The 116,316-nt window shown below is 37.7% G+C and overlaps 2 protein-coding genes across 2 annotated transcripts; both read right to left on the bottom strand.

Annotated features, from left to right (window-relative positions):
- Window positions 1–2,806: 2,806 nt before the first annotated feature.
- On the bottom strand, window positions 2,807–69,661 carry LOC134796934 (uncharacterized). Its single transcript, XM_063769128.1, has 25 exons — window positions 69,616–69,661; window positions 68,242–68,411; window positions 67,314–67,474; window positions 66,504–66,967; window positions 65,802–66,025; window positions 65,055–65,157; window positions 64,149–64,276; window positions 55,382–55,672; window positions 54,593–54,880; window positions 53,763–54,262; window positions 53,154–53,337; window positions 52,531–52,726; window positions 51,400–52,166; window positions 50,874–51,066; window positions 49,586–49,696; window positions 48,383–48,443; window positions 35,803–35,920; window positions 34,604–34,761; window positions 16,821–16,971; window positions 15,974–16,231; window positions 15,159–15,370; window positions 13,053–13,338; window positions 10,404–10,529; window positions 4,641–4,782; window positions 2,807–2,962 (listed from the first exon to the last, which is right to left on the bottom strand). Exons 1-25 carry the CDS (start codon window positions 69,659–69,661, stop codon window positions 2,844–2,846), a joined length of 5,457 nt encoding a protein of 1,818 aa, XP_063625198.1. The 3' UTR covers window positions 2,807–2,843.
- A 17,169-nt stretch (window positions 69,662–86,830) lies between these two features.
- On the bottom strand, window positions 86,831–101,429 carry LOC134797039 (xanthine dehydrogenase/oxidase-like). The gene is made up of 16 exons (XM_063769249.1): window positions 101,343–101,429; window positions 100,269–100,438; window positions 98,921–99,081; window positions 97,567–97,982; window positions 97,121–97,344; window positions 96,060–96,162; window positions 95,683–95,810; window positions 95,318–95,608; window positions 94,917–95,204; window positions 94,239–94,738; window positions 93,800–93,983; window positions 93,219–93,414; window positions 92,279–93,042; window positions 88,462–88,654; window positions 88,112–88,222; window positions 86,831–86,976 (listed from the first exon to the last, which is right to left on the bottom strand). Exons 1-16 carry the CDS (start codon window positions 101,383–101,385, stop codon window positions 86,906–86,908), a joined length of 3,843 nt encoding a protein of 1,280 aa, XP_063625319.1. The 5' UTR covers window positions 101,386–101,429; the 3' UTR covers window positions 86,831–86,905.
- Between the last annotated feature and the right edge of the window lie 14,887 nt (window positions 101,430–116,316).

The following is a 116,316-nucleotide window of genomic DNA, read 5'->3' as shown; positions in this document are numbered from 1 at the left end:
TTATTCTATTAAGGAAAGAGACATTAAATATAACTCAAACGTTTGGAAAACACGGCGAAGATTGACATTTTACAAGTTGTGTTTAGTGTAGGAAACTATCAATGTCAAAGTTTTGAATTTGAGGTATTTATGTAATCACACAATAATCAAACGAGACGGACAAGTGTTACTCTGTTCTGTTGTGTGACTCTGTCGTGGTCGTGATGCATTCGATATGGTTGCTGGTAGATATTCAGTACAACATAAACGTATTGTCATACAGTGCGTTATATATTATAGTAATAGGTGTAAATTAAGGGCTCATTTAGACAATGAGTGAACTCGCATGCGAGTTTTATTACATTGCGGTTTTTGATCGGTCGGTTGACTTGTAACCAACAGAGTCCCCAATCTAACTAAAATCGCATGCGAGCTCGCGCGCCGTATAAATCAGCCCTAAGGGTGTCACCACATTTATCGGCTTAAGCCGAAAACATTTTGTAGATAATTTTCCACATTGCCCACCAAGTCAAATCAGCTGTCAATTCGTATTGTAGTTGTCAAAGAAGTTATTGTCAGCACTGTTGCCAGCCAATTAGAGGTAGATCATCATCATCATCATCATCATTTCAGCCTATATACGTCCCACTGCTGGGCACAGGCCTCCTCTCATGCGCGAGAGGGCTTGGGCTATAGTCCCCACGCTAGCCCAATGCGGATTGGGGACTTCACATACACCTTTGAATTTCTTCGCAGATGTATGCAGGTTTCCTCACGATGTTTTCCTTCACCGAAAAGCTAGTGGTAAATATCAAATGATATTTCGTACATAAGTTCCGAAAAACTCATTGGTACGAGCCAGGATTTGAACCCGCGACCTCCGGATTGAAAGTCGGACGTCATATCCACTCGGCCACCACCGCTTCCACTCGGCCACCACCGCTTAGAGGTAGATACTATCGGACAACTAGTTTACTGACCCAAGGTAAAATCTTGCAAGGTTTCACACCTTTTCACATTACTACGTCATTGATAATACCTATATTAGTTTAAAAAGTAAAATAATTATAACACTGTGAAACCGTTCTATGGTGGGTCACAAATGAGTTTGTTTGATTGCACATTGTATACTTTATTTGGTGTCGGGAAATGTGGTGACACCCTTAGGCTGTTATCACATCTAATGCGACGCCAGTGTGATATCTGCCTTAGGTGCCGTATGAATGAAACATTAGGAACACCTCACTGTGTATCTCGTGTATGTCAGGTGCCGCTCACTGAGTTATACGATCAGTTTGCCCGCACAGTTGGTCACGTGATTCGGGACGCTCCTGTTGAATTTCACAACATTCTAATTAAAGTTTAAAAATGCATTATAAGTATGCTATCATACTGTTAACATGTTATTACAAAATTGCATGCAAAATTCGCAAAATCATTAAAATCGTAGCCGAAAAAGAATCAAAAGTAAGTCCAAAGCGAAGCTACAAATCTTCTAAAACAAACTAAATCTTATCTATCTACCTACGGAGCTTATTTAGCATATTCAGGGCCAAGAACCCGACAGTCGGGTACACTGTTCGTAGCGACTACGTGCTACATACGGCAAAAAAGTGGTTACGCAGCACTTAGTGGCAATGAATGTGTAGTAGATATATAGATTAAATTATGAAGTAGTTGTCCGTAGTCCAATAAGCCCTGAATCTGCAAAAACCTGGCAAGTTTTGTCTATGGGGTCATAATAAAACGAATCCTCCCTTGCATTTGCGAAAATCAGGTAAGGATGACTCACGCTAGAATAGTCCGGGTCCGGGCCAAGGTTTCTGGCACCTCGTTTTTTATGACGGATGATCGGTTATCACGGACACCTAAGCCCGGACCCGGACCGTTTTCGTGTGAGTCATCTTTTACTTAAGTGTTGTCTACTCAGCCAAATACAATTTTAGAGTAAGTCTATTAAGCCCTGAATCTGCAAAAATCTAATATATTTATTATCAGAGCCCGAATAAATATTAAAAGTCCGTTTTTAGCTAAAATTGCACCGACTGGAACAAAACATGGTGAAGGAATGTCATTTTATTACCAACTTCATATTTTCATAGAAATTTGACATTAATAATGACAAACCACACTTTGTCATTGCAAATGCCATGCAGCTAGAGTTAGAGCGTTTTCACATTGTCCGATCCGATATATTTTCTCTGTATTTATTTATGCATTTAATAAATAACGCAAAAAGGCGGAATTAATGCCAATAGCACTCTCCTGCAGCTGTTTTTGTCATAGGCGCCTTCCGACATCCGATATCGGAAAGGCACTTCCGATAAATTCAGCCATATCGGAGCTCTCCGTTAGCTGTCGGACCGATAATATTTGTTTGTGTGCGTACGTGTAGGCATAATGTTTATTGTAGTGTGCGTGACCGCTAAAGCTACGCGGATTGCGGATCCTACATCCGACATCGGATCGGACAATGTGAAAACGCTCTTAGGGCTGATTTAGACGGCGCGCGAACTCGCATGCCATTTTAGTTACATTGCGGACTATTGATTACGTCCAATTCAAAACCCGCAATGGTATGAAACTCGCATGCGAGTTCTCGCATCGTCTAAGGGTCGGTTGCACAAAACTGTTCTTATCGTTAAAGAGTTCGCTAAATTTGTATGTATGGAAAGTTTCATAGTAAAGCGCCGGGGCACGCCGGCTGTCGTTTATCAGTCTGTCAAATGTGGTTGGTGCAACTGGCCCTAAATCAGCCCTTAGGGTCCGACTCTAAATCTGCGAACGGGCAACTTTCTGACGAGCCTATAGACCAGCAAGTAACGGCTCCACGGGGCCCAGGGGACCAGGAGCCGCCGCGCCCATTACATGACCTTGGCCGGCTCGTGGGCGCCGATCACGCTGACCTCTTTGGCCTCATCCTCCGGCTTGATCTTGGCCACTGACGCTGAGTTCTTGGACACGGCGAAGTTCATTATACCCCCTGGAACAAAAGGAAGCGAAAACTTCTTTAGCGGCGCTGTGCACTTTTTGTGATGGGGAAAAATTTTTAAACACACGTCACGTCTCGGTCACGTGACCGTAAGATTCGTAAGACGTAAGACGGACACGTGACCTAATCGAAAAACTGTTACAATGTCATTGAGTTTTCACTTCTGCCGGCACTCCCGGAGTGAACCCGTTGTTTTTTTGCATTTATTTAAGGCCTGAGTTACACTTGTAAGTTTTACTTACGTAAGTAGGGACAAAGCTATTTGTTAGAATGAGATAACGATATTCATCTCTCATTCTGTAGTATAGCCGTGTCCCTACTTACGTAAGTAAAACTTACAAGTGTAACTCAGGCCTAACTTAAAACGTACCGTAAAATGTACCTACTTTGCTCCAAAATTTGAATTTAGATTAAAATTTTATATTGAGTTAGGCTTAGAACGCACTGCGATTAATTTCTTGCGGTTTCTAAAAGTGCGTGCGCTTATAAAGCAAGCCGTAGCCGTACGTTACACTTTATGCGGTTCTAAAACCGCAAAAAAAACGCAGTGCGTTCTAAAGGCTTATCTATATTGATATATTATATACCTACGCCGATTTAAAAAAAGCCATCACCACTATCATGTACTTAACACTTAATGGCATTTCATTGTAAAAATTATTCAATTGAGCTAATAGTTCACATACATATGTAAGATGGATGACAATGCAATATTAATATTATGGTACCATCGAGCTGATCTGATGATGGAGACAGGAGGTGGCCATAGGAACTCTGTGATAAAACAACGCGCCACGTCCATTAGTATACGGGCGTTTACTGTACCAGTTTCAGTGTCAACAATGGGAAACTTTATTGGCAACATTTAAGCACAGTTCTGCCAGCCGGCCTAAAAGTTTGGCCACAAAGCTGATACGACGCGCACCTGCACTATAACCGCAGAAAATTTAAGCTCGCAAATGCGGGATTCGACTATTAGTGTACGGCACTGTGCGACACAAGTATATTCAGTACAAAAATGCTTATTGTGCCACACAGTGCCGCACACTGGTGGAATCCCGCCTTTGGGTCAAACAGATCACTGTGTTATGTCTTTCCTGTAGACATACACAAGAGTTAAGGGCTATAAAGGTTAATTTTCTTATTTAACCCTTATCCACGTGAAAAGGTCCTCCTTTTATTTAGAGAACTATGATAAAATCATTGCTTACATGCCCACAAGCTGTTAACTATTGCCCACAGGAGAGAAAAATGTACTGTTCGCGATAACACACTAGTTTTCTCTCCTGTGGGCAGTGATCTGTTTGACCCCTTTACTCCCCAACTTTTAATACAGCTATCCATGTTGAAGTGAATCTGATTTTGTGTTAACTTATTATTAATTTTGTGAAACGTGAATTATATTAGAAGAACAAATATTTGTGTTTTTAGAATAATACTATGAAAATTATATTTATTCTATTGTCGTATAATTGCAATGCTATAGTATTTTTTAAATAACTTGGGTACGGTTACAGCCATCATCTCCATACAATTTATAACCTCAAAACATAAAATCTCGCATTTTATTTTGATGACTTTCACCGTACCCAAATTGTTTGAAAAATACGTAGTCGTGGTGATTTATAATGTGTAAGTAAGCGCAGTCAACGCACCGCCCGCACTCTACCTTTGAAGTGGAACACTGCCCCGCCCAGCGCGCCGAGGGTTCCGAAGGCGACCAGCATCCATTTGATGACGCCCACGGCTCGCTTCGGCCAGAACAGCTGGTGTTTCAACATGTTCACAAACGTCTTATTTAGAGCCAGACCCTGGAAACAGAACATCGTTAAATTATCGACGTATAACGGACGACCGGTCTGGCCTAGTGGGTAGTGAGTGAGTCACTACCTACTAGTGACCCTGTGAAGCCGATGGTCCTGGGCTCGAATCCTGGTAAGGGTATTTATTTGTATGATGATACAGATATTTGTTCCTGAGTCATGGGTGTTTTTCTGTGTATATAAGTATGTGTTTATCTATACACCGTGTTTTTTGTTGATTTCCGTTAATTTCAAGGGTGCATTCCTGAGCTTAAATCAAGTAACTTTCTCAAAGACACCGATATTCTAATTAACTCCATTTCGGAGATAATCAATAATTTATTTTTTTCCTATAAGGCCTCTACAAGCGTGTACACTTGCCTTGGGGCCGGTTTACATATTGATTAGTGTTTAGAATGAGTTCATACATTTGCTACTAAACTTAAGTACAATCTCGGTCGATCGATGTTCGAAATGAAATGACATTGATAGGTCACAGATTTCAATTGTTTTGTTGAGTTAAATGTAATGCTCGTGTTACAACAACGCTACATGCTGCATTTAATTACTTTTTAAACTTAAATATTTTTTTTTTAAAACAAGAAAAAAAATATTTTTTGAAAATTAACTATGCCATTTAGTTCTCTTAAACGTACTTAACCATACCCCGAAGTTAACGGAATTCAATAAAAACACGGTGTATATAAGTATGTATATCGTCGCCTAGCACCCATACTACAAGCTTTGCTTAGTTTGGGCACTAGGGCTTGGTTGATTTGTGTAAGATTTCCCCTAATATTTATTTTCTCGTTTTTCATATTTTCTCGGCTTCCACCGGAGTACTGCTATGCACGGGCCTAGGCCAAGTGCACCTCAGCTAAGTGTAATATCTATTATTTCTTCTTAATCTAAAGCAGGATGAACGTTCCTGCCCGTCGTGTGAGTCTCCAAGTTTGCGGTAAGTGGTTCAGTAATTGGCGCTATGGATAAGTTTAATACTATATTCTTATAAAGGGTGTAATAAAAATGTAAAGATGAGAGAGTGAGAAGAAAACGTGTAAAGAGTATTTCCTAATTAACATATTTTTAATAACCATACCAGCAATACCAGGCCAGTTGCATACCATTATTGACGGATTGATCAATGGCAATCGACATAGAACCTATATAAAACCATAAAATCAAATTTAGGGAACAGTAACTGACGGTTTGGTGCAACCGACAATTTAATTTATAGTAAATGATCCTAACCTATTTATTTGTTCAGAAACTTGAGAAGAACCATCAATACTAAGAGCAATTGGGTAATTCTTATTCTTATGCATTTTTTGTGTAACACGTAAGAATAACATGTATTTTTGTGAAAATAAGTAAACTCTATATCAATATACTTAGCAATTTACCTCTAGTTTTAGGTCAACCTAAATGTATTGTCCTAAGAGTATTAGAAGCATATTAAAAAAAAATTACAAGTGCGAAATGTCACGGACCGCGTAGTGTGACTTCCCCAGATTTTGTGATATTTGTTTTTTTTTATATGAAGTGATTTTGCAATAATTCATATCAAATAAAAAACACTAATCCTTGTTCTACAACACTGTTTAAAAATTGTATGGATTTATAACAATTTTATATAATTTTAAACAACATACATTTTGTGATTAGTTTTCGCGTCACCACCGCGCGTGGTAATATAAACATGCGGTACGCGGTAGAAAATTATCTTTACTACTGGCAGCCTTATTAAAGTTTTTTTAGAACAGCAAACACAGTGTTGCTGTTCTAAAAAGTTGTTGTCAGGTTTACAAATGGCTGAAGGGAGAAGTTTTGCCGAAAATTATTTATTTGTGTTCATTTAAAAAACGGTCAACCTTAACGCATCACCGCCGTGTTAGAGTTTTAAAAGTAAGTTGCAGTTTCACGTTATTGTTTGTAACATAAGATATACCTCATACATTGCAGATTAAGTTAATTATTTAACATTTGCAAAATCAAAGGAAATGTTTATGTAATATCAAACATGTTCCAAATTATCACGACCGTGGCCTCAAAAATCTGTCACCACCACGGACTTTTGAGTCCACGTTCGTGACATATAGACACGTGGTCGTGTCATTCTTAATTCGTTTGATTAATTTAGAGGCACATGCACTTTTCAGAAATGCATTTTTATTAGCTACAGATCATTTGCTATTATTGCCCGACTGCGAAAGCAAAAAAAATGTTTTTCACTTGTATGTATGTATGATGTGTGTCGAATTCTTTGTCACGCTCTACAGCCTTTATAGTTTGACGGATTTCAACGTCTGAGCTGTCATTAGGTTTGTCGTAGTCATAAGAGTGACTTAGGGTATGTTAAAATAACTATATAAATCAAAATAGCCGAGTTGGCCACCAAAATGCCGAAATGTCACGACTGAGGGACACTGTCACAACCGTGTTTATGTACTCATTTTAATTAAATTTCCTAAGGGTATTGAGCGTGACCATATGAATCAAAAAAATGCTTTTTGTATGTACTTTTGATATATGTAATAATATGTGAAAAATAAAAACGTTTATGAAAAAAAAAATTTTTGGACACAATTTAAGAATCACCAATTACGAAGTTTTCAATAGAAACTTGACAACGTCACGTACGTTGGCAGTTAAACGGGACGTTGCAAAAATAAATTGCCTCAGTATTTCGTGATTTTTATTCGAATTCAAAAAACAGGAAACGTTTCTTGATTGTGCCTATGCCACAGCGATGGAATATATATATGTAGACGAAGGTCAATACGTTTATGACTTCGGAAAATGATCCATATGACACCACGTCAGTCACACCACTGAAAGTTATCCCTTCTTCATAAACCGGGGGCGGGATATAAATACGCCCGCAGTTTTGAATATTAAATTCCCGCTAGTAATAAAAGTTGTGATTGGTCAATAAAAGTTTTGAATGGCTAAAATAATATTCTAGACCTATGTCAAACTTTTGTGCGGCATTACTATACACGTGGCACATTGTTTGACTTTTATTGTATTGTCCACAGAAGTAACCTTTTTCTAAAATGTGTTTGACCCTTATACCTATCACTTATACAGTTTTCAGATATCATTTTATTTCATTTTGAACATCGATAAACTTCTAAGTAAAATTCAGAAAGACAGCAATTGTAAAATGAAGGAATACGACTAAATTATTGGGTAAGAAAGGGCAAGCTAATTTAAAATCACAATGAAAAGCTTGATACATTGTAAGTCTGGTAACACATGTTCATATTCTCAAGATATGAATAGACGTAATTGACAGTGTTTGATATATTGGGTGCAATTTTTGTTATGAAGGTTTTTTTTTAACCGCAATTCCAGAATAAATACACACTGGAAGAATGAAAGAAGCGTATGACGTATTTCAACGAGTTTAACCGAGAGTCTCCGAAAGCCAAGAGCAGGGCTTGGAACCGGTATTTTTTTAAAACCCCGAATAGCCCAATATTTTGATTTATTATATGCTCTGTACTTAGGACTGAATTATGTTTTTAGGTAACAACTTCGTAGTATTAGATAGTCCCACTAAAAATAAAATAATAAACCAAAGAACGAAAACGAACGTAATAGTACCGGTATTTTTGTATGGAGCAAACGTTCCCTACGAACCATAAAATTCCGTTCCCTCTTCTTATCGGTTAGGAGAGAGAACGTATTTTTTTAGTGCGCGTTCCATCGATTAATCGGTTTTTTAATGAACGAAATAATGTAAAGGTTTTTGAACGATATTAACAGGTATTTCAATACCGGTTCCGAGCCCTGTTCAAGATTTTTCTTTGAATTTTATTCACAGACGTAAGCTCGGCCCACGTGGCGATATAAATAGGTAAGTAATTTGGCTTCCCTTGCTACATTATAACATAAAATATGCAAGAAAATGACAACAGATGTAGTGAAGGAAAAATAATAATAAGCTTGTGGCGAGCTGAATGAGAAGTGACGTCCCTTGGGTCCCATACCCCCGAGAGTCGGTCAGGCCCCTCTCTCCGGCTTGCCTTAATTGGCCGGCTGGAGTGAACAATGAGCAGGGGCCGCAGGACTCTCACCTCTGGCTTGCCTTAACCGGCCGTCCAGAGTGGGGTGTCAGAGCTATATATGCTCGCAGGGTGGAAGTGAAATATGCCTAAGACGCGAGTTGGCACAGTGGCTGCTTACAGCCACTGGGTAGAAAGCGGTGCACACCTCTCCACACCCTGAGCCGTTCACGCGATATTGTCCCCTTGTCGCTCCGTGCGAGCGGCCGTTTTCGGGGACCCATATTGTGAGTTGGCGAGTCACCACCTGCCCATTTTTCGTGTTTTTAATAACATATGATCAAGGCAGGTGCCATAGTTTCTTCCATAGTCCTAGTTACCAGTCCATTAGCATTCTCAGCCCAATAGCCCAGTTCTTTCTGTTCCTTTTTCTTGCAATAGTCCTACACTGACCGGGGCTTGTCCTTGGGTGCACTACCATAGCGCATACAGGGATAATCGTCGGTCAGTGTCACATCACACTTAGAGTAAATTGTCAATTTACAAGGGGCCTCTACGTGTTGGCTGCGGCCCCACGCACGCTTACCAAAAGTCCGGGACCCCATGGTCCCGAGATCATGTAAATGACACACATAATAATAAAAACATTAATATGGGAACCTGGAAATACATTTGAATGACGACACAGTAAATGTTTTGTTATTGTTTAAGGATGACTCAGGCTAGACCGGGCCGTGCCTGGGCCGAGGCGTTCGACATGTCATTTCTACACACGACTATGAAGGCTGATCGGTGATCACGTGGTGCTTTCCATAGAAACCGAAGCTCCGGAAGCTCCAGCCCGGCCCCGGCCCGGTCTAGTGTGAGTCATGCTTTATTCGGCCCATTTCCATGTTACTACAAACTTTTCTGTAATTACTTTGACTTATATAAGTACATGCACTCGTAGTTTATCTACACACATATCTTAACCCCTATAAAAAGGATGAATCACGCTAGGGCCGGGCCGGAGCTTCCGGCGCTTTGTTTTCTATGGAAAGCACGTGGAAAGCTGATTACCGATCAGCTGTCAGACGCCTTGGTCCGGGCCCGGCCCGAGCTTCAGCAGCAGGGCAGAGCGTGAGTCATCCTTAATGCGTTAAAAAACCGCAAAAACGACTCAACTTACCTCTTCCACCCAGAACAGGGGCGCGTAAGAGTTAAGCATGACTTTGCAGAGCTCCAACTTGAATATGAACTCACTCTGTCAAGGTCGGAATAACTCAAAACGACTCAATTTACCTCCTCTACCCAGAACAGGGGCGCATAAGTGTTAGGCATGTCTTTGCAGAGCTCCAACTTGAATATGAACTCACTCTGTCAAGGTCGGAATAACTCAAAACGACTCAACTTACCTCCTCTACCCAGAACAGGGGCGCATAAGTGTTAGGCATGTCTTTGCAGAGCTCCAACTTGAATATGAACTCACTCTGTCAAGGTCGGAATAACTCAAAACGACTCAACTTACCTCCTCTACCCAGAACAGGGGCGCATAAGTGTTAGGCATGTCTTTGCAGAGCTCCAACTTGAATATGAACTCACTCTGTCAAGGTCGGAATAACTCAAAACGACTCAACTTACCTCCTCTACCCAGAACAGGGGCGCATAAGTGTTAGGCATGTTTTTGCAGAGCTCCAGCTTGTCGGTGTTCAGCAGCAGCATGCTGAACTGCACGCGTTGGCGAGCCACCAGCGGCGTTCCGCTTATCTGTATAAACAAAATGAATTCTTATCAAAAAGTTCATTTCGTGTAGGTAATATAGGGTGGCTAAAAAATAACTACATTCCCGTTGCCAGGGAGGTGTTGGGATTATACTGAGCAACTTTTACTATGGGACCAACCCCCCGAAATCACGAAAAAAATAATTTACCATCCCATAGAAAATGGGCCGGCCAAAATATATGAAACAGCCAAATTTTCTTTCGTGATTTCAGGATTGGTCCCATAGTAAAAGTTGCTCAGTATAATCCTAAAACCTCCCTGGCAACGGGAATGCAGTTTTTTTTTAGCCTTCGCGTATAATGCAAACTGCCCCGAAATTAAGTTTTTTTTCTTTTCGACTGACTTTGAACGTGAACAGTGCTACCATCAGTTTGGCACTGACATAAACGCTAGCGTGAACGTAACTTACTTTTTATGCAACTCGCTCTTATAGTTGAATTATCGAGAAGATGGAATTGCATTTGTAGTGGTTGTATGCTGATAGTACAAGAAAATAGAAAATTCAAATATAGAATGCCTGTAAACAAACAATACTACTACATATGCAATTCCACGCTCTCGATGATTCAACTATACTAACATATTTATTAGTGCGAGCATGTAGGTATAGAAAGTAAATTACGTAGACGTTGGCGTAAATGTCAGTGACTCATGGTACGGGTAACTTGACTTAAAACTCTCGGGAGGTATCTTTTTAAGGCCCTAAATGTGGCCTCTTCTCTCACTCTCAAAGGTTAAAGGGAGAGATCCCCTAAAGGGATAAGTTCGCCTTTGTACTGCCTATCCTGTGCCATATTTGTGTTTTTGAGTTCTGTACAATAAAGAGTTTATGCATACATACAAAGATACATTCAAAATTGCATTGGGTTCATAACATAATGTATCATAGAATGTTGCAGCTCGCTATACCAGGCGTGGCTCACTCCGCGATTTCATCGCTTTGCTACAAGTAGCTAAAAGTACATCCGTTCGGCCCCAATTTTGGGGTTTGCCATAAGCCGCGCGTGGCGCTGTCGCCACCTAGCGGCTATATCTGTGCTGATCGTAACAGACGCGTTTTGATAGAGAGTGAGTCTTCTGTACCTAGTACTATTATTTATTCTGTGGCTATACAGAAGGCCTAAGATGGCCGGCTTTTTATCATTTGTCACCATGCCCGTCACGTTCTAACAAGTATGTAAGTGCGAAAGTGACGCATGACATGACAGGTGATAAAAACGCGACCATCGACCATGATACCGCTGCAGAAATGCTTTTAAAACTGGAGTGTAGTCTTGATTAAATTTACCTTATATCGCTAAACGAATTTGTCTGCAACCGTCATGTCACCGTAATATAATTTCCAGTTAACCCAGATATTCATGAAATCGCGTTCATTAATAACTAATTAACTTTACTATTACCTAGTAATTGCACGCGTTTTCAACTCCAGTATAATTAATTAATTTGCTAAATACCTATCCTCATAATGAGTTCCACGAAGTTCCCTGAAAGCGGTGTTCCGGTTTGGATCACGTTTCGCCTTTCTAGGATTTCACTGGTAAAGTGGTTCCAGAGAAATCAGTGTAGAAACTGTAGAAGTGCTAAATACCTACTAATACTGATCCTTGTATAGCGCTTATTACATCTACCCTTTTTCAAGGCACTGTCGAAAGCGGGCCGGTGTACCATGGTTTTCCAATGACCGGGTAAAAATTTCCGTTTCTTGAAATATCAGAACATTCGTTAACAATATTTGAAAAGTAAATACTTTGTCTCGAATTGCCAAAAATATTCAACGTTTGTTATTTTTGTTCTAAAAATAGAAATGTCGATTGTGGAAGTAGATTTATTTTTTAGTTAAATATATTTGTTAACGGTGCCCTGACATTGCGTGGAACGGAAAACTAGGATGGTAGCTCCCGTTGACCGGCCTCCCTACAAAAAGTGCCCGGTGACCGCGTAGATGTAAGTAATAAGCGCTTATAACATTGGTAGTAGTAGTATAGGTATGTACCATCACACTCCGCGATTGTTGCGCCATTTAGGGTCCTAGCTAAATTGGTTGTTCAATACTTACGCTATAGAATTTCCAACTTTAGCAAGAACCCAAATGGCATAACAATCCCATGTGGTGACTGCACATTGGATTTACATGTTAGGGCGTCCGCTAGCTGGCATGATCATGGTTGCATGGGGCGGGTGCGGGAACATAAAATAGTATGAGCAACGGTAACTGGCGCGGATGCGTGCGACGAATGTTTTTACCTAAAATGGCACCCGCGTGCGCTTTACCCGCGCCAGCACTTTATTTACTGTGAACAAAGTGCTAACGTCAGTAAAAGTTGGTGCTTGTATGACCCTTGATTCTGTACAATGCTCAATTAGACCAACGAAAAGTTCAGGGCATGAGGTTCTGAAAGTAAGCATAAGGCCTCACAAGTTCCAAGCCCTCAAAGCTCACCTTGTTTGGTCTAGACAACACCTTTAAGTCCTTTAATGAATGAATATAAGGTTTTAAATACGAACCGGCTCAAAATCAATCTCGATGCCATGCTCATTGACGTCAGGGTTCAGCCCTTTGCAGTTCTGCACGAGCGAGGGATCGCTGTCCAAGAAGTGCGGCATAGACACGAACATCGGCGCGCCCACGCATTTGGTTATGTCCATGAGGCCCTTTAGAGGGCACTTGTCTGGGGTCTCGCAGAAACAGTTGAGCTCGGGGTCATTGGCCAAGTCGCCGATGTTGGCGACGTAGCGGTTCGTCTTGATGCCACGGTATGAGGTCTTCTTTTGGTACCAGGGTTTGAAAGACCTGCCAGGTAAAAGTTTCTTATTTGGTGGATTGGAAATGATAAACAGTTTTGTAATGTGTAATAAATTAATAATAAAAATTAACAATAAAATTATTTATTTGGACAACATCTGAACTTGACACACCATATACGTGTCTTATATTTTGCGTTTGCGTAATAGACCGGGAGATAGTGACACATTTTACTGGGTCATTTGTACCAGTATGGCGGTTCGTCAGGGGTCTAAGTACGTAAAGAACGAAATAAAAATGATGGTCATAGCGCTGGTACCGGCGGCCCAATCGCGTGGGCGTTAGTCGAACGTGTCGGATAAATTACGAGTGTCGAACGATTTTTTCCACAAAAATCCTCGTATTATTCGATAGTCCATAAAAAAGAAGTAGACGGTAGCGTAATGCCATACTTCTCCGGTGTGACTTACAGCCCGCCATACTGAGGCGAACACATTAATTAAAAAAAAACAATTCAATCATTTGTGCCAAGCTAATTTTTGCACAGGTGATCATCGTCGAGCAGCCATTCATGGACATCACCATGCCATACTTTTCGGATGGTTCCAAATGGCCGCCATACCGCCGCAAAGGAGTTAATTTTTTTTTTATTGCTAAACGATTTGTACCATCTTGTAATTTTTTTTCAAGACTTTCTGTGTGATCATAAATGGTAATCTCATAATGCCATACCTGTAGGAGGTGGCAAATGTGTATAATATTTTTTTTTTATTTCAAGTATGGTGCCCCTTTTTCCCCCTATTAGAAGTATGGCAAATATAATAATGGTCACATTGCATCATATAATTTCCAAAAATCCAAATGCCATACTGGTACAAATCGTCAAAAAATTGTTTTTTGTTTTAAGTCTTGGCTTAAGTCACAGTCGTCCGCCCCGTAGTTATAATCTGAAATATATTTTTTTAGGTACAATTGTATCCAAACAAACAGAATATGATGATGCCATGCTGTAAAAAATTATTTTACGTATACATAGTCGTATTTTTGAAACGTGTCGATCAAATAAGTTTTTCAAGTATGGCAGCAGTTTATCCCCCTACTATAAGTATGGCAATTATAATAACGGTCACATTTTATCAAATACTTTCCAAAAATTTAAATGCAATACTGGTACAAATCGTTTAACAAAAAAAAAAAATTAACTCCCTTGCCCGCCGCGGTATGGCGGCCATTTGGAACCGTCCGAAGAGTATGGCATGGTGATGTCCATGAATGGCTGCTCGACGATGATCACCTGTGCAAAAATTAGCTTGGCACAAATGGTTGAATTGTTTTTTTTTTATTAATGTGTTCGCCTCAGTATGGCGGGCTGTAAGTCACACCGGAGAAGTATGGCATTACGCTACTGCCTACTTCTTTTTTATGGACTATCGGAAAATACGAGGATTTTTGTGGAACAAATCGTTCGACACTCGTATTTTATCCGACACGTTCGACTAACGCCCACGCGATTGGGCCGCCGGTACCAGCGCTATGACCATCATTTTTCTTTCCTTCATTACATGCTTAGACCCCTGACGAACCGCCATACTGGTACAAATGACCTAGTAAAATGTGTCACTATCTCCCGGTCTATAAGTTTCATTGTGTAAACGGTGACTCAATCACATTTTAGAAAAAGTTAACAACTCTGGTACTTATTGTTGGAAAATTGGACTCTCAAGTACTGAAAAAAATTATCCAGTCTGTAAGGATGCAGCGTAAAACTTAGCTTTAGATTCCCTTATCTTAGCGATTTCCACAGGAAAGACGATTTTGAGCAACGGAAACGTTGTGGCTTATCTCTTAACTTGAGAGAACTTACATACCTGCACAGATCCCCAGAAAACGATGCCAGCCTGTCAAATTCTGTCAAGAACGGGGGGAAGACCGTGCCATCCGTCCCTCCGTACTCATTGCAATGGTCCCTCCATAGCTCCTGCTTGTCCTTCCCGTCCACTGCGAGTACTTGGCCTACGTCCATGACGTTCTTTTTGCCTCGATTCACGGTTATAACTTTTGGATCTACTGTGCCGTTACGCTGTAGAAATATAGTACTGATTAAAAAAAAATTTAGGTTTATTAGTTATGAGATTATGGTGACACAAGAGACAAACATACCCACACATTCACTTACAAAAATGCATACATAAAGTTCTCAAATTCCTTTCTGTTTCACTGTTTTTCAGGTAAAAACAAGGTTGGTCTGATGTGTTGTGTTCAGTTGCACTTAAATATCATAGACAGACATCTAAGAGTGTTAGACATTAGGCTGTTTCGTATAAGATTGTTCCCAAATATTTACAAACAGCAACATTCCTAACTGTACATCGGTGGACCTTATTACAAAAGGCATAAGCATCCACCTTTGTACAGTTAACTGATTGTGATTGGACACACCGAAGGCAGAAGATCACGCGGTCATTCACCAATAAGATGGACCGATCAAGTTAAAGACTCGTCATCCTCTGCCTTCTACACGGTCATCAGAGACGCGTTGAACAGAAACCGGTGGAGACAGATCATCCCTGATGCAACCCTGTTACTGACCATCATCCTCAGACATGAGGGACCGACCAAAGAGAGAGAGAGATGTACAGTTAACAGTGTGGGCGGTGGTACTAATATATCTCGGTTCACTTACCGCTCCAAAAATAGAGAACCTAAACTGGTTATTGGGCTCCAGAATCAAACCAGGAGGCCCTTCCTTCTTCAAAGCAGTGCAAACCGCTTTCGGCGCGAACTCCGTCCTCGCGCAGTTTATGGTCAGGCCCCTGAACAGAACGTCCAGGGCCTTGACCCTGAGGAACATGTCTTCAGGGTTGTCGAAGATGCCGTTGAGGGCCTTGCCGATCATGTTGAGCATGGCTGGCTTGTCGCGGTAGACAACTGTTGCCATACCCTGATAAAAATTGAGACAGATTGCATATGAATAAGTAGTGGACATGTTTCCTGTAATGAGCCGCCAGATGATCTGTCGAATGCGCAGTTAGCGCTCTATTGGCGAAACTCTCGCGCATCTTTTATTACATAGATTTTAAGCAACCAACATGAACGTGCAATGAAGTGGGGCCTAGGATTGTTAGCTTTTTAGAGGCTTTGCCTTCGTCTTTCTAGTATGGGAGTACCTACCGTAAAGTGCCTACTTAGCTTCCCACTGGTCAATTGTTTTCCAACAGTTTTTATATATGAAAACTACTTTTGAAGTTATGACGTTTAAATAACACTTGCACTGCGTGGGCTATCAAAATCGCTGCAGACTTTTATTATTGGTCTAACTCTAGGCATGTAACAGTTAGAAAAATATTTCTTACATTTTTAGGTAGAAGTATACATATATGGTAGAAGTGTATTATACACAACATGGTAGAAGTATATATCGACATACCTACCACAATCTGATAAAAAAAAAATAAAAATAAAAAAATATTTATTTTGGAGCCAATTAGGCACATTTTACGGTACCAAAAAGGAAGAAGAAGTATACTTACCAACATAAATGGATGAGGCATTGTGATGATCTCTTCACCGGTCAAACCTGGACCCGACTTTTCTGGCTTGAAGTAGAACACGTCCACCTTCTTGTAGTTGACCGTGTCTTCTGCGTCGTTCTCTTCTACTTCTACTTTCTCTTTCCATTCCCTGAAGGTGATAGTTTTTTTAATACCCTACCGAAGAATGTGGTATCATGCCTAGTTTGCTCTCCAATGGGTAAATGGGCTCCAACAGTTTTTATATAAGAAAACTATATCATAAACTCATTTAAGTGTTACAATATGAGAGTAGTGCTGGTCTACTTTAAATCGGTATACTTATCAACATACCTAATTACCTACCACAATATATTAATTAAAAAAATATATATATTTCTGACTACTGACTGACTGAAATTAATTGACCGAAGCGAAGCGAAGGTCTACGTTTTGACTCGGGCATTTTGCTTTCGTATGTCCGGATGTTCTCCTCTACAGGTCGCAATTCTTAACCGATTCTCGTGAAATTTTGTGACCGAATTTTATGACTAAATAAATTTTTTTTGTCAATCCGGTTTTTGGAAATTTTTAAAAATGGCGGAGTCGTGATACCTTGCGCCTAAACAAATAGTCGTATCGATATCATAAGAGTTTTCTTCTTTTTGAGACATGTTTACAGAGTTAATAGCAAAAAATGCAGAAAAAAATTATCGCTGGTTTAGGCGGTATGTAGATATTTAGTTTTTACTTGAGAATGAGTAGCTAAATTTCGTCAGCTTTAGTAAGAACTATCATGGCGCATTTTGCAAACGTTCGCTTTTTTGTTTGCATAGGGAGGTCCCTGGTTCCATCCCCAGTAATTGTATGCTGCTACATAACTTTTTGTATTTTTTTATACTTAAATTTCGTATCAATTGTTGTTTTTTATTTTATTTTTTTATTTTGAAAAAATGAAAAAAATCGTATTTTTTATTTATCAAGCGCGGGCTAAGCGCATTCGTTTATTTTTTGCAACAGATGATGGCTTTTTGCGCTTTAAAGAAAATTTGATTCTTGAATATACGGCGCCATACCTTTGGCCTATGCTCGTCTAGATGGCGACACCATTTTATATTTAACAATTTTTACTCATATCAGTAAAAGAACATGGGTCAAAATCATATGGCGTTCTAAAAATAAAAAAAAACATTTATCCATACATATATACATTTATTGATATTTTTTTTTCATTAAATTTACTGTGACTACAAAATTTAGTATGACAATAACCCTCTACTACATATAGGGACCCTGCGAGTTGGAGGGTCTGCCATCTTGTGGCCTGAATCGGAAACATGTACATTGCCAAAACAAGTTCTACCATCTACCGTTCTTGTAGGTACGTTTCCTTATGCATAGTAGGTTCTGTCATCTTGTGGGCTACATCGGAAGCATAAACGTCACATTTACGCCTCACGCCAAAAATCTGACGGCTCCTATGCTACCCCCTATAGTTCACGCACGCCCACTATAGGGACCGTGCGCGTTGGAGGGCCTGCCATCTTGTGGCCTGAATCGGAAACATATGTGCACATGTACATTGCCAAAGCAAGTGCTACCATCTACCGTTCTCGTAAGTACGTTTCCTTGTGCATAGTAGGTTCTGCCATCTCGTGGGCTACATCGGAATCATAAACTACACATCTACGCTTCGCGCCAAAGATCTGACGGCTCCTGTGCTGCCCCCTATAGTTCATGCACGTCCCCTATACACTTTATTCTCTTTAGATTAGATATTTAAATTCTTACTCGAGAATAAGTAACCAAATTTCGTCAGCTCAACTAAATGCTATCATAGCGCAGTTGGAAAGACGCTTACAAGCAAGGATATGGGAATAGGTACCCGGTTCGATCCCCAATAAATGCAATTTTTTTTATTTATTTTTTGCACTTAAACATCGTATTGCTGATTGATCAAGCGAGCGCGAAGCGCGAGGTAAGCGTATTCGTTTGATTTTTTGTTTGAATATTTTTTTAGCGGTTTTAGTTCAAGGGCATGGCTGTTCCAGGAGTCAATTTCCACTTACGTTTATAGCATGGGTGGTCACCATCCATAAATCGCAGGGGTTAACATTGCCTAGGGTAGTGGTCGACCTTGGGCTCAGGGAACTAGCTGTAGGTTGCTCGTACGTTGCGCTTTCCCGGGCTCAAAGTCTAACTAACAATAATGTTAGTTAGACTTTGAGCCTTTTAATTTGGATCGCCTCGCTAAAATGGCCCATAATTTCCGCAAATATTTTTTTCTTCGAGGCAATTACTCCGTTCTCATTTTTTCCCAGTGGAATTTCTTTGCTTTATTAAATTTTTCGTGTACATTTTTTCATAAACTAAATTTTCCTTTTCTCAATTTATTCCCTTTTCTTTTTAATCCCAGTAGTTAAAATGACCAGTAGGTATTTTTTTTCACTAACTAAATATTCTCTATCTCCACATTTTCTCTTTTTTTTAATGCTAGTGGTAAAAATAACCAGGTTTTTTTCAAATAGGTAGGTTAGGGTTATTTTTTTTGATGACCCTAAAAACGAAACTGCTCCCAGAGATAGGTAGGTTAGGGTTATTTTTTTTTTGATGACCCTAAAAACGAATCTGCTCCCAGAGATAGGTATGGTTAGAGTTATTGGCTGACAGCGTTTGGTTTTTTACTTGTAGTTTTTTAGATTATGTTTTAATTTTAGTGTTTTTGATATTTGTTGTATGTGAAATACCTACAAGTAACAAATATAATTACTACACTATTAACATACAGTAACAAGAAAATATTATCCTAGATATTTAAAAGAACGAAAACTATAAGGAAAAGATTAATTTAAAAATATTAAAAACTAGCTGTGCCCGCGGCTCCGCCCGCGTGGAATTCGGTCTGTGTCAGTAAGCGGCTAATTTCTAATCCTAATTTCTCTCCCTCTCCCCTGGAGGCGGAACTTGAAGTAAAGTTGACAGATGGATATGCTAGAGGACTGTAGTCCAGATAAAATATTTTACAATTAGGTACCACTAAATAAAACTACACTCCAAAGTCAATAGTTTTTTCGCCCTTATTCAAATTTTACACGTGACTTAAACGACAGAGTACGTATAGTAGGTGTATATCGGACGAGTACCTAAGCCGTAAAGAAAGGGGCCCACTGATTAACAGTCCGCCGGACGGTATCGGCCTGTCAGTTGTTCGGAACTGTCAAAATTTTGTTAATCAGTGGACTGTTAATCAGTGGGCCCCTTAAGGTATACGCGCGCGAGCGAAAGCGTAGCGGCCTGCCTGGCTAGACCGCCACTCACCGTGGTCTTCTTCAGACTCCTGAGGAAGACCACGTGCCCCTTGTAACCTCAATGCGTTGCGAGACTTTCGGGAATGATTCGATTTTTTTCGGGAATGCATGGTAATGCGTATAAAATGCGAGTCCCAAATCGTTTGACTCTGCAAACGACCAGTGCCGGATTAAGATATTTTGATGCCCTAAGCATTTCTAGATCATGGTGCCCCCTCTCCCTAGGGTCATCAAGAATACATTGAATTTTTTGGTTAATTGAGTGACGTTCATTGCCGCATTACAGCTGAGAATGGAAATGAATCACATCATTTTATCACGACAATTGACAGTGCCGCAGCAGTAACGTTGCAACAGAGTATCTAATGCTGCTGCAGTCGCCACCCGAATGTCACCTTAACATATCTTAGAATGTTATTGAAAACGCGAGCGAAGCGAGCGCGAAAATATTTCGATATAAAAACGCAATTTTATAGACAGTTGTACATTTTTACTTTTAGTATGGAAATCAGTCACATAATTTTATCACGAAAATTGACAGTGCTGCAGCAGTAACGTTGCAACAGAGTAATACTGCTGCAGTCGCCATAGGTTAGGAAGTGATTAAAAACGCGAGCGAAGCGAGCGCGAAAATTTTTCGGTATAATAACGCAATTTGATAGACAGAGTTGTACACTTATACTTTTAGTATGCAAATCAGTCACATCATTTTATCACGAAAATTGACAGTGCTGCAGCAGCAACGTTGCAACAGAGTAATGCTGCTGCAGTCGCCATATGTTAGAAAGTTATTGAAAACGCGAGCGAAGCGAGCGCGGAAATTTTTCGATATAAAAACGCAATTTGATAGACAGTTGTACATTTTTACTTTTAATATGGAAATCAGTCACACATCATTTTATTACGAAAATTGACAGTGCTGCAGCAGCAACGTTGCAACAGAGTAATGCTGCTGCAGTCGCCATATCTTAGAAAGTTATTGAAAACGCCAGCGAAGCGAGCGCGAAAATTTTTCGATATAAAAACGCAATTTGATAGACAGTTGTACTTTTAATATGGAAATCAATCACATCAATTTATTTAAATTTTTTCGATATAAATAGGCATTTTGATAGACAGTTTTAAATTTTGACTTTTAGTATGTAAATTAGTCACATCATTTTATCACGAAAAATGACAGTGCTGCAGCAGCAACGTTGCAACAGAGTAATGCTGCTGCAGTCGCATATCTTAGAAATTAATTGAAAACGCGAGCGAAGCGAGCGCGAAATTTTTTCGATATAAATAGGCAATTTGATAGACAGTTTTACATTTTTACTTTTAGTATGTAAATTAGTCACATCATTTTATCACGAAAAATGACAGTGCTGCAGCAGCAACGTTGCAACAGAGTAATGCTGCTGCAGTCGCCATATATTAGAAAGTGATTAAAAACGCGAGCGAAGCGAGCGCGAAAATTTTTCGATATAAAAACGCAATTTGATAGACAGTTGTACATTTTTACTTTTAGTATGGAAATCAGTCACATCATTTTATCACGAAAATTGACAGTGCTACAGCAGTAACATTGCAACAGAGTAATGCTGCTTCAATCGCCATATTTTAGAAATTGATAGAAAATGCGAGCGAAGCGAGCGCGAAAATTTTTCGATATAAAAACGCAATTTGATAGACAGTTGTACATTTTTACTTTTAGTATGGAAGTCAGTCACATCATTTTATCACGAAAATTGACAGTGCTGTAGCAGCAACGTTGCAACAGAGTAATGCTGCTGCAGTCGCCATATCTTAGAAAGTTATTGAAAACGCGAGCGAAGCGAGCGCGAACATTTTTCGATATATTATTAATTTATTAAATCAACATAATTATTCATTTATTTTTGTTGATATCCGTGCCTTCTAAACTTAGAGTTAATTTGGCAAAATCTTTCCTCGGTGGCTTATTCATGTCACAACGTATTAAATTCAGCGCCATCTGTTAGTTTACCAGGGTACTCAATAGTGGTAGCACATATTTGAAAAAAGTTTGCCCCTCCTTCCTAAGTAGCGCCATAAGATTCAGGGGCAAACTTAAGTCAATCGAGTGTTGTGGCTACCCCCCCTTTTAGGGGTTGAATTTTTATAGCCTATAACCTGGCCGGGGATTTTCTCGACAGATTAGTAAAGTTTTCATTAAAATCCGTTCAGCAGTTTTCACGTGATGCGCGTTCAAATAAACAGACAAACAGATAAACAGATAAACAGACAAACAGACAAAAATTCTAAAAACTTTTGGAACGTGTTCTGTTATCGATTCTAAGTATCCCCAGCCAACTTTTTTTCAAATATCTTCCATGTACAGACTTTCGACCGTCTTCAGCTTTATTATATGTATATAGATATATAGATAGGCGATTGCGGAAGAAAACCATTGGGAAAATATGGGAACGGAGTAATTGCTACCGAGAATGAATGATTTCGGGAAATTATGGGCAACGCAAAATATGAGAACGGAGTAATTGCCTCGAAGAAAAAATGATTTTCGGAAATTATGGGCCACACTCGCGCACGAAGCTTCTTAGTTGCAGTTTACAGGTTAATTCAAAGGTAATGTTGGTTTCCTAACATAGGTAGAGTTAGACCAAGAAAAGTCTGCAGAGATTTTGACACTGGCACAAATAACATTGGCACTGCGTGTGCTGTCAAAATCTCTGCAGACTTTTCTTGGTCTAACTCTATCCACTTTTCTATACAATTAGTATGGCGACGTGTATACTTAAGAGGCATCGACCGTACACTGACATCGGGATGATATTTTTATCATGTTATTTAGTAGTCATCGTGCGTCTCGCTTGCGCCAATACATGTACGGACAAGAACGAGTGAAATGCACGATAACTAAATGACATCAGTTAGATGTCTTTCTGATATCAGTGTAAGTTTGAATTGGCCTGTTAGCCAAAAATTGTTTCGTATGTCCATATGTTCTACTCTACAGGTCGCATATCTAAACCAATTCCCGAATTTTGTAAGCAATTGATAGTTAAGTTTTTATGGTCAAATTAGATTCTCTAAATTCTTCAAAACAACGGAACCATACATTTATTCAGTTTTAAACTCTGCTCGCGAGGTCTACAGCTCACAGAGCCACTAGTTATGTTTCAAAGTAACCGATGTAGCCCTCCGAATCGCTAAACTTAAGTGGCAGTGGGCGGGGCACATTGCCCGTAGAACCGATGGCCGTTGGAGCGGAAAGGTTCTCGAGTGGCGACCACGTACCGGAAGGCGCAACGTGGGTAGACCCCCCACAAGGTGGACTGATGACCTGGTAAAGGTCGCGGGAGTCCGCTGGATGCGGGTGGCGCAGGACCGTTCATTGTGGCACTCTTTGGGGGAGGCCTATGTCCAGCAGTGGACGTCCTCTGGCTGATATGATGATGATGATGATGAATTATATTTCAAATTTTTGGAGATACACACAAACAGACAGACGCGGCGGCGGGGGACTTTGTTTTATAAGGTGTAGTGATCTACGATATAAAACTGTATATAAACCTACCTAACTGGGGAACCTTGTATGTATGTGTTATGTAATGTGCAATATAAGTATAATTTATGATCAAAAGCAGTAATTAAAATCCCATATTCTAGGAACATAGATCAATAAGGCTTGCATAATTGAATGCAAACGGGATTACATCTTGCATATTGCTTACATAATGCATTTACTATTCGTATGCCAGATGTTACAAATCCACACATTTAATTTAAACCTTAAAACTAAGACATAAGGTTTATATTATGGTAAGTAAAAAATCTTGCTGGTACTTAATGTTACACAAGAGAGCTCCAGGCATGTCTGTCTGTCTGGGTAAGTGAAACTTGAAAATCTACTTGAATTTTAATTGGTTTTCAGGTTTGGTGCAGCGTGAAATTTCAGTGTAGGTAATACCATATCCTTTATATTTATACTACTACAGTCGCCGTAGATTTTAAATATTGAATTTTTACTCATTTTAATCAAAAAATTAAGACAGAAACTAATAGATTGTCCTCCAACTGAATCATGTCTAAAATCACGAAAACATGTCTAATCCATGCACATACCCTGCATACTCATTCATAAAGCCAATTTACATGTCAAAATAAAATTAGAATAATACGGTTAAAATTGAGATCAAAATTAAAAATTAAACTTAAAATTCAATATCCAATTATAATTGAAAATTAAAACAAAAAGCATACCAATGCAGGGAAAAAGATTAGACATGTTTTCGTTGCTGTGGTTAGCAGAAGGTAGGTTTCTGTCCACGGTTTCTGTTTTTTGTACAAAATAGCTAATAGTGATATTGCCGGAGGATCTGACGAGCAAAAGTATATATATATATATATATATATATATACTAGCTGTGCCCGCGGCTCCGCCCGCGTGGAATTCGGTCTGTGTCAGTAAGCGGCTAATTTCTAATCCTAATTTCTCTCCCTCTCCCCTGGAGGCGGAACTTGAAGTAAAGTTGACAGATGGATATGCTAGAGGACTGTAGTCCAGATAAAATATTTTACAATTAGGTACCACTAAATAAAACTACACTCCAAAGTCAATAGTTTTTTCGCCCTTATTCAAATTTTACACGTGACTTAAACGACAGAGTACGTATAGTAGGTGTATATCGGACGAGTACCTAAGCCGTAAAGAAAGGGGCCCACTGATTAACAGTCCGCCGGACGGTATCGGCCTGTCAGTTGTTCGGAACTGTCAAAATTTTGTTAATCAGTGGACTGTTAATCAGTGGGCCCCTTAAGGTATACGCGCGCGAGCGAAAGCGTAGCGGCCTGCCTGGCTAGACCGCCACTCACCGTGGTCTTCTTCAGACTCCTGAGGAAGACCACGTGCCCCTTGTAACCTCAATGCGTTGCGAGACTTTCGGGAATGATTCGATTTTTTTCGGGAATGCATGGTAATGCGTATAAAATGCGAGTCCCAAATCGTTTGACTCTGCAAACGACCAGTGCCGGATTAAGATATTTTGATGCCCTAAGCATTTCTAGATCATGGTGCCCCCTCTCCCTAGGGTCATCAAGAATACATTGAATTTTTTGGTTAATTGAGTGACGTTCATTGCCGCATTACAGCTGAGAATGGAAATGAATCACATCATTTTATCACGACAATTGACAGTGCCGCAGCAGTAACGTTGCAACAGAGTATCTAATGCTGCTGCAGTCGCCACCCGAATGTCACCTTAACATATCTTAGAATGTTATTGAAAACGCGAGCGAAGCGAGCGCGAAAATATTTCGATATAAAAACGCAATTTTATAGACAGTTGTACATTTTTACTTTTAGTATGGAAATCAGTCACATAATTTTATCACGAAAATTGACAGTGCTGCAGCAGTAACGTTGCAACAGAGTAATACTGCTGCAGTCGCCATAGGTTAGGAAGTGATTAAAAACGCGAGCGAAGCGAGCGCGAAAATTTTTCGGTATAAAAACGCAATTTGATAGACAGAGTTGTACACTTATACTTTTAGTATGCAAATCAGTCACATCATTTTATCACGAAAATTGACAGTGCTGCAGCAGCAACGTTGCAACAGAGTAATGCTGCTGCAGTCGCCATATGTTAGAAAGTTATTGAAAACGCGAGCGAAGCGAGCGCGGAAATTTTTCGATATAAAAACGCAATTTGATAGACAGTTGTACATTTTTACTTTTAATATGGAAATCAGTCACACATCATTTTATTACGAAAATTGACAGTGCTGCAGCAGCAACGTTGCAACAGAGTAATGCTGCTGCAGTCGCCATATCTTAGAAAGTTATTGAAAACGCCAGCGAAGCGAGCGCGAAAATTTTTCGATATAAAAACGCAATTTGATAGACAGTTGTACTTTTAATATGGAAATCAATCACATCAATTTATCACGAAAATTGACAGTGCTGCAGCAGTAACGTTGCAACAGAGTAATGCTGCTGCAGTCGCATATCTTAGAAATTGATTGAAAACGCGAGCGAAGCGAGCGCGAAATTTTTTCGATATAAATAGGCATTTTGATAGACAGTTTTAAATTTTGACTTTTAGTATGTAAATTAGTCACATCATTTTATCACGAAAAATGACAGTGCTGCAGCAGCAACGTTGCAACAGAGTAATGCTGCTGCAGTCGCATATCTTAGAAATTAATTGAAAACGCGAGCGAAGCGAGCGCGAAATTTTTTCGATATAAATAGGCAATTTGATAGACAGTTTTACATTTTTACTTTTAGTATGTAAATTAGTCACATCATTTTATCACGAAAAATGACAGTGCTGCAGCAGCAACGTTGCAACAGAGTAATGCTGCTGCAGTCGCCATATACTAGAAAGTGATTAAAAACGCGAGCGAAGCGAGCGCGAAAATTTTTCGATATAAAAACGCAATTTGATAGACAGTTGTACATTTTTACTTTTAGTATGGAAATCAGTCACATCATTTTATCACGAAAATTGACAGTGCTACAGCAGTAACATTGCAACAGAGTAATGCTGCTTCAATCGCCATATTTTAGAAATTGATAGAAAATGCGAGCGAAGCGAGCGCGAAAATTTTTCGATATAAAAACGCAATTTGATAGACAGTTGTACATTTTTACTTTTAGTATGGAAGTCAGTCACATCATTTTATCACGAAAATTGACAGTGCTGTAGCAGCAACGTTGCAACAGAGTAATGCTGCTGCAGTCGCCATATCTTAGAAAGTTATTGAAAACGCGAGCGAAGCGAGCGCGAACATTTTTCGATATATTATTAATTTATTAAATCAACATAATTATTCATTTATTTTTGTTGATATCCGTGCCTTCTAAACTTAGAGTTAATTTGGCAAAATCTTTCCTCGGTGGCTTATTCATGTCACAACGTATTAAATTCAGCGCCATCTGTTAGTTTACCAGGGTACTCAATAGTGGTAGCACATATTTGAAAAAAGTTTGCCCCTCCTTCCTAAGTAGCGCCATAAGATTCAGGGGCAAACTTAAGTCAATCGAGTGTTGTGGCTACCCCCCCTTTTAGGGGTTGAATTTTTATAGCCTATAACCTGGCCGGGAATTTTCTCGACAGATTAGTAAAGTTTTCATTAAAATCCGTTCAGCAGTTTTCACGTGATGCGCGTTCAAATAAACAGACAAACAGATAAACAGATAAACAGACAAACAGACAAAATATCTAAAAACTTTTGGAACGTGTTCTGTTATCGATTCTAAGTATCCCCAGCCAACTTTTTTTCAAATATCTTCCATGTACAGACTTTCGACCGTCTTCAGCTTTATTATATGTATAGATAGATGTATAGATTATGTAATAGTCAGCAAACGAGCAGACGAGCCGCCTGATGGGGAGCAGTCATCGTCGCCCATGGACATAAGCAACATCACAGGAGCCACTTAAGCGTTGCCGACCCTTGAGAACCCTAAATACCCGCTTAAAATTTTCAGTGTAATTGAGATAAAAGGAAAAACAATTGCGCGATGCCCACTTCTTCCGTCGCAAATTTCGGGCAGCGCGCCAAATCTTTTATCCCCTTCTATTTTTAAAGCTACGTCTCTATCTGGGAGGGCAAACTTATTAAGGCAATAATATAAATTTGATCCCCTTTTACATTACTACACTTTTTATTTAAATTCCGCACTAGGTTATATAAACATCAGTGGGTTTACCATACACGTTACCAAAGCAGTGAATCACACACATTTCAGCTTTACTGCGATACAATGGAAAAGCTCCGTTAGTTCAATTGGAAATTAATCAATTTACCAACCAACATTCTAGTTCAGTGGTTCCCAAAGTTGACTGGGCTCCGGCACACTTAACAAAAGCTGCCAAATTCGGGACCCACCGGGGCCGTCTTAAAAAGGGGAAAAAATATTATTCCCTAATAGTTCCAGGGCCCACTCAATATTCGCTCGCGACCATAGATGGTAGGATCCTATAGACGTGCTATACGCGTGCCTCCGTGAGGGACAAAACATACGCAATGCGACACTATGATTGGTCGAATTTATTTGTTGCCCACCATAATACATACTAAATTGACGGTGGGAAAAAAAAAGTGAGACTGTGACAAGGACAAACAATAATAGCGCGTTCGCTACTACTCCTACTGAAAGATACATAAGACTATCCCGTTCGACCATTTCCCCCCACCCCTTATGCCTGATCCAGTTATATACTTACTAGATTCATGCTCGCGACCCATAGTTTGGGAAACGCTGTTCTAGTTTAATCACGAATAGCGCGTATTCTAATTAGTGTTAGCCAAATGCTGATGCATTTTGTATAAGCTTGTTCATTGAACATGTTGGTATCAATTTCACGCTTCGGCGCCCAATATGTCGTGCCGTCGCGGAGGCTAGCTAAGGTTCGAGGAACACTCGGTGTACTGGGGCCTAAAATTTACAACTGTCTTTAGGGCATGCTCCCGGGAATTCCCGGTTCTCATATTCCCGGGAATTCCCGGGAATTTCATAGTGTCAAAAGAACCAGTACTGAAGACCCGGTACCGGTACTTCCCGGTTCTCAATATATGACTATTTATTCCCATTTCAATAGTAGTAATGTTTTAGTACTTTAGCTCGGGACATTATATAACATTTAATAATGGTGCTATGAAACGGGGGACTCCTATAACCCGACAAACTAACCTAGTAAAGTAGACATTCGTGCAGGCAGGCCGTGCCGACATAGTGCTGAATGCATCGACTACGCTACGGCCGTGTGGCTCGGCCCAGGCGGAGGCAGTGTGCCGGTTAATTTGGTAAAATAGGTTGGAACGCCAATTAAGTGTTTGTTTATAAGTCATTTATTAATTCTTATGCAATGATTTATATAAAAATAAGTCATTCATAAAGATTGTACGCCAACACAAACAATTTCTTAAAAGTAATCAAAAGATGCCTTGAGAACCGGGAAGAACCGGGAATCCCGGTTCCAGCCATGCCCAGAACTGGGAAATGAAATTCTTGGTACCGGGACCGGTACTGCATGCCCTAACTGTCTTCCAGCTGACATACTAAACGCGCCCAGCGATTCAGTTTTTAAAAACAAGGTTAAGAATCTGTTACTAGTTTTGGCTTGTTACACAATTGACGAATACTTTGAAATGATATCATTGGCCCACTCATAAATATTGTAATAATTAGTCAATATTAAACCGGCAATAGCTGTGCAAATATCTTAAAATTAAACTTAAACTAATAACTAACTGTGTGTTAAAAAAGATATATGAATTAAAAATGTGACTGTGACTTTTACCAATAAATTTCTGATTCTGATTCTGATTCTGATATGTAATTCAACACTAAACCTGTGTTTAGTCACCGTAAAGTTATTTTCACCACACTAGCTTGTAAAGGTTCTCTTTATTCGTCAAAAACTGATGAGAAAGTTACATTTTATCCACATGAGTGGCAAAGTGTAGATTCATATTTTAAGTCGCTTCCTCATGTTGTTGGGTAGCTTAATTGACTTTTAAGTGGTAATTTAATACATTTGTAATGTTTTTGTATTTTCCTCGCGTTGGTGTTTTTGTGTTTTGTTTAACTCGGTAGCAACGTTTGTTTCATTGTGCCTTGAACCCTCGCAACGCAAAAAATTCCGCTTTTCGAACCACTGGATTGGTAGCTTTTTATGTCAAACGTGGAAATTAACGAAATAATGGACAAATGTTTATACGTTTTGTTCATTAACATTTCTTAATTTATTTAATTAAAATGTATTTAAAAAGTATTTTTACTTTTAGCGTGAAACTTCGTTAGTGTGATAAAAAAATTGCTGTATTTATCAGATCAAAAATATTTGTTAGTGAGCAGGTAAAAATATTGCATATAAATCGAAGGATAAAAAAAAAAAACGCTTTTGCAGAAATAATTTATCTAGCACTGCTATATTGGATACCTGGCCAAGGTAGCGCAAACGATTGACGCCGTGGCTAGGCATCCTGACGTTCTTTTGACGAACCAGTAGAGTAACTACATTAAAATAACAAATATTTTACTAAAATAACTCAATTCAACTGTGTCTTTGAAGTTATTTTACACACCAACACATTCATAATTCACAAGAAGCTCGTTCAACAATTCATAGTAAATTGAAGAAGTGTCGTGTAATGACAGTGTTGCCAAACCCTAATAATGGGTTGATTTTGTATTCAAAACACTCTTTTGAGTGGCTTAAACATAGTCTTGGAAATTATATGGCCAATGCAAAGTTTCTTCGTATTCCAACACGTGTGTTTGACGCGATGGGTTTTTCAGACTTTTTGCATGTCAAGGTTTTTATTTTATTTATTATTTAAGAGGACATTTATACTAGTTAGCATGTCAAGGCTGATTATAGGCTTCCGTAGTTACTTCAAAGGTGTTTGTATCGATTTTAAAATTGTATTATTTTTAAGGGAATTTATTATTTATAAGGGCACAATAAATAAGTATGAATGTTGAATAAAATTGAAGACGAGCGCCGATAATGAGGTCTAGGTCTAGCTAAAGTCTTATGTATAAGTACTATATACTTATTAGAGTATTCAGATTTAACTCTATCCTTGAAGCGGTAAAGATGTTAATCTGTTTAGAATTTTTTGTTGTTATTGCATTTCATTTTGCACAGATTTAGCGGTTTGGTTTAACAAATGATAACAATGTCATTCATCGTCAGGTAGTCTCTCAAGTGGATCCCGACATTTTAAAACCATCCGACTATAAAATTTTAATAATTATTTTCCATATGTTAATATCCTGGGAGAAAAATGGGGGCTACGTTGGAATGGAGGAGCGGTGGTCCACTATAGTTATTCACTAGCGTGAATCATCATCATATCAGCTAAAACACGCTCATTACTAGTGGACAAAGGATCTCCACAGCGGCCGGTCAACTGCTGCCCTCCAATAATCCCCTGCAATCTCCAGATTACCGATCAACCTTATTCAAGGCTTTTGTACGCTAGATATGAAGCAAAATGTTGAAGTTCTGTGCGATTTAAGAGGAATTTCCTCCCGCGGACGCTCCGGCTGTGGAATGAGCTCCCTTCCGAGGTTTTCCCGAGGGTCTACAGTATGGGGTTCTTCAAAAAAGGAGTGTACAGGTTTTTAAAAGGTCGGCAACGCGCACGTAACACCTCTGGAGTTGCAGGCGTCCATAGGCTACGGTGACTGCTTACCATCAGGCGGGCCGTATGCTTGTTTACCACTAATGTGGTATATAAAAAAAAGTTGAAGGCGAAGTTGAAGTTGAAGTTGCCCGCGTTCAATAAATGTGCCGATAAAGCAATCTTAAAATGGTATCATGCCACTTACAATAATGAACGGTCTACACATCGTTGTGGCCAATAATATTTACCTTCCTCATTTTGCCGGCCTGTATCATTAGCAGCAATGACGGTAATGACTGGTAATTATCCGTGAAATATGGATTTACAAGGGTAGGAAGGGTTTGAAGGCGTGGAAAATTAACGGGGCTCTTATTGCAGACACGTTATGAAAATTTTTAATCACGGCTTCGGGTCATACATAAACCTGGAATTAACAAATTTACAAATATTTTAGGTAGCTGTCCCATCAACCAGTAAAGTATCCATAAGATTTGACGTTTGTAAACTTACAATAGAAAATTCTTTCTTTATATAAGTAGGCAATGAATGTCGGTCAACTGCGCTACTTTTATGTTTTTCGAATGTTTATGAGGAAATAACTATCCCACACTACTACCTGACCTCACTCAAGTGAGGTCAGGTACTAACTCGGTGGCAAACAAGCATAAGGCCCGCCTGATGGTTAGCAGTCACCGTAGGCTGTGGACGCTTGCAACTCCAGAGGTGTTACATAGGTATGCGCGTTGCCGAGCCTAATACTCCGCACCATTTTATATGGTTTTCATTTATGTTTTGTTAGGCATTCAATATTCGGTAACAGTTTACTAGACTTTCAATTTTACGATTTCTGAGAACATTTTTGCAAATTTAAACTCATAAAAGTGTGCAGTTAGTAGGCAATATATATTCTGAACCAATATTAGGATAATAGACCGGGAGATAGTGACACATTTTACTGGGTCATTTGTACCAGTATGGCGGTTCGTCAGGGGTCTAAGTACGTAAAGAACGAAATAAAAATGATGGTCATAGCGCTGGTACCGGCGGCCCAATCGCGTGGGCGTTAGTCGAACCTGTCGGATAAAATACGAGTGTCGAACGATTTGTTCCACAAAAATCCTCGTATTATTCGATAGTCCATAAAAAAGAAGTAGACGGTAGCGTAATGCCATACTTCTCCGGTGTGACTTACAGCCCGCCATACTGAGGCGAACACATTAATTAAAAAAAAAACAATTCAATCATTTGTGCCAAGCTAATTTTTGCACAGGTGATCATCGTCGAGCAGCCATTCATGGACATCACCATGCCATACTTTTCGGATGGTTCCAAATGGCCGCCGCAAAGGAGTTAATTTTTTTTATTGCTAAACGATTTGTACCATCTTGTAATTTTTTTTCAAGACTTTCTGTGTGATCATAAATGGAAATCTCATAATGCCATACCTGTAGGAGGTGGCAAATGTGTACAACATTTTTTTTTTATTTCAAGTATGGTGCCCCTTTTTCCCCCTATTAGAAGTATGGCAAATATAATAATGGTCACATTGCATCATATAATTTCCAAAAATCCAAATGCCATACTGGTACAAATCGTCAAAAAATTGTTTTTTGTTTTAAGTCTTGGCTTAAGTCTCACAGTCGTCCGCCCCGTAGTTATAATCTGAAATATATTTTGTTAGGTACAATTGTATCCAAACAAACAGAATATGATGATGCCATGCTGTAAAAAAATATTTTACGTATACATAGTCGTATTTTTGAAACGTGTCGATTAAATAAGTTTTTCAAGTATGGCAGCACTTTATCCCCCTACTATAAGTATGGCAATTATAATAACGGTTACATTTTATCAAATACTTTCCAAAAATTTTAATGCAATACTGGTACAAATCGTTTAACAAAAAAAAATTAACTCCCTTGCGGCGGTATGGCGGCCATTTGGAACCGTCCGAAGAGTATGGCATGGTGATGTCCATGAATGGCTGCTCGACGATGATCACCTGTGCAAAAATTAGCTTGGCACAAATGGTTGAATTGTTTTTTTTTTAATTAATGTGTTCGCCTCAGTATGGCGGGCTGTAAGTCACACCGGAGAAGTATGGCATTACGCTACCGCCTACTTCTTTTTTATGGACTATCGGAAAATACGAGGATTTTTGTGGAACAAATCGTTCGACACTCGTATTTTATCCGACACGTTCGACTAACGCCCACGCGATTGGGCCGCCGGTACCAGCGCTATGACCATCATTTTTCTTTCCTTCATTACATGCTTAGACCCCTGACGAACCGCCATACTGGTACAAATGACCCAGTAAAATGTGTCACTATCTCCCGGTCTATAATGTTAACATTCCAGGTTGGAAAGTAAACTCATATAATATATAAACCGTCTTTTAGTCGTTTCCTGGAAGATTTCGTGTGGATCTGGATACATATTTGTTTTGTAGCGTAATAATATATTATGAGTTTATACAACAACGGGATATTGGATATTTGATATGATAACATAATAACGGAACATAAATATGCCATTCGGAATCATGCCCAGCATTACTGCAGCTACAGTAAATATTGCGGCGCGACATTACTGCTGAGGCCTACCATGAACCACGTTCGACGTGTTGCCTCTCTGTCGCACTTGTAAATTCGTACGTAAGTGTGACAGGGAAGCAACACGTCGAACATGGTTCGCAGCAGGCCCTCTGACTGCATTGCTGCTGCAAACGTCAAAAATCCGGATTTCAACATCGATTTCGGCAGCAGCAAATATCAAAACTGACTGTAGTCAGCAGCATTTACAACATCCACGATTTTAATACACCCAAAAATAATCAGGAGCAGTTTTGGACAATTTATGTACCTAAGTAATTAGAAATTAGGTTATATTCTAGTACAACTATCCTTAACTTTCTGATAAAGTCGCCTACAGATATAACGAAGCGGTCAAGGTACTCAAAAATAGCTGAACATGCTTTGGGCCCGGCCACATGTCAGCGTCGCCGCCGTCGCCGGAAATCGGTGCGGCACCGCACAGATTTGCGATTTTTTCATATATGTATTTGTGATCACCTAAGCTGCTCCGATATATCCTGACACGACAGTACAGTAGAAAATAAATCTGTATGTATAGGTATATCTCTTCTGTATTTGGCCCGTAATATTTCTTTTATATTTTACGTTTTTAATTTTTACAGATTTAGATAAAATTTGGTGGATCGTGTACAATACAACATAAGCGATATTTTACCGTTATTTATTTGCATACATTTGTTTGGTCCCAAATTGGGATTTCATTTTTATTCCCATTAGAATGATGAGTTTCTAATCTACCAAATTTTATCAAAATCTGATTTAAAAATAATCGACAAAAAAAATCGGTACGTACTCAAAGTAATAGGGCCCGACTTCCTGCACGATAGGTATGGCTCCCTTTTGGACCTCCGCGGCGTTGGTGTAGTTGAACAGGTACACCTTGAAGTCCAGGGCGAAGGGGATCTTCTGCCACATCTGACGAACGTCCGTCTTCGCCGTCAGAGCCATTTCCTGAGAAAAAAAAACACGATTTTAATACTGATGTTGACTGTATTTTTTAATTAGTAGGTTTTTAAGTTTTAGTTATTATGTTTGTTTATTTCTTTCTTTGGCTTTATCAATAAAGATCACTACTATTAGTCAAATCAGTTTCTTTTTTCGAACTGTCAAAACGATTTTGCTACTATGGAATTTAATTGAAACACTAGCATTACCTACCTAATTACCTACTCTTAATAAATTTTATCGGGTTTTCAAATAAAAATCGTGTCAAAAAATAACTGCTGTCTACGTTTCTCTATTAATCTTCTGGTGCTTTATTTAATGCATGATGTAAAATAAGTTATTTAATAAATACAGTCATTACCCTATTGTCTGTGTGTTTACGAATAAAAAAACTATTCTATTCTGATGCAAGCTGGGGAGATTGCATAGTTGTCGGTTCAGAAATCGGTGATAAAAGTGACATTAGTCGAAGGTGTTGAAACGAAAGGGAAGGCGTTTCCAGTCGGCCTGCGCCCGCTGGGTCGTGACGGGCGATGACTGTAAGTGTGCCCGCCCTAACATTTACTTTGAACATGAGTAAGAGCTGTTTTTTAGCGTTGCTTCCTGTGTATTTAGTAATCGAAAGAATGTACAATACAATACAAATACTCTTTATTGCAAAATTATAATACAATACAATAAAAATATATTTAAACAAAAGAAAACGGAAACACAAGCAGAGGTAAACAACAGGCATATAAATTTAATCTAAAACGTGTTTTTTTAGAATTCTGAAATATATATGTTTTGAATTTATTTATGAAAATAGGGAAATTAACCATCCACCATTCTCCCTTAGCTCCGAAACTGGGCATAAAATTATGAAAACAAAACAGAAAGTAGTTATTAGGATTCCACCTACAGGAAAACCTATTAGAAGTTTACGGTCAAGCGTGAGTCGGAGTTCAGAAAAAAAACCTTTGCAAAAAATGGTGTAAGCTACCATTTAAACGCGAGTCCGACTCGCATTTGGCCCGATGTTTAAGTAATTTATACTATGAAGCGTACCTTTTTGAGTTGTGACTTGAGTATGGCTGGGAATATGACCCAACCGAACAGAACGCCAAAGATGGCGGCGCCCGCCGACCCGGCGGCTATCTTCAGGTGCTTTGGTAGCTGCATTCTTCACTGCAAACAACAAGAACAGTTAAATAATATATTAACTTACAAAAGTAAATCCTTTGATGTAACTACCGACTTCAATAGCGTGCAACCTAAGGAAACTGATGCTGCAGATTTCTTGGGTATGTACATATTGATAAAAACTGCAATTGGAAAGCTCATATCAACTACTTATGTAATAAGCTAGATCGTTTTGTGTATGTTTTGTATCGTTTGCGTTCTATTGTCTCTGAAGCGGCAGAAACCGCAGCCTTTCACGGCTATGTATCATCACAAATTCGATACGGCTTAATAATATGGGGCAACTCTACCGAGCCCGATAGAGTCTTTAAAGCGCAAAAAAGATGTGTGAGATCATTATGCGGGGCCCACTACTTAGATAGCTGCAAGCCATTATTTAAAAGAAAAAAAATACTGCCTTTACCATCCTTGTACGTGTTCGAAATGTGTAAATTTGTTAAAAATAATATAGGTTTGTTTAAAAAAAAGGGCAACGATAAACGGCACAAATACGACCTAGAGATACCGACGCATCAAAGGTTGTTCCAAAATAACTGATATTGTATGGCTGTAAATTTGTATAATTCTATTCCTGTTGGTATAAGGACACTAGAAGGAAAGGCTTTTCGAAAAAAAATGTATAGTTTACTATTGGAACATTGTTTTTATAACTTAAATGATATAAAAGAACATTTTAAATAAATGAATAATTTTTAGATAGGATTTAATTAAGTAGGAATTTTACATTGATACACATTGTAATTTTTTTTTCTCTTCAACATTATTCTGTACTGCTTATTTAATATTTGTAATTTAATTTTGTGATAAATATTTGAATGCTGAAATTTCAGCCAGACATGTAAAGAACTGAATTGGTATATATTGACATCTTATTTATAACTCGTGTTTTATCAAACTAACGATTATCTTATCTTATCTTATCTTATCTTATCTTATCTTATCTTATCTTATCTTATCTTATCTTATCTTATCTTATCTTATCTTATCTTATCTTATCTTATCTTATCTTATCTTGTCTTATCTTATCTTATCTTATCTTATCTTATCTTATCTTATCTTATCTTATCTTATCTTATCTTATCTTATCTTATCTTATCTTATCTTAGATATGTACTAATTTATATCGGGTCGAACAACGATCTGAGTCTTAAGATATACCTACACCTACAGGATGGCTTCAATCCCGTTAATTTTTATTAAGATTAATGTAGAAAACCGTCTATCAGGCTACACGCTCTTTAATCACTTCTATCATCATATTGCATTTGTACACATACCTACTCCACTTACAGAAGGTCGGTAGAACAGAAGGCGCAAAACTCTTCCTTTCTGACTGCGTCTGAACGACATACGTATACAAATACCTAAGAGAGGTCTTGCTCTATGACAATTTATCTTTTTTACCAAAAACTTTATATGCGATCTTCCCCGCATTGACCTTACCTTACTTCTGTTACTTGATCTAATGACGATGACGCATATACAAGTTCAATGCTGATTACTCCCTATCATCATGTAAGCATCAAGGGCCCGGTAATGACACAGACCTTCGCCAATTGGTGATTGAGCGATTACGCGAATCGATAACTATAGATTTGCAAGCCGTAAGTTCTCAGGAATTCAAAGTCATATTTAATTACACAAACGGGTCTACCGCGATAAAATTTCATTGTTTTTACCTTTTAATTCCTACGATTCAGCTGAGCGTTTGAGCTGTGTACAAAACGCGAGAGTTTAAAGTGTTATATGCAATTTCTACATCAAAAATTAAAAAAAAATATTGTAATAAAAAATAATGAAGGAAAAAAGGAATACGGGCTGAAGATCTTGGATCAAATCGTTATATTCAAAGGCATGTAGAAAAAAGGTGAATTTTTATTTTAATTATTATTCGCTATACACGATCGGTAATAACGATAGAGCCAACGATAAAATAAGTTTTTGGCATAAAATTCATTTTTGGTACAAGCTTTTATCACTGACTGTACTTGTCTTTCCACAGGGGACTATTACTCATCGAGACAATTCTAAAAACCCCAAATACAATTACATTGCGTTGTTTTATCACAGAGTTCCTATGGCCACCTCCTGTCTCCATCATCAGATCAGCTCGATGGAACCATAATAACATTGTCACCCGACTTTCAGCTTCATCGGAAACCGGGAAGTGGGTCAAATTTAACTTGCAAGATTTGATTACTGACAACGGGACAAGTGAAACTAAATAAAAGCTTGTAAAAAGCTTACTAGCAAGTTACTAGAAAATTTATAAATAGCATGCAAAAGAGAGTACCTAAAGAAAAAGTAACGGTAAATTTACTGTCCCGTATCTTTTCGTGTTTTTACGTGGTTTTGGGGCTCTCTATCTACAAAAAAAAAACTTTACAGCATAATTTGCCACTCAATAACAGCGCAAATTAAATTGTCGGGTCTTCAATTTTACGGAGTTGTAAGAATATCGGAATTTGTTTCTTTAGAATACGATAAACAAATAAATAAGTTTTATACGTGGTGGGGCAACAAGACAAAAAACTTGGATATATTCAATTTATTTCAGATGTTCACCAGGCCGCATTATTATATATAAAAAGGCGCGTGTATCGTGTAATAAATAAATTACCATACCATTATTTTAGGGTACCGTTATTTTACAAGGTAAACCTTGTTTTTCTTTATTAGGATCTTCTTACATAGGGTTCTTAATACATCGTCTATTACGCAAAGTACCTAGGCTTCAAAACTCAGTTTATATTTTTTTAATCAAATTATGCAATCGGCTGTAGAAGTTTTCTATATACGCAGTAACTGTACTTAACTTTTTAGGAACATTTACTTAAGTAGGTATATGATCACATTATTATTCCCAATTGGCTAAGGCAAAGATTCTTAACCTCTAGCCGCCCAGAGGCCTATAAAAAGGTCTCCCGTTCCATTCTAATTTTAATCTTTATTTTGACAAATCAAAATTGTATTTGTATTGGCAAGTTTTGATGTCTGGGCGGCTAGAGTCTATACACGACACGTGGAAGTCAAAGATATTTTTAGGTATCGTACTTTCATATACGGATTGGATAATCCATCACTACACCTTATAAAACAAAGTCCCGCGCCGTGCCTGCCTGTTTGTGTGTTTGCGTGTGAACTACTGAACGGATTTTCATGCGGTTTTCACCTATCAATAGAGTGATTCTTGAGGAAGGTTTAATTGTATAGGTAACCTGTGCGCAGCCGGGGCGGGACGCTAGTATTTAATAGAAAAATACCGATTCACAAAATGAAATGCCATTCAAATTATTTACGAACATAGTGCATCTTATAATAATTAAAATTAGTCCCAAGACCTAAAATACTTTTCGTGGGGAAGTTGCATTTTGGTCTTCAAGAACAGTTCCATTTTACCAAATAGCAAAATTTGCTATTTGGTAAAATGTATATCATATATGCACTTTTAATCGAAATCTGCCTACCAATAGAAGCTCAGCAAGGTATACGAGTATATTTAGCTGCTGGTAAACTTGTTTAGTTTCTCTCGTTCCAGTGTTCGCGTTAATTAGTCTAGGTACCGGCATAATGTTTGTTCTCCAAATTGGGAAATAAAAGCTAGACGTGTTTTGTAAATGTGCTTGTTGATTGCTTGAAAAGATTGAAAAGATCCTCATTTAAGGATGACTCACGCTAGACCGGGCTGGGCCCTCATTTTCTATGTCGGCTGATCGGTGATCACGTTGCTTTCCATAGAAAACGAAGCGCTGTCACAGATTAGTTCTTACTTGGAAGCTCCGGCCCGGTCCCGGCCCGGTCTAGCGTGAGTCATCCTTTGCTTAGAATACTTAGATGGTTGAGTTCTGGCTTACTTAAAACACCACGTGAATAGAAAATCTGGTGTTATTTAATAAGCTGAGCACGGACAGGTTATCGCGAAAACAAATATTACGGTAATAGAAAAAGCCGCAAACTTTTGGATACGAATATAATTTAGAAATTAATTCAAACACATTGTAAATAACACGTCTCCACCATCCACCCACTAACCAACCGTCCATCGAAACCATCACCTCCACCATCCACCGCCATTATAACCATTGTTCTATTTTCGAGTTACAACTGTTTTGAGATGGTTTTGCGATGATTTTTCCGAGCTATTTTAATAAGGTTAGGTGGGGTGAGAGAAACTATGGGACAAGATAATCTTTTGTACGGAAAATAAACGATAAGAGATACTTAAAGATATAAACACTAAATTAAATAATATTACTAAAATAAGCATTATTATGCATGAATAAAATTAACTTAAAAATAATTTTGTATAAGGGCTGTCTTCATATGGTTTCTCTTGTTCCGAGCAAAAAAAACTATGTTACCCCACCTGACCTGATTATAGTTAAGATGTTTTAAGGTGTCCGCATGTTACTTAAGAGATCTTCCCCTAATCCTGACACCTTTGGGCTTATGAAAACGACTTACCCAAAACCTTTTAAAAAGTTAAAGTCAGCTAGATTGCGAAATATCACGAAAACGTCAAATTTTCAGTTGTATATAGTTACCCTGCATACCATAGTAGTATAATTTTAGTATAAAATAGTAATTAATATATCCGAGGGATCTCCGAGCAAAATTTTAAACTGTAAAGTAGTTTGGTTCTTCTGCCGTCCTACTTGACAAAATGGGCGAAAAATCCGTTCAGTCCTGTCAGTAACTAGACTAGGAAGCGCCACTTGCACCATCCTACTAACCCGGGTTTAACCGGTTAAACCGTTAACCCAGTGTCAAACGGTACTGGTGACCATGGTAACTCCAGGTTTAACCGTCTAACCCTGTGATAGTGGAATGGTGTATGGACTAATAAGGAAATGTCTACGTACGTGGTGGCGTCTTTGAAGGCGGCCGTCAGAATACTTGTCTGTATTGCAACGCTTCGAGCGTATGGGCGGGGTGCACGTACCGGTGAGTACAAAAGTGTTTACAAAAATGGAAACTTTAAATGAGAAAATGCCTTAAGAGTTACACGAACCTAGCCGCTGCTCTACAGCCACCTGCAATAATATGTTACACAACGAAGGCCGCAAAAATATTTGACACGATTTTATTTGTAGTGCAATAAGAGCGTGTCTGTACAATCGAGGTAACGCTCTCATGCCTCCCATTTTAACACGAAATTTTGAAATAAAATGAAATTTGGCATGCACATTTAATCAATATCCCTACTAATATTATAAATAAATGCAAAAGTGTGTCGGGAGGCGGTAAATTTGCGGATTATCGCACTGAAAGCACCCAATCTAACCTCCGCAAAAATCCCCGAGGCGCTACAATAACGTGGCAATCTCATCAGCATGTGGAAAACCATCGCATTAAATCAATGTGATACCTACATAGTTTAAATCTGAATGCGTCACAAAAAGCGTAAGGCATCCGCTAGCTGCCGCGCCACGCCAGTCAGCGTTGCTCAATACTATTTTTCATTAAGATTTATGAACTCAAAACTAAAACGGCCGTTTTAAATTTGGACGCATAGATTAACGAATCCAGCAACGTAAAAACTAGGTTATGTATTCAAAAGGTACTTAAATACAAAATACAGTACGTAGCGGCCCCCTCTGAATAACCACGATTATTTAGCAGTGGCGCTAGTGTGCACGTAGATGGGCTCTTAACCCGCTCACCCGTTCCGTGCACCCGCTCGAAAGTAGGCAAAGGGCTATTCACTTTCGAGCGCGACTATCCATCACGCCCCTTCGTTATACGTGGTTGAAGGCGATATCAGCCACGTCAAGGCATGAATTATTGTACACCCTGTATAACGTACGTTTCAATATCACTGGAAATTTTATTTTAATATCTGTGAAAGAAAAATGTGCAACCATTATACAACCGAGGTTGCCGGTAGTGGACCTTATGACCTAGGAATATGGTTTAAAATTGATTGCTTAGTCTTGCGAAAAATCTTGGATGGGCATGCAATTTGTTGCTGCATATTTTATTGAGGTAATCATTAGTATCGTCACTTTATATATCGCTTCAGGGCACAGAACTTATTCCTACTACAGTGAAACCTGGATAAGTGAAACTTCAAGGGACGAGCAGATTTGTCTCACTTAAAGAGGTTTTCCACTTACCCAGGCTCTCAGTTAGCCAGGTACAAATAAATTTCTGTCTCATTTACAGAGGGTTCCATTAATAGAGGTGAGAATAGAGTATATTTCAGTTATAGAGGTGGTTAATAAGGTATTTTGTAATTATCTGTAAAAATAAATAAGGTAAAATAATCCTTGTCCTTAAATATTTCTTAAGTCTGTTTAAATATTTCTTTGAATTTATTTTGAATGATTCTCCAAAGGTAGATATTGTAAAATAAAATAAAATTTGATTAAAACTTAATTGCGTCATAGAAATTTATTAAATGAAAATTTGTTTATTATTCATGTTACTTATCAAGATTTCAGCTTTCGTTTTGATAGTCTTAACTACATAAAGTAACTAAATCAAACTTGAATTCGTTTATACACAATTAAGCAAATGCGGAATTTGTGGATAGTCTAAGATTTAGTAAGAATGCGGAAATTGATCAATAAAGTCCAAGTTAGAGAGGTCATAGATTGACGTTATCTCAGATACAGAGGTCAATTCCTATAAAATTCTAAAAAACAATTAGGAAAATGTAATCTTATAAATATAGTCTCGGTAAAAGAGGTAAAATACACTCTCTGTCTCAATTATAGAGGTAAATGTGACTATAAAATCACAACAACTAATCCCAGTTATAGAGGTTCGTTTTATCTCACTAACAGAGGTAATTCAGTGCTAAAGCGTCGGGACCGCACCATGAGTCCCAGCTATAGAGGTTTCTCACTTATCCAGGTCCTACTTAACCAGGTTTCACTGTATATTTTGTTTAGTTTAAAAATTGACGTATTCTAATTTTAATTTTTGTTTTTGTATTCTAATTGTGTTGTTGCACTTGTTGCATTCAAATTGTACCTATATATTTTGTTTAGTTTAAAAATTGACGTATTCTAATTTTAATTTTTGTTTATGTATACTAATTGTGTTGTTGCATTCAAATTGTAATTATTTCATATAAATTATACTATGAATTATTGGATCGGATCTGTTAGTGTTATAAAAGACATTTCTTCTTCCAAAACGGCACTTATAACACTGACAGATCCGATCCATAACAGGGAAAATTAGAATACGTCTGTTAGTATAAGTACTTACATTAAAATATAGAAATACCAAATATACAATAAATAGAGTCGGTCCATAAAAAGTCTGCAGCGGATTTGATAGCCCACGCAGTGCAAGTGTCATTTATACGTCATAATTTCATAGAAGTTTGACGTTTAAAATAACACTTGCACTGCGAGGGCTATCAAATCCGCTGCAGGCTATTCTTGGTCTCACTCTATAAACGTATGGGTTAATTAACAGATAAATAAAATAAAAACTAATATTGCATTGTCACCCGAGCACCCGACTTACATAAGTATGAAAATTTTCATTGGAAGTCGGGAAGTGGGTCTTTAACTTGCAAGATTTGTCCCGTACAAACATACCCCGTAACATAGATACATTGCAAGTTAATAAAAAGCTTGTAAAAACCGTTTTTGGGAAGACGGCCCTAACGAAAAAACTATATACCGCCCGATTCGAACTTTAAGATACGTCAATTAGTAGATCTAGAAACGATACGACTTTTTTGTTTGAAGAAACGTCACATTTGACACCACTGACATATCTAATCCATAATTATCCATATCTTTTCTAGATCTTTTAAATGGGGTTGGCCGGTGGAAGTTTTTAACAGATGGCGCCATCATAGCTTGCCCTGTCAATCCCTAGAATTGTGTCAAATTTTTGTTTTTTTAAAACCTTGGATGCCAGCCCTTTAAGCCAAATCTCATAGAAAAAGGGGCAATCTATGATGGCGCCATCTATGCAAACCTTTGACAGTTGCCAACCCCATTGACGTATCTTAAAGTTCGAATCGGGCCGATAGATTATTTAGGAACAATTAATAAAAAATTGAACACAAAATCTTTTATTTACTAATAATTCATTTTAAGTATACAGAATTTGAATAGTAATGCCAGAATACTTGTCCTCCATATTATTGTTAATTTCAATAGTATAATACACAAAAATTCACAAAATAACTCAACTAAAATTATAAAAATAAAACACATTAGTAGTTTCACAGTCAATTCAATATAGACCGGGAGATACTGACACATTTTACTGGGTCATTTGTACCAGTATGGCGGTTCGTCAGGGGTCTAAGCATGTAATGAAGGAAAGAAAATGCTATGACCATAGCGCTGGTACCGGCGGCCCAATCGCGTGGGCGTTAGTCGAACGTGTCGGATAAAATACGAGTGTCGAACGATTTGTACCACAAAAATCCTCGTATTATTCGATAGTCCATAAAAAAGAAGTAGGCGGTAGCGTAATGCCATACTTCTCCGGTGTGACTTACAGCCCGCCATACTGAGGCGAACACGTTAATTAAAAAAAAACAATTCAACCATTTGTACCAAGCTAATTTTTGCACAGGTGATCATCGTCGAGCAGCCATTCATGGACATCACCATGCCATACTTTTCGGATGGTTCCAAATGCCCGCCATACCGCCGCAAGGGAGTTAATTTTTTTTTTATTGCTAAACGATTTGTACCATCTTGAATTTTTTTTTCAACACTTTCTGTGTGATCATAAATGGAAATCTCATAATGCCATACCTGTAGGAGGTGGCAAATGTGTACAATATTTTTTTTTTATTTCAAGTATGGTGCCCCTTTTTCCCCCTATTAGAAGTATGGCAAATATAATAATGGTCACATTGCATCATATAATTTCCAAAAATCCAAATGCCATACTGGTACAAATCGTCAAAAAATTGTTTTTTGTTTTAAGTCTTGGCTTAAGTCTCACAGTCGTCCGCCCCGTAGTTATAATCTGAAATATATTTTTTTAGGTACAATTGTATCCAAACAAACAGAATATGATGATGCCATGCTGTAAAAAATTATTTTACGTATACATAGTCGTATTTTTGAAACGTGTCGATTAAATAAGTTTTTCAAGTATGGCAGCACTTTATCCCCCTACTATAAGTATGGCAATTATAATAACGGTCACATTTTATCAAATACTCTCCAAAAATTTAAATGCAATACTGGTACAAATCGTTTAGCAAAAAAAAAAAAATTAACTTCCTTGCGGCGGTATGGCGGGCATTTGGAACCATCCGAAAAGTATGGCATGGTGATGTCCATGAATGGCTGCTCGACGATGATCACCTGTGCAAAAATTAGCTTGGTACAAATGGTTGAATTGTTTTTTTTTTAATTAACGTGTTCGCCTCAGTATGGCGGGCTGTAAGTCACACCGGAGAAGTATGGCATTATTCTACCGCCTACTTCTTTTTTATGGACTATCGAATAATACGAGGATTTTTTTGGTACAAATCGTTCGACACTCGTATTTTATCCGACACGTTCGACTAACGCCCACGCGATTGGGCCGCCGGTACCAGCGCTATGGTCATAGCATTTTCTTTCCTTCATTACATGCTTAGACCCCTGACGAACCGCCATACTGGTACAAATGACCCAGTAAAATGTGTCACTATCTCCCGGTCTAATAGGTACATATTGCTTGATTTACAGAAAAGCGTCTCTGTAATTAACTTAAAAAAATACTCCCTTGGGAATAAAAGCTGATTTTACCCACACCTGATTCAAATACTCGTACAATGTGCAATATGCATGACATAAGTACAGATGTAGTGCATAATTGTTTTCCATCGTATTTTCTCGGAAACGTTCGTATTTGTCATGCTACTTCAGTCAACCTCAGTACTTTTTGTACCGAGACTGACTGAAATAGCAAGACACGTTCGTAAGTTTCCGTGAAAATACGATGGAAAATAATTTTGCACTACATCTGTATAATAGCCCTCTCGCGCATGAGAGGAGGCCTGTGCCCAGCAGTGGGACGTATATAGGCTGAAATGATGATGATCTGTATAATAACATATCTAGTACCCACACACAAACCTTAAATATTGAGCTTACTGTGTGACAACGTCCTAAAATATTTATTTATTTTTATTTATCTTATAAGCAAGTGTGATGAAATTATTCAAAGCATTTTCTCTCCACCTGTCTTATCGGACCATTGGACCATTAAGCGCTTATTACGCTTATGTGCTCATATGCTCTCATATGCAATCATTTAGTTCAATTGCGTCGTTGTTTACAAATAATAAGCACGTAAATGACGTCTGATTTAAACTTAAATAATATATACTTAACACTTTATACTCTCGCGTTTTGTACACATATTTAATTACACAAACGGGTCTACCGCGATATAATTTCATTGTTTTTACCTTTAATTCCGACGTTTCAGCTGAGTTGCACCAGCTGCGGTCACGGAGACTCCCCGAAAAAAGAAAGAAAAAAAAAAGAAGAAGAAGAAAGTCTTTCCGTGACCACAGCTGGTGCAACTCAGCTGAAACGTCGGAATTAAAGGTAAAAACAATGAAATTATATCGCGGTAGACCCGCTTGTGTATTTAAATAATATATACCTACATAATTGATTTATTTGATTTAAAGTTATTTGTTTCACAAGGGGGCAAAGTTGTTCTTTATTTTTAGTTTTAGTCATTTATTTTCAGTCACTCGCACGGCATTGGTAGGCGTGCGATCAACACGACCCTGTCCTACCGTGGCACCGTCGCACCGTACGTGTAAAGGGCCCCACAGATTACCAGTTCGCCGGACGATATCAGCCTGTCAGTCCAACGCAAAATTTGACAGCTCCGAACAACTGACAGGCTGATATCATCCGGCGAACTGGTAATCTGTAGGCCCCTTAAAAATATTGTCTATAATGTAATGTTAATATCCAGAAAGGGAAATGGGGACTCCGTTCGTATAGAGAAGGGGTCACATGGCTTCGTCCCCTTTCGTCTTAAAACAAAAGCATTTTCTCTTCACTTGTCGTATCGGTAAACTAGGAAGCTGAACACAATAAAATCTTGTGAAGTATTTTCACTTATTTTTATGCAAATGCAAATCCGCTGCAAAGGAGCAAACGGTAAGCAATTCCTTTGTCAGGCCCACAGATCACTTATAATAGATGGAGCATGGACAAAATTCTTGTGGATAAAATAAAACTTTATCTTCAATCATTGAAGAATAAAGAGAGCACTTACGACCTGGTGTGGTTAAAAATGATTTTACTGTTTAACTCATTGATTTTTTTTTATTTAACATTTTAAATTAGGCAACAAGGTCCTTATTACAAATACCTTACAGACTAACATATATATTATATATGCATTTTTATAAACTTAAAAAACTAAACACTATTTAGGCGACAAAACGGCGTGGCTCCGTTGTTTAGTCACTCGCGCGACATTGGTCGGCGTGCGGTCAACATGACCCCGTCCTCAGCACCGTAAGTGCTTGAAAATAGAAACCCAGGCTTCCTATTCCGTACATGTCCAGCGAGTTAGTGAAAATACGTGAGTTAAATCGTAAAATTAGTTTAACATAGGAGTGCTATTTAATGTGGAGCTATAGCCAGACGGGTATATGGTTCACATGTAGTTCACATAGAGAACACGAGCGTGTAGCGGACACGTCTTCTTATTATGCGCCAAAATGCGGTATCTATGAGAGTTAATCTACGTACAGAAATAAATCAGCAATATTGCGTTTTATTCATTCAGCAATATCTACGATTTGTCGGTAATATTGTTTTCAAGGGGAAATAAAGTCTTTGAGGTAGTTTTTTGCTGCATTCGGCTTTCATTAAAAAAACCCTATTTGTACAACGGGAACTGGATTAAATACACAGTTCCTTCAAGTCTCATTTTGGTTAGACTTAATTTAAATAAGAATTGAAGAAATAAACTAGAGAAAAACTGAAGAAAAATAAATATAAATATCTACAAACATTTTACGTCACTACTACATTATATAGGGTTCCGTACATTACCCAATTTTTAACAATGTATTTTTTATGTTAACCCGTAGGGGTCGGATCAAAAACTAAGTAATTAAGTCCGACTCACACTTGACTGCACATTTCTAATAGGTTTTTCTGTCATCTATAAGTAAATAACTATTTTGTGTATTTTTTTCAAAGTTTTAAACTCAGTAGTTTCGGAGATAAAGGGGTCGAGGGGGGAGGCGATTTCGGGGTTGATCCAAGTAAAAGTTGCTCAGTATAATCCCAAAACCTCCCTGGCAATGGGAATGTACTTATTTTTTGGCCAGCCTGTATATAAGTATGTGTATAAAGATTACTTTCCCGTACACATTAAATTTAAAGTCCGTGTAATTTTAGCACAAGAAAGAAATGATTGGCGATTACTTCAGCGACAAGAGCAATCTCGTTATGATGATGATGATTGATGTTGTTATTTTAGCTTAAAGTCTTCCAGCTTGTGCCCAACCGCAGTAAAGATGTTCTCCACAGTGCAGGGCAGACCTGAAAACACAATTAATATAATAAAATTAGAGTTGTAAGAGTTGTCCATGGCACAAGTTACATTAACATTTATTTATTCTTTGGTTCACCACATGTAGTTACTCTAAGTATTTACTTGTATCCACTGTAGATAGATAGATACAATCTTTATTCAACCACAACTTACATGCTTTGTGACACAATAAATAATAACAAGAGACAAAAAGAAAGTTGACAAGAGAAAAAAAAAAGAAAAAGGCAACATACAATTTGACACATTAGTGTCATATAAGCCGTAATAGCAATTTACATATTTGACATATTTTACATAAGTGTAGGCTCATGTGTTGTGGTAAAGAATAGGCGCTGACATAAATACTGCGGAGTCTCCGCAGCGGAGACCGCAGCGCTGATCTTCCGTCAGAACCTTATTAGTTTTTTTTTCTTCATTTTTTGGTGATCATTGTGAACCTGTCGTGATCTTAATTGTTGTAATTGTTTCATTCAAATTGCCAGCCTCATGCTGAGACGAGACCATTTCCTTGCACTTTTTCCTTCCTATGTTTTTCTGTTTTGTATAACTTTCTCTTCTGTGTTTGAGCTTGAATACTATACTTGGCTGGCGCGATGACCCAAACTGAGTCTTGGCCTCCAACACAAGAGCACGCCACTTTGCTCGGTCCAGAGCGAACCACGCCAGCTTTCGCCGACGCCGATGAGCTTGAATAAATAAATTAAAATCTATACCCAACTCAATCCAGTCGTCCATCTGTCCAGCATCCAGCCGCGCCGAGCGTATTATCGCCTGCTGTCATGCATGTGGATCACCAAAGATGATAAACATCACGGTTCGCCAGTGGCTGCAACAAGCATATCAATATCCGTACCCATCTCAATCCAGTCGTCCTTGTGTCCAGCAGCGTCTAGCCGAGCTGAGCGTACAGCCTGCCTTAATGCATGGACCACCACAGATGATAAACATCACGGTTCGCCAGTGACTGCAACAAGCATATCAATATCCGTACCCATCTCAATCCAGTCGTCCTTGTGTCCAGCAGCGTCTAGCCGCGCCGAGCGTACAGCCTGCCTTAATGCATGGACCACCACAGATGATAAACATCACGGTTCGCCAGTGGCTGCAACAAGCATATCAATATCCGTACCCATCTCAATCCAGTCGTCCTTCTGTCCAGCGTCTAGGCGAGCCGAGCGTACTGCCTGCCTTAATGCATGGACCACCACAGATGATAAACATAGCGACGGTTCGCCAGTAGCTGTGACAAGCATATTATCAACATGTATGTCATGTATACATAGATATAAATGTTGAAGCGTGGGTAGCCTAGCGATGAAATGTTTGAATGAAATGAATCGCTTGGTAGTTGCTTTACAAATGTTCTTATCTATTCATACCCAAAGGGTAAAAACGGGACCCTATTAAATACTCCTCTTTGTCCGCCTGTCTGTCTGTCTGTATGCCTGTCCGTCTGTCTATCACCAGGCTGTATCTCATGAACCGTGATAGCTAGACTAGCTAGTTGAAATTTTCACAGATTATGTATTTCTGTTGCCGCTATACAAATACTAAAAAGTACGGAACCGTCGTTGGGCGAGTCCGACTCGCACTTCCGGTTTTTTCTGTTATCTGGTTTGATCTATTCCTAAGGGTAAAAGTTCAATACGAAAACAAATATATGTTTAGTTTTCAGATCACATCACTCTTCTTTAAATAAATATTTGAGGGAATGCCAATAACCGACGTTAGGGAATACGGGGCATAGATCAAACAATAAATAATGTAAGCCGTTTGGGATTGCCATTAGATAGATATATCGGAGCAACCAAAGTGCTCTACTCACAAGGACTAATATTATTTGGAAATAACTATGTATATTGTTTAGACATTATAATTTATTGTGTATGTTTAAATACCGGCCTTTAACCACTTTATTGACAAAAGGCAAGGGTGTCGCCAAAGGTGGGTAAGAGGGGGTAGCTAGCCCCCCTAGAGAATAAAATTGGTAACTAGATTGTATTCCCCTCCCGCTCCTCCCCTTGGCCACCGTCATATCATCCCCCCATTCCTGGCCCATCAACTGGCGATCATGCCCATTTAATTAAAATTTGGTTGAAGAAAAAGTTATCTATGAAATGGCAACTTGCCCCCAATATCTCGTCGTCTATTGTCAGTACAACTCTTCCTTTATTCCCATAAAGGAAGGAATTGCAACATACATGTATTTTTTTTACGAGAAAGTAATTCCAAATAGGTATACGAATAATTATTCATTAACAGATGATTCAAGTGAAACTGACGCAATCGTGGTAGATTTGGTCGATCAATATTGTCAAATCCCGCATTTCTTACATTATTTTTCCTAATGACATGATGAATGAATTGCAACATACATGTATTTTTTTTACGAGAAAGTAATTCCAAATATCAAATACCTTTAGACTGTAGAACTCCAAAACGGTTAGTCCCGTTCCTCTTGAAGTAGACCCTGAAGTCAGCAGGTATGTCCTTGATGCCTGGTGGCTTGTAGGTCCAAGTGCGGTCAGTAAGGAGCTGTCCTGTCGCTGAGTCGTATAGGGTCTTCTCTGATGTGAAATAGCCGAGGCCCATGATGAAAGCACCTTCAATCTGTGACAGAAAACAGTAAACTCACACCTATAAAGTAAATATATTTTACACACCTGATCGATATATTTAACACGTAAGCAATAAAATACACGTGGTACAACAATAAGCAACGTTCGGATATGCTCCATTAGCTTCACTGGTTGTGGCAGATAGCGATGTCAGTGTTTACATCGCCTAGATGTCAAAAATTCAGAAATTATCTCCCTTAGCACCTACCACAGTTATGCAATTTTTATAAAATTATGATAACCACCTAAATCTGCCATTTTATTTAACCTCGTCACTTTTTGCCCATAAAATTCGTTTTCCTTGTCTAAATCATTGTGTACTTACTTGACCAACATCAATTTCTGGACTCAAGCTTCTCCCGGTATCTTCAAGTAAATCTACCCTTCTTATATCATGATTACCAGTCAAGATATCAACTTCAAGCTCTAAAGCAACAACTCCGTAGATGAAATAAGGTTTTACCCCATCATTGCTTGAATACATATGAGAAGCTTGCAGGTCTAACCCTGCCTTGTACGCTTTTTCCACCAATTCTTCCCAAGAAGGTTTACCCATCTTTGCTCTTATAGGCTCCAATCTCTCCAGTAGAAGCTCACATGCCTTCATAGTAGCAAAAGCTACACATTCACTACCAATGCTAGCACCAGTTGTCATGGAATTAGGAGAAGTAAAACTCGTACTTGGTTTAATACTGACTTTTTCTAACGGTACACCGAGTATGTAAGCGGCTACTTGAGCCACCTTCGTGTTAATTCCTTGTCCCATTTCGATGCCGCCGTGAGTTATGACTACAGAACCATCTCCGTGCAGGACTGATACTATTGAATTAAAATTGCCAATGTAAAATAGGTCGTATGCCATTGGAAGAAGGTTCAGCGCTCGTTTGCGCCATCTGTTCTTTTTGTTGAATTCCTCAACCTCTTTACATCGATTCTCGAAATCGGAATCTTTCTTTAGTTGCTCAATTAAATCAGGAACCGGGTTGTCTTTCTTATTCATATTCTTAAGTCTTACTTCTAATGGATCCTTATTGAGCTTATGAGCTATTTGTTCCATTATATTTTCTATCATAGCCACGCCTTCTGTTGAAGCTGCAAAGTTAGGGACCTTGGTTAGCAAAATTAAAAAAAAAATATTTTTCATATTTAAAGCACATGATCAACAGACTACATGATAATGGAACAGAATTTATCTAGATATTTACATTGTTAGCTTCTAAAATTAGCTGCAAAGGACGAACGGTTGGTTGATGTAGACATAATTGGTGGCACATTGGGCTGGAGATCCAGAGTAGTAGGTTCCAATCCCACGATAACGACAGTCGTTTACAGCTCTCATTACTTTAGATCCACAATATTATCCATATTTCTTTTTATGTATCCACATTTTAAGAACAGACAATATTTTGATGAAATTCTTAAGTATGTACATCATTTCAAGTAAATCGCTACTTACAAGGAGCTCTACACCACGTATTAGAAGGGGTGTCAGTTGCTACACTGTTAGCTTCTATATACCACCGTCTTGAATCGTAGCAGTTAAGGAAATGATTGATGGTTATTGGGCTTATGGTCTCGTTATCCGAACAGCCATTGTCTTGATAGAATGTATTCTTTAAGTACTGTATTACACCGTCTTTATTAACTCCAACCTGAAAATATAAATTATGTACAGATTCAATTATGCTGAGGTGAACTGGAGAATATTTTGAGTTAACACTGCTGAAATTTGCTGCTGATGTTCTTAAAAGTAACTAAAATCTAAAATAATTGCAAAGAAACTCTAGAAGAAAAGACAACTGATATCTAAGCTACTATAAATACGTACCTACTACTTGCAAAAGGGTTATTCAAAAATTATGAATATTGATGAAATAAATGTTCACAATTTTGAAATAGTTTAATACTACATTAATTTTAGATAAAATTAGTCAAAGCCACAAATTAAGCACCATTACCTAAACTTTATTTTAGGGAACAAGAAATGAGACAGCTTTTGCTTTTCTGAATGCGCCCCAAAAACGAGTTGTACAGGAATGTAAAAAGAACGGGACTCATAACGAGTAAACAGCTACATACATCAAAATTGGAATATGTTGGTATCCTCTTTCCAGAGATTTTGAAGTTAGTTTGCAGAGGCACTATGAACCGGCAAGTCTTGTTCTGCAAGTGTGAGACTACCGCGGCTGCACACGCGATTTGTACAGATCGCGATATTTTGCCGCCGTACGAGCCGCCCACTCGACGGACGATCACGTTGACACTGGAAATTTTGCATACTCTTAAGGCCTATGCACACCGGCTTGCGTGTGCGTGACGTGCACGTGCGCTAAAATGTTGGAGCCGCACACGCACACGTCACGCAAGCGGTGTGCCGTCTCTCATAAGGATCTGTATACTACAACGCCGCACGCGCACGTGCACGTCACGCACAGGCAGCCGGTGTGCACAGGCCTTTAGCTTTAAAGGTATTAGAGGGTACCTTCATAAACTTTAATATTAAAAACATAAACATAAAAAATATTATTGGGATCCGTCTATTGGATGCCAATTTATATATTAGGTACGTCTAACATTGCAACTAAGAAAAACAGTAGGTACCTATCTGTTTTATGGATCTAATGAAAACATCTTAAATCTTGAGCTTTATATTAGGAAAACTAGTATACAGTAATTTTACTATCTTACCTGTTTGCCGGCATTTTTAAGCATTGCGCTACAGCCACATTGGTCATATCTAACCATTGAGTGGCCGAGTATACTTCAATCCCATCTTCAGTAGGTCTTACTACACACGTTTGAGGCTCTATATAATAATGGTATTGTGTTTCCAAATTCAATTCTCCTTTCAACACCAAATGTACGTCATTACCAATGTCAACTGGTTCTACTGTCTTATTATTCTTTATCCGTTTAGTCTTTTCAGATGATTTTAGGACATCTTTAACGGTTAATAAAGGAAGTTTTTGACTAATGCTAGCATATATTACTTTGACAAGTTTTGCAGCTCTGTTTGCGGTCTTTTCTCTATTCGCCACGATTATCGCTGCAGGTTGACCATAGAACTTTACGTCTTTGGAGCATAGTATTTCTTCTTCGTCAGCAATTAGCGGAGGATTTAAAGTTGTAAATGAATTAACTCCTGGTATATCTTGAGCGGTGTAGAACGCTAAAACTCCTGGAAGTTTCTTAAAAGAAAAATATTCTCTTTAGATTATATTTTGTATTATATTGATCTGTAATCTGATAGTTCACAAGTAGACAAACTTCCGGTATTTATTTAATATTTTATAGATCATTGGGAGTTATTTCAAATTCGAAATAGATTTCTCATCCCTTTGATATGGCATTCAGAATAAACTGTTCCTATAAAGTGCAAACATAATAAGGTAAGGTGGAGTAAAACTATCATCGGGGTAAGACTATCACTTATATGGAATCCTCATACTGTTTGTCTTACCCCGAACAAAATAAACTATGTTATTCTTACCCCACCTTACCTTATATGCTTTACTTACCATAGCATCGGTATTATCAAATCCGCTAATAACACTGCCAGGTTTAGCATCAGCACAAACAAGTGCACCATAAACTTCTTCAGTCACCGACTGCAAGTCATTAGCAAAAGTAGCTTCACCACTACATTGTACCAGTGCTTCTAATTTTGGTATTGGCTGATTTAAAGGCCAGATACTTTTGTCCGTGTCAAAGGTTTGTGTGCCCTGAGATGTACTTCTTTTTATCGCTTCACCGCCAGACCGGTGTCTAGGATCTAGTTTTCCATCAGGACATAAATATAGCACCGCCTAGAAATTCGAAGAAGATATACCAGTTACCTGAAGTGTGTCTAAAAATGAATCGCATTAAATAGGATGAGAAAGTGCGAAGAAAATCTTGAAAACTTATACTTTTCGTTTGATGTATACAGTACAGTGGTGATCAGATAATTAGAAATTTTACTCAATAAAGACCTACATAATATGTACTGCAGTCATTTAGAAAAATATCTGTACACGGACAAAAAAGTCTATAATTAGTAGTACCTACCTACACCTACCTAGTATGTATCTTCTTTTTCCTCGCGTTATCCCGGAATTTTTGCAACGGTTCATAGGAGCCTGGGGTTCGCTTGACAACTAATCCCAAGATTTGGCGAAGGCACTAATTTTTACGAAAGCGACTGCCATCTGACCTTCCAACCCTTGTGGGTAAACTAAGCCTTATCGGGAATCAGTCCGGTTTCCTCACGATGTTTAGAAAAAGACGTTTATCGGTACCTAGTATGTATTGAGCAAAGTTTTTACTACCTTGTAGAAAAGAGCAACGGATAGCATCCGTCGGTAAGCTGCCCCGGGTTCCGGCGGTGCCTCTTCCGGCTTAATGTCTTCAAATAAAGTCTTCACAGCTAACTGCACAGTCTCATTGGTAAACAGGTCTTTACCGATCAAGGCACTCTCCGTTTTCTCAGCGTGAATGAAGTTGGCTGATATGCTTCCAAAAATCAACGTGGATTTTTCTATAATGTTTGTGTCACGTTTGAATTTGAAGAGGAAACCAGCATTAACAACTGCGTGCGCGTTTTGTGAGCGAGGCATAATCTTAAAACGAATAGAAGTAAATTTAATAAGCATTTGGTAAGCGACCGAAGAGCTGTTCCTCGCACAACGTATCAGCATTGCGATACAAAGAGGAAATGCGACCAGCATCCCTGGTACAATGCCTCAAGGGCCTATTTTAGATTTAAGCTGTAATAGTTATTAATTTAAACTGCAAAACGTAATTCAAGACCAAAAAATGTAAGACAATGTTGCCACTTTTTACTAGCGCGTCTTGTATTTATGTAAAAGTAAGTAAATAAAAGTACTTTTTTAAATCGTAGGAGTAAAATTACTTATAAATAAATTATCTTAGCGTGATTATATATCAAAAGGAATTTACTATTTAACAAACAAATGATTGCAGTGGCAACATTGTCTTACTTTTTTTGGTCTTGAATTACGTTTTGCAGTAGGGTCAGTTGTTCTACATTGAAACAATCGGACACAGTGTAACTTTGCGATATCTCGGAAACTAGGTGTTACCAGCTAGTGCCGTCTGTCAAGCAAGGACAGGCTCAGGGACCCCCAGCACCTCCCCAAAACACGAGCGCGCCTCGGAGAAGGAGCACGCTGCTACGAGCATTATTGTGAATTCGTGCAACAAAAGTAATTTTTTTTATTTAAGTTTCGCAATTTTTTACCAAGATATAGACTCGAGTTTGGCGTTTTTTAAGTTTTTGTTATGTTCTATGTGTATTAAAGTTTATTTGGAGCTAAATATTTTTAAATTTCTTTCACTCTTTGGTGCAGTTTTTATTAATTGATTAAAAAAACACCCCCTAGTCTCACAATGAAACATTTTTATGTAGTATACAATGAAACATGATGTTCACTGTCAGGTACACCAGTACCAGCACACAATGAAACAAACTCATTATTTTTTTAAATAATTAAAACCTATGTGGTAAATTTGTGAAACTAAAAAAGGTAAGGTAGACGCGAGCACGGGTCGCGTCGTTGCTCGCTAAGATAATCAATATTACCGAAAATATGGCCAAATCCACCATACAAAGCTTAGAAAAAGTTCTACAAAAGTATCTACAACCAATAGAAACAAAAATCTCGTGTGTAATTAACGATATTAAGAAGCTAGAAGACAAATTATCCAAATTAGATTTTACGAATAAGTGTATGAAGTGCAGTGATAACGGTACCAGTGTTGTGCCATGCAAATCTAAACCGAACGGATCGACGAACGCTGCGGCCGCGAGAAATAATCCCGTAACATCACCGACCGGGAATCTGAGGACGACCGCCAAACAACATATTTCTTATGACTCAAAAATACCTAGGCGGTCCTTCGGATCCTCAATCATAACCCCAAATCCGTCTCCAATAACATCGAATGGTGCCGGTAAAGTGCATAAAACTGCTAGTGAAAAAACCAATAAAATCTCAGCGGCATCGCCCGTCATACAATTTTCGACCCCGTCAGACACCTCGTCAGACGAGATTCGACTCCACCACCACTTAGACGAACCTGAGGTGGCAATTACTAACGCTGACGAGATACCATTCCAAGTTGTGACATATAAAAAACAAAAACGCAACCATCGATATGATCAGAAATACGACCGTGTTATCACAGGCACCGGACCAATGGATGACGAGTTGCAGACCACGGAACGGCCTAAGAAAATCCACGCATGTTTTTTCAAACCGGATACCTCCGTAGCGGCAATAAAGACCTACTTGATGAAAAAAGATAACCGCGGCGCATACGAGGTACAGAAACTGGAACTAAAACATAAATACTACGCATCATTTGCTATCTCAGTACCGAGTAGTAGTTTCGACTTCTTCATGCGCCCTGAAAATTGGCCTGCTGGAACCAAGGTCAGTAAATGGTTTCGAGGAGGCGCCGGGCGCGAGCGCGCGCCCGCTGGAGCCCGCGACAGCTCCCGCACCAGCGCAGCGCCGGCCCCGACACTTGCAGACGCCGCCAGTATCGAGCAAAATACTCACACTGTGTCACCAAAACATTAGGTGCCTTAATAATAAAACTAAAAAGTTAGAAGTACTATTATCCAATGAATTAAAATGTGACGTACTCATCCTTACCGAACATTGGTTACGCGATAGTGAAATAAAATATGTTACGTTACATAATTTTGACTTAATAGCTCATTACTGCCGACCATCCATTGCCCATGGAGGAAGTTGCATCTTTGTGCGATCTGGGCTGAAAGCCGTTAACAGGCCGGACATAACAGGTATGTCTGTACAACAAGTTTTCGATGTATGCGCAACCCATTTAATCGATCATAATATTTTAATAGTCGCCATATATCATTCTAACTGTACCAATGATTCTGTATATTTAGATTTATTTGACAATTTATTATCTAAAATAAACACCGAAGGGTTAAATACTATTATAATGGGTGACACTAATATAGACTTTCTAGTAAACTCCCCTAATAAAAAACGGGTGTTAGATATTTTATCATGCCAGAACTTTACTCAACACATAGATTTCCCGACCAGAACACAGAATAACAGCTCGACTTTATTAGACCACGTATATTCGAATATCTGTACCGACCGTGTGTATAGCGATTACGTAAGCACTCACCTGAGCAACCACTCGGCGCAAAAGATAAGACTTGTAAACAATTCGCCCGCACAATATGCATCTATACCTAGACGTATTATTAACTCCAACAACAAAAAATGTTATTTTACTGCATTAGAATCAATTGACTGGCCGGAGGTCGTCGCAAACAGCCAAGGAGACTGCAGGTCTTTATCAGCCGCATTAATGAACTTATTAATTTACAATTTTGAAATATGTTTTCCCAAAAAAATATCAAACAGAGTTTTAATAAATGTCCTTGGATTGATATAGAAATATTGAATCTTAAACTTCTTATTCACGACATAGCCGATTTAAAAGAAAAATTTCCTCTTGACACGCATATTGCCGATCGGTGTTGCACCTTAACATCTAAATATAACGCTATGTTAAAACGTAAACGTACTGAGTACTACAGCGAACTTATAAGTAATGCCTCTAATAAATGTAAAAGTATGTGGGGAGTTATTAACAAAGAGCTGGGTCGTAAGTGCCGCGAACGTATGGACTACACGGAAATCGTAAGGGACGATCACGGGCTTAAATTTACATCGAAAAAACTCGCGGTCGACGCACTAAATGCGGAATTTATAACAGCTGCTACTAAGTGCGGTGCGCCCGCGCCCGATACTGACTACTCGATGTCAGCAATATCGAGCAATATTGCCGAATGTGATCGCTCCTTGAGATTTAAACCTTTCTCGCCTAACGAAGTGGAGTCCATACTTCGCATACACATTGCTCCAAAAAACAGCACTGATATTTACGAAATATCAGCCAGCATTCTTCAGTACGTGGGCCCAGCGCTGTCCTATGTACTTACAGAGTTATATAATACCTGTATTCGTCAAGCTGTAATACCAGTAAGCCTAAAAAAGGTAAAAGTCACTCCGCTATACAAAGGAAAAGGCTCCAAAGCGGCCCTAAACTCGTACCGCCCCATATCGCTGGTACCCGCCATCAGTAAATTATTAGAAGTCGGGCTTAACAATAGACTATTATCGTTCTGGATACCACAATTTACCTTGTCAGATAGACAATTCGCATACCGTCACGGGCGCTCGACTACCGACCTGGTGCGCGAGGTGGTGTGGGACGTGTTGAGCGCGCGAGAGGCCGCGCTGCAGGTGGCTGTGGTGTGCTGCGACCTCTCGCGCGCGTTCGATACCGCCGACCACCGCCTTATCGCGCGCAAACTAGGGCACTACGGTGTTCGTGGGCCTGCACTAGCATTACTTATGTCTTTTATGTCCGATAGATGCCAAGTGGTCGTAGGTGATGGCGGTCGCGTTCGGTCGGAGGAAATGAAATGCCTACTCGGGGTACCTCAAGGCTCGTGCCTCTCGAATACCCTATTCAGCATTCTCCTCAATGACCTCCCACAGGTCATAAAAGGCCCCAACATTTACATGTATGCTGATGACGTGACAGCTGTCGTCACAGGCGCATCCCACGAACAATTGGAGACAAACGTCAACAGTACCCTTCACCAACTGAGCCAATGGTTTAACGCGAACGGGTTGGCCCTCAACAAAAGCAAGACTTTTTGGATGAAATTTAGGCTTAACGGTCACGTGATCCAACCATCGACGGTGTGCGCCGGTGACGACGCTGTCCAGCAGGTAACCGACACAAAACTTTTGGGTTTCACTATAGACAGCGGGCTACGGTGGGACGCGCATATCGACCAGCTGTGCGCCAAGCTGGGGAGCGCGTGCTACGCGCTGAAGCGCCTCGCTAGTACTGCGACCAGAGATGTCGTCAGGAGCTGCTACTTTGCCACAGTACACGCGTATATCACGTACGGTACCGAACTTTGGGCTACAGCAGCAGACTGGCATAGAGTATTTGTACTCCAGAAGCGAGCTGTTCGGGCAATAGCAGGGGTCCCTGACGATGTCTCTGCTCGCGAGTACTTTCGACAATTTAGCATACTGACACTTCCATCTTTATTAATCCAAAATGTGGCAATATTTACGCACAATAATAGCAAAGAGTTTGCAACTAAATCAGCTAATACAAAATATAGTCTGCGTAGCAATAAAAACGCGGGACAGCTTGCCTCCGTGCCCCACAAGCTCGCGAAATCAAAACGGTCAGTCTACGTCCTCGGCCCTCTAATATACAGTAAGCTACCGGTCAGTATCAGGGATGCACCTTCCTCACATGTATTTAAAAATAAACTTAAAAAATGGCTCCTGCAGGCGCAATTTTATGATATAAATGAATTAGTAAATAATAAATAAATGTATGGAATATATTATTATGTACAAAATGTAATATCTACATTAATGTTGATGCTATTTATACACTAATAATGATATGTTAGCTTGATATAATGCTTTAAATGCAAATTTACAAACCGACTTGTAACGATGTTACTAATAAATATTTTCTTTTCTTTTCTTTTCTTTTCTTTTCTTTTCTACCATGAAAATTGGTAATAATTTGTCTATCATATGACAAAATATACGATACTTAACTTTAGGAATGGCTGAGATAGGATGGCTTATATGTTGAATGTTTCATTGATGGCAAGGTTAAGGACACATGTCTTACACTGAAACAGTCGTGTATAAACACTATGTTGCAAGAAAGTGTATGAAATCAAGCATGGAGATGCTCAAAACCCTCCCGCGTCTACCTAGTTGGCAATCATGCTCCGTGGACATAAAAGGCGCCTTTTTCGCAGCATGCCGTACCTGCCGACCAGATTTTCGATTCACAATGAAACTCAGGTGTGTGTACAATGAAACAAGTCTTTCGCTTTTAGATATTTCAGCAATCTTATAATGATTCCATTTGTCGGAAACCTTTTAAATAACTAATTTCAGCCTACCACTATTTTCTCCTTTCCTTTCTCATTAATTGAGTGAAAGCATATATGTATTAATGTCACTTATTTATTACACCGTTTCAATGTTTATTAACGATGTTTCATGGTAGACTATAATTATTACATTTGTTTCACTGTAAAAATCAGAGTGTTTCATTGAAAACATGCACAAGTACACAATGAAACAAAACTCATTTTTCAAAAAAAGGCTTATAACACAGGAACTGTTACAGATAAGTAGAAACCAAGAATGCCATATGATAGCTAACGAAATTGTTTATCTTCATACGAAATGTCACACTCATAACTTTAAAAACACCAGAGATAGAAAGGCTTGAACTTTTAGTGTTTCATTGATCAACAAGTTACCCTACTTATAGTTTAGTAGTACCAAAAAGAATAGATAGTATAGAGGGGTCCTGTCATTGTAAATGTTGTAGTCACTGTAAATTTACTGCCATCTATCGACACACGACTAAAACTCAAAATGAAAACGTATAAAGTTATCAAAAAAATTATATATATGGATAAATGATTTTATTATTTTTATATCATTTTGATCCATGTTCATTCACTGATATCTATGTGTTAAAATTGTTAAATATGAAACGGTGTCGTCACGCCATCTAGCCGAGGATAGGCTAAAGGTGTGTGCGGCATCTATTCGAGAATGAATTTTACTTGAATTCCGAGGCACGTTTTTTCCTTAGACTTTATTCGTCTTATACGAAGTTACATATGTCTTTGGTAGTACTACTGTATATATCGTACATAAAAGATTTCAATATTGTTTCAAAAAATAAGCATTTTAAAAGGTAGAATTTTATATAAAAAAAAATCAATTAAAGTTTTTAGAGTTGCAAAGCATAAGTTGTGGTTAGTTGTCAACTTGCAAATACAGTGAAACCTGGTTAAGTGGGACCTGGATAAGTGAGAAACCTCTATAGCTGGGACTCATGGTGCGGTCCCGACACTTTAGCACTGAATTACCTCTGTTAGTGAGATAAAACGAACCTCTATAACTGGGATTAGTTGTTGTGATTTTATAGTCACATTCACCTCTATAATTGAGACAGAGAGTGTATTTTACCTCTTTTACTGAGACTATATTTATAAGATTACATTTTCCTAATTGTTTTTTAGAATTTTATACGAATTAAATTTAATACGTATCTGAGATAAAGTCAATCTATGACCTCTCTAACTTGGACTTTATTGATCTATTTCCGTATTCTTACTAGGTAACTCTTAGTTTATCCACAAATTCCGCATTTGCTTAATTGTGTCTAAACGACTTCAAGTTTCATTTAGTTACTTTATGTAGTTAGAACTATCGAAACGAAAGCTGAAATCTGATAAGTAACAAGAACAACAAATTTTCATTTAATAAATTTCTAAGACGCAAAGTCCGTATCAAATTTAATTGAAAAAATCTACCCTTTGGAAAAACATTCAAAATAAATTCAAAGATATATTTAAACAGACTTAAAAAATATTTAGGGACAAGGATTATTTTACAAAAAATCATCAAATCATGGGATTAGTTGTCAAGCGGACCCCAGGCTCCCATGAGCCGTGGCAAAGTGCCGGGATAACGCGAGGAAGAAGAAGGATTATTTTACCTAAACATTTAAAGATAATTACAAAATACCTTATTAACCACCTCTATAACTGAGATATATCCTCTATTCTCACCTCTATTAATGGGACCCTCTGTAAATGAGACAGAAATTTATTTATACCTGGCTAACTGACAGCCTGGGTAAGTGGAATACCTCTTTAAGTGAGACAAATCTGCTCGTCCCTTGAAGTCTCACTTATCCAGGTTTCACTGTATTCACATTTTAGAGGAAAGGAGACGACCTCTGTTTTTTTACATAATTTGATGTAATTAACCTATAGCTGGCTGCTATGCCCCTTCGTTTGACTTTTTCCTATTGTTTGACCTATTATTAGCAATTAGAAGCGAAAAACTGTTTCCATACAAATTTTTAAATGCTCCTCTTATAAGTAAAAACTATTATCAAACTGCACTCGGGACTTATCGCGTATTTAAGTTTTAAAATTTACCTCCGACGTTTCGAGGACGGCGTTGTCCCCGTGGTCTCGGAGCGGGTTCAATACGCGATCATCAGCCGTATTCGAACAATGAGATACGTCAAATACTAGATATTGAAACGATATGGCCTGGATATGTCAGTGTCAAACAAGTGTCAAAAGTGACATTTTTGTTTGAAGAAACGTCAATTTTGACACTGACATATCCAATCCATATCGTTTCAATATCTAGTATTTGACGTATCTCATTGTTCGAATACGGCCGTAAGTCCCGAGTGCAGTTCGATAATGTTTAATAATCGTGAAAGTTTAAATCAAAGTAAAAACTAGCAAAAAAATGTAACGAAGTGGTTGATATACATCAATCTGTGTCAAAATATTATTATACAATGAGGAAAATGAGGACTTCGTTTGTATAAAAAGGCGATTTTGAGACGTCGGAAATTTTCGTCTTCAGTTAAACAATTTTTATAAAGATTTGAATGGTACATTGTAAGTTATCAAACTGCACTCGGGACTTAATCGCGTATTTTAGTTTTAAAATTTACCTCCGACGTTTCGAGGACGGCGTTGTCCCCGTGGTCTCGGAGAAGACTGGAATTTTAATCGGGACGAGGGTTTTAAGATCTCATCCACATGGAATCCAGTCATTAGTAAATGTAAGCGGAAACGAATATCGACAGTCGATAAATCGAATATCGTTAGTGTTGTGTGTCGACAGAGTAACATCCCTAGTGCGGAGAACGTTCAAACTGATAAACAAGACCAAGTGCGGGTATAGTTCGAAAAACTCGAGCGGCTAGATGTTGATGTCAACTTGAGCCAGTCTTCTCCGAGACCACGGGGACAACGCCGTCCTCGAAACGTCGGAAATAAATTTTTAAAAATTAAATACGCGATTAAGTGCTCTGAGTACAGTTTGATAATTTCATTTCATTTCATTTCATTTCATTTATTTCAGCATATATAATGTTTAATAATCGTGAAAGTTTAAATCAGTGTTTTACCTTGTAAGTTTTAACCGAACACCATTTAGACAAAGGCGGAAGCATAATATTGAGTATGATTTTTCTTTTCATGTTCGTCTTCAGGAACGCCGGCAACGTTACAGCCTTCGTTTTGCGCTCTCCTTCCGCTGTGAATCACAATTTATAAACTTAGAACTTTATTTAAGGTGCAGTGAGTTCAGGGGGCCGATTTTTGAAATTAGACCGCTGGTTTTCGTGTATTTCGTTCAATAATATCTCCACTACTAGAACGATACCACTAGATTCCCAATTTCTACCGCTCGTAGTTCAACAATTAGCATTTTGTCGTTTCCCACCGATTTTCGAATGACGAAATCGAGCGATAGAAATTCAAAAATCGGCCCCCAGGGCGCATAGCGTAGCCATAATTACAATAGTTTGATCGTCAAGCACTTATGAATCTAGGTATTACATAGGTATCAGTAATCGATGAGTTCGATCAAAAATAATATTAAGCATTTTTATAAGCAATTGTTATATTATATTAAAACAGCTTTTGTGCAAATATTGTTAAAAAAAATTAAAGATGCATTTTAAACATATGTTCGTATTTTTTTTCTATCGAGCGAAGGTTAAATCAAGTTTCGAATCAATGAGGTTAATAGAGAGAAACCTCAAGATTGCTATTTATATTTTTGGTAACGCACGCAGTACGGTTTTTCATAAAACTCTGGTGGCTGAACCCACGACACCTTCAATTTCCCCGTAAAATACGGTTGAATGGGTACCTAGCTGCTATTTTCCGTTATAAAATTCTGAAAATATTTCTCTTTAGTTCTTGAGAACTCGTTGAACAAGAGGAAAAATTAAATTTACTAGAAAATTTGCGATGTTTTTCACGAAATAGCAATTAACGGAACAAAAGCATTATTATAAAACACTTACCTATCGTTACCATAGCTCCAACGGTTTCAAAAATCAGAAACAAATCTGACTGAAAGTCGTTGTTAACATATTTTAAATACAGATTGCCTCCGATTGTGCCAATCTGAAATGTTTTAATTGCGTCACGGCCTGATTCGAACTCTAAGATAATACGATATGGATAGGATATGACAGGGTCAAAAGTGACGTTTTTGTTTGAAGAAACGTCACTTTTGACACTGACATATTCGATCCATGTACATCGTATCTTTAGCAAATTTTTGACATATCTTAAAGTTCGAATCAGGCCGTCAGACACTTTTATAAAATCTGAGAGTAAATTATTTTTGTTCATGATATCCGAGCGGCATTTCAATTTGTAGATGAACGATTCCGATTTTAATGACGGCTTCCTAGCCTAGCCGGCAGTGACCTTGCCTACAAAGCACGTGGAATTCACACTCGTTCTTAAATTCTTGTACCGCCCTTAATACACAACTAAGTTAAGTCTATAGTTTGTTTTTTTTTAGCATTAGAAAGAACTTGAAAGAAGGTAAGCGATCTTGACATGCGTTTTAATTGAAAAACGCTTTTTAAAAATCAGTAACTATTACTTATGAAAGCAGAAGAATATAAATGATCGTATTAGATTCATAATTTTTACATATTTGCCGTAACTTATGTATAAAATGTGTTTTTCAATTAAAAGACACATCAAGATTGTTTACCTTATTACTAATGCTTAAAAAAACGAACTATAATACTTACATTTCTCACTGGAATATGGGCAACTAAGTCCATGTGCTCATGAAACTGCTTGAGGTAAGCGAAGTCCTCATTTTGCGCTGACAACTGTAAGAAAAGCTCCATCATGTCTGTCAGTGTCATGCCAGCTCCCATGACTAGGTTTACATCCATAATGTATCCTTTTATTTCAGCCACGTTAAATATGTCTATCACATTTGGAGGGTATTTTTCAACGTGGTAGACACCTGAAATTACACAGGCATTTGAAAAGGACTAAGTACTTCGTTTATTAAATATTTTGCAAATTAAAGTTATTTTTAACTACACTGACTTATGACTCTCTATATTCTTCAAAAACAGATGAGAAACTTGCATTTTATCCACAAGAGTGGTAAAGTAAATGCAGCTTTTGAGTTGATTCCTCGTGTAAGCTGGTAGAATTGACTCTTCAATGATAAATAAGTATTTAATAGAATTCATTTGTATTTTATTCGATTTATGTGTTACATTTAGTATTTTCTTTGCTTTGGGGTGGTGAAAAACAAAATTGTTTCACTCTTCAGGAAAGTTCGTTTAATTTGCATGCCTTGAACCCCTCGCAACGCTGAAGATTCCATGTTTTGTATTTCGAATCAATTTTGGAATCTTTGCCTTGCTCGGGTATCAATATTACCACGAGAGGTTACAAAAAATTTTCCTCCTTGTAAAAAAAAAAACCATTACCTTGTCCCGTATTCCCAGCAATCAATTTGTACTCCTTACACATTCCCATAATTTCAAACACATGCTTAAGTGTAAAAGCTTTGTACCATTTCTGTGCTCCATACTCCAAACTTATTAATTCCTTGTTTGATTTTTCTACAATACACCAATCATCATCTGATTTTTCTTTAACTTCTTCAAAAGGAAGTTTATCAAGTTTAATTTCTTCAAAATTAAGTTTATCAAGTTTGTCATTATCTCTGTTCTTGTGTGAACATTTTTTGTTGCAAGATACTCCACAAGGTTTAAACATTCCTAAATCTTCAAGATCTATCAGTTTGTTGACGAGATATTTGTCAGCATCTGTGGCGAAGGTTTTGAACGCATCTGCGATTGGTCTATAGCCTGTGCATCTGCAGATATTTCCAGCAAATGAGTTCTCGATTTCTGTTGTAGTTAGTTTGCCTTTCTTTGCTGTATGGAGGCTGCGACAAAAAAATATAAATCTTGGGTTAGTTTCTAGTTAATACTTTTATTATTAAATTAGATAATGGTGTACCTACATTAAATATTTAACTTGACTATGAGTATGTTAAGTAATTGTAAAAGTATGGTGTTGAAGGAACCTGGTTTATTTAATTTAGTACAGTGATTGTTAGTCATACGTTATAAGTTATTTACGTTGCAGACTTATCTTGGTCTAACTCTAGAAAGGGATGAGATTAGAGGTTTACTAAGTTTTATAACTAATATTTACTATATTTTCCCATACAATAACATACCTACAAGTGTGAATGTCAAGCATCACGACGGATTACAGTAATTCTGTACCTGTACATGTTCATGATCCACCCAGGAGTGCAGTACCCGCACTGCGTCCCGTTGAACTTGGCCAGTCTGGTCTGAATGTCGTGGTAGCCTTTGTTCCTGTTGCCAACCCCTTCCACGGTCGTGATCTCCCAGCCGTGGCAGGAGAGGACGGAAACGAGACACTGGAAATGTAAATGTCCAATGTACATGACATTAAAGCTCTCTAAGGGCCTGTAGGTACGTGTTGGATCTATATCCCCACGCAAGCCTATCAAAAGAGGCCCGTGAAATCCATAATGGAGTTACAAATAATAAAATACTTAATAATATTTGTGAAGTTTCAAATCGATACAGCAAAGCAGGTAAAATTGACGAACAAGATTGTTCGTTTATACAAGAGAACTTAGTATAAGTGTATTCAAACACCCACATCACATGTGTCATGAGAATTTGTAAAAAATATTTGGTAAATAAACGATTTGTATTTGAATTGAATATTTCTTTAGGGTTTTCCTGATCCGATCAGATCGAGCTGACAACAATAGGATTACGTGTGTGAAACCTTACTAACATTTTGCTTTTGAATGAAGAAAAACATTAAGAGGAAATGGGATGAATTTCAATAAGGCCAGTTTACTCATTGGCTCTTAAGATGAGATTGCAGTTTTTTCCGAGTGAAGGGGAAAGAGATGTACTTAATTACGGAGTTAACGGCAAATGTCTTCATCTCATCAGTGGGCGGTGTGGCGGCGCGTACGGAGACTATACACGCACCGCATCCACCCTCATGAGTCATAACACATCGCCTTCGTTTTATTAAACTTACGGAGTTGACGGCAAATGTCTTCATTTCATCAGTAGGCGGTGTGGCGGCGCGTACGGAGACTATACACGCACCGCATCCACCCTCATGAGTCATAACACATCGCCTTCGTTTTATTATACTTACGGAGTTGACGGCAAATGTCTTCATTTCATCAGTGGGCGGTGTGGCGGCGCGTACGGAGACTATACACGCACCGCAGCCACCCTCATGACACATCGCCTTCGTGCCGCGTAGGTCTGCTATTGTACGGATGTACTCGTTCAGAGACATGTCTGGACCGAATTTACCGTTTGCTGAAAATGAGAATAATTATATTTTTTACACGCTTATATGACATAAACATATTGGTTTTCAGTCAAAACGACAAAAGTTTTTGAATTTCTCAGAGATGTACCTATTCTGACTATACTGGAATTCGAAAGCGGATGATGCTGTCGCGAATTTAGCAAATGAAGAAACTTCTCAACGAAAAAACAAACCCACATCAAGTTTTGGCTCTTTATAGGCCAAGGCCAAAAAGAAAAACGAAACACTATATTGACAAATTTAAAAGACATTTCACGTTAAAACAGTGTCTTACTTCATCGAGCAAGTCAATTTACGTGAACAAAGTGAAAAGTCAATTGAACCGTGGAATCCAATATATCGCTAACAGAAAAGCACCGTTGCCAATTAGGGAAGTGCATTTGTGTTAACTGACAACGTACGCTCCAGACAAATAGTCATTCGATCAAGTATTCAATTACTGGTTGTTGCAGTTCGTAGGAGCTTTAGTATTACGACGGCGACATTCTTTATAGCCCTGTCACACTAGGGATTTGCAAGAGAGTTGAAAGAGAGGCGAGCGCGCAGCGAGTTTACCGCTGGCGCTCAACGATTTTGCCGCCAGCCTTCGAGCAATACCGTACAAAACTACAAATACATAGAAAATGACACACGACAAAGACAAATCTTGCAAAGCTCGATCACTTTTCGTTCTGGAACATGTCGTTTCAAACTAAGAGCGTAACTTCAATTGTAGGTAGGGTTACCAGATACAAATTTAGAATTTCCTGACAAAATTCCTGATTTCCGAATATTTTTCCTGACATTCATATTTTTCACCCGATTGAGCCGATAGCCGCGTTTTATTAATTTAAGTATATTAAATTTATTATTTGTATTCCTTTAAGTAGGTAAATAAAAAGGTACTTTATAAAAAAGTCTACCGATTCAAAAAATTCCTGACATTTTCGTGTTCCGTCCCCATTCCTGACAAAAAGCCAACATTCCTGACATGTCAGGAAAATTCCTGTCATCTGGTAACCCTAATTGTAGGGGAGTGGCTTTTTTGCGGCGGGTTCGTGTTATTTTAAAATCAATTTACACATACACACTGACAACGACAAGACAAGCAGGTATACCTACTAGTTTGTGTCTATCCAGTTTTAGCATATAAATGTATTACAAAAATGTGCCGGTTGTACCTTGTCCTACCTATGCTTAAAGGAAACTTACCTTGATATTGTTTTCCATTAATCTTGAATACAATTTTTGACGTCATATTATACCTGACGGACACAGAGGCTGAAATGAAAAAAATAAATTTTAGAGTGTCCGCTAGCTGCATGGATGCACAGAGCGAATGCACGCACGCGGGTGCTATTGTAGGTAAAATCCGTCGACCAGTCGGTCGGTGGGAATCGTACGTACTGGCGCGGTATGGCCAAAGGTATGGCGCCATCGCTCGAAAAGATGGCACCAAACCTTTAGCCTTTCCTCGAGTCAATGGCGATACTTTTTGACATTTAATAAATTTAACACATATCAGTGAAAAAATAAGGATAAAAGTCAAATGGCGTTCTAAAAGTGCATGTGTGTTGCAAGATGGCAGTAAAGTGTACTGACTACATAATTTACTTTGACAATATTCCTCTAGTCTTAAATCTCTTTGCTCATACTATTTTTAAACCAGCTCACCCGCTCCGTGCATCCGCGTCAGCTAGCGGACGCCCTTAATTTTACACATTTATATTGTGTTCACAGGCTTAGAAAGATACCTCTACCACAGGTAATAATGAATCATTAATCATTATTTGTTTGTCCATTACTGGACCCATACCTATTACCTATTCACTGCTTAATCGTAAGACTGACTGTCCATAATTAATCACTCATATACTTAAATTAACCATGATCGGGATGTTCTCCCTTTATCAGTATCAGTTCAGTCACCTGCAATAATATTATGTTACGTAACTGTCGTGGCTTACGACCTCCGTGGCGACCTGGCATAGACCGACTGACTGACTTGCTGACTGATATACATATTTGGAACTACGGACCTTCGAGCAACACCGGCTTCCGACACGTCGGAAGGGAGGGGCCCAAGCGATATCTTACCGTACAAATCTTTCTGCCATTTTTTGCGGGGGAAACTCGGGAAAGGTCGCACATCTCACACACTTACATACAAAATTCAATCTGTAATGACGACACAAATACATAGAAAAAGACACCCTACAAAGACAAATCTTGCACACCTCGATCTGTTTTTGTGTACGAACGAGTCACAAGTGTCACAACACGCACACTAGCACATTTACGTCGAAGAATTTTATTGTTTTCTCAGAGATGAGAAGTCGGATTTGTCGCTCGACCGATTCGCAATTTGTACTGGGCGAGCAAAATCGTTAAATCCAACAATTACATGAGACTAAAATATAATAATTGTGTTTTAAATGCAATTAAACGTATGATAATATGTAAAAAAAATATTACATGTGAAATGTAACACCTTCTTTTTGTAAATTTGATGTTCCCGACCTCTATTTACAACAAAAAACCGAGCAAATAGGCATTTTTTCTCCTGATGCGTTCACACGCGCGACTAAACACGGCCTAGTTTAAAATCCGAGCGCAACTAGTTGTATTACCCGCGCTAGATCAGTTGATCTTGAACCTAGGCAGAGGGGAAATAGTGCGAATGCCGCCTCCCTTCCGTATTGCTCGAAGCTACAGACATTTAAATTCAAAATTAACATGAAATCCAGAGGACAGACATTCATGACAGACAGCCGAGACGACCAGACAGACTGTTCAACAACGAACGCCGCAAAAATATCTGACACGATCTTGTTAGCAAAGCCATAAGAGCGTGTCACATATTTTTGCGGCCTTCGAAGAGTAACATATTATTGCAGGTGAATGTACACCATTTATGTCGTCCTCAGAGAATGGTCCCGATTTAAATTCGGGGCTGAACCTGAACTCATTAAAATTCCAATTACTTTTGTAAAATTATACCGCTCTGAAATATGTCTTTGTTGCAGAATAATGAAGGTAGCGCAGTAATCCAGTTACACCGTTCATGGCATTTTGTAACTACTAATTTGGGGGTTTAATGACATAAATAATGATCGTGGCGTAAATAATGATTGCGGATGCATCGATTCGTATGATTGCTAGAAGTCTTTTGGAGATGTTTAGGTAATGTGGTATTAAGGTGCCTAAAGGCCAGCGCAAACCGGCGGAGCGCAGCGCAGATCACCGAGGAGGATTTACGCCGCGAAGCGCACACCGACGAGGTAAAATCCCCCGCGATACCGCGAGCGCCCGCCAGCCCGAGCGCTGGCGGCCGGCGCACCAGGGAGCACTTCGGCGCAGGCCGGGAGATGCCGCCGCGTGTACTCTATCACAAGGGATTAGTGGTTAGTGTGCACGAGTTCACCCCCGTCGTCCCGGCGCTACTCCGGCGCACTCGGGAGGCCTCGGCGCATGCCGGGGGATGCCACGGTATGCCGGCGCCTACCGCCGCGGTATGCTCTAGCGTGCTCCTCGATGCCGCGGAGTAACAATCCTCCGTGATGCTCCGAGGTCGGTCTCAAAGCATTTAAATTTATACCTGAAGGTAATTGAAATAGGGAAGCAAATACATTGACAATTTTAAAGTGATCTTGCCGGTTTGCGCAGACCTTAATAGTCACATATTTACTTAAACAGCGAAACACTTAGGTACTTACCCCTTATTCATAAAAATCATAAACGCGCTACAAACCTCAATTAGCGACGATAGGACAAACGATTAGAGTCAGACCGAGAAGTCTGCAGCGATTTTGATAGCCCACGCAGTGCAAGTGTCATTTTAAACGTCAAACTTCTATGAAATTATGACGTGTAAATAACACTTGCATTGCACTGCGTGGGCTATCAAAAGCCCTGCAGACTTTTCTTGGTCTAACTCTATTACGTTTGTCCTTTGTCAGTTTGACTTTTGTATTTACTGTAAGAAAGAGATAAAACATAATTTAACTTAAATTATGCATTGCTGTTTAGACAAAGGGTTTGGTAACTGTGGAGGCCGATTCGTGAGCGGTATACATACAATTGGAAATATAGCCGAATTACATTCTCCCACGAAAACGATCTGATAAACATTTTCAATGTTAAAAATAACAAATGTAATCATACAATTCTTCTATTTGAAACGTCGTTAAAATTAAAAGTTTTGAAATCAAAGACATACTTAGATGAAATCTAATCCTGCTAAAATGTTATAAGCACAATAAGTCTAAATCATAATTATTAAGATTAAGATAGGATTAGAAAATTCACTTTTGTAATCAACTTACTGAAATCCAAGTTTTCTTTACAAATGGTTCGTATTACAAAGAGTTTGTTGTAAGTATAGAAATAGTCATGGCTGTATTTATGTTTGGATGTAAAAAGCGATACAGTATTTTTATAAAAAATATGCCACAATATTTTACACAAATATATATTAGAGCAAGCAGTTTGAAACTTTGTTCATCGATGAATATATTCTTGACTATTATATAAATGAAAAACCGGATAAGTGCTAGTCGGATAAATGGTTCATTAAAATCATTTGTAAATTCAAATTGAAAATAATTTCTTAAAATTGTACATAAGCAAAATACAATAAAATTAAATATAAACTAATAAAATTAGCATAAAAAACTCCCAATAAAGTAATACCAAATTCACTTACAGATTGACCGACTGACCTCACTTATGTTCCTCACTGCTAATTCATTTAAAGTGAATAAGTATATAATTCGATACGCGTGGTTCATATACAATTCAATTACGAACTACAAATGTGGTATAACGCTCGGAAATTTGTCTGGCTTATAACGACGAGCTAGCGGGGTAATAAAGCAGTGGTCGATATTTGGTATTCATAGTCAAAGTTTAGCTATGTACTAATCATATATATTTGGTTGAATATTATTGATTAACAATACATTACAATAAAATATACATGTTTCAAATACTCTGTGTCGCGTGAGTGACTTAAAATACGTGAGTTAAACCGTACCTATACACATATTAACATGCTCGCTTAAAAGTGTTTGCTTACGGTGGCGTCGTTGATCTGGTCGCCACTTTCCCGAATGAAGGTTGAGGGAGGCGATGACTGAGATACGCAACATACTCGTGAACGGGTGCTGTTTGTGGAGACTGGTCTGTTTAAGCTTACACGAGCTATTATACTTAGTAACTTTATTTTTATTAATTAATTTCAGTGAGACGCCTCATTCTGCTCTCGTATGTTTCTTTTCTCTTAATAAATGTGTTAATTATACAGGATATTACTCTTGGAGACCCTATACATCTCTAAGGATAATTTGATAAACTATATAATCTTATAGTTCTGACACCTAGAGACATTTACACCTCTAAATATTAAAGATTTTTTTGTGTTTTGTATCTGTATTTTTTATGTAATTCGACATTAAGAGACCATATACAATTATACATCTCTAAGTAATTGTAATACGTTAGTTTGAATTGTTAGTAGTATTTTATAAAATTGTTGATGTACTTATTGTTATTATTTTTGCTTTAATGTAAATTCAATGTTGACGTGTAAACGTGCCCTTGTGGCCTATTTGCTGAATAAATGTTGATATTTGATGTTTGATGTATTATTATTCTCTTTATTTATTTTTCGTCTTAAGTTAGGTATTTTTATAATATGAATATAAAAGTAAAATATAAAAACACTTACTAAACAATAAAAATTAATATAAACACATTATAAAAAACCTAACCTAGGGTGCCGCCAGCAGCGGGGCAAGGCCCAAGCTACCGGTGGTCAGGGCTGCAGAGAGAGGAACCGGCGGACTATCCGCGCCGTGTCCAAGATCACCGCCTTCTGCATCTGACCCTTGATCCAACCACCTAGCGAGAGTCTCTCAAGATGTTGGTCGAGACTCTTCGCTATTAGACCGTTCACTGAAACGACTTTGATGTATTATTATTAGCTTAAGTTAGTATGACTTACGACTGTTTTAAATTCGAATACGGGTTTTAGATTTTAATTCTTGATTAGGTTAGGTATATGAAGATCGAAAACATGCCAAGGTAATTTTAAGACCTATTATACTAACCCAATAACCTACCCCGTTAGTAGATAGGTACACGCATATTACCTAGTTATAAACGCCTCCTTGAAACGATTTATAAGCTATTTGTTTATTTACCTTCATTTAAAACGAATTGTTAATGTAAAATACATGCGACACCATATCGATCGTTTTGCAGATGAACCACCATGAAACTCAGCGTCCACTGATCATAGATCGCGCCCTATTATTTACCCCAACGGCAAGCACAAATCACATCCATACAATAACCGAATTTATCGAGGCTTAGCTGCCAATTACAGAACACATAGACCAAGCTACTATAGTAGATTGTAGAGAGGAGATTATCTATTCTCCATACAAACGTAGTCCTCATTTCCCTCCCTGAATATTGACACAATGAAAAATATTTTTACACAATTTGATGTATTTTAATTATAGCTATGGCCGACCGTTTGATTTTTTCGATTTACACTCTACGAGTATTATAAGAGATAGCAGCTTTTAATAATTTGTATGAAATCCGTTTTTCGCTCTTAACTCTTATAATAATTAAAAAATCAAACAGCCCGACTGTTAGCTATGATTAAAATACATCAAATTGTGTAAATTTTCAATTATGTTAGTATCCAGAGAGGAAAACGGGGACTATGTTTGTATGGAGAAGCGGTCGTCCACTATCCTCAATGTGTACCAAACACTGTACACTAACATGTGTACTGAGTACACATGCAAAGTGTACACTATAACAATATCCCCCAGATAGTGACCAGAAACCCCTATGTCTACTGAACTAGGCTAGTTAGTAGCAAAGAGAATAGAGTGTATAGAGACGGATTGTCAAAGTAAATTATGTAGCCACTGTAAATTTACTGCCATCTTTCGACATAAAATAAAACTGTAAGAACGCCATTTGACTTTGATCCTTATTCTTTCACTGATACCTACGTGTTAACTTATTAAATATTAATATTAACGCCATCTACTCAACTATAGGCCAAAGGTGTGGTGCAATCTTTTCGAGCGATGGCGCCATAACCTTCAGCCTACTCTCGAGTAGATGCCGTTAATATTAATATTTAACAAGTTAACACATATCAGTGAAAAAATAATGATCAAAGTCAAATGGCGTTCTAACAGTTTTAATCGTCTGTCGAAAGATGGCAGTAAATGTACTGTAACTACATAATTTACCATGACAGTAACTCTCTATTTCAAATTCTCTTTGGTTAGTAGTTATAGTCTGTGTACTTTATGCACATATCGTAACATCAGCACAGTATGCACAGGCATTGCTATGAACAGTACCTAAGTCAACCAGCGATGCAATATGTATAGATGGAGTTCTCAATATATTTCACTACGGAAAACGTTCCATGTGATGTTTTTCTGACACGTATCAATGCTACAGAAAGAATTATGCGTAGTGCATAATTCTTTTCCATCGTATTATCTCGGAAACGTTCGTATTTTTTTTTTGTACCGCGATACTGACTGAAATAGTACTCGTTCGTACGTTTCCGTGAAAATACGATGGAATATGGCACTACATCTGTATCCATTCTTCATCAATATACCCCGCCCGTAAAGTGTAGCACTCTCACGGTAGATGTCGCTAGGGCCTCCCTAAGGCTCATATACCTATTGGTGGAAATATTTGCTGTATTGGGTAAGGTCTTGGTAGCCCAGATGGGAGAGCACTGGGCTAGTGATCCAGTGATCAAGTCCCACCCAATACAGTACATTTTTCCACTTTTAATTTATTTACATTTACCTCTTGTGCGAGTGCGATATATTATTCACTTGCTACTATACTTCACTTGCTGCTACCTACACTTGTCACACACATGATCAAAACATAAATGCCTTTATAGTAACACTAGCGACCCGCCCCGGCTTCGCACAGGTTACACAAAACCTTAACAAATTAAACACCAAACAAACCTTCCTCAAGAATCACTCTATTGATAGGCGAAAACCGCATGAAAATCCGTTCAGTCGTTTTTGAGTTTATTGTGAATACACACAAACAGACAGACGCGGCAGGGACTTTGTTTTATCCTCGTAAGTTCCCGCGTACTTGTACAAGTACAAGTTAAATTCGAGTTATGAACTCTTATAGAACCAAAATAAAATTCCAAATTTAAAAGCGCAAATATTGGCTTGGGTCTTACGAGGTTGAAAGGTGTGGTGATATGGAGATTTTTCATAAATATCAGTGCAGAATAGTTTCTTACTGATTTACCTACTATTTACTGTGTTATCAGTGTTTATCAAAAATCTGGGTTTACAGTAAGCCGCAGTTTGAAATCTGAGGGTGGAATTTGCCCCAGGCCACAGATGGTCAAGTACGACGTACATTCACAATTAAACGCTCTGAATATAGGTTATTTACGTGAGCATACGCCGCCATCTTATTTATCTTATCTTATTTATATATTCAGTCAGAAACTAAAGACGAGAAGCAGTACTTAGTTGAGTCTGGATTAGGTATATCGGATTCATAACCTATACTACTACCTTACGAAGGTCGAGGAGATCGTAAAGTATGTCAAGTCCGGATTCATCCTGAGGGTCGTCAAGTTGGAATCTCGACACAGTGTGAATTTTAATTCTTTTGTGCTGAGCGTTCCGACTGAACATCTAGCGACCTTCAACAAGGAAGAGTTTTGGCCGAAGAGTGTCAATTTCCGGCGGTTCCGTGGCCGGCTCCCAGACACAGCGGGGTTGCGAACTGCATCGCAGCCATAATTGTGTGTTTTTAGTTTTAAGCTAAGTATATTTTATAAAAAATATGTATGCTAGTTTTAAGATAAGATATTTATCTATTGGCCCATAGATATCATCATCCTCCTAGCGTTCGTGACAGTACGGGACAAACGCTAGGAGGATGATGATATCTATGGGCCAATAGTTTCCTGATTTTGGAAGTGGTCATTTTTGTCATTAGGTATATAAGTGTGCCAGGAAAAGGGTTAAAGGGAATTATGTGTATCCAAGTAACATAACTTTAGCGCCCTCGATTTGTACGTAAATATGTTTAACCCCATACAAGCTCCTATGTTTGCGAATACAATTATTCAGTTATGGGGATTCCAGAAGTTTAGTACCAGAGGACCTACCGCGAACACCGAAGTTCGCAAATCTTTCTCTGTCACTCTAATTACGCCGTAATTGAACTAACAGAGAAAGATGCCCACAATTTGCGAACTTTGCTATTCGCGGTGGCCCTCAGAGACCGATCGGTAACGAAGGCTGTTGGTGCAGTTAGCAGATAAGCAGGAGTACGTTTCTCGAACTAAATTAGATTAAATGTGGCTTTCCATGACAGAAGGGTCCTTATGCTTTAAGTGCAATAAGGACGTTTCCAAAGGAAATTCTAACAGTTATTCAAATTAATTACTAAATTCCTCTTAGGTGATAACCGCGTAAAGTGGTTCTGAGAGATATATAACTCAAGCAATGATAAGGTGTTATCACCAGCTGTCTAGTACCCACTACGACCTAGACTCGTTCATGGTAGGCTATATATATATATATGAAAAATTTTGTAGTGACCCCTTCCCGTTTTCACAGCTCAGCAAGTAAATCGATATTCACCAATTTGAGATGCATAGCACGTTAATGCACGGTCGATGTTTAGAGAATCAAATTAATGTAAACTCGACAGTTATGAGCACATGAAGGATGACTCACGTTAGACCGGACCTAGCACGTCTGCATACATATTTACATGTATGCAATGCTTCAAGCGGGCATCTATCTCGACGGAATATCATCAATCTAATTACAATCGCACTTAAGGCCTACTGTCCACGAGGCGTAGCTGCATAGACGCTGCACGCATCGCCGTGCAGCATTCATTCAGCCCGGCGTACTGACGTTGTCCACGAAGCGTAGCGTAAGCGTATCGTAGCCTGCATTTTCTTTCATTCGTGGTGATGTCGTCCAGTGATGAAGACGTTATTTTGGCCTATTATTGGGTCAAACAGATCACTGTGTTATGTCTTTCCTGTAGTCATACACAAGAGTTAAGGGCTATAAAGGTTAATTTTCTTATTTAACCCTTATCCACGTGAAAAGGTCCTCCTTTTATTTAGAGAACTACGATAAAAACCCCACAACCGCGTGTGTGGCCGAGGGATCCTCTCTCGTATAGGGCTTTACAGCCACGAACGCAAGTGTCGTAACCAGGATGCTGCTTAAAACATCTGACACAGATGACAAAGGCCTGTTAGTTACGATAAAATCATTGCTTACATGCCCACAAGCTCTTAACTATTGCCCACAGGAGAGAAAAATGCACTGTTCGCGCGAACACACTAGTTTTCTCTCCTGTGGGCAATAGTTAACAGCTTGTGGGCATGTAAGTAATGATTTTATCATAGTTCTTTAAATAAAAGGAGGACCTTTTCACGTGGATAAGGGTTAAATAAGAAAATTAACCTTTATAGCCCTTAACTCTCGTGTATGTCTACAGGAAAGACATAACACAGTGATCTGTTTGACCCTATTATCTTCGAAGTCGGCGACGACGTCGTTTATGTTGGATACATCCATAAGTATATAGAAAGAAGCATATATTGTAGAATTTGTAGACTGTTCGTAGCTGTAAGAGAACTATCAGCAGATGACAACGTATTTCATTCATTTTATAGAATGAGTAAAAGGACATTTCAGAATTTACTGGACATTATTGTATAGACACGGATATTTTTCCACTATTTGCACAAACTTTGCAGCCGTTCCCGCCATTTTTTCTCACAAATACTCAACGTGCTGTTCCGTGCGATGCAGCCAGGCGTATAACACGCGGTACGCCCGGCGGCATGAAGCTTGCATGCAGCGTCGCTGACGCGACGTTGCCGCTCCGTGGACAGAGTTGTGGGGTTTTGTACGTAGGCTGCAAGCAAGCGTACACCAAGCGTACAATGACGAATACGCGTCTATGCAGCTACGCTTCCGTGGACAGTAGGCCTTACACTGATTGGTAATTATCATTAGCAACATACAGACAATCATCTTAAGTGATGACTTTGCAATGATGTAGGTTGATCCTACATTATAATAGCAACTTTTTGTATTATGTACCTACCTACTATTTTAAACCGTCTTAAAAATTAAGAGGATTATTATTATTTTAAGATCTAGGGTTCAATTTAAGTTTTATAGTTTAGTTATTTATAAGTATGACTCACACTAGAGCGGGCTGGGGCCGGGCCGGAGCTTTTGGCGCTTCGTTTTCTATGGAAAGCACAACGTGATCACCGATCAGCCGTCATAGAAAAAGACATCCTCGGCCTCGGCCCGGGCTCGGCCCGGTTTAGCGTGAGTCATCCTTAAGAATATCTTCAACGTATTTTACTAAAGTATTAATTTAAATTAATGATTATTAATTTATTACAATAATAAATTGTTTAAATTCATGTACCACTTTCATTAAAGATGGATGTTGAAGTAGTCATCCAAACTTTTACCTCACTTGGCTAGAGCACAGAATAAATAATAGTAGGTAATAGTACAGCAGGTTCACTCTCTAACAAAACGTCTATAGTACGACAGATATGACCGCAAGTTGGCGAAAGCGCGAAGGCGTCCGTTCCGTAGCAGTGCGTATCAACTAAATACTGCTAGACACCAAAATTGGTGTGGGCCGCATGTACTTGTAGCGACGCGACGAAAAGAATGAGTTTATACTTCGTTAATGTATTGCGGTAGCTTCCCCTGAACCTTCAGTTTCAGTTTCAACGAAACCTCAGGAACGAAACTTACCTAGAGTCAGACCAAGACAAGTCTGCAACGATTTTGATAGCACACGCAGTGCAAGTGTTATTTACATAAATTATGACGTATACTGGGTCAAGCAGATCTTGTCAGTAGAAAAAGGCGGCAAATTTGAAAAATGTAGGTGCGAAAGGATATCGTCCCATAGAAAATTTGAATTTCGCGCCTTTTTCTACTGACAAGATTTGCTTGACCATCTATATAAAATAACACTTGCACTGCGTGTGCTATCAAAATCGTTGACTTACCTTGGTCTAAATAAAATATAAAATAAAAATAGCCTTTATTCCACCATAATTACATTTTTTTTTACATTTCCTTTGCATGCATAATTACATTTTTTAGTTGCATATATTATTTTATTTTGTTGTATTTAAAATATAGAATTGTATAAGATACTAGTATAGGTATTATTCATAAAATATAAAAGATTCAATTTGACAGAAGAACGTCAACGTCAAACCGAAAAAACTGTTTCTTATAAATATTTTAATCTTAATTTATTTAGAAGGTCTGAAATCTAAATTTATACATAAGATTTCCAAATAAATGATCTAAAAAGACCACAAGCTATCAAAATAGTCCGGAATCTGGCTCTCCCGGATAATAAGAGTCCATGCAGTTCAAACGACGTTCGCCGCAATACATGTTCTTTGATAAACGTCCACTTCGATGATAAACGTTCTACTATGATATGAGTAATAAAGCTACCGAAGGAACCCTAGGACACCACAGCTGCCGCGCCGGCGCGCCGCCCCGGCAACCGCCTCCACGTCAGTCATAGAAGACAGCGCTGTCAAAATATTTCTAAAAACATTAATTTTAGTGTTGTTTCTTTAAGTTTTTTTTTGTGTTTTATACATTTTATACACGTGTAATGTCAACATCATGCTCACAAGCCGACAGCCAGGGATACAGTCAATCACAGCAAGAGTTTACAAAATGTCCTCACTGCATTCATCCAAAATTCTTTAAAGGGATAAGAGGTCTGCAAATCCATATAGGCAAGTCACACAAATCCATAAATAGTCAACCATCTGTCCCCATACTCGTACATCAGTCATCATCTCCTTCTACTTCGCGTCATATTTCGGCCTCACTTTCTTCCACCCTAAGTGATCTCAAGAGATCTTTCCCTGTTATTAAGCGAATTCCCAGAGGTGCTAGATTTACCGTCGCCTCTAGCCTCTCGAAGACGATCAATGACTGTGTCAGTGAAAATTCGCCTTCTAGCTGGGAAAACCTCTTTTTATTTGCTTACAAAACCCTGCACGTATCCAAAAAAGATTCCCGCCGTTCACTTACCTCGAAAATAAAACTAAACTGTTCCCAACCAAACTCAAATTGCTTTGACGTTACTCAAAATACATCCCTTCATATATCCAAGCCTCGTGAACGTGATATAACTAAGGTTGTTGAGGCTAAGATTAATGATGGGGATCTTAAAGGTGCAGCGCAAATCCTTTTCTCTTCTGACACTTCAGCGCCCGAAACTCCTGAGACTCTCACAATCCTACAAAGTAAGCACCCGGCGGCCCCTTCGACCCCAAATTATCCTGATCCACCCAACCCGTCTTTGCCATATATGCAAGCTACCGAAGATGCAATCATGGCTGCAATCATGTCCTTTAGGAATGGTTCAGCTGGCGGGCTAGACGGAATTACGCCTCAACACTTGAAAGACCTTATATTAGGTAGTCCTGGTGGCAGAAATGATGACCTGCTCAAGAGCATTACTTGTCTGGTAAACCTTATGCTTTCAGGGAAAGTTAATGACGAAGTTGTTCCCACGCTCTATGGAGCCAACCTGTGTGCACTGGGGAAAAAGGACGGAGGCGTTCGCCCAATTGCCATAGGCTCTACGTTCAGAAGACTAACATCTAAAGTCGGCTGCAAGTACATCACCAAGGATTTAGAGCCCTTATTTCAGCCAACCCAGCTGGGCTTCGGCTCAAAAGGAGGCTGCGAAGCCGCTGTTCACGCCTGCCGAACTTATTTAGAAAGTTGTAAAGAACAGGTGCTTGTCAAAGTGGATATAAAGAATGCATTTAATTCAGTAAACCGCAACGCCTTACTGACTGAAATACAGAAGAATATCCCTGGGCTCTACCCTTATCTTTGGCAATGCTACAGACATCCTTCCAACCTCATGTACACACACCACCAAATCCCCTCCTCGGTCGGCTGTCAACAAGGTGATCCACTCGGGCCAGCCATCTTTAGCTTAGCAATACACCCAATTATTTCGGCTCTAAATTCTAAATTCAACATCTGGTATCTCGATGACGGTACCATAGGCGGTGATGCGAACTCTGTCCTCGCTGATCTTCGCTTTTTAGTTACCAAATTCAGCGAAATCGGCCTGGAGCTCAATATGAGCAAATGTGAACTTTTTGTAAGCCCAGATGTCCAAAATGATACACAAATTATAAACGACTTTAGAAATAACTGCCCTGGCATAAAATTACTCACCAAAAGCTCGCTTCATCTCCTTGGAGCCCCAGTGTTTGAAGAATCAATTCCAGAATACATTGATACCCAAATTCATCGTTTTTCTGAAATTTCGGACCGCCTTCTACAAATTAATTCACACATGGCTTTTTTTATAATTCGGTTTTGTCTTTTCGTTCCTAAATTTACGTACGTAATGCGATGCAGCCCTCTTTTCAAATATCCACAATTATGTCAAAAGGTCGATGAAATTATACACATCGAAATACAAAAAATCATCAATATTAATATTGACAATAGGCAATTTATCCACGCCACATTGCCTATACGGTTTGGTGGCCTAGGTATAAGGCAGATATCTAGTGTCGCACTGCCCGCTTTTCTGTCTTCCGTGCATGGTACACTATCCCTCGTAGGTAAAATACTCACACCGTCACTGCGTGACTTCGAGGTAGTGTACCTGTCGGAAGCAGAAAATGCGTGGCGTCTAGCTTGCCCGAACAAAGACATGCCGGCCGAAAAATCAACCCAACGATTTTGGGACGAACCGCTCTGCCATCAAGTACAAAACTGGCTGCTAAATTCAGCACAATCCAACACAGAAAAAGCCCGCCTTCTTGCCTCATCCCAACATGAATCCGGCTTTTGGCTACACGCCTTCCCCTCCATTAATTGCGCAACTTTACTGGACAACAATTCTTTCAGACTGGCTGTCGGCCTCCGCCTAGGCGCCGAAATAGTTGTCCCCCACAGCTGTCCCTGCGGAACAGAAGTTGACAGTCTGGGCTCCCACGGCCTCTCCTGCCGAAGGAGTGCCGGCCGCCTGTCCCGCCACGCCAGCCTCAACGATGTCATCCGTCGGGCCTTTGTCAGCGTGGGCGTGCCGGCCGCGTTGGAACCAGCCGGTCTGGCGCGCGACGATGGCAAGAGGCCCGATGGAATAACCCTCATCCCCTGGCAGATGGGACGGCCGCTCATCTGGGATGCCACATGTGTAGACACCCTAGCGCCGTCCCATCTAGTCGCCACGTCTCAGAGAGCTGGCGACGCGGCGGCAGCGGCTGAAACCCTAAAACGCCGCAAATATGCTGGTCTTACAAACAACCACATATTTGCGGCGTTCGCGGTAGAGACCCTGGGGCCGTGGTGTCGTGACGCTCACAATCTTTTTAAGGGCCTAAAAAAAAGACTATTGGAAACCACGGGTGACCCTAGGGCTGGCTCATTCCTAGGCCAAAGAATAGGCATAGCTATTCAGCGTGGGAATGTAGCCAGCCTTATGGGCACCCTTCCGCAGGGGACAGATCTGGGGGACCTAAGGTAGGTGGGTAAGTTTTATTTATTTATTTTATTAGTTTTATATAGTTTTAATTTATTTAGTTTATACATAATTTTAATAATAGTTTGTATAAATTAAAGTAATTGTATTTGACATTCAATTTCGATTCCATTTCCATTATCTATTTTTATCACAGTCATTTACATTTAAAGCCATTTTTACTATTATATCTATCAAATATATCATATTAATATTAGTATAAATTTATTAATTAACAGTACCTACTTAACATTAATTTCAAATACTTAATTTAACTATCCTTCATTAATTATGGAAGTCGCCTCTTTGGCTTAGGCCTCCCCCAGTGTTCTCCATGTGTCTCTATCTTGAGCTAGTCTTCTCCATACTGTTCCACAACGTTTTTTGAATATGTCTGCCCATCGTGTCTTTGGGTGACCTTGCTTTCGTGTTCCTTTTTCTTTTGGTGGGGTCCATTCTATGATTTTCCTTGTCCATCTATTGTCGTTTATTCTACTAATATGTCCAGCCCACTTCCATTTCAATCTTCGTATTCTCTCTATGATGTCAGTTACTTTAGTTTTCTTTCTTATATAATCGTTTCTTACTCGGTCTGATATTCTAATTCCTAGCATACTACGTTCCATCTTTCTCTGTTCCATAGCTAGTTTTGATTCATGTTCTTGTCGTAGAGCCCATGTCTGGCAGCCATATGTTAGACAAGGCAGAATTGCAATTTCGTATAATTTTCTTTTTGTATTAATAGATATGTCCTTATTTTTCATAATTTCTCGTAAGCTCCAGTACTTTCCCCAAGACGGCAATTCTACGTTTTATGTCTTTATCAGTCTGTTCTTCAAAAGATATCAGCTGGCCTAAATATATATATTCTTTGACATATTCTATTTCCTTGTCATCTACGTAGATTCTTCTCTTTGGACCATTAGACATAATTTTTGTTTTCGAAGTATTTATTGATAAGCCCACTTTTTTACTTTCCTTCACTACGACTTGTAACATTTCTTCTAGTTGGTTAGGATCTTCCGCAAAAATTACAATATCATCCGCGAAACGTACGTTGTTTAGGTATTCTCCATCAATTTTTAGTCCTTTGTTGTCCCAGTTAAGATTTCTAAAGATCATCTCCAGCACTGAACAAAATATTTTTGGGGATATTGGATCACCTTGACGAACACCTTTTTTAATAGGGAAAGCTCTTCCTTCCCTTTCTAGTTTGATCTTTGCTGTAAGGTTTACGTACATGTTATACAGTAGTTCTATGTAATGCTCTTCTATTCCTTGCTGTGCTAGTGCTTCCCAGATTGCGACATGTTCTAATGAATCAAATGCTTTCGTAAACTAACTCCACAGTAAATAATTGTGTACTTTAACTTACTTGTATACTCTTGGCGCAGTTCAGAATCAGTCGAGAAACAAAAGCTTGTTTATAATTACAGTATCCTAGTTTGAGAGTGTCTAGGAAGCCAACGAGTTGTTTTTTTAATAGGGAACTTGAACGGGTAATATTGGGTAGATGAAGTTTATTCCTCCTCTAAACTGTGTCGTACAGTCAGCAGCAGAAAAGCTAAGCGGGCGAAGTGTTCAAAATTACCTTGACACGCTCAGGGCCGTCTTAAACTATGCTGGGGCCCTAGGGCACATAAGAATTTGGGGCCCTTTTGGAAACTAAAAAAAGCGAATTAAACTAACATTTTTGTACTATGATCTTCTATTTATTATGGGTAATCAAATATACTGTTACTGTCTGTCCTTCGGGGCCCCCTGAGGATGGGGGTCCTGGGCACAGGCCCCGTGTGCCCTTATGGTAAAGACGGTACTGGACACGCTCTTATTCTCTTAATAATAAAGTCGCGTCAAGATTACTTTGCTAACCCGCGAAAAGATAACGTAGGGCAAACCTTGGCTTATCGGTGATACTTGGTAATTCGGTGATAATGCGTTGTTATCTTACGCTGAGCTTACAATGCTGAAATGTAAGCAATTAAATTGCTGCCAACCCAATTGCAAGCATCAAAACTGACAGCTGCCAACGATTTTATAGCTCGCATTTCCTCATGGTGAGAACTGTGTAAGATTATAACGGAGTATCACCGAATTACCAAGTATCACCGATTAGCCAAGGTTTGCCCTACTAGTCAATCAGTGTTAACCCGTTATACGAAATAGTTGACGCGACCAATAGCGACCAAAGATACAAGTGAGTGTAACCGTTGTGATCTAAATATTATAAAATATTTCACAAAAAGTATAATTTCAAGAAATAGTTGATTTAACCATGTAGATCCAGATTCAGAACGAGTTAATTCTGTGGCGAGTAAATTAGTATGAAAATGTTGCGTTTATATATCTGGCACTGCCGCACTTTGTCACGGCATAATATTTACAATGTTAGTTGTTAAAATACTATAGGTATAATGATTAGAATAGGTAAACATAGAATAATTTTCTAATAGATTCACTAACATAAACAAGCTACCAAATAAAAACCTTATTTATATAGGACTCAACATCTGCGTTACTAACCATAATTCAATACATATACTTTTTCGTCTTAGAGCATTTAATAACTGGAGTCGCCTTTAAGAGCTTACCCCTCTGCCGAAAACCTTGCACAATTGTGCAAACTTTTGTATGTACTGACATGGCTATTTGTACGTTACGTAGAAATCATGTAGAAATAGCAAATCGGCAGACTGTTTTGTACAGAAAATAACAGCCATGACGTCTCCGGTTACTAAATGCTCTAAGTTTTTCGTCAATAGTCGAAACAAAATAAAGACTCCTTGGGTCCCCAATAAATATTTATTCAGAAACTAAACTCCAACCAACTAATTTATTTAGTTTGTTTATAAATAGGTTTTGTTTATTTTAATTTGAAATGTTCCAGTTTGTGTCCCGCTGCCATGAATATATTTTCGACTGTACACGGATTACCTGAAAAATAAAACGATAAAAAGTTGTTTAGAGTTTAAAAAAAGTATTTAAAAAGTTTCGTAAACTAGTGATTTGTTATGGAAATTTTCGCATAGTACAAACAGCAACATTCCTAACTGTACATCGGTGAACCTTATTACAAAAGACATAATGTCCACCGATGTATAGTTAATAGTGTGGAAAACGGTACAGTCACCTGCAATAATATGTTACACAACGAACGCCGCAAAAATATCTGACACGATCTTATTTGTAGAGCCATAAGAGCGTGTCACATATTTTTGCGGCCTTCGAAGAGTAACATATTATTGCAGGTGACTGTACAGTCAACATCAACAGCGGTAGAAACTACGCGTCATAAAAATTTACCATTTTCTAGTCTTTGTCATCTTTGTTAAACACCTGAGGGCCTTCGATCACGTTCGACGTGTTGCCTCTCGGCTCGATTCGGGAAATGAATTAGAGATTAACTAGATACGATATAGTTAAGATATGTGACGTTCCACGGCAAAAGGTACCTTATGGCGGCTGGCACCGCGATTAGGGAAATGAATTAGAGATTCACTAGATATGAAATAGTAAAGATATGTGACGTTCCACGGCAAAAGGTACTTTATGGCGGCTGGCGCTTACGTCGCATAGCGCCGCAATAATATTGGAGCGGCGTTAATAATAGCGTAAGCGCCAACCGCCATAAGGTACCTTTACCCGTTGGACGTCACATATCTTTACTATATCGAATCTAGTTAATATCTAATTCATTTCCCGAATCGCGCCGTCTCTCTCGCACTTGTAAATTCGTACATAAGTGTGACAGGCAGGCAACACGTCGAACGTGGTTCGCAGCAGGCCCTCTGGTAAGGTATACAAATTCAATTCTAATTATTTGGATACCGCAAATTTGTTCTTATGCATCTCTTTAGCACCTTAAATACGTTACGTACTTAAAATTTATTGGTAGAATTTCCCCAGAAAATGATACCATACCATAAATTAGAAGTGACATGAGCAAGATAAGCCGTTAAAAGTGACGATTTGTTTGCGATTTTTTTCAAATTGTATTGGAGGAGGACGTAGATGCTCCTTATTTTTTAGACTACATATTGTCCACTATTAAAACGTATTTTAAACATACCTATGTCCACCCATTGGTCCTGATAGCCTGCGTCCAGCCGAGCAGCGCGTACGCAGTCCCGTAGAGCGTGCGTCACAACCACCGCCAGGCATAACGCTGGTTCGCCCGTTGCTAAAATGAAATGAATGAATGAATGAATGAAGCGAAAATGCATTTTGATTAGCTAATATGGTTAAGCCTCTGACCACTATAAATTTGTAGCGACTGGATGTATCATTTCGAATGAAAACTTGAAATTCAAATTTTCTATGGGACGATTACCTACCCTTCGCGCCTAGATTACTTAAATTTGCCGCTTTATTTTACTGGCGGAAATGGCTTGACAGACGTATATGTAACATTAAAAATACCTTTAGACTGCAAAACGCCAAACTCGTTTCTAGAGTCCCTCTTAAAGTATATTCTCATGTCAGCGGGAATGTCCTTGATGCCCGGTGGCTTGTATGTCCACGTGCGATCCGTCAGAATCTCCCCGGTGTCCTTATCGTAGACTAGCTTCTCTGATGTCCAGTAACCCACGCCCATGACGAAGGCTCCTTCAATCTGACAAAATACGCACGGATAATACGCACAGTTCTTATCAGGATCTACCATCTCACGATAAGTTTTTTCGAGAACTTGGAAAACTTTACCATAATGCATCAAAATATTCAGGGCGTTTTAAATAAGCTAGATTTTATAGAGATCACCCTAGACAACCTAATGCGGAGTAATAGACGTATAGATGTAATATGCTTGAGCGAAACATTTATGCAAAAAGGGACTGAAGAAAATCTGAAACTTAAAAATTACAAGTTAGCCTCTTCTTTTTGCCGTCAAAAACAGAAAAGGGGTGGGTCATCTATATTAGTAGCTAAAGATATATGTGTTAAAGCGCTCCAAGTATGCAAAGATCTGAGTGTACCCAGCATCTTTGAATGCACCGGTATTGAGTTAGTTGATCACAAACTCATAGTTGTAAATATTTACCGTGTGCCCAAATACGTATACGTAAAGCAGTTCTTACTACAGCTGGAGGCACTTGTATATCATTTAAATAAAAAATACAGGAACCATAAAGTTATCTTAAGCGGAGATTGGAATCTCAATATTTTAAAAGAGGACAAAAATATCCGGGATTTTCAGAACCTTCTTAAAAACTACAATTTTGAAACTCACATAAATGTACCTACGCGAGGCGAATCTTGCCTGGATCAAATTGCTAGTAACATAAAAAAAGTTAATTCCTATATTCTTCCACTAGCACTTTCAGATCATGAGACAGCTCAATTTATTTCATTTAGTGTAAAAAACGTACATGCGAAAACATTACGTTACATTACGAAAAGAGATTACAGTCCGGATAATCTGCAAAAATTTGCAGACTGCATGGCATCACTCTCCTTCTCCGAAGTTCTCTATAAATATGACACCAACGAAGCCTTCGATGAATTTTACGATATGCTCTGTATGTTCAATGAATTATGTTTCCTTTACGTAAGAGTTAAAGTAAAAAATAAACGGTCAAACAACAGATGGCTGACGAAAGGCTTGCGACGTGCATGTGCCAATAAAAAGAGGCTATATCTAAGGTACATACAAGAAAAATCACACAAGTCTACAAATAAATCGGAGTATAATCAATATACTAAAATACTGAGAAGGTGCATCAATAAATCGCAGCAGTTGTATAATAAGAAATGTCTCATGACAGCAAAATGTAAATCGAAAGCAATTTGGCAAATTATTAACGAAACTTCATCTTCTCAAGTAAAAAGTATAGACTGCATAGAAAAAGACCAAATAAAATATTTTAATCAACTTGACATAGCAAATCACTTCAATAAATTTTTCATTAATAATAATAATAATCCCGTAAATAATATTGACATTAACTATCCCCGCTTAAATATGAATTCTCAAAAGACAATATATCTTAGTCCGCTTAGCTTTGATGATACACATAAAATTATTTTATCATTAAATGCAAGCAATGCGACTGGCATAGACAACGTTAGCACTAGAGTGATAAAGTTGTGTGCTAAGCACATTGTAAGACCATTAACACACATTATAAATGTGTCGTTCGTAGAAGGTTGTTTTCCCGAAAGATTAAAAATGTCTATTGTTAAACCTTTTTTTTAAAAAGGCGATAAAGAGTGTTTAAATAACTATAGACCTATCGCACTCATACCCATAATTTCGAAGGTTCTTGAAAAAGCTATGCATATTCGTTTAATGTCTTTTCTAAACTCGCATAACATTTTAAACAATAACCAATATGGATTCCGAAAGGGCAGCTCGACCACCTTGGCATGCTTCAACCTTATAAAACTTATAACTGAATCGTTAAACGAAAAGGTTCCAGTGGCAGCCATATTTTTAGACTTAAGTAAGGCATTTGATTTTGTAAACCACTCCATTTTACTGCATAAGCTACAGAGTTACGGTGTCAGAGGAAATGCACATAGCTGGTTAAGAAGCTATTTATCGGATAGACAGCAGTGCACTGAATTAACCCACATTGATCTCAAAAACATGGAGCAAATAGTGACACGCTCAGAGTTTATGTATAACCGAAATGGTGTACCACAAGGAAGCATACTTGGCCCATTACTCTTTTTATTGTATATAAACGATTTACCTGACCATGTTGGCCATAGTTGCATTATGTTTGCGGATGACACTACTTTAATAATTAAGGCTAATGACATTTTAAATTTTAATGATGACATAAATGATGCTCTTGCAAATGTAGTTAGTTGGTTAAATAATAATAAATTGAAAATTAATGTTAATAAGACCCATGTAATGCAATTTAAGACCCCAAAAAGCAGTAGTATATGTTTAAATATTCAACATGGCAACGAACATGTGGAAGAAGTATTTAGCACTAAGTTCCTTGGTGTCACTATTGACCAATTTTGTAATTGGAAAGTTCACGTTTCGGACATTTGTGCGAAACTTCAAAAATATGTATATGCTCTGCGAAGACTCAGTACTACGTGTTCAAAGCAAATCGCGTTGACAGCTTATCACGGCTATGTATCTTCCATGTTGAGTTACGGATTAATAATCTGGGGCAACTCCGTAGATATGCAAAAGGCTTTTATAATTCAAAAGAAGTGTCTAAGAGCAGTATGCAACACCCACTACTTGGAGCCATGCAGACCCTTATTTCAATCAACTAGAATCCTGCCTTTACCATGCATGTACATCAAAGAGATGGCACTGTTTGTTCATAAGCATCCTAATATCTTCCCTACCCATGCCCAGGTCTTCCCAAGGTCAACACGACATAGAACACGGCTGCACTTACCTCTTGCTAAGACCCAAATATATAGGCATAATGCGTACTGTATGGGTATTCCAGTCTATAATAAGTTACCGAGCGATTTAAGAAATTGCACGCCTAACCAGTTTAAAAAAGTACTCTCTAAATGGCTATTAAATAAATGCTTTTACTCCATAAGTGAATTCTTGAATATGAATAATGACGAATACGAGTATGACGTTGACTAATTGTATGTAATTTTAAATGTCTCAGAATAATTTATCCAGCTTGATTGACTTAATGATTTGTAATTTATTTTATTGTGGTTTCTACTATTTCAATTATTTAATTTGATCGCATGACATTATGTACCTATTATAAGTTTTGCATGCTCAATTGTGAGTAGAGTACACTGTACTACTAATTTTAAGTCACCATCTACATATTCACTGTATTCTGGCAAATAAATAATTTGTATTTGTATTTGTATTTTGTAAATTTTATTTTATTAACCTTTTCGCCGCCATTGACTTGATATAAAGTCAGTACATTTCGTGCCCCACACGCCACGACTTCATGTCAAGTCGGGGTTTTGGTCAGGTTTGTTTACATGCAATTTTTCACATGGCATTTACACTTTATTAATTACTTCATTGACGTGGCGGCGAAAAGGTTAAATATGAAATACTGAATAATGGATTTCGTTTTAGCTCTCAGAGTTGACGCATGTTAAAATTTAATACATTATGCCCTACTAGATTTAGAGAGACTAAATATGTTGTTTTTTTTTTTGTAGGAATTACTTAAATTCTTAGTACCTGGTGTTAATGTGTCAATTTTAATTTCATGTTTAGCATTCTAAGAGTTTTCATCGTAACGTTTTTAATGTTGAAACAAGATTAGGTATGTATTACCTGTGCCACATCAATTTCTGGGCTTAAACTTCTCCCCGTATCTTCCAGAATATCTACTCTCCTCAAATCATGATTTCCCGTCAGTAAATCAACTTCTACTTCTAAGGCACAGGTTGCATAAACATTATAAGGTTTTACACCATCGTTAACAGAAAACATGTAAGATGCTTGCAAATCAAGACCAGTTCCATATGCCTGTTTTATCAGATCCTCCCAAGAATATTTCTCCATTTTGTCCTTGATCGGTTTAAGTCTTTCCATTAAAATATCACAAGCTTTCTTCGTAGCAAAAGCGACGCATTCACTACCAATACTACCACCTGTTACAACGCTATTTGGAGATGTAAAACTTGTGCTAGGTTTTACACTGATTTTTTCAAGGGGAACGCCAAGCGCGTACGCACAAACTTGAGCTGCCTTTGTATTCAGGCCTTGTCCCATTTCTATACCTCCGTGTATTATAACAACTGACCCATCTCCATGATAAATAGAAACAATTGAATTGAAATTTCCAAGGTAAAATATCCCAACAGACAACGGCAGCATGTTCAATGCCCGTTTCCTCCATCTATTTTCTTTATTAAACTTCTTGATATCTTCTTGTCGTTGCATGTAATTTGAGTCTTTCCCTAGTTGATCTAACATTTCAGGGATTGGATTTTCTTTTGCCATATTAAGTAGTCTTACTTGTAGAGGATCTTTGTTCAAATTGTAAGCTATTCTTTCCATTACATGCTCTATTATCGCCACACCTTCGGTTGTACCTGTAATTTTTTTTTGTTAATTTATTTAGGTAACAAACAGTCACATTCGTCAGAAACAATTTATCAACTTAAGTCTTTTTTTAATAGTAAAAACGAGTAGGTGTCGCTATTCATTTGCTTGTTGATAATTGTCTCTAGAAGAATTGAAAAAGCTTTTTTAAATATCTATATGTTACCAGGGGCTCTGCACCATGTATTAGATGGGGTGTCTGTTGCAACACTATTTGCTTCAATCCACCAACGTTTAATATCATAGCAATTCCGCATATGTTCAGCTGTTATCGGTGCGATAACTTCGTTGAAAACGTGTCCGCAGTCTTGGTAGAAAGTTAGTTTAAGATACTGTATAGTGCCTTCTTTGTCGACACCTGCCTAAAAAGAAAATATTACTGACTTTCAGTCATATAATAGTAAATTGTAAAAGAACACGTGGGAAGACTTATTGTTATTTAATTGTTTTACTTTTAGTTACATCTTTTTTGTGGATTTCTTTTTGTAATTTTAAATAAAATGTCATTTTGATATGTGTGTGTACTAAAAAAATCGTCTTAACTTACTAATACAGTAATGCACTAGGTATTTAAAGAGTCCACGAAAAAAAAGATAACAGTACATTATGAGTTTAATTAAATAAAATGAGAGGAGTTAAAATTTTCCCTGTAATGCTGCCTGAATAGAAACGAAACGAGATGGCACAAGTATTTTGTATAACAATCATATTAGTACTTAGTTAAAACAATAAAACTTGAACACTTACCTCAAAGTTACACGACGTAGGTAAGCGTTTGCCTATCGATTTCATATTGGTCTGAAGTGGCAAGATGAACCGGCATGTCGTGCCTTGAAGATGAGTCACCAAGGCAGCGGCACACGCGATTTGTGACGCACGGGTTATCTTCGCACCGTACGCACCGCCTAGCCGTCGGACGATTACGTTAATACTGAAAGGGAAGTGCTGATGATGACGAATAATCCAGAGAAAAACACAAGGAAGCGACGACGAACTATATTATGATTTGTAACAATAACAGCGAAATTGTATTTGATACTTTTATAATTAATACATTTGATTGAATCAAAACGAAAATCGCATTCTAAATCCTCCTTTCTACTATGAAATATGCACGGATGTTTTTTAGATAATAAACAACCCTAGTAAAGTAAATCATTTTCGAAAAAAATATTGTAAAATTTACCTATTCACAGGTACCTTCAAAGATTGCGCTATAGCTACATTTGTCAGATCAAGCCACTGAGTCGCCGCGTAAACCTCCATGCCATCTTCCGTAGGTTTTGCGACAGTAGTGTGAGTTTCCATATGGTAGTGGTACTGGCTATCCATTCTATATTCTCCTTGAATTATACTTCTTATATTCTTACCAGTTTCTGAAGGTTCTATAGTCCTATTAACAACAACTCTTGTACTTTTTTCTGGTGACTTTAAAACATCGTCTATTGTTAACAAAGGTTTTTCGTTATTAACAAACGAATAGTTTATTTTTACTGCTTTGGCTGCTTTATGGGCAGTTTTTTCTCTGTCAGCTACAATTATACCTGCTGGCTGCCCATAAAATTGAACTTTACTTGAGCAAAGGATTTCTTCTGCTGCTGTTATAAATGGCATGTTGGATGGAGTGAAAGTGTTATCTCCTGGTATATCTTTTGCTGAATAAAATGCCACGACGCCGGGGATCTTCTGAAGATTAAAATAAGTATAATAAATAAAAAAGAACTCAAGTATAAACAACCCAGTGAAATTCACAACGGCGTTGTTAGTATGCAGCTTGAAAACTTGGCACAGCTCTGGATGACAAGATTGCTGTCAAAAATGGTGTAGCTGTAAAATTATTTCAATAATTACATAAATAACTTACAAGTGCCTCAGTAGCATCAAAACTTTCAATAACACTTCCCGCTACAACATCTGCTGTAACGAAAGCCGCAAAAACCTCGTTCTGCTGCCTCGGTAGATCGTTAGCAAAGACCGCCTCCCCACTACATTGAACTAGCGCTTCTAACTTCGGCACTGGTTGGTTCAGTGGCCAAACGCTCTTGTCCGTGTCAAATATTTGGTTTCCTTCCGATATCATCCTCTTCATGGCTTGTCCTCCTGATAGATATCTTGGATCAACTTTGTCTTCCGGACACATACTTAAAATGGCCTGGAAGTTATTTGATATTAAGATTAATTTAAGTCGTCTTACTATTTCAAACGCGTTTTTAATTGGGTATTCCATTATTTATAATTTTATTAATAATTGAGGTTCAATGTTACCTTGTAGTATAATGCAACAGCCAACATTCTTCTAAAACCTGAAGATGGTTCTGGTAGCGCTTCCTCAGGTATTATCTCATCAAACAAAGTTTTTACCGCTAACTGTAGTGTATCATTATTATAAGGGTCTTTACCAACCAATGCTGTTTCAGTTTTGGCAGCATGTATAAATGTTGGTGAAATACTACCGTATACTATTGTGACTTTTTCAAACAATTGAGAATTTTTACGAAATCTAAATAAAAACCCAGCGTTGACTATTGCGTGAGCGTTTTGTGAACGGGGCATGATCTGAGGAAAAAAATACATTTTACTATATTAACGACCTAACTGGATAAAATTCATGAAATTATTGAAGAATATACCTTGTAGGTTTTCACATTGCAGCAGTGCGATAATGGAGGTAAAATAACGTTCATTAAAATTTTGCCTTTCATGTCAACATTGAGAAAATCTGGCAGACTCATTACTGTTTTTTTGTTCATAGATTCAGCTGGAAATAAAACAATAAGCCTAGAATATATAATAACTAACATTTTTTTATAAAGCGGATGAAAGTGAAAGCATATGCAAATAAGTAGCTTACTAATAAGGGGATTTTGAGGATATTCACAAAGCATTTTGTAAGTCTCAAGAAAACACGAGACAATGTTTTGCTCATTGCAGAAGCCACAATTAGAATATATTCTTAACAACATGTAACAGGAGATAATGTTCTTAATTAAAATAAATAACCACTTACCGACAGTAACCATGCCGCCAACCGTTTCGAACAGCAAAAACAGGTCTGATTGGAATTGGTTATTTGCATGCTTCAGGCATAAATTTCCACCAATAGTTCCAATCTAGAAAATAACTTGAAATTTAACATCATTACCCATGCTTCACCAATATGTGAACAAAATTTATCATTAAGTACATAGGTAATTACTTTCCTTGGTCAATCGAAAAATGATTTTAGGTTAGGTAAAAAGTACCTAGTAGATCAGGCATGGCAAAAAGTGCAATGGCGAACCTCGACAAGATATGGAGGAACAGAAGTATTCGTCGTTCAACCAAGGTGCGCTTGACCCGATCTCTGGTATTCTCGATCTTCGTTTACGGTGCCCAGACATGGAGCTTGAAAAGTCGCGACAGGGCAAAAGTCGACGCTTTTGAGATGTGGTGTTGGCGAAGGCTCCTACGCATACCCTGGACGGCTATGAGAACCAATAAGTCTATCCTAGAGGAGCTGAAGATCACCACACGGCTCTCTACAAAATGTCAAGAACGCGCACTCAGCTTCTTTGATCATATCATGCGGTCTAAAAAGCACGACCTAGAAAGGCAGATTATCTTGGGCCAAATAGAGGGCAAGCGAGCGCGAGGAAAAGCACCCACGAGATGGTCTGATGTTGTGAAGAGGGTGGTTGGCGGCAACATGCAGTGCGTGACCCATATGGCCTATGATCGCACACTGTGGGGACGTAGCATACATGGTTGCGATCCTCAGCAATGAGGGACCGAGGAAGAAGAAGAAGAAGAAGAAAAAATACCCAATGGATGAGTGGATGAGAGACCCTAGATCTGTGGCGTCTTTCAAATTTAGGATTTGTATATTATTTAGGAAAATTAGGACTAGGGACTTATTAAGAACCAGATAAAATGGAAAAATAAAGTACGATATTGCCAGTAGGTACATTTTACTTTAGTTATTCTGAAATGACAACTGAGATGCATGTTGATTACCGTGATATTTTGTCACTATAAATTTGAAAAGTCTAAGAGCTGAAATAAGGAAACAACTATTTAAAAAATACTTACGTTTCGTACTGGAATATGTGCCACAAGATCCATATGGTCATATAGCTGCTTCAGATATGAAAAGTCTTCATTTTCGCCACTCATTGTTAAAAATAGGTTCATCATCTCTGCCAACGGCATTCCAGCACCAATAATTAGATTCACATCTATCATGTGCCCTTTTAGTTCAACCACGTTGAAAATGTCTATTATGTTTTTTGGGTAATCGGATACGTGGTAAACACCTGAAAATACACCATATGTATGAAAATTGGAGTCAGTATGAGTCTTGTCGTAAACTTTTTTTCTTATTGAATAACTGAAGAAGTTCTTATATTAGTGATAGTTTTTTGTAAATGCATTGGATGGAAGTGTACATGTTACGAGTACATTTGCGATCAGTCATTGTAACTAAATACTTGCTATTTAATCCAGAGTTATTCAATTACAATTAATACCGAGCTTACCTTGTCCAGTATTACCAGCTATCAGTTTATAATCCCCACTCTCATTCATGCTTTTAAAAACATCATCCAATTTATATACCTTTGACCACTTATGGTTTGTCGAATCTATTGTTAGCATCTTACTATCAATTTTGCCCACTTCGCACCACTCTTCTTTCTTTTGTACCTTATTATTAATTTCACTAATATGTTTCTTCTTATGTGGACATTGTTTAGTACAAGTGACCCCACACGATTTTAGTATAGCCAGGTCTTCCAAATCGCATGCCTTGTTGAGTAATCTTTCGTCGGCGTCTTTAGCAAATGATTTGAAAGCGTCTGCAATTGGTCTATAGCCTGTACATCTACAGATATTGGCAGCAAACGAGTTTTCTATGTCCTTCATAGTTAGTTCGTTATTTTTTGATTCCACTAAGCTGAAATAAATTAGGTAAGCATAAGAGATATCTAGTGCGATGAGTATTTACGTCTGAACTATTGTAGTTAGGAATAATAATAAAAAAATCGATGCAGTATTTTTCATCGTCCTCTTTTGGTTGTACGAGTAAATATAGAAGTTTTCTAAGAAATCTAGAACTCGTCATCTATTTACATAACTGGTTCCGGTCTGGCCCCGTAGACAACATGCCAACAGCTAACGCTCCGTAGCGAACGAAATGCAACTGTCACTGTCACACTAATACGGAAGAGTGATAGAGAGACACAAAGCGATTCGATGGCGAAGCGATAGCGATTGTCACCTTGGCTAGGCCGCCTGATTATTTCGAGTTACAATTTGTATAAAACCAAGAAAGATGGAGATTCATCGAAATTAGTTTAATAGCGCTCCAGGTGGTATCGATTCTTATTTAATAACCTGGTGTGTTTGTCATTCGGTTTACTGAAGAAAACACATTCTTATTTTTCATCGTCCTCTTTTGGTTGTACGAGTAAATATAGAAGTTTTCTAAGAAATCTAGAAGTCGTCATCTATTTACATATCTGGTTCCGGTCTGGCCCCGTAGACAACATGCCAATAGCTAATGCTCCGTAGCGAACGAAATGCAATTGTCACTGTCACACTAATACTGAAGAGTGATAGAGAGACACAAAGCGATTCGATGGCGAAGCGATAGCGATTGTCACCTTGGCTAGGCCGCCTGATTATTTCGAGTTACAATTTGTATAAAACCAAGGAAGATGGAGATTCATCGAAATTAGTTTAATAGCGCTCCAGGTGGTATCGATTCTTATTTAATAACCTGGTGTGTTTGTCAGTCGGTTTACTGAAGAAAACACATTCTTTAGAAATTGTGGCCATAGAAAAAACCAAATAGAATTTTGTATGTTTTAAATTTATTTTGAAAAAGTTTACCTGTACATACTCATGACCCAACCAGGAGAGCAGTAGCCACACTGAGTACCATTAAACTTGGCCAATCTGCTCTGAATGTCGTGGTAACCCACGGTCCTGTTACCGATGCCCTCCACAGTGGTCACTTCCCAGCCATGACATGACAAGACCGACACGAGACACTGGAATATCAAAAGAACATGATTTGTTCCTCGTAAAGGCTCTCTTACGTAAAGAGTGGCAAAGTTGATACAAATTTTAAGTTGATTCCTCACTTTTTGACTTTTAATGATGATTAAGATTGATAAGTATTTTATTTAATAACATTCGTTTGGATGTAAATTCTAATTAGACTACTCGGGAAACTGAAAATGGTGAAAAATAGAGATAGGTACTACTCCTAAAAATACGTGTGATACCTCAGATTCGTCATGATGCCTAGAAAAATATATTAGAAGCGTATATCTAAAAATAGATTAATATCAAAACACAGTTATATACGGCATGCTAATCATATAACCATTTGAAGACGCCATTATTTAATTCATATGTAAATGAAATGAACATAGAAAAAAATATTTTAATCATCCAATGGAATTTTATTCGCTGAGCGTTTTTTTAGCTCTAAACCGGCTTTGAATCCGGCTCGATATGATAATTATGTATACAAATGATTCAAAGTTTATTGTAAAGTAAGTAATTAAAAAAAATACTCCATACCAATGGCTGCTGGAATCGCATTACCCTTTTCAAAAAATACGTCACGACATTCACTTCCTCTATTAGTAACTTTTTGAGTAGATTGACACGTTTTGGGAGCGCTACTATAGCCAGAGAATAAGTAGGTAATATTGCTACCGTACAGAAAAGGCACTTCCTACAAAACCGAAGTTTGAAAGCGATTCAGGGACGAATCATGCTGTCCCTTTCTAATGTATCGCTCTATCCCTTTTGGCTATTTAGGGTTGTCAAAATTCAAGTCATTATCTTATCTGTGGTTGTGCACGTAAAGGGACGTCAAGTTGTGCCAACCCCAATAAATAATTGCTCGTAGCCAACTCGTAGCAAAGCTGAGCCGAACTAAACGGAGCCGAGAATGCCCGAAAGGAGGAGTGGAGTGTCGCCCCACTGCTCTAGCTCAGAATTTAATATTGGACTAGGCAATGCAAATCGGTTATTTTCGGTTATTTTTTGTATGGAAATTATCGGTTATTAACCGAAACCGCGGTTATTTCCATACAAAAAATAACCGATTTGCATTCCCTATATTTGACCCAAACTCCGTCAGGTATAGAAGATATCAGCCGCAACATTGTAGGGAACGATTTGGATGTAAGAAGCGCGTCTTCCTACGTAGAGGTAATCTTACCGAGTTGACAGCAAACGTCTTCATCTCTTGCGTAGGCGGTGCAGCGGCGCGTACAGCGACCACACACGCGCCGCAGCCGCCTTCTTGACACATAGCTTTCGTACCGCGAAGATCCGCCACATTTCGGATGTACTCGTTCAGAGACACGTCTGGACCAAACTTGCCGTCCACTGGAAATAAAAAAAATTTCGTGAGTTGCTAGGTAAGCACGAAGACAGAAAATTGAGCAGTCAATTTTGGATACTTTATTATTTTCCGTTCACATCATTTTCAAAAGTAGTAACGTGTTATATTTTTCGAGGTATAGAAGCAATCATATTTTGAATAATTACGTAAAAATACGTTTAAAATCTAAAAAAAACTATAAACACGCTGTTGTTCGCTGAAAATATTCCTCCAATCAACTATTTGAAGTGCCCAAACTACAAAATTTCATTTTTAATGATTTAAGTAAGTACCTACATATGTAATGTGAAGTGGTTTACAATAGTAGGTAAATTACGATTACGATACAAGTGTGAAAAGTAGGAATTAGGAGAGGAAATAGGAGAAATCGCAACGATAAACCGAAACACGACCGAAGAGAGTGTTTTAAATCGACACGAGTTGCGAATTACCTTTTCGCACGTGTATTGTACAACGTTTTACAGTACATATGGCCCTTTAAATTTTTGACATAGGCACAGGCACATATTGTCCTTAATCCCATCCTAAGGCGTTAAAGTAGCACCATATGTACTGTAAAATACTATTTATTACTATAGTTGGGCGCTGAGGGCGAGATCGTTACACGCTCGCTTTCAACTGTCCCGCAAATCGCCAGTGTGATAAGGCGCTTAAAGGATGACTCACGTTAGACCGGGCCGTGTCCGGGCCGGAGCCTCCGGAGCTTACTTTTCTATGACATGACAGGCGATCACGTGATACTTTCCATAGAAAACGATGCGCCGGAAGCTCCGGCCCGGACACGACCCGGTCTAACGTGAGTCATCCTTAATGCCGTCTGTAAGCCTAGCCTGAGAAGATAATAAGTACTTATTCATCAAATGTCACATTAATCGTCGGGGCACTGACCTTGATGTTGTTTCCCATTAATCTTGAACACGATTTGTGACATTTTCTTCAGTCACTCGACGCTGAAGAGCAAAGACACTTCTCTGTTAATCAAAATACCTACTTAATATAAAATGTTATTTTCTAGGTACTTTTATTTATTTTAATCTGCATTATTACATCCACGAAGACTTATAATATTAGTGTAGACTTATATTCGATTTATATTACACTCGCAGATTACTTGACAAGAAGTTTGCAAAAGTAAGGATGAGTGTTAAGGGGCCGGTATATGACGTTTTCGATTTAGACCTCACTTTGTAACCATAATTTGTTCAATAAATGTTTGATAATTGCATTAAATTACACGTAAATTTATTCACGAAGAAACCGTGTACCGACTCTTTATGCCATTATATTTTTAATTTGCTGTTATTCTGTACAAATCGACACTAAAAGTATCAAAAAAACAAAATATGGAGTTCCGTTTGAGACAGAAGCAAAACAATTTTGTCTTTGACAGTAATTGAATTATTGTATGATTTTGGAAGCTAGATAATTCAGCTACCAATTTATTATCGATTTATATTTTTACTCACAAAGACAACACAGAAATTCAATCTCAAATGTAAACTTTCGAACAATTTCCATACATTGACGACATCACTCAAAATTCTTCTTCAAGTCAGATGCCCGTTGGGGCTACACCGGAGCACACGTGTACTTCTTCAAATGAAAATGACAGCTTGATTTTCTTGCTTTTGACAATTATATTGACATTAAATCATATACGCACACGAGAAAGCATACCAGTAGATAAAATGTATTTCAAAAAATAGGGTACATAAATATCAGCTCGCGTCTCATTTAAATTTCATTTGCTGTTATTTACGGGTCATTATTGTTGAAAACCGCAGTAAATATCTTAAAATAATACGATTACAGTCGAATTTAAGTATTATCTTCCTTCAAAACTCGCTTAAAATGAAAAAAGTTTAAAGACTCATCTTTACTGATTGGGATCAATTTTTATTATGCTGGTATCATTTTGCGTCATTTTAAAAACGTATTTGACTTCTGTATGTCAATGAATTTTGATGACAACTGTAATCTTGTATTATATTATAGAACTTTTATATTAAAATATTGCTTATTAACAGGAAGAGTTATGTAATTCGTATAAGTAATACCTGAAAGTCTTGTAACTAGATCTGTAATACCATGGATTGCGACGAATAAATTATTATGATTATGCCGTTCGTTCCGTCTATATGTATAATGCGTGTACGTGCTGTTCTCTGAAAATCTTCAAGAAAAAATAAAGGCTAGACCAGCACTAAGTACTAGCAAGTTTTTGCGGCTTTGGAGACCGAGATGAAGCTTACAGGCCAATAGCGTTGTGGCCTGGTTATTGTTATGTATACCTATGTATCGAATGTTTTATAAATTTACTATAAAAAGCAATGTTTTATTTCGATTAGGTCTACATTTTGTGCATATTGCATATCTGAAGTATTTTCGTACTAAACTTGAAACTTTCGTTGAAACTAAATAAAATAATTATTCCAAATGTACAGTCACCTGCAATTTATGTTACACAACGAAGGCCGCAAAAATATCTGACACGATCTTATTTGTAGAACCATAAGAGCATGTCACATATTTTTGCGACCTTCGAAGAGTAGGTACCGTCATTACTCATTATCATCAACTTTGCCCGCTTTTTTTTTTTAAACACGAATTTCTCAAAAAAAATTACATCAATTATGACTTTTTTTTGCTCAGCACGTCCATTGTGATCAAACGCATCAGTTTATGTGAAGAAAAAATTTTTTTATCGTGTTTTTACCCATTTTTTTGCGTTTTAGAGGGCGGGCAAATAAAAAAATATCCGGCGTTTTCGCCAACATTGCCCACGTCAATTTGGTATTCAAATACAGCTCGTATATATGATGATGATGTCTAAGGATCACTTAAAGGTTTTGGGCAATCCTACCATTCCCTGTTAATAACTTAGCGATAAGTGTAAAAACTTTTAAATAAATTTGCTGGGCAATGTTGCCTACCCGTTTTTGCCCATTTCCAAATAAGGTTCGCCTAAGCATTTTACAAAGGCTAGGGTTGTCACTTTTGGGAAAATCTGTTACAATAGTTTAATGACCAAAAATATGATTTTTGTTGTGTTTTCATTCGTTAACGGGATAAAACATCTAAATAAAGGATAATAAGACAAATTAAATACAGTATATATTTATAAACTTATTTTAGTGTACAAACATAACCTTCTTTTACTTGCGAAGTTGGGTAAATTAGATGAAAGTGACAACCCTAATCCGTTTTTGGTGGTGGGCAATGTTGGTATGGATGCCAAATTACCGGATTACTTTGCCCACCGCTAAAACTTTTGTGTATTTAGGCCTTATTAGTTTAAATCTCAATAGACATAATCTATGCTTCATGTGTTATAACTGAAACCCGGAAATATTTGTCAAAGGGTTCTCAATTTTTTCTACTTGCATTCATTATTTATCAATTTTTTTGCCCGCCGAAATATACCCTATATTAGACAACTCGCTCAAACTCAAAATTCCCAAGTCAAGTTATGCACAAGTTTGGCATATACTTTGTCAGAAATATAACCAATTTTCTACTAAAAACAGCAGGGTGGCCATAACTATTATCAATTTTTCTACATTAACGAATTTGTTTAAAATTGTCGTTTTGGGCAAAGTTTCCCTGGAGGCAAAGTTGGCGCTAATGACGTAACATATTATTGCAGGTGACTGTACATAAATGTTTCGGTGATTTTGAGATTATTTTCCAGGTTAGTTTACTAACAATCAAGTTATGCAGATACCGATTTCGTGAACGTATAAGTAGTAAGGTACCGCTATTGTTTAGCGATACCGATTATTTTTGAAGGTAAAACTATACCGGTTGAAATATAAAGATATTAAAATTACAGCAGGGACAATCATTTTTTATAGGTGTACCTAAACCATCATTGGCCGAGCGTTAGCAAAGGTCTCCGTTTCAGCTTGGGCAAAAATGCTTTTGTATGTTCTCCTTTGCAGATCACATTTCTCAACTGATTCTCGTGAAAATTTGTAAGCAGGTTCGATAGAACTATTCTGTTTCGCTTTATCCGCCAAAATGGAATTGCCACCCTGCTGAAACTTTATTTATTTAAATTCCTATTGAATGGATTTTGCACCTTATGAAAAACCGTATAGAGTAGTAAATAACATTTTACATCTGACTTAATGACATCTTGTTTTATTCGCTTTAATTGTACAAAACGCGTATCTCGACAAAGCAATAGTAGGTAGTAAAACAGTCAACAATCAAATGAATTAAATAGGTACGTCACGTGTGACATGAACAGACAAGGAAAGCAAGATTAAATGCATTGTTTCTCTTTCATCTTTAAATGGAATGCTTTTACCCTCAAAGGAGGCTAGTGGTCAATACTAAACTAAAAGTCCAATCTTAAAAAAACATGATGGGTCACTGACCTGTCCCAGTAAAGTGAGGTAGTGTGCGTGAAGTGCGCTTGTGTGTGAAATGGGGTAAATTGACAGAATCTGATATTTTACCCACCGCTACCGTCGCCTTAATAAAAAATTATAAATTTGATAACCAATAAAAAAAAATGGGAGATTTACCGAGGTATCCAAGAAAATATAAAAAGTTTACCGACGAAGTAAGCTGGACTTGACATGAAGAAATTAAACTTAAAAACTATAATGTAAGTAAGTTCTATCAGTTTGTTGTAAAAACTTTACCAAAACTATCTTAGTAGCTACCTATAATATTAAATTTCTTATAGTCTGTATCTTTAGGTATTTCAAAAAAAAGTAAACAAATAATTTGTACATTTTCGGGTACAGATAACATTTATTGGTTACAGCAACAAAATACAAAACCGCCTGGATCAGTGACTGAACGACCTGACTTTAACCTACATTATTTGATCATGTAATGTTTTCATCCACCCTCAACTGACTTAAGGAGCCATTTGAGGGTAGATTTTGTTTACTTTTATTTAAATACCTAAAGATACAGGGTATAGTGTGTAAACAAATCGATAAATAGTTATTTGTTTTACAAAGGGGCAAAAATGGAATATTTATTATTCAAAATCATCATATAAAAGTCAATTCTACCAGCCGTCATAATTAAACATCTCAAAATTCGCATTAACTTATTTGCCACTCTTGTGTATAAAATGCAACTTTCTCATCAGTTTTTGAACGATCAAGAGAGCCTCAACGAGCTGGTGTGGTGAAAATAATTTTACTTTAATTAAAAAGCAACATACCTGTATCTTTATATAGCTGCTGTTTTAAAGTAAAAGGCCCAGCCTAATCACTGAACAATATCAGCATGTTATTTTCTTTAAAAATATTTCGCAATCTATAATGTAAGTTATCTATAAAAATGTCAACAAGTCCATATAAGAAGACAGACAGTGAGCTAGTGAAAAAATAGTCTATCGCCTCGCGTTTTATTAGTCATGGCATATAATGGCAGCTGTTCGCTGGAACCATTGTTTTTTTTACGCCGTTTAACGTTTAGCAACGGTATTATTTTTCTATACATTAAATTATTATGTACATGCACTGTATCTAATTATGTGCCCATCTGTTTCAACGTGAAAGTAACGTTTCATAAGTATCCGTTAATAGTTATTTTCATTTCTCATGCTCTGAAAGAGGGTCATTGTTGTTCTAAAAGGTGTGCAGAAAATGATACGTTTCTGCACTAGAGCACTTTAGGTTCCAAGTACGATTTTATTTTATTTTTTTACGATAAGCAATTGTAATTTAGGTATCAATGGATTTGTTATACAATTTCCATTCTGATATTTGATTCTCATTCCATAAATAACGATACTTTTGCCTAAATTGTTAATTGAAAGTACACTCAAAACATACTTAGGTATACTTAAAATTTATACTTAGTCATGTTTTTAAAAAAACACATGCATTTTACTTTCCTAGATTCGTAATCAAAAGTAGAGTGTTTAACTCGGGTGAAAGGCATCATTTCATCCCTTGGTTAACAATCTACTATTGTTTTACAAGGGCGCAAAGTTGTTGTCTAACCTCTCGTGCTAATAATGATACTCGAGCAAACGAAAGATTCCGAAATTGAATTGGTTAGAAAACTGGAATCTTGAGCGTTGCGAGGGTTTTAAAGCAAGAGGATTAAACAAAGTTTGCTATCGAGACTAAATAGTAAAACAATATATATTCCTGTAACTGTACGTGTTCCATTGTACGTATAATGATGAACAATTGTAAAATTAACCAAACAAACTCAAAGCTTGACATTTTAGTCAGTAGACACAAAATATGTTGTAAATACACACACACCTAATATTAGAATCATACCTACTAACATCAGTAAAACGGCTGTCCATTTGTAAGTACCTAACTCCCTCAATTGCTCAAGGGTTAACTGGAAGAGATCCCTGAAAGGGATAAGTTCGCCTTTGTACTAATAATGTGTGTTCTTTTCATGTTTTATGTTTCTTTTTGTACAATAAAGTATTTTACTACTACTACTGCCAAAACAGTAAAAGCGTTGCCGCCTCACTTTTATTAATACGGTATACCTAATTATTTATATCCAAATTGTTTTAATGGCTGTATTGAAACCATTAAACCAGTAAAGAAAAAAAAATCCCTTATAATCTTTGCGAGTACATTCGTCTTCAAAAAGAATAGATAGTATAGAGGGGTCCTGTCATTGTACATTTTTTAGTCACTGTAAATTTACTGCCATCTATCGACACACGACTAAAACTCAAAATGAAAACGTATAAAGTTATCAAAAAATTTATATATATGGATAAATGATTTTATTATTTTTATATCAGTTTGATCCATGTTCATTCACTGATATCGATGTGTTAAAATTGTTAAATATGAAACGGTGTCGTCACGCCATCTAGCCGAGGATAGGCTAAAGGTGTGTGCGCCATCTATTCGAGAATGACTTTTACTTGAATTCCGAGGCACGTTTTTTCCTTAGACTTTATTCGTCTTATACGAAGTTAGATATGTCTTTGGTCTTTAGATGTGCATGACTGTAATCATGATTTCTGCAAGTCATGTCATGCCGTGTGTTGCACAATATTAAACTCTTCAAACATTAGAAGGTATTGTTTTCTGACGCGCAATAGACAACGCGTCACATTAGACTGAAAGGGCCTTAAATGATTTCAAGTATTTGATAATCAGTCTTATTTTCAATGGCTCTAAAGTTGATAATCTTTTGAAATTATGGGCCATAATGATTAGTGGTTGTATGCACGGGATGTGCATTAAATTATACATTGCAGTTGTGAATTATGTTATCACAGATAATGTCATATTTGCACGTATGTAAAATGATTGCGCTAAGTGACTGCATTTATGCATTGAGCTGATTGGTTCAGTGATTTCAGTGATTGGTTTAAGGTGACATTCGGGTTGCAACTGCATTACTGTTTTTATTTCATGACTATGCTGTTGGGCATACCTGGGACTTACAGCTTCTGGTGTGAGGTGTGAGTGAGCTCAGTGTCGGCACTGCCAAGTAAGAAGAAAGTGAGAGAAAACGTTCCACATTCCCTTTGTTCATAGTAAATACAGGAAAAACTCCTTTCTTCTAAGAGCTTCTAATATGTAGGTCTTTCAATCAGCTTTGCAAATCATGATTTCATCTATCTATTCTGTGATAGCTTTAGTTCTACACTTACGCAAACTAATGAGCCAAGACTTCTCCCACTGTTAACACCTATGTATTTCTATCCTGTTTTTTTTTTAATAATAATTATTTCTCTTTTGTTCTTCTCGTTCACTGTGTAAATCTATTCTCCCTGTCAAGCACGATAAGCAAAATATAATTGTAAGTAAGTATTATTTATTAAATTTGTAAAGTATCGCACGCTATGTAAGTAGAAAGTAGTTCTCTCTGTCATCTTACTTATATCTCTTATTTTATTTAATTAATTATTTATTATATTTGTCAGGAAAACTTACAGCTAGGTTAACATAGAAACAGTAAGCCAATTACAAGTTTCCACAGGTAGAAACTGCGTAAAGTACATAAGTAGAAACTATTCCCCGATTCTGGCCCCACCTCTCAGTGGTCACCGATCCTGACCCCAGGGCCGATCCACCGCCCCAGGTGAACCTAAAAAAAAAAAAAAAAAAAAAAAAAAAAAAAAAAAAAAAAAAAAAAAACAAATAGCCCCCCATTTCAATTGATTGCGCTAGGTCTCAGCAGTGCCCGGCGCCTCCTTCAGGTACTTACGAAATACGCTAATTAAACAATACACCTTGCTCACCACGGTAACAATAGGCTTATCGACCCTTTTCTATTGTTCGATCTCGACTCGGCGCGCCTGTGTTGAGTTACCGAGAATACTACCTGGACCCTTCACCCACCGACGTCTTCATTCATGCCTTCTTTATGTGTGTATTATACTGTAGCTGTTTGTGATAGGTATTAGCGATAGGTATTTGCAATAGGTATTACCGATAGGTATTTGCAAAAGGTACTTATTTGCGATTCATTATCTTATGATCTTACAACCTCTTGGAGCTATTTCGATTTATAAGGAATACAGTTCTAACCTAACCTAACCTAATTAGAATTTACACAAGTAATCCGTCGGTAGCCTAAACTAACCTAAACCTTCTTTTACCAAACCTAACTTGACCAAACCTAACTAAAATCAACCTAACTTCTCATTTCAAACTAACCTGCTTTCACCTAGTCTTCGTTCAAGTTATGTTTTAACCTAAATACCTAAACTTCTTACCTATCCAAACTAAAGCATCCTACATATCGTATACATACTTACCTATATTGTGCATATTGTATTGTGTTATTTTATTTAGTTTTACCTATTTCTAACTCATTATTTTTGTCTGCGATAAATGCAATTCAACCTAATGTAGCCTTTTTTATTCTTAAACTATTCTATCTTCTTAAACTTAGTATGTAAGTATGTCTCATTATCTAATACTACTAATACTTTTTATGTTCTTTGTAACACGATAGAAAGTAAACTCGTAGATACTTGTTTCTTTGTATTATTAAAATAATAACGAGGCGTGTGAGGCATTTCTTGTGCACTTGTTTTCATTGTTATAACAGCTTAATTGCTTTATTGATAGACGTCTATTATATTTTATGCTGACAATGGATTATTATGTGGATATAATTTGGGTTTGAGTACAGGGAGCGTCTGTTTAGATGAACTTGTTGAGACATGTTACTTTGTATGATTTAAAAAAAATAACGAGACGTGTCAACTGGTTTCAACATGATTTAGTCTAATACGTCGGCATTTCTTGTGTGTTGGTATTCATTGTTATAACAGCATAATTGCTTTATTGGTAGACATCTATTATATTTTATACTGACAATGGATTTATTGTTTCCTATTATGCTTTTGAATTTGGGTTTTAGTAAAGAGAGCGTCTGTATTAGATGAACCTGTTGAGACATGATTTGAACGATACTGTATCCTGCTCACTATCACAGTATAAAAGCCGAAGAGAAATGGGTTTGAGTAAGTATTACTGTCGTGGCAGTCCTCTGTATCAGAGCTCCTTGTATCTACTGCAGTATATAGAAATATAGTGTTAATTCAACAGTGAAGTGTTTAAGTGTTTATAGAAAGACCCAACAATGGATGTAAGTATGTCTTTTATTACCGTAACTTACTTTGTTTTGTTTTCACTTGTGTTCTTTGTGTTTTAATTATCAAGATTGTAGACAGTGTGTAAATTATTGTTTTATATTGTTTCAGTTCACTGAAAATACTTTCAAGAACTATTACTACCCGGATGATAATAAAGACGAATCAAGCGATGAAGAGGGTACGCTTGGTCTCAAAGTTAAACAAGCCATCGCAAAGAAACGTTCAGGAAACAATATCGATAGCTTCTTTGAACGACCTAAAAAGCAGTCTAAAGTTGTGAAACGGTCTTCAAATGTGAGCAAAAGTTCACCAGACGGTGTTGCAAACTTGTCATCCGGACAAGACGACGGGGCCTATGCATCACATTTGATTAAAATCGAGATATATGATATGCATAAAATCAAAAACGTCCCACCCATGGAACACTGGAAGCATGCGGACTTCAGATTGAAATATTTTGCGTTGGAAGACGATTTGGAGCTACAAAATACGCGAAATATTATTTATAACATAACAAAGCAATTAGCTTCTAAGGACAGTAGTGTGAAATATTTTATAGATAATAAGAAACAGTGATAGTTATAATTATTAATGATAGTAGTAGCTTAATGATTGTGTTAACGTATTTCTCATTTTTTACCTCTCCTTAAGTACATTTTCCATGTAACAGATTTTTTTGTGTCGTCTCGTTTTTTAAGTAACAAAGAATGTTAAGAAATATTTTGTAAATAATAAAATTAAAAAAAAAATGTGTGGTTTAAAAGGTCTTTGTATTATATGAAAAAATAAAAAAACTTATTTAAGTACACGTATTATTTTATTTCACAAAAAATGTTTTAAACATATTCCTTAATATAAGGTCATTACATACAGAATTATCAGAAAACAAACTTAGCATATCTGTCATAGTTTTTCCATGATATTTAAAATACAAATAAACTAGACAATATTCACCACAAACTGAAGTAAAATGGTTTTGAAGAGGTTTATTGTTATAAAACCACTGTCTGGTGTTTCTTTTTAAAAATAAGTTATGGTAACCTGAAGGTTTCCGTCCGAAGGAATCAAAATATTCTCCTATACCAGTAACATCAATGTGTATGGCAACCCAGTGGGAGCCTGGTTTCGTGTCAGGGTCCAAATTACTAACAATAAAGACAGGTAGATCGACCCAAATAGGTATTTTGTTAGCAGCAAAAACATTTGATTCAAAAAGTGGGTTTAATTTCTTCATACAAAATTGAATCTCATTAGTATCCATAATTACTTAATTAATAACAATTTATGTCTTGATGATGCTGCAAACAATGACTACAACAAAATAAAGTAAACGAAAGAAAACATTGTATTTATATAATTATGTTTTTCAACTATTATAATCTACAGATACATCACGGTTTTTGTTTATTTCAATAATGTTGTCAAATTCTGCATACACGATACAATTAATGGTGCTAGTTAGAGCCGAATCAAAGCGTACTTCTATCCGAACACTTCCATGTCTAACAAGATTCCAGTGTGAAGTTGAACTAGCAGATAAATCAGGGGTTAAATCAAAACATAACAAACAATATCCTCCACCATAATCTGTTCTACTTATTCCATTACCTTCGTTGTGAAAATGAATACCAGTTCCAGAAAATAAGGTGTGATATGCCGCCGCTATTAAACCAGAACTAAATGACGGTTGTAATGTTTTAGAAGGAATTTCATGACCATCTACAAACAAGCTAAATGAATTCATATTATAATTTTGAAAATTAAATGGATTCAAAGCTAAATTTCCATTAAAACCTGAATTTGATACAAATCCAATAATACAGCGTTTAGGAATTTGTCCGAGAAATATATTATCCAATGTTTTACCCTGGACCCCTGTTGGTATTGTGAGAACCTTAACTTCTGCTCTCGTAATGGGGTACTTCGCAGTCGTTGTTGCCAATACTTTTTGATGGGCTAACAAAACGCTAGGATTGATTTTTGTTCTTCTAACAATGAGACTAGCATCTGTTATTTGTACTTTAAGTTTTTTATCTTGATGACAAATTAAATTAAATGATTCTTTTGATCGGACTAACTTAATACGCAATTCAACACCATTTATCAAGAATTTCTCTTGGTTAAATATATCGCCATGCAAATGTCCAATCATTTCCACTTCCTTACTCTCTTTGATAAATTCTAGTCTTTTCTGAAATCCTTTGTTGTTGGCGTCAACGGTATCCATAAAACCTGGGGTATCCTCATACCATAACCCACAAGTAAGATGGGTTTTTTTGGCTGCCGGTCCATAGTTGAGAAGATTTTCCATATAAGCACGGTAAGCATATGTATTGTTTGGGGGTGATATGAGTTTTTGATTTAAATATACATCAAGTTGGTTGAAAAGGGAATGTAGCCAGTTATTGGTGGGTCCAACTCCGGCATCTGCTTTTAATTTTGTCCCATCTTGATTCAATACTTTAGCAGTAATATGTAACATTGTGTGTGATAGATCAATGTAGTCATCTCCTGATCCAGGTACTTGAAATTCAATGGGGCCATCATCACTTAAAGATGAAATTGGTTTGTAATGAATCCAATGTCCGCTTTCAATACTTGTTTGAGTTGATGGAAGGGCAAATATATCTAATTCAGATTTTGCACATTCACATGAATGACTGTGTAGAAATGACATTATTTAACTTGAAAATATATCGTTATTTTTATTATTATTTCTACTTCCTCTTCGTCGCGATGCTTTTCGAGTAATGAGCGGTTCTCTTCTTTTATTCGACATTTTATACCCAGATCCTGACATGAGAGAATCAATTTTTTCATCAGCCTTTCTTTTTAGGTTAGCGCTCGCTTCCTTAAATCGTGATCGAATGGAACTATCCATAGGACGAGAATTTACCATATCAGTTAACAAACCAACCCCTGCCCCTAAGGTTTCTTTTCCAATGGTTTTTAAACCGCTAGATAACAAAGGGAGCACTGATCTAAATAGTCCACCCAAAAAACTGCCTATACCATGTCCTCGTTGATATGGAACTCCCTTATAGACAATACCTATCCCAGAGCCGGCTTGGTGTGAATAATAATGTTCGTAAGGACAAGAGACTGACGATCTGTTGTAAATCATTTTACTCGTTGAAAGTGTAGCTTCACGCAAGAAGATCCAAATTGAAATGGTACTCTGACACCAGTCGTTGTTCTTATATCTATTTCAATGGTATCGAACTCTCTTCGTAAAACTGGTACATAATGAGCGGGTGAGAAGATGTGAGTTTTATAAGCTCCATAAATGAACTTAGTTGGATCTAAAGGTATTATTCTGAGTAATGAAGTAATAACATCTCCGACTACTTGTGGGTGTATTATATCAGTATAAACAAATATTTGAGATGGTAAACCTAAATATAAATTTGCAGGACTTTTTCCTAATGTATTTTGTTTTAAATTTGTTTTCGGTTTAAAACCCAATTGCAGACTTAGTATCGGAGTTGTAATGATAGATGTTATTTCTTTATTTGTTGTTGCTATTCCAACCAGTTTTGTTAATCCATCATATCGAAATTTTACGTTATTTTTTAACTGTGGGTTTTCATTAAACGCTTGAAGAAAATGATCTATATTATCATATGTAGTGGCTGGTATATGAGTTTTTATATCTACTATTTTTGTAGTTTTATCGGTGGGTGATAACACCTTTTTCTTTAAATAAATGATGTTTTCGTGCTCTTGAACATTATACATGGAACAAGGATATTGAAATTCCACCAACCCAACTACCCATTCCCCATCCAATTTAATGGTCTTTGGTAATTTAGTTAAGAAATGTGCAGTCGTGTTATCCGTGTAGTAATCTGATGAACTATTACTTAACAAAGTTAGATAAAAACTATTTTCACTCATATTTTCTTTAAGTTTGATTCAGGTATCCAAGAATTAAATTTATTAGGATAACCTTGCCACTTAACTAGTATTTCCTTTCTGCCAGCAACTCGACGCGAGCGTATTATTTTATCAATTTTATACTCGTTGGAGGGGAGGTAAGTTACCTTTTGTAATTCTTTAGAATAAAATGTACCAATGATGGGTTCACCTTCTAAATCCTTTATTGTATAAACAACTCGTGGCGATCTGTTAATAATCGAATCAATAATAAATATTTCATCACTCCAATTACTTTCATAACCTTTTTGAAACACATGCTTATATTTAGTGATTCTAACATGATCACCTACATTTAGTTTTTTAGTTTCTAATGAAATTTGCCTATCTTTTTTGCGATCATATAAATTACACCAAACAGTCATAATATTATTAGAGCTAACATCAACTGGGCGCATTTTAATGCTAGAATGATAGCTATGGTTGTAAGAATGTAGAAGATCTTGTAATATATTTGTGTAGTTATATGTATTCTTATGAGTGAAGTAACGCCACATTTTCATTTTAAGTGTTCTTTGAAACCTTTCTACTATACTTGCTTTAATGTCGGGGTTATTAGTGGTATAATAATTAATATTTTTGCTCTTAAAGTAATCTCTAACCGCCTTTGAAACAAATTCTGTACCTTTATCAGATTGGATGTGACGGGGAACAGAGTTGGCTTCAGTAAATATGCTTTCAAAACATTGTTTAACAGTTGCTGAATCCTTCTTCTTCATGGCTCTTGCAAAAGCATATTTACTGAACACATCAATAACACAAAGAATATATTTGTACCCATCATTATATTGACTATAAGTACTCATATCACTTAAATCAGCTTGCCAAAGTTCATTAAAGTTCGAGAGAATGTATTTATTTCTAGTAAATCGTCTATGAATAGGTTTATGCAGCGTGTGCGTATCTTGAGATTGTAACCATTTTTTCACTTCCTCTTTGTTCATTTGACCTTTCATTTCCTTTGATAAATTATTTAAACTGCTATAGCCAGCTGGATTAGAGACATCATAATAGATTCTGTTAATATCTAATAAGGAGTCCATCTTTCCCACTCTATTTTCTTTCCGGATCGCTTTTGCTCCCGTGTAGCAAGAGGCGTAGAAGTGTTATTATCTTTATCTGTTGAGGCTCTCGTCTTCACAGATGTGGAGGGGGTAAAGGGTTCAATCAAAGGAGTACCATTAATAAATGCTAAATTTGTAGGATTACCTATGCATGACCTAGGAACTTCGATATCTTTTAAAAGTAAAGCAAACACTTCCCATCCAATTGGCTTAGGACGTTTAAGACATCTAACGGTGTCGCTTACCAAATCAGTAATATTACTATTTTGAATGGTTTGGTTATTTATAACAACTTCACCAGTCTGTTTCCACCAAATTTTCGGTTTACTTGAAACAATGTAATCTAACAACGTTCGAGCTTTTTTTTCATAAGATTTAGGTAATATGTTTATAATTTTTGACGGACTAATTGGCATTAGTTCTTGATTTATTTCGCCAGGTGGTGTATTAAACGATGACGGTGTGGCTGCTTCAGTTACATTATCTGTAACTGACTCATTATTTTCAATCTCCTCCTTTTTGTTCACTTTTGTTTTTATAATATCATTACTTTCGTTGATGACTTGATCTAACCCCTCCATCACGATGGGTATTCTAAACGGTTTTCGATCTGTTTCAATAAAATGTAGAAATCTTTGTAATGCTTGAGAATATAACGTCCACTTTTCGCGATCATTCATTTTACTTTTAAGGATTTTTTGCATCTCTCCATCTAGCCGAGATGAGGAATTTTCGGGTGGACTCTCATTCCGTTTCAGCCTTTCAATAAAATCTGATTCAACTAATAACATTTTTTTTGTGTTTTCCATTTTGTTTATGATAAAGAGTTCACTAAAGCACTTAAAACTGCACCTAAAATAATAGGTAGAAATGCACCTCCTTTTTGAACTATAACAGTTTTTCTTATTTTATGTTTCCCTTTCGAAACTAATTTTCTTAAAATATCTTTATATTTTTTTAGTTTCGTCTTTTCTTTTTTTTCTAATGGAATTTTCCCATTTAGGACGTTATAAATGCACTCACAAATAATGTTGATCTCTTCATCGTCACAAGATTTAAGTAATGCAGTACGATATTTGGGTTTAAGCAACTGCAATGCTTCAAGTAAATGTTTATATGTGTTTACTCTTGCATGCATCATGTAGAACTGACTAAAATATGGTGATTTTTATCATATTTAAACCCCTTTTTAGGTACATACACTGTGCAATGCCCATCAAACGGAAATATTTTTGTTTTAAAACGGCATATGTCATTTGTATTTTGTTTCAGGTCAATCATGAGGTAACCA

This window comes from Cydia splendana, chromosome 14, assembly GCF_910591565.1.
Source record: "Cydia splendana chromosome 14, ilCydSple1.2, whole genome shotgun sequence".
Classification (NCBI taxonomy): domain Eukaryota; kingdom Metazoa; phylum Arthropoda; class Insecta; order Lepidoptera; family Tortricidae; genus Cydia; species Cydia splendana.
Note: the sequence above shows the minus strand (reverse complement) of the source record. Positions and strands in the feature narration are given on the sequence as shown.

Excerpts from the sequence above, each read along its gene's own strand:
- LOC134796934 (XM_063769128.1), bottom strand. The coding sequence starts at position 69,661 with ATGACGTCAAAAATTGTATTCAAGATTAATGGAAAACAATATCAAG. Across the intron at positions 55,673-64,148 it reads GTTCGGTTAAAACTTACAAG|ATTATGCCTCGCTCACAAAA; the intron begins GTAAAACACTGA and ends ATTCGTTTTAAG. Across the intron at positions 4,783-10,403 it reads CCCTGTTCTGGGTAGAGGAG|GGTCTGGCTCTAAATAAGAC; the intron begins GTAAGTTGAGTC and ends TTCTGTTTCCAG.
- LOC134797039 (XM_063769249.1), bottom strand. The coding sequence starts at position 101,385 with ATGTCACAAATCGTGTTCAAGATTAATGGGAAACAACATCAAG. Across the intron at positions 95,609-95,682 it reads GCAATGTGAAAACCTACAAG|ATCATGCCCCGTTCACAAAA; the intron begins GTATATTCTTCA and ends TTTTTTCCTCAG. Across the intron at positions 93,415-93,799 it reads CTACGTCGTGTAACTTTGAG|GCAGGTGTCGACAAAGAAGG; the intron begins GTAAGTGTTCAA and ends TTTTCTTTTTAG.